The sequence below is a fragment of the Capricornis sumatraensis genome, chromosome 4 (genome assembly GCF_032405125.1).
Source record: "Capricornis sumatraensis isolate serow.1 chromosome 4, serow.2, whole genome shotgun sequence".
Classification (NCBI taxonomy): Eukaryota; Metazoa; Chordata; class Mammalia; order Artiodactyla; family Bovidae; genus Capricornis; species Capricornis sumatraensis.
In genome coordinates, this window is record NC_091072.1 from 69,767,116 (window position 1) to 69,911,294 (window position 144,179).

At 38.2% G+C, this 144,179-nt stretch overlaps 2 protein-coding genes and 1 pseudogene across 4 annotated transcripts; 2 read left to right on the forward strand and 1 right to left on the reverse strand.

Annotated features, from left to right (window-relative positions):
* Positions 1-14,899: 14,899 nt before the first annotated feature.
* Positions 14,900-15,369, forward strand: LOC138079117 (small ribosomal subunit protein uS17-like; annotated as a pseudogene).
* A 10,168-nt stretch (positions 15,370-25,537) lies between these two features.
* On the forward strand, positions 25,538-56,132 carry METAP2 (methionyl aminopeptidase 2). Of its 3 annotated transcripts, none has more exons than XM_068970317.1 (11): positions 25,538-25,724; positions 27,558-27,662; positions 36,270-36,335; positions 39,794-39,896; positions 46,374-46,535; positions 47,263-47,444; positions 48,197-48,291; positions 48,541-48,637; positions 52,695-52,798; positions 53,294-53,409; positions 54,078-56,132. In XM_068970317.1, the coding sequence occupies exons 1-11, from the start codon at positions 25,574-25,576 to the stop codon at positions 54,328-54,330; spliced, it is 1,434 nt and encodes a 477-aa protein (XP_068826418.1). In that variant the 5' UTR covers positions 25,538-25,573; the 3' UTR covers positions 54,331-56,132. The 3 variants fall into 3 exon arrangements, with proteins under 3 accessions (XP_068826418.1, XP_068826420.1, XP_068826419.1); XM_068970319.1 differs by having other exon boundaries at positions 39,863-39,896; XM_068970318.1 differs by lacking the exon at positions 36,270-36,335.
* Positions 56,133-58,046: 1,914 nt separating this feature from the next.
* On the reverse strand, positions 58,047-69,237 carry USP44 (ubiquitin specific peptidase 44). The gene is made up of 5 exons (XM_068971924.1): positions 67,819-69,237; positions 65,034-65,229; positions 62,180-62,288; positions 59,044-59,249; positions 58,047-58,246 (listed from the first exon to the last, which is right to left on the reverse strand). The coding sequence occupies exons 1-5, from the start codon at positions 69,235-69,237 to the stop codon at positions 58,047-58,049; spliced, it is 2,130 nt and encodes a 709-aa protein (XP_068828025.1).
* Positions 69,238-144,179: the final 74,942 nt, after the last annotated feature.

Consider the following 144,179-nt stretch of genomic DNA (forward strand, 5'->3'; position numbering starts at 1 on the left):
CAATATGAAAAGGAGTACGTCAAGGCTGTATAGTGTCACCCTGCTTATTTAACTTCTATGCAGAGTACATCATGAGAAAAGCTGGGCTGGAAGAAGCACAAGCTGGAATCAAGATTGCCAGGAGAAATATCAATAACCTCAGATATGCACATGGCAGAAAGTGAAGAAGAGCTAAAAAGCTTCTTGATGAAAGTGACAGAGGAGAGTGAAGAAGTTGGCTTAAAGCTCAACATAAAGAAAACGAAGATCATGGCATCTGGTCCCATCACTTCATGGGAAATAGATAGGGAAACAGTGGGAACAGTGGCTGACTTTATTTTGGGGGGCTCCAAAATCACTGCAGATGGTGACTGCAGCCATGAAATTAAAAGATGGTTATTCCTTGGAAGAAAAGTTATGACCAACCTAGATAGCATATTCAAAAGCAGAGACATTACTTTGCCAACTAAGGTCCGTCTAGTCAAGGCTATGGTTTTTCCAGTAGTCATGTATGGATGTGAGAGTTGGACTGTGAAGAAGGCTGAGTGCCGAAGAATTGATGCTTTTGAACTGTGGTGTTGGAAAAGACTCTTGAGAGTCCCCTGGACTGCAAGGAGATCCAACCAGTCCATTCTGAAGGAGATCAGCCCTGGGATTTCTTTGGAAGGAATGATGCTAAAGCTGAAACTCCAGTACTTTGGACACCTCATGCAAAGAGTTGACTCATTGGAAAAGACTCTGATGCTGGGAGGGATTGGGGGTAGGAGGAGAAGGGGACGACAGAGGATGAGATGGCTGAATGGCATCATTGACTCAATGGACGTGAGTCTGAGTGAACTTCAGGAGTTGGTGATGGACAGTGGGGCCTGGTGTGCTGCGATTCATGGGGTCGTAAAGAATCGGACACGACTGAGCGACTGAACTGAACTGATAGTATGCTAAAATTCTAAAGCGGACAACAAAAACAGACTCACAGAAGACTAGGCGTTTCAGATATTGGAATTTTATAAGCCACAGTTTATAAAACAACTAGGCATACAATGTTTAAAACTTTCAAGTGGTCTTCCCCTTTTGGTAATAGCATCGGGGTAATCCAAAGTACTCCACCCTGACTTTGGAAGACAACTAGAGAAGCTGAACAGAATATTAAAAAAATTTCTCATTAAAGGCAACAGAGAACTAACAAGATAGTGAAGGGCTACTCTCAATACTCTAGAGAGACGGAAATCCAAAGAGGAATTTGAGAGGCTTAGAGACTGATCAGGGCTTTTATAGTTTTGTGGAGGCTAAGGGTTTTGGAGTCCAGGCTTTCCAATGGGAGGCTGCATCCTAGGAGTAAGAGTTATCCCAAAAGTAGACCTAGACCAGCACATTCAAAGACAGCTTCAAATCACTGCATTCTCTGAAACTGAATTAAGGTGACCCCTGGCTGTTTCCTCAAGCCTCTGACACAAACAAATGTTAAATTGCCTTCAGAACAAGATAACTTCATCTTGGCCCTCAAATTATTTTTACAAACAATTTTTCTTTTTTTTAAAGAGAGCTGAGGTATTTATTTATTTATTAAAAAACCTTTTTATTTTATAATGGGGTATAACCAATTAACTATGTTGTGATAGTTTCAGGTGAACAGAAAGAGACTCAGTCATACACATATATTTATCTATTCTTTCCCAAATTCCCTTCTCATCCAGGTTGCCACATAACATTGAGCAAAGTTCCATGCGCTATATTGTAGGTCCTCATTGGTTTCCATTTCAAATATAGTAGTGTGATATTTTGGTGACTCTTGCAATATTTAAAACTTTTTCATTATTATTATGTTTGTTATAGTGATCTATGATCGTTAATGTTACTTTTGCAAAAAGATTAAAACTTGCTGAAGGCTCAGATGATGTTTAACATTTTTCAGCAATAAAGTATTTTTTAATTAAAGTGTGATGTGAACATTGGTTTTTAGACATGATGCCACTGTACACTTAAATAGACTACAATTTAGTTTGATACAACTTTTATATGTACAGAGAAACCAAAAAAATTGTGTGACTTATTTTATTGTGATATTTGCTTTATTACTGTGGTTTGGAACCATGTAGTTTGGAATACCTGATGGAGTTTCACTTGAACACTGTCTTTATAAAATGGTCCGCAGTGCAAAGGAGCCAGTTGCATTTTCCTTCTTAATCGTGGTTCCATTAGCATAGTTTGAAAAAAATGACATAGGTTTTCTAGCTAAATGTTTAACATGAGATAAAAGGAAACACTGTTTTAAGATCAAAGGTATTTGAGGTGGAAAAGAATTCTAAATGTGGGGAATTCCCTGGTGGTCCAGCGGTTAGGTCTTGGCACGTTCATTGCGGGAGCCTGGTTTAATCCCTGACTGGGGAACTAAGATCCCTCAAGCTGCATGGTATGGCCAAAAAAAACAAACAATAAAAGAATTCTAAATGTGGATCTTAAATTTTTTATCTCTGAGCACTGGTTATATTATTACATTGATATTTAAAAGCTGGAAAGCCCAGTTTTGAAAACAGTAAATATATTTTCATAGTAATGATTCATTAAATTTCTATATTTTTTAGAGCTTAAAAATCACTCTCATAAATATTATCTTATCAATTTCTAATACTCACCCTATGAGTCAGCTAGTGTGTTATCTCTATTTTATGTTATTTTCTTTGTAAATCCTATATATAATGCATTAGTGGTAAATTTATCTATCGCTCAAATAAAATCATAGAGATTGGATAAAGACAAATGTCATATGATACTAGTTATATGTGGAATCTAAAAAATGATACAAACTAACTTATTTACAAAACAGAAATAGACTCACAGACTTAGAAAGCAAATTTATGGTTACCAAAGGGGAAGTGGGGTAGGAATAAACTAGGAGTTTGGGATTAAAATATATACACTACTATATATAAAATAAACAACAAAGACTCTACTGTATAGCACAGGGAACTATATTCAATATCTTGTAACACTTTGTAATGGGAAAGAATCTGACAAAGGAAATACATATAACTGAATCACTTTGCTGTTTACCCTGAAACACTGTAAATCAACTATACTTCAATTTAAAATAAATAAATAAAATGATAGACTGTACTTATTACAGTAATTATAGTAACATCTATCATTTATTAATTCCCTGGTGGTCCAGTAGCTAAGACTGTGCTCCCAATGCAGGGGGCCCAGGTTAATAATTTTATCACATGTAAAATGATGCCAATAATTATAGCTCCTTCATAGGGTTGTTAAGAAATTTAATGGACATTTGAAAAAAATAATCTTTATATGTTTGGTTTCCTTTTCAGACAACAGCTCAAATAATGGACTGTTGAGTTCAAAACCAGGTTAAACAATCCTTTGTTTTTCCTTTGATGTGGACCTCTTCAAAGTCTCCACTGAATTCACCACAATATCACCTCTGCTCCACGCCCTGGCCCCTAGGCCGTGAGGCACGTGGGATCCCAGCTCCCTGACCAGGGATTTTTTTTTTTCCTGACCAGGGATTGAACCCACACCCTCTGCACTGGAAAGCAAAGTCTCAACCACTGGACCACCAGGGAGGCCCCCGGATTTAATAATCTTGACAAGAGATAATCAACAATAAAGGGGTTGGGAGCTGGCCCAATCTTAAAGTAGCCCCACTTCTCCAGGTACAGCACATGTGAAGAAACCATTCAGCAAAATTCAACAGGCACAGTTCTAGGTGCTGAAAAGACATGGTGAAGAGGACTGACCTCTGCCCTAATGGACCTTACATTCTAGTTGGAGAAGGAGAAGAAGAAAAGAATGAAGGAGGAAGAGAGGAAAGAGAAAGGAAATTACAAGTTGTGGTAACTAATGATAAAATTAAAACAGAGCAGTATAAAAGAGTGACGATGGGGTATGTGTGTTTGGCTCCTTTGAATTGGGAGGTCAGGGATATCTTTTCAGAGGAGGTGACATTCAGGTTGAGGTTCAGACGATGATGAGGAAGAGTCAACCATAAAATTATATGGAAGAAAAACATCTGAAGCAGAGTGCATAGCAAATGTAGAGAACTGAAAGTAAGGGTGGCTTGATTGTTAAATGAATTCACAGCACATAACAGCTGGGGCATAGTAGGTGTCATGGAGTGGTCAGAGGACAAGTGTGAAAGGAAATCACAGAAAGGCCTGCAGTTCATGATAAGGAGTGTGGATTTCATTCTTGGTGCAATGGCTGCAGTAGGAAAGCCACTGGAAGAAAGAGGGTGTTACCAATCAGAGTTGACAGAAACAAAACTTAAGTCATGCCCTGAGGAAGACATCAAATGAGAAAGCTGGGCAGCCAATAAACCTCTGAAGCTTTATATAAATAGACCTACTTAATGCTCACATGACAATCTGGTTTCATCCACTGAGTGCCAATTATAAGACCAATTGCGGATGCAAACTGACCAAGTTATGCTGAGTTCATTTAGGCAGAAAGAGTTGAAAATGAAGAGACAATGGACTTCTGAAAAGAGCAGCAACTTGCTAGGATCTTGAGAGACGTTATAGCAGCCTCAAAAAACCCCAGAGCAGATTAATATTTACTGGGGCTTTTCAACCCTGGCATTATTGACATCTTTGACCAGATGATTCTCTGTTGTTGGCTGTTTTGCGCATTGTAGGATATTTAGCAGCATCTAGTGGCACCCCACTCCAGTACTCTTGCCTGGAAAATCCCATGGATGGAGGAGCCTGGTAGGCTGCAGTCCATGACTCTCGCTAAGAGTTGGATACAACTGAGCGATTTCACTTTCACTTTTCACTTTCATGCATTGGAGAAGGAAATGGCAACCCACTCCAGTGTTCTTGCCTGGAGAATCTCAGGGACGGATGAGCCTGGTGGGCTTCCGTCTATGGGGTCACACAGAGTCAGACACGACTGAAGTGACTTAGCAGCAGCAGCAGCAGCAGCAGCAGCAGCTACACACCAGATTGACAATAGTGCCACAACTGCCTAGTTGTTAACAATCAAATATGTCTTTGAAAAGTGAAAGTGAAGGGAAAGTGAAAGTCACTCAGTCGTGTCCAACTCTCTGCAACCCCATGGACGGTAGTCCATGGAATTCTCCAGGCCAGAATACTGGAGTGGGTAGCCTTTCCCTTCTGCAGGGGATCTTCCCAAGCCAGGGATTGAACCCAGGTCTCCCACATTACAGGCAGATTCTTTACCACCTGAGCCACAAGGGAGGCCCTTAGACGTTGCCAAACATCCCCCAGTTTGGAATGGACTGGGGGAGCTGTGCCTGCTGAAGAACTCATAGGTTGACAACTTTTAAGCTTTGCGATGTATGTTCTAAGACAGGTTGAGGTATTTTAATTTCCACTTCACAAATTAAGAAATTATCGTAATTAGAGGGTAAAAAGTGTGGTGGAATGACTAGTTTCATTATTTCATTCATCTTTGTAGGCTTGACACAATTTCATGGTTGTTAATCACAAATCTCTTATTAAGTACATTCTATATGTCAAGCATTATGTTTGGGACTGGGGATAGAGAAGTGATAGAGAAGTGATTAAGTAAGTAAACTATCTTAACCTCTATAGACTTAACACTTTCATGAGGAGAGAGAGGGCAAATAAATAAATAGAAATATCATTTATAAAGTTAGAAAGTATTAAGAGTAGCAGAAATGTTAGAAAGGGGACACTAAAGAATACCAAAATGTGCATAGGGTGGAAATTTGAAATAAGGCAAATAAGAAAAGCCTTACCACAAAGGTGATACTTAAATAAAGACTTAAAGGGAATAGAGTATACAATGCAGAAAGCTGAGAAGCAAACATCTAGAACAAATCACCTAAGGCAAAAGTGGAGCTGGGTTTGTTGTGAAATAGCAAGGAAATCCGGATGACTGGTTGATTTGACCACTTTTGCTTAAATCAACCAAGAATTTGGCCAAAATAAAGTTCTCCATTGACTTCATAATCAGCTTTGAAATGGAAATTCCTTGATGTGGTTTCTTGGGGGATGAAGAATAGGGGAGGACTGGTCCTGACCACTTTATAACCTTTTTTTTTTTTTTCCACTTTATAACCTTTTGAGAATGTAAAGTGACCCTATCAAATAGAGAATAAATTCCATATCTTTTACTTATAGTTAGCTCCTTCAGTGCATTCCAAAAGGGGGAAGTGGTCTTCACATTTTCTCTTTTCCCATATTTTCCTTTTTGAAAAGAAAAGAAAATTTTCTGATTAAAAAAGACAAAAAAAAATCAGTCAAAAGTAAGCTACTTTTTAAAAAGGTAAACTATTATAATTTGCCAAAACTGAGCTATATTTTTACCTGATCAAAAAAATAGATGGGTCCAGTGTCCAAAAATTTAATTTCAGTAAAGTCTTCCATTCTACCAGGAGACCTAAGAGGGAGAAAGTGGAATTCTGAAGTTAGGTTATCATGTCTGTAGGTAATATTTCAAAGCACTTGATGGTTTTAAAATTTAAACATTTTATTTTCAATGAAGTGTAAAAATTAAGGGGGGGCCCAACCCTCCCTTTACCTCTACATTCATTTCATAGGCTATTGACTTGACATTGATGTAATCAGGATTTCATGCTCATGTCAATACTGAGTTTCTCAACCTTGATACTACTGACATTTTAGGCCAGATAATTCTTTGCTGTAAAGTGTTGCCTTGTGCTTTGTAGAATGTTTAGCAGCATCTCTGGCCTCTACCTACCAGACACCAGTAGCATAACTTCTTACTCGGACAACAAAAAGTGTCTCCTGACACTGCCAAATGTCTCCTGGGAATTAAAATTGCCTCTTATTGGGAATGACTATGCTAGTGTAATGGCCAGGAGACAACAATTTTGATAGGGAATGATCTGGTGCTTACGAAGATGAGTGATACTACTGATGGTGGGGTCATCAGAACAGTGCAACTCAAAATGTGGTCCCTGCACCCCTATGGGCACCTTATCTTTGACAAAGGAGGCAAGTATATACAATGGAGAAAAGATAGCCTGTTCGCTAAGTGGTGCTGGGAAAACTGGACAGCTATGTGTAAAAGAATGACAGAATACTTCCTAAAACCATACACAAAAATAAGCTCAAAATGGATTAAAGACTTAAATATAAGGCCAGAAACTATAAAGCTCTTAGAGGAAAACATAGGCAGTACAATCTTTGACAAATTGCAGTAAGATTCTCTCTGACCCACCTTCCAGCTTGACGGAAATAAAAACAAAAATAAGCAAATGGGACCTAATAAAACTTAAAAGCTTTTGCACAGCAAAGTAAACTAAACAAGATGAAAAGACAATCCTCAGAATGGGAGAAAATAACTGCAAATGAAGCAACTGACAAAGGGTTAATCTCCAAAATATATAAGCAACTCATACAGCTCAATATCAGAAAAGCAAAAAACCCAATCAAAAAATGGGCAGAAGACCTAAAAGACATTTCTCCAAAGAAGATGTACAGATGACCAATAGACATATGAAAAAATGCTCAGCATTTCTCATTATTAGAGAAATACAAATCAAAACTACAATGAGGTATCACCTCACACCAGTGAGAATGGCCATCATCAAAAAATCTACAAATAATAAATGCTGGAGAGGATATGGAGAAAAGGGAACCCTCCTGCACTGTTAGTGGGAATGTAAACTGATATAGCCATTATGGAAAACAGTATGAGATTCCTTAAAAAACTAGAATGAATCTACCATATGACCCAGCAATCCCATTACTGGGCATAAACCTTGAGAAAAACCACAATTCGAAAAGACACATGTGCCCTAATGTTCACTGCAGCAATATTTACAACATCCAGGACATGGAAGCAACTAGTTGTCTATCAACAGATGAATGGACAAAGAAGTTGTGGTACATATATACAATGGAATATACAGTCATAAAAGGGATGAATTTGAGTCAGTTGTAGTGATGTTGATGAACCTAGAGCCTCCTATATAGCATGAAGTAGGTCAGAAAGAGAAAAACAAGTATCCCATGTTAATGCATATATACGGACACTACAAAAATGGTCCTGATGAATCTAGCAGAGAACGGACGTGTGGACACAGCAGGGGACAAATTGAGATAGCAGCACTGACCTATATACACTATTACATGGGAAGTTGCTAAATAACACAGAGTCCAGCCTGGCACTCTGTGATGACGTAGAAGGGTGGGTTGGGAAAGGGGAGGCAGGCTCAGGAGGGAAGGGATATATAATTATACAGATATATGTATAATTATGACTGATTCATATTCTTGTAAAGCAGAAACCAACACAAAATTGAAACACAATTTTCCACCAAATAAAAAATAAATAAAATTTTTAAAAAATGTGGTCCCTGGGCCAGCAACGTCAGCATCACCTGGGACCTTGTTAAATTGCCCTCATGGGTTTGCAATGAAGAAGATGAGTACACGATGGAAGACTGGGCAGCAGCAACAGCATCAGAGAACTGGGACACGCAGTAGACTGAGGATTATTAGCTATTATTATTCATAAGAAAATTTTTCCGAGGCTCAGGCTTGACTCTTTCCAAGGCTGAGAATCTGTTTAAAACAAGACTTGAAGTACACTAAAAGCTCCTGTTTAATTAAACATCTCTAGCTCATTGTCTTGCCACTATGGCTAAACTTTCCATTTCGAATAAATTGTATCTCCAAAATCCCTGGTTAAAGTGTAAATACAGATATTTATGCTCTGATATATACATTTGTGAAAAACATCATGTTCTGTAAAATTATGCACTAAAAATAATTTGGTTTATGAGAAAAATAAGATTAGGATGCACTAGTTAAAATGTATGCCACTTTGGAAACAGAGCACAAAAGAAAAACAGTAATTGGCACCACACAAAGAGCTTAAATAGTCCAAGCAGGCAGCCGAGGCCAGAAGATGCCTCAGGGGATATTTAAAATAAACAGAGTAGAAATGCCAATTTATGAGTACTGAAATAATGTGGATGAAGTAGACCTTGCCAATGGGATTGACTTTAGTTGGGTACAGAAGGAAATTAGACTTGCCAGAATCTAAAAGCCCTAACTCTGGGGGTGTGCCCTTTTGGAAAATGATTCCTGAGTACTAGTCCTCATTTTTAGCTTTTTTTATTTTTAAGGAGTTGAAAGAGCTCTTGCCTATGCAGCAGCTGAACCGAAGGCTTTTCCCTGTCCAGTTGTTACTTCTGTGACCCCCACTTTACTAGAAAAATCAGGTATGGAACATTAAGAATGACAATTTCTACTTACACTGAAATCATTCACTTATTTAACAATAATTAGCTAATTTGCATTATAGAAACAGAAATTGTGGTAAAGAGACAAAATGTTTCTTTGGGAAGAGAGAAGAAATAGCTTAAGCTAAAAATAAATATAGAGTGTTTCATATTAGGTCATTATCAGCTTGAAACAGAGAGCAGGCCTTGAAGAAATCAAGGAGGTAAGTATAGCAAAAGAAGGCAGTAAAAGGATGATTCTGAGAACATCAAACATTAAAGAACTTCAAACAATTCTAGCATAGACACACAGCAAAATAGTTGGAGCTATCAAAACCTCAAGCACTAAGAATATCCTACATTCATCAAAAAAATAGAAAAAGAAAACCTTCCCTACTCAATCTACAAAGCAAACATTACCCTGATACAAAAACCAGGCATCACAAAAATAAAGCTACAGTTCAAAATGGTTACACTATGGTTACATTTGGGGCTTTCTGCAACTATAAAGTGGTGGTTATGGAAACCATGGTCCTCAGTATCAATATCTAAAATGCAGCCATCATCTATTCCATGTGTATTCTCTTTAAGGATTTTTTCTTAATTTTTTTAAATCGATCTTGCTGGTATTGCTGTTTCTTAGAAAAAACAAAACTGCAAACATTGAACATAGCATTTTAGAAATTAAGATATTTAAAACCTTCAATCTATAGGAAAGGGAAAATCACAATAGGAAAGGCAAATATATAGTAAGGATTTAAGGCCACTTAAATAAAACAGTATGTGGATTAAAAACAATTAAACTATAAAACAATTATAACTACAATTAACAGTAAAAAGGATAAGCAGGAAGATGTAAAACAAGCCATCAAATTGAAAAATGTGGGGAAGGGGAGTATAAAAATGTAGAATGTTCACATTTTAGCATGCATGTGAACTTGTATATCTATTAGTTTAAAGCAAATTGATATAGTTATGGGTCAACATACTTGAACTACATATGAACCACATGTCAAAAACATAACAATAGATTCAAAAAAGTAAAAAGAAAGGAACTCAAGCATACTACAAAAGAAAATCATCAAACCGTAAAAGGAGAAACAAAAAGTAGAAATAAACAAAAAAAGAACTATAGAAACAACTGGAAAGTAAGGATTAACATGGCAATAAGTACATATCTATCAATAATTACTTTAAGTGTCAATGGACTAAATGCTTCAATCAAAAGACACAGAGTGGCAGACTAGATTAAAAAACAAACAAACATGAGCTGTACTGTGCTGTCTATAAAAGACTCACTTCAGGGTGAAAGACACACACAGACTGAAGGTAAGAGGAATGGAAAAAGATATTTCATGTAAATGGAGACAAGAAGAAGGCAGAGGTAGTAACACTCATATCATAAAAAATAAAAGGCCACAAAGAGAGACAAAGACGGGCATTACACAATGATAAAGGGGTCAACACAAGAAGAGGATATTACACTTGTTAACATATACGTACCCAATGTAGGAGCACCTAAATATAGAAAGCAAATACTAAAAGATGTAAAGGGAGAAATCGACAATAATACAATAACAGCAGGAGACTTTAACACTTCACTGTAATCAATGCACAGTTCATCCAGACAGAAGATCGAAAAGGCAACAGAGGTCCTAAATGACACAACTGAGATACAATACACCTTTTGGATTTAATTGATATCTATAGGACACTATATCCAAAAAAAAAATCCAGAATATACATTCTTTTCCAGAATGCATGGGACATTCTCTAGGAGAGACCACACATTAAGTCACAAAACAGGCCTCAACAAATTCAAGAGGATTGAAGTTACTTCAAGGATCTTTTCTGACCACAGTGGTATAGAACTAGAAATTACCACAGAAAGAAAAATTGGAAAATAACAAACAGATGGAGACTAAACAACATGCTACTAAAAAACCAATGGGTCAACAATGAAATCAAAGAAGAAATTAGAAAATGCCTTGAGGAAAAGAAAAATGAAAACACAACCTTACAAAATCTATAGTAAAAGTAGTTCTAAGAGGGAAGTTCATAACAATACAGGCCTTCCTCAGAAAAAAAAAAAGAAAAACAAAAAGAAAAATCTCAAATAAATGACCTAACTTAGTAAAAAGAACTAGCAAATGAACAAACAAAACCCAAAGTCAGTAGAAAGAATGAAACAATAAAAATCAAAAATCAAATAAATAAATAAGAATTTTTTAAAATAGACAAAAAAATCAATAAAACTAACAGTTGAATTTTTGATAAGATAAATCAACAAACCTCTAGCCTGGCTCACTAAGAAAAGAGAGAGAACACAAATAAACAAAATAAAAAATGAAAGAGGAGAAATAACAACTGATACTACAGAAATACAAAAAAAATCATAAGAGAATGTATGAACAATGATATGACAACCAATAGGACAATTGAGAAGAAATGGACAAATTCTAAAACATTCAGCATACCAAAATTGAGTCAAGATGAAACATAATTTGGACAGATCACTGTAAGTGACATACATAGAATCTGTAATTTTAAAAACTCCCTGCAACCAAAGGTCCAGGACAGGATTGCTTCACTGGAAAGTTCTACAAAACTTCAAAGAAGAATTTACACCTATCCTTCTCAAACTATTTCAAAAATTCAAGAGGAAGGAAAACTCTCAAACTCATTCTGTGAGGCTACATCACCTTAATACCCAAACCAAAAAAAAAAAAATACAAAAAAGGAAAACTATAGGTCAATATCTTTCATGAATATAGATGCAAAAACCCTCAACAAAATATTAACAATCCAAATCCAATAATGCTTAAAAAGGATCATAAACTATGATCAAGTTGGACTCATTCCACGGTCACAAGAATGATCTGACATATGCAAATCAATCAATGTGATACATCACATTAACAAAAGGAAAGACAAAAACCACATGGTCATCTCAAAAGATGTGGAGAAAAACATTTGACAAAATTCAACATTCATTTATGATTAAAAGCTCTCACCGACATGAGTATAGAGAACTTAATATAATCAACAGTGAACAGCCGACTCATTGGAAAAGACCCTGATGCTGGGAAAGATTGAGGGAAGAAGAAGAGGGCATCAGAGGATGAGATAGCTGGATGTCATCACCAATGCAATGGACATGAACTTGGGCAAACTCTGGGAGATACTGAGGGACAGGGAGGCCTATTGTGCTACAGTACATGGGGTCTCAAACAGTCGGACATGACTGGGTGACTGAACAACTTAGGCCATTTAGAACAAACCCACACCCAATATAATACTCAATAGTGAAAAGCTGAAAGCCTTCCTACTAAATTCAGGAACAGAAGATGTCCACCCTACCTCTTCTATACAGCTTAGTGCTGGAAGTCTTAGCCACAACAATCAGACAAGAAAAGAAATAAAGGTATACAAATGGGAAGGGAAGAGGTAAAACTGTCACTGTTTGCAGATGACACAATACTCTGTATAGAGAATCCTAAAGTTTCCACCAAAAACTGTTAAGAACAAATAAATGAAGTCAGCAAGGAGAGAGGATACAGGATTAATATACAGAAATATGTAGCATTTCTTTATATTAATGATGAAACATCATAAAGAGAAAAAAAATCCTGCTTAAAATCATGTCAAAAAAAATAAAATACCTAGGAATAAACTTAACCAAGGGGGTGAAAGACCTCTGCACTGAAAACTGTAAAGCACTAATAAAGGAAACTAAAAATTATTCAAAAAATGGGAAGCTATCCCGTGCTCTTGGATTAGAAGAATTAATATTGTTAAAATGGTTATACTATTCAAAGCAATCTATAGATTTAGTGCAATCTCTATCAGAACACCCATGAAATCTTTCACAGAACTAAATAATCCTAAAATTTATATGAAACCACAAAAGACCCAGAATTGCCAAAGCAATGATTCACAATAGCCATAGAGTAGAAACAATCCAAATGTCTTTCAACTGATGAATGGAAAATGTTGTGTAATTAGATAGTGGTGGTAGTTGTACACTTACACTAACGACCATAGAACTGCACAGTTTAAAATGGTGAATGTTGTGGCATGTAAATTATTGAGATTTTTAAAGGGATACCCAAGAGCTTCAGCCAGTTCTTACTTTAACTCATTCCAACCTAGACATGTCAGCTTCTACAGATCAGGTCCTTGAAAATATGTGAATGCCTTAAAAAGTACCTACTTTCAGTCTTACCAGCTGCTGCCAGGTTTCAGACCCAAAGAATACTAGAGAGCTGTTGATTCTAACCCCCAAATAACTTAATACCAGTGTTCCATTCGGAACTTTAAGACCTGTTGATTCCGTTCAAGTCTTTCATCTCAGTAATCCTCAGTTACCAGAAATATAAGCTTGGAATATCTAGATCTAGAATGCCTAACTGAGTGTTAACTCCTTTACATTCTGAATTTGTACCCGTTACAATGACTTTATAAGTACCAGGAATCTGTTTTAACAATATAGAGTTGTAACATCTTACATGTTTGGAGGAAGAGTGACTAGCATAGGGTTTTTCAAGTCAGAGGCTGAATAATACAGTCAAGGGCCAGCATCTTTCCATTCTTCTCCAGATTTCATCCCCAGGGATCATTTTCTCAGACTTGAGAACATCTAAAAGAAGAAAGACTATGTTTTCTTTTCGTTTCTTTAAAGATTTAAGGAACCTTTTCCAGAAGTTCTCAGTGGCTTTTCTTCATGTCTCATTGATCAAAATTGCAACACATTTCTGTGCCTTAAGAATTCATAGGAAGAGGGACTGGAATTGTTGCATTTTAGCTTAGCTCAATCAAGATGCATCTTTGAACTCAGGACAGACTCACCCAATTAGAACATGATTAGGCAGAAAAGAGTAAATACCTGGACCTAAACAGGCCTATGATAGCAAGAGAAAAACTAAAAATGAATTCAGGATAGGTATCCAAAAGTGCCTATTATGGGGATACAATGTCTATGGTCCACTTATCATGCATTCTCATTAAAGTAAAGCTTTCCAGTTTGACAAAGCCCTGCCCATTGACACAAAAGTCACAGTCAGTCTTTACACTGCTGCATATAAAGCCATGACTTGGCAAGCGATGGTCATCAGACATTTAAGGAAAATCTGAAACATGGAAATGAAAGATCATGATAAAGATTCTAGTTTCAATCATGATATAATAACTGATATTGAACAGAAGACCTTCCACAGTATAAATAACTGTTTTTAGACACTGGCCAATAGGAAACATAGAATTCTGATCCCTAATAAAAGGGAAACAAATGAACAAACTTCCTGATCACCACAGCTTTCTGTGTGTACGCACTTTTCAGACTATAGCACAGGGAAAGGCCAAACAAAGGATGGTGGTGTCACTGAGCTGAGGTGACACAGAACAGATACCACGGAGAAGAAAGCTGCACAAAGAATTGTGCACAGGAAAGGACTCCAGGAGACTAGGTGAAGAACAGCTGTTAGAGAACTTACAGAGAACCATGATCTGAACAATGACCAGAGATTGCACAGGGATGGGAGATGTTAGTGCTTCAAGCAACCACAGCGTAGAGATCTCATAAACCGTCCCAATAATTTAGCAGACACCCTAGAAAGGCTGAGTCTTAGTAGCAGGGAAAGTCTAGCACTACAGCAGCATTATTCAAGAGAAATACAGGATATCACAGACATAAAATTTCTACCTTTTTTTCAAGTAACCAGGAACATGGTGGACTTTTAGACAAAGTGTGCCTACCAAAAGCAACCTACCAACTTTCAAAATAAGAAAAGAGTCCTGCTTGGAGAAAGCGGCAAGAAGAAGCTCCCATGATATTACCAGAATGTTGGTTTGGGCTCTGAGATACTGAAGGAGGCCATCGAAGGCACCTACATTGATAAGAAACGCCCTTTCACTGGTAATGTCTCCATCCAAGGGCAGATCCTGTCTGGGATGGTGATACAGGGGACCATTGTCATCTGGAGACTACCTTCACTGCATCCAAAAGTACAACTGCTTCCAGAAATGCCACTAGAACATGTCTCTGTTCCTTTCTCTCTGCTTCAGGGACATCTGGATTGGGGACATTGTCACAGTGGGCAAGTGTGGGTCCCTTGCACTTGCAAGGGACGGTGAGCTTCAATGTGCTCAAGGTCACCAAGGCTGCTGGCACCAAGAAACAGTTCCAGAAGTTCTGAGACTGGATCCCTACTCACTGCTCCAAACAAAATTATTTTCCCAGATAGGTAGATAAATAAATAAAATTTCCTAGTAACCTCTTGAAAAAAGTAAAAATGAACAGATAAAATTGTTAATAAAATATTTTACTTAACCCAGCATATCCCAAATATTGTCATTTTAACACGTACCCAACATAGAATATGAGATATTTTATGTTTTTGTCATACTAGACCTTGAAATTCAGTGTTCATGTTTCATTTACAGCACACTTCCGTTTGGACTAGTCACATTTCAAGGGCTTAACAGCTAAACATGGCTAGTGAATTTAATATAGGACAGTGGTGCCTTAGAGTAAAGGTTACTCTAGTTCTGTATAAAAAAGAGCTTAAAAACAAACCTTGAAAGTACCACACTGAAATGCAAGTAAATTGACTACCTGAACAACTATTAAAAAGTTAATTAAAGAATACCCTAGTAAGAAAGACAACAAAAATTGCCCAAAGAAGAGTCTATGGCATCCAGCATAAGAAAAAAATTACTAGGCATGAGGAGAATTGGAAAATGTTACTCTTGACCAGGAGAAAAAACTTATGAACTCAGAAATGAGAGAGATGATGGAAATAGGGGATACAATTTTTAAAGCAGCTATTATAAATGTGTTACTTAAAGGAAAATATAAATATAATGAGAGAATAAACAGAAAATCTTAATAGAGAAACGGAAACTATAAAAGGAACCAAATGGAAATTCTAGGACTGAAAAATATAGTGTCTTAAATCAATTAAGCAGATGGGCTTGGCAAGAATTAGATACTATAGAATAAAAGTGAACTTAAAGGCAAAGCAACAGAAGCCATCCAAACTGAAGCAAAAGAGAAAAAAAGCAAAAACAAAAAATAAAACCAGGGGCTTCCCTGGTCACTCAGTGATAAAGAGTCAGCCTGCCAATGCAGGAGACGCACGTTGGATCCCTGGTCTGGGAGGACCCACATGCCTAGCAGCAACTAGGCCTGCGCGCCACGAGTGCTGGACCTGTGCTCTACAGCCTGGGAATTGGAACTACTGAGCCCACTGGCCACACCTGCATAGTAGTCCCCGCTCACAGCAAACAGAGAAAAGCCCATGCAGGAACAAAGACTGAACACTGACAAAAATAAACAAAATTCGTTTAAAAATATGTCGTCTATGCTAAATTATGTGTGTGTGTGTGTGTGTGTGTGTGTCTCAAATCTGTGGGTCCTCTATAAGTTTTCAAGTATAAAAAAGGTCCTGTGACCAAAAGTTTGAGAACCTCTGTCTAATCCTTTTCCATATTAAAATCTTACCCACAGAATAATCCTAGTTCAACTCTACCTACCTCTGCCTTCAACACTAAAATAACCTTCATTCTTTAATAAGGAGTGGGAATCATTAATTAGAGAGATGGATAGAGAGAGCCGTGTAGGAAATTGTCATTTGTCCTCCAGTATTTCATGGGGCTGTTATCTTTCTTTTGTGAACCCTGGATACTGACTCCCATGTAGCCCTGGTCAATGAACACTTGAAACTTCCATGTGGGCAATAATGCTCCTGATGTCTTGCCTATGGGAACATTGCTTAGAGCCATATACATCTTTCCCAAAGTTCAGCCTAAATACTTGGATGCTACATAGAAATTATGGGGAATGTAAAGTTCTATCATTAAGGATCTAACTATTCTCCAGGTATAAAAAGAGATAATAATATATTGTAATATAAAAGGTAACAAGATGTTGTTGGACAGAGCTAAAATAGGTAAAAGGTTACAGAAGAGAATGTGGCAAGAGAGTCACATTTAATTTCAAGAAAGGCACTCTTTAAGAGAACAAAAGAGGAGAGCGTTGCAAGATCGCTGATGAACTAGGTTTAAGATAAAAAGATCCTTTGCTCCATCAGCTAGTGTCTAGGATAATGCATCAAAATTTCTTGTGAGAATTATTTTTTTGATGTGCTTTAATTACACTGATCTCATTAAAATCACCAATGGCTAAAATCAATGGTCTAATTTAAGACTTTGTATTCCTTGATCTTTATTCAGCAGTTTCATATACCTGACCAAACTTTTGTAAAACTTTCTTCTCTTCTTATTTCCATGTGATTATTTCTAACGCATTTTCTCCTTGTTCTATCTTTCTTTTGTAGTTTCCTTTACAGAATTTCCGACCTTGTTTTTTATAACACCCTTGTTTGTTATAAACAAAACCACCAAATATTAGTGTCCCTCTGGGTTGTGTTTTTTTTTTTTAAATACTTTTCTCTCAACTACTTCATTCTTAGCCTTTACCACACCCAAGCCTAATAACTCTCATGTCTCTATCTCCAGATCCATATTTCTAACTTACTACTAGATATCTCTGCCTGGATGCCATGTAGGCATCTCAAACTTAAAATGCTCAAAGCTTATCTTCCCCTGCACCTCCTCCAAGACCTCTTCCTCCTCCTTTATTTGCTATCTCAGGGAGTGGTACTACTATCAACCCAGAAACCCAAGCCAGAAAGCTGGCTTGGAGTGTCATCTTCAACTCCTCCCTCTTCACAGATACTGGACTATTGCATGTGTGCATCCTAAGTCGCTTCAGTCGTGTCCGACTCTTTGCAACCATGTGGACCATAGCCAGCCAGACTCCTCTGTCCATGGGATTCTCCAGGCAAGAATACTGAAGTGGGTTGCCATGCCCTCCTCCAGGGGAATCTTCTGGACCCGAGGATTGAATCTATGTCTCCCTGTGGCTCCTGTATTGCACTGAGATTCTTTACCACTGAGCCACCAGGGTATCATAATGGACCATTAAGTTCTCTTAATTTTAAATTAGAAGTGTTTCTGCAATACAATCTCTTTTCTCTAGTCCCCTAAAAGCCATCACATAAGTTCTCATCAATATTGTTATCAACAATAACTTCTTAGCAAGTCTCCCCAACCAGCAGGCTCTGCCATTTCCAATACTTTCTTTAGAATATAAGCCATCAGACTTAGAGATATCACTACTGATAAAAGTTTAAAAATGGTTTTAAGAACTGACATAGTCCAGGCCCCCTTAAAAAAATTTTTTTTTGTCTGGGCACAAGAAATCACTCTCCACTCTATTAGCTCATAATAATAATTTTAGAAGACTGTCAAACTTCAAAACCTAGAAAACACCATACTCTCAGTAAACAGTTCTTTAAATGTATTTGAATTTTTAAATAAAATGAAGGGACTTACTTGAAGGGAACCACTGCCCTAGAATCTAAACTGCCATCAGAGTGATCTTTTACAAATGACCATGTTTTCCTAGGTTGAAGACATCTGTAAGTATTACATAAATATATACATTTATCCACATCATCTATATGAATATCATTTTACTGGCTTTTAATGGCTATACAGTTTTAAAAAAATATTTATTTGGGGGATGTATTGGGTCTTAGTTGTGGAGAAGGCAATGACAGCCTACTCCAGTATTCTTGCCTAGAGAATCCCGGGGACAGAGGAGTCTGCTGGGCTGCTGTCCATAGGGTCACACAGGGTTGGACACGACTGAAGCGACTTAGCATGCATGCATGCTACACTGGACTTGTGGCGGGCACGTGGACTTCTTTCTAGTTGTGGCACGGGCTTAATTGCCCTGCCGAATGTGGGATCTTATTTCCCTGACCAGGGACTGAACCCGAGTCCCCTGCATTGCAAGGAAGATTCTTAACCACCAGACCACCAGGCAGGTCCCGGCTACACAGTATTGTTCATTGTGTTTGCATGCTATGGACATGTCTGTGGTAGTTTATTTTAGGCATTTAAAAAATATTAATTTTAAATAGTCCCTGTCACATATCACCTTGAGGCCTTACAATAAAAGTGATACTCTTTAGGGTAGGGTAGAAAGCCATTTATAATATGCTCTCAGTTTACCTACTCCTCAGCAAGAAGTTCCCCTAGACATGCCACTGTCATTTGAAAAATAATGCACAACCTAAAAGCACAGTTATATTTTATTCAGCAGATATATTTAGGACTTCAAGCTTGGCAGACAGCCTTTCATATAAACACTGAGAAAACTGTTCCAAAGAGTAAGAGAGGGAAGCCAGGACATAGAGGGGTTTCTGCAGCACCACCACATAGTCAGAGAAAAAGGCTACTATTAATAAAAGAAAACTAGATAATCCAAGTTAAGGAATTGAGCACCTTTCTATGTATTGGATGATGTACAGTCTGGGATCACTGAAATCATTCCTTTGATATACACCTCAGCTTCCCTGGTGGCTCAGAGGGTAAAGCGTCTGCCTGCAATGCAGGAAACCCGGGTTCGATTCCTATGTCGGGAAGATCTCCTGGAGAAGGAAATAGCAACCCACTCCAGTATTCTAGCCTGGAAAATCCCATGGATGGAGAAGCCTGGTACACTATAGTCCATGGGGTCGCAAAGAGTCGGACACGACTGAGTGACTTCACTTCACTTCACTTCACTTCAGCTATCTGGGCTCAGTATCTTGTGTTTCCTCATCAGGAGTGTCCTTAGGCTGCATTGTTAGGGGTGACTGCAGTCTGATGGCTTCTAGATGGCAGGAAGTCCTCAGAGCTCACCATCAGGGGTGGCTACAATCACTGATAACTTTGACATCCTTTGTTTACTGCCTGTTTATGGCAGGAAATATTTGATTTCTCACCACATTCTTTCATGCCTTTATGCCAGTGGCTCTCAGTCAGGAGCAATTCCCTACCACCCGTCCTCCTTCTTCAATATGGTCTGAATTATATTCCCTCCAATTCACATGTTGAAGCCCCACTCTCAAATGTGATTGAATTTATACCTGTATCTATACCATATTACCCATATATTTAAAAATTTATAAAGCACTTTTCATGAAGATATGAAAAAAACTCTCAGTATTTCCCTTAATATCAAGCAAACAAACTTTACCATTTTTTCTTAATATATTTCTTATTAACCCATTGCCAAAGGTCACCTAATATGTGTGTGCCTGAAAATATTTAGGCCATCATGAATTCCATACAAATAGAAGATTTTCAAGACCATGGCTTATTAATAGCAACCTTGGCTAATACATATCATTGTTGTGTCAGACATTTTTATCATAAGTGCTTTCTCTCTCTTTTGAGATTTAATTTCCATATCCTATGATGTGGCACTATTACTGCCCTCATTTTACAAATAAGGAAACTGAACTTTGGAGAGATCAAGTTATTTGTCTTAAGCCATATCATCAACAATGACTTCAAAGAAAAGAAGGTGGGGGCTAATTATGTTGTCCATTTTGGAATAACGTTTTCTCACAAAAAATACATTTTCTGGACAAAATAATAAATATTATATTTCAATAAATTGATTTTACAGTAGGAAAAGTATCTCAGTAAGGGAAAAAATCTTATTTTTGCTTGCTTATCTAGTTAACTATCTGAGACAAAATGACTTCAAATAATGCTAAAAAAAATATCCTAGTCTGTGCTGGTCTTGAGATCTACAGGAGTTTTGGTTTCTTCTCTTTTTTAAAGACATTTTTTTTGATATGTACTATTTTTAAAGTCTTTACTAAATTTGTTACAATATCACTTCTGTTTTATGTGTTGGTTTCTTGACTGCAAGGCATGTGGGACCTTAGCTTGCAGACCATGTATTAAACCCACACCCCCTGCATTGGAAAGTGAAGTCAACCACTGGACTGCCAGGGAAGACCTACAAATGCTCTTAAGTTCTTTTTCATTTTTTAAGTTTTTGAAAGTGAAAGTTGCTCAGTTCTGTCTGATTCTTTGCGACCCCATGGGCAATATGGTCCATGGAATTCTCTAGGCCAGAATACTAGAGTGGATAGCCTTTCCCTTCTCCAGGGGAATCTTCTCAAACCAGGGATCGAACCCAGGTCTCCCACATTGCAGGCAGATTCTTTACCAGCTGAGCCACAAGGGAAGCCCAAGAATACTGGAGTGGGTAGCCTATCCCTTCTCCAGGGCAGCTTCCCAACCCAGGAATTGAACTGGGGTCTCTTGCATTGCAGGCGGATTTTTTTATCAACTGAGCTATCAGGAAATTGGAGGATAACTGCTTACAATATTGTGTTGGTTTGTGTTATACATCATGAATCAGTCATATATATATATATATATATCTCCCCTCCCTTTTGAGCCTTCCTACCCAATCCCCCCAATCCTATCCTTCTAGGTAATCACAGAGCAGCAGGCTTGGCTCCCTGTGTTCAATCCCCTATAATCTTACTTAGGTTTTCCATATTTCTCATTCCTTTACCCCATTCAATTTCCTCTTATAGAAAAAAAAAAATGAAGAAAAATGGTGAAAATAAGGCATGCCACAGGTGGAAGACCTGGGTTTGATCCCTGGATCAGGAAGATACCCTGACGAAGGAAATGGTAATCCACTCCAGTACTCTTGCCTGACAGTATGGTAGTGAATATTTGCTGGATGCTTATTTTCCATGAAGTAATTTTACTATTACCTTAGAAGTTTTGTTTTCTTGTCTCTTTTCAGAAAAGAAAAGGTAAAAAGTAGAGTAAATTCCTCTGCAGCAAAAAAACAGTATTTCATCAGTGTATTTTAACATCTTATTTTTTTTTTCACTGAAAAGATTTTATTTTGACATTGATAACTCTGTAGATCAACTTATACCTCAAGAAACCTTTTGTCAGAATTTACCTACTGACCCTATAGGTTCTGTCCCCCAGGATCCTGAGTCTCCTGCACTAGAACTGAGGTAGTAGTCATGGCCCAAGTGTTCCCTTGAACTTGCGGAACTGGGAAGAGTCACAGCAAAGCTAGAAGGCATTTTTGATATAGCATATCTTACTCATAAGTATGTTAAAAAGCTTCTGGCAGTAGCTTTGCACCTCAACAAGGGTGAGCTTTGATTTCTCCAGAGGCTGACAGTCACATCTTTGCCTCCAAACTGCATATCTTTTAGGTCCTTTTAAAATTCCTCCAATTTATGACAGACTAACTTGGAATAGAAAATAATAAATGATGTAAGCAAAGTATTAGTATTCTTTTATCCTTATTTATATGTCTGACTCTACACATGGACATCACCAGATGGTCAATACCGAAATCAGATTGATTATATTCTTTGCAGTCAAAGATGGAGAAGCTCTATACAGTCAGCAAAAACAAGACTGCGAGCTGACTATGGCTCAGATCATGAATGCCTTATTACCAAATTCAGACTTAAATTGAAGAAAGCAGGGAAAAACAATAGACCATTCAGGTATGACCTAAGTCAAACCCCTTACGATTATATGGTGGAAGTGACAAATGGATTCAAGGAATTAGATTTGATAGAGTGCCTGAAGAACTATGGACAGATGTTCGTGACATTATACAGGAGACAGGGATCAAGACCATCCCCAAGAAAAAGAAATGCAAAAAAGCAAAATGGCTGTCTGAGGAGAACTTACAAATAGCTGTGAAAAGAAGAGAAGCGAAAAGCAAAGGAGAAAAGGAAAGATATATCCATTTGAGTGCAGAGTTCCAAAGAATAGCAAGGAGAGATATAAGAAAGCCTTCCTCAGTGATCAGTGCCAAGAAATAAAGGAAAACAACAGAATGGGAAAGACTAGAGATCTTTTCAAGAAAATTAGAGATATCAAGGGAACATTTTATGCAAAGATGGGCTCAATAAAGGACAGAAATGGTATGGACATAACAGAAGCAGAAGATATTAAGAAGAGGTGACAAGACACAGACCTGTACAAAACAGATCTTCATGACCCAGATAATCACGATAGTATGATCACTCACCTAGAGCCAGACATCCTGAAATGCGAAATCAAGTGGGCCTTAGGAAGCATCACTACTAACAAAGCTAGTGGAGGTGATGGAATTCCAGTTGAGCTATTTCAAATCCTGAAAGATGATATTGTGAAAGTGCTGCACACAATGTGCCAGAAAATTTGGAAAGCTCAGCAGTGGCCACAGGACTGGAAAAGGTCAGTTTTCATTCCAATCCCAAAGAAAGGCAATGCCAAAAAAAAGCTCAAACTACCACACAACTGCACTCATCTCACATACTAGTAAAGTAATGCTCAAAATTCTCCAAGCCAGACTTCAACAGTACGTGAACCATGAACTTCCAGATATTCAAGTTTGTTTTAGAAAAGGCAGAGGAACCAGGGATCAAATTGGCAACATTCGTTGGATTATTGAAAAAACAAGAGGGTTCCAGAAAAACATCTATTTCTGCTTTATTGACTATGCCAAAACCTTTGACTGTGTGGATCACAACAAACTGTGGAAAATTCTAGAAGAGATGGGAATACCAGACCACCTGACCTGTCTCTTGAGAAATCTATATGCAGGTCAGGAAGCAACAGTTAGACTTGGACATGGAACAATAGACTGGTTCCAGATAAAGAAAGGAGTATGTCAAGGCTGTATATTGTCACCATGCTTATTTAACTTATATGCAGAGTACATCACGAGAAACCCTGGGCTGGATGAAGCACATGCTGGAATCAAGATTGCCGGGAGAAATATCAATAACCTCAGATATGCAGATGACACCACCCTTATGGTAGAAAACGAAGATGAACCAAAGAGCCCCTTGATGAAAGTGACAAAGGAGAGTGAAAAAGTTGGCTTAAAGCTCACCATTAAGAAAACTAAGGTCATGGCATCTGGTCCCATCATTTCATGGCAAATAGATAGGGGAAACAATGGAAACAGTGAGACTTTATTTTGAGGGGTTCCAAAATCATTGCAGATGGTGACTGTTGACATGAAATTAAAAAACACTTGCTCCTTGGAAGAAGTTATGACCAATCTAGACAGCTTACTAGAAAGCAGAGACATTACTTTGCCAACAAAGGATGTCTAGTAAAGGCTATGGTTTTTCCTGTGGTCATGTATGGATGTGAGCGTTGGATTATAAAGAAAGCTGAGCGCCAAAGAATTGATGCTTTTGAACTGTGGTGTTGGAGAAGACTGTTGAGAGTCCCCTGGACTGCAAGGAGATCCAACCAGTCCATTCTGAAGATCAGCCCTGGGATTTCTTTGGAAGGAATGACGCTAAAGCTGAAACTCCAGTACTTTGGCCACCTCATGCGAAGAGTTGACTCATTGGAAAAGACTCTGATGCTGGGAGGGATTGGGGGCAGGAGGAGAAGGGGATGACAGAGGATGAGATGGCTGGATGGCATCACGGACTCGATGGACGTGAGTCTGAGTGAACTCCAGGAGTTGGTGATGGACAGGGAGGCCTGGCGTGCTGCGATTCATGGGGTTGCAAAGAGTCGGACACAACTGAGTGATTGAACTGAACTGAAGGTTACCAGTGGCTACCACGGCTACTATATACAGCTGACATTTTTCACGCTCTTTCTTCTTAGCAGTACTCAACGCAGTTGGTCACTCCCTCCTTGAGACGCTATCTTCCTTTAGCTTCTCTATGAATAAACGTCTTATCTTTGACTTCCCTGGTGGCTCAGACGGTAAAGCGTCTTGCTTACAATGTGGGACACCTGGGTCCGGTAAAGCGTCTTGCTTACAATGTGGGACACCTGGGTCCGATCCCTGGGTCGGGAAGATTCGCTGGAGAAGGAAATGACAACCCACTCCAGTACTCTTGCCTGGAAAATCCCATGGCCGAAGGAGCCGGGTAGGCTACAGTCTATGGGGTCGCAAAGAGTTGGACACGACTGAGCGCCTTAACTTTCTAACTTTCTTTATCTCTAACTGCTTCAGTCAGGGCCTTTTTGTAGGTACATCTTCTTAACAGCTTGGACAGCCTCGCCGTGAGCTGTAATAGTGAATAAAAACGCAATCCTTTCGAGTTATAAGAAAGAGGTATATACAAGGTAAGGCATTTTTTTCGACCTTCTCGCTTCTGGTGCGCAGTATAAAACCACAAATCTAAAAGTTTTCTGTTTCAGTCGAGGGGCCTCTCTCCGGCGGGGGGGAACACCTGTCCACAAGTCAGGCGCCGGCTTTCAACCTGACCCTAAGCAGGCAAGTTTGCCCGAAGCGAGGGAAGAGGGAAAAGTCTGGTTTCGTCAGGTGTTTCACGTTCTCCTCGGCCGCGCTCCCGCAGGCTTGCGGTAAGGCCGGCCCCTCCCCGCGCGCCGCCCTTACAGTCGAGTCCTCCGTAGTCCCAACATACCCCGCGCCTCTACCATCGAGAGCAACTTCCGGCGTCGCTGGTGTAGGTGGCTGAAGAAGGAGCGGGCCCTCGCTCTTCTGTTTCAGTGCCTCGCGCTCTCTTGGGCAACATGGCGGGTGTGGAGGAGGCACCGTCTTGCGGGAGCCACCTGAATGGCGACCTGGATCCAGACGACAGGGAGGAGGGAGCTGCCTCTACGGCTGAGGAGGCGGCCAAGAAAAAAAGACGGAAGAAGAAAAAGAGTAAAGGGGCTGCCACAGGTAAGGGGAGTTTTATGTTTTCCTAGTCCCCGCTGGGATGGCCGAACCGCTGGACTCGGGCTCGGCGTTGGTGACAGGGCCCGGGGACTGAGCACCCTGGACTGATTCCCCGGACTGAACGTGTGTCCCGGGAGAGCTACAGATTCCCAATCCCGGGAAGAGGTGACTTCTTCCAGGCGTCTTTTGGGTGTGGGATGGCGGAGAAGAGGTTTCTGTGCGGTTGCTGGGGCAGAGCCTCTAAATTGCCGGAACTTCGCTCCCACGCAGACTATGCGACGGACTTGAAGCTGTGCACGGGGCCCAGCCCTTCCACCTTGCGGGTTGGCCTCCTCCTTGAAAATCTGGTTCTGACCACACTGCCGCCTCTGTGCTGGAGAGACGTGGGACATCTTTTCGTCGAGAGTGGGGGTGAAGTGGGCAAGTCTTAGTGCCTGGACTGCACCAGCTCCTATCATCCAAGTTTACGGAGGGATTTTTTTTGTGGCGCGCTGCACTTTGGGGTTGAGTGTGTGTGTGAATTTGGGATGTGTGTGTGAATTTGGGATGTGTGTGTGTGTGAGAGAGAGAATGCCCACGCGCTCTTGTCACTGTTTGCGTAGGTAGGTGTATGGGTGTGTGTGATTTTGTGGCGCGCTGCACTTTTGGGGTGTGTGTGTCTGAGAATGTGCCCTTGTCACTGAGTAGTAATAGCAGGATGTGTGGCTGCGGTGCGAATCCTCACCGCCTAGCTTTGGGGCTTTTAGGCCTGAATTATGATGCCACTTGGAGGCAGTCTGGGTAAGAATATTCTTGAGTCCGAATGAAGCTACTCTAAATCCACTGGTAAGGCAAAGAAAACAGCTGAAAGTTTACAGTTAGAGTATAAGTCATAAACTTAAATATTTGAAAATGAGAAGTCATTGTTTTTGATGCATCGAGGCCTTCGTTTTAGGAAAAATTATTTGTACTGTTAAAATCATCTGCAGAAAGAATGAGAGAAAAATGGAGAGGCCAGAAGTGATGAGGTGGAGTTGAGAGAGATTGAAGAGGGTTAACCTGTATCTTTCTGAAATTTTGATTAATTGGGAGTTGAAGAGGGAGAGTTGTAGGTGCTGGGACACTTTCAAAGCAAAATTTAATTTCAGGACATGGTCTGGTGGCTGTTCTGGCTTTCAGATGAAATCCAAACTCTTCAGTTTGTCTTTTAAGGTGTTTAGCAGGCCGACCCTAATATGTTTTTAACAGTTGTGTATCTCAGTATGAATTCTCTACGGTAGCTAGCATGTCACCTCATTATGTACTACCTGGTAATACTGCCTCTTTTTACCTATTACTCCTATAGCTAGATTGTAATCCCTTCTAGAGCAGGGCCTGGTCTTGTGTTTAGCTGTTGGGGAATTTTGTTTTTTAGTAATGGAATAACTTTTCCTATATATTTTGATTTTACCCTGCCAGCTTGACAGGTTCTTTTTATCTGAACCCCTGAAGCTTCCAGGATTTCCCACAGACATCTTCTTACTAAGGCCTTAAGCTTTTATTGCCCATCTTAAATTCCTGTTTGGTTAATAAAGTATTTGCTGTAGATTAATTGTTAAATACTTTAGAAAGTTAAGCTACTTAAGGGTAGGGACCAACTCACCATTTAGCTCCTAGCAGAGAATGCCTAAATGAGTATCTTGTTAATATGTAAGACTTTTCTGTTATTAAATAAATTCTATTCTCGTTACAATGTTTCTGTTTTCATTTCCTGAACCTTGTCAGGAAGAGTTATGTGTTTTTTAGGATCCTTAGAACATATTCTGGTGGGAAGATACCTTTGTCAGATTTGATTTAGTTGTTATATTTGATCAACAGGGCAACAGGAACCTGATAAAGAAGCAGGAGCCTCAGTTGATGAGGTGGCAAGACAATTGGAAAGACAAGCATTGGAAGAGAAAGAAAGAGATGATGACGATGAAGGTAAATGGTTAATTTTAATTTTATGCTTAGGAGGGCAAGAAAATATGACATTCTTTGACCAAAGCTGCTTATTTGTTGATATAATCCGATATTCTTGGATTATAGTGGATATTTTACTTAATTGATATTAAGTAAATATTGGATATTTTATTAATTAATGTTAAAGCCTCAATGTCACAGGTAAAAACAAAAAGGTATTTATTAGCAGCTCTTTGAAAAGTTGGATATGTTGAATGGTTAAGTAACACAGATCTCAGCTTTTTAAAACATACTTGGTAGAAAGCCGAGTAGTAGATGAGTATTAATAAGATAAAATTGAATGAATGTTGATCTTGAACTTTTATTGAACAACTAATATATACTAGGCATTATCTTAGGTTACTTCCATCCATTTTTATTTTACCCTCACAAAAACCTAGCAAACAGGAAATGATAGTTATGTGATTTGCCCAATCTGACACAGCTAGTATGTGTAAAGTCAGTTTCAAATCTAGCACCTGTGCATGTTAAGTCACTTCAATCATGTCTGACTCTTTGTGACCATATGGACCGTAATTTGCCAGTCTCCTCTGTCCATAGGATTCTCCAGGCAAGAATACTGGAGTGAGTTGCCATGCCCTCCTCCAGGGGATCTTCCTGATTCCAAGTCTGTTCCTTGTACTCTATCAAAGGTACTTTTATTTATTTTCAAAGGGGCACACTGGAGTGCTTCTAGAACCTATTATGAATCCACTGGCCCCAAATCCTTGTATTTTGGAGCTTTTGCCAAAGGTTTCTATAAAGACAACATTTCTTGGAATTGTAGGAATTGATGCTATCAATAAGAGAGTGGAGGGAGTGATTAGTTGGGAGAACTATTATTCTATAGGCTCTTTAGGCAGAAGAGGAGATGGGGCTTCCTGTTCTTAATTATATACTGCTGTGAGCTATTGTTCCTCAAGCACTGCCAGCTAGAGCTTATGCCTTCCAATCTTTAGCAACAAATACCTGCTGTACTCTTTTTCATGTTAGGATAATGCAAAGCACTTATGCTTCCTTTAGGAAGATAAGTTCTGTAAGCCTTCAAGGAGATTATGGTCAAATTTAGTTAAAAAAAAAAAAAAGGCGAAGAATTGATACTGAACATGGACACTGGGTTGTAGCAAAGGAAAGTACAGTGCTTAATTGAAAGATGCCAAGCAGGGAGAATGGGCATCTCATGCTCAAAAGCCCTGAAGGCTTTTTGTTGTTCAGTCACTCAGTCATGTCTGACTCCTTGCGACCACATGGCTTGCGGCACTCCAGGCTTCCCTTTCCTTCACTGTGTCCTGCCATTTGCTCAAACTCATGTTCATTGAGTCAATGATGCCATCCAACCATCTCATCCTCTGTCGCCCCCTTCCCCTCCTGCCTCAGTCTTTCCTAGCATCAGTCTTTTCCAATGAGTCAGCTCTTCCCATCAGGTGGCCAAAGTATTGATGCTTCAGTGTCAGCATCAGTCCTTTCAGTATAATAATCAGGAATGATTTCCTTTAGGATTGACTGGTTTGATTTCCTTTCTGTTCATGGGACCCTCAAGAGTCTTCTCCAGAACCACAATTCAAAAGCATCAGTTCTTTGGCATACAGCCTTCTTTAGGGCTGTGCATGACTACTGGAAAAACCATAACATTGACTGTACGGACTTTTGTTGTCAAAATGGTGTTTTTGCTTTTCTAAAGAGCAAGCATCTTTTAATTTCATGGCTGCAGTCACCATTTGCAGTGATTTTGGAGCCCAAGTAAATAAAGTCTGTCACTGTTGCCATTTTTTTCCCCATCTATTTGCCATGAAGTGATGGGACTGGATGCCATGATGTTGGTTTTTTGAATGCTGAGTTTTAAGCCAGCTTTCACTCTGTTCTTTCACCTTCATCAAGAAGCTTTTTAGTTCCTCTTCATTTTCTGCCATTAGGGTGGTGTCATCTGTGTAGCTGAGGTTATTGATATTTTTCCCGGCAGTCTTGATTCCAGTCTGTGCTTCATCCAGCCTGGCATTTCACATGATGTACTCTGCATATAAGTTAAATAAGCAGGGTGACAGTATACAGCCTTGACATTCTCCTTCCCCAATTTGAAACCAGTTTGTTGTTCTATGTCCAGTTCTAACTGTTGCTTCTTGACCTGCATACAGGTTTCTCAGGCAGGTAAGGTGATCAGGTATTCCCATCTCTTAAAGAATTTTCCACAGTTTGTTGTGATCTACAGAGTCAAAGGCTTTAGTGTAGTCAGTGAAGCAGAAGTAAGTGTTTTTCTGGAATTCCCTTGCTTTTTCTGTGATCCAGCAGATGTTGGCAATTTGATCTCTGGTTCCTCTGCATTTTCTAATCCAGCTTGTACATCTAGAAGTTCTCAGTTCACATACTCCTGAAGCCTAGCTTGAAGGATTTTGAATATTACTTCACTAGCATGTGAAATGAGTGTAATTGTATTGTAGTTTGAACATTTTTTGGCATTGCCCTTCTTTGGGATTGAAATGAAAACTCCTTTTCCAGTCCTGTGGCCACTGCTGAGTTTTCCAAATTTGCTCGCATACTGAATGCAGCACTTTCACAGCATCATTTAGGATTTGAAATAGCTCGGCTGGAATTCCATCACCTCCACTAGCTTTGTTCGTAGTGATGCTTCCTAACGCCCACTTGACTTTATATTCCAGGATGTATGGCTCTAGGTAAGTGGTGACACCATGGTGGTTATCTGGGTCATTAAGATCTTTTTTGTACAGTTCTTCTGTGTATTCTTGCCACCTCTTCTTAATATCTTCTGCTTCTGTTAGGTCAATACCATTTCTGTCCTTCATTGTGTCTGTCTCTGCATGAAATGTTCCTTTGGTATCTAATTTTCCTGAAGAGATCGCTAGTCTTTCCCATTCTATTGTTTTCCTTTTCATTGTTCTCTTAAGAAGGTTTTCTTTTTTCCTTGCTATTCTTTGGAACTTCTAAAACAAGGCTTTTAGGGAAGGATTTTAAAAGGCAGCATTAGGGGTGAGGGTTGCCATGTGTCTGATCAGCTTGTGGACATCTTCTGATTGGTTGGTTGTGCACTATCAGGGTGACTTTTTGGGAGTCTCAGTTATCAGTTTTCTGGCTTCAGCTTATCTGGAGTCAGCCTATAGTCTGGTGGTCAGCATACAGCTAACTTATCTGCAAACCGGCTCAAGAATGTGGCTCAGTATTATCTATAGCTCTTGAGGAGAAACTACAGGTCCTTTACTCTGTATGGCTAAACTATTATGATTTTGTGTTGTTGGACTGTTTTCCTTTGTTTCTGGGTTTTTCTCATGTCTCTAATTAAATTTGTTCTTTGGAACTCAGGGAAAACCCAAGAGTTTAAAGCTCTTTTACCACCAAGAGGCAGGATCTGTCCCACAGGGTCCTGCTTGGTTTCAGACTTAGTGAAAAGGAAAATAGTTAGATTTTTGTTTTCTTTAAGCAGACCTCTTGTCCATTCTGCCTTGGTTTATACTTCAGATTATGAGCATATTTTGAACTCTTAACAAGAATAGTAATTGTAAATTCCAGGTTGCTGTTGACTCACTATGTGTAGAGTATCAGCTGATTTGAAGATAATGCCTTGTTTCATTGCACTTCTGCAGAGTTATGTGAATCTCTAGACATTGAAGAAGGAAACTTTGCTTTTCAGAATGGAAATCTTCAGTGTGTTGAAGATTTTAGGAATATTAGTAGTTTTCTCCAGTTTGGTTCACCGTATTCCTAATTCATTTTGATAATGAGGATCAGCCAATACTGTTTAATTGTTGTGAGAAGTCTTTGAGTGGATGGAAAGCTAGTAGTTCAGTATCTTTGTTCTTAAGGAAAATTGATCATTGTGGAGGACAACATAGAGGTGGTAAGGTGTGCTGGTACCTGCCGTAAAAGTTACTGAAATTTGGAGGTGAAATTGTGAGCTGAATGCTGAAGGAAAGCTCATTTGAAGGAATGGAACTTAAATAAAAGCCAAGCAAATGGGACCATTTCGGGGCAGGACAATGCTGAGAAAGTATTCAAAGTGTAGTAAACAGTGCATACTAGCCTCATTATGAGGTGATTCATTGAGGGAGTCCTTGAGCAGTTCCTTTTTCCCATTTTTCATTTGTCCATTCTTTTTTCCTCTCAGTTTATAATTGGCATATAGTTCTGTGTATGATTAAGGTATACAGCACAATGATTTGACTTATGTACATCATAAAATGATTACCACGTAAGCTTAGTGAATATCCGTCATCTCATATAGATACAAAATAAAAGAAAAAAATTTTTTTCTTGTGAGAACTCTTAAGATATACTATGTTAAGAATTTTCATATATAACATAAAGCAATATTAATTATGTTAATCACGTACCTTACATCTCTCAAAGACAGAGATTCGCTCAGTTGTGTCTGACTCTTTGCAACCCCACAGACTGTAGGCTGCCAGGCTCTCCATGGAATTCTCCAGGCAGGAATACTGGAGTTGGTTGCCATTCCCTTCTCCAGGGATCAAACCTGGGTCTCCCGCATTGCTGGCAAGTTCTTTACCATCTGAGCCACCAGGGAAGCCCTTGTAGTAATTTATCTTCTAACTGGAAGTTGTACCTTTTGACCACCTTCATCTGCCCACCCCATCTCTGGTAACCTCAAATCTGATCTCTCTTTCTGTGAGTTTGAGCATTCTTAAAAGAAAAATGTTATGAAAAGATGATATAGACTTCATGTACATGCAGGGTTGTTAGAAATGAGGAAATAGAGGCATGGAGATCATTTTGGAGGCCAGTTGACAATAGCCTCAAGCATGTGGTAATGAGAATGGAAAGGAAGGGTTCAATGGAACAGTGATCCTGGAAGCAAAATTCAAAGGATTTAGAGGCTTTCAGTCTGGATAGAGGGCTTTCCATGGGGTCATGAAAGAGTCGACACAACTTAATGACTAAACAGCAACAAAATCTGGAGAGGAGAGAGGAGAAACTAGCAGACTCTAGGGGTCTAGGTTTCGAATTTGGGTGACAGGATGTTGGTACCATTGATTGAAATGGTGAGGTAAAGAGGGAAAGTTGGTTAAGAGATTAGAAGGGGGTGCTGCAGGCCAAAAAGGTTATGCTGAGTTTAATTTTAGATTTGTTTATTTGTAAACGGGGGTATTGATGTGGAAAGTTAATCCTGTGGGTGTTTGGTGATGTGACCCTGGTAGCTCAGGCCATAAAGAATCTGCCTGCAATGCAGGAGACTAGGGTTTGATCCCTGGGTCAGGAAGATCCACTCCAGTATTCTTGCCTGGGAAACTCCATGGAGAGAGGAGCCTGGCAGCCTACAGTCTGTCGGGTCTCAAAGAGTCTGACACAACTGAGCACCATACCCAACATATAGCCATATCCAGTTAACATTTTCATCCCCACAAAAAATGTTCCGTTTGCCCTTTTGTACTCAGTTCTCTTGCTCTATTTGCTGACTCCTGGTAACTTTTGATATATTTTCTGTTCCTATAGTTTTTTCTACAATACTGTACAAATGGAATTTTTATAGTATGTAGTTATTTTGGTGTTTGGCTTGTTTCACTTAGCATAATATTTTTGAGAGTTGTCCAGTTGCCTATGTATCAGTAATTCATCATTTTTTTATTGCTCAGGAATATTCCAAATTTGTTTGTCCATTTACTAGTTAATGACTGTTTGGATTGTTTCCAGATTTTGTCTCTTACGGATAAAGTTACTTTGATCATTTACATACGTGTAGGCTTATGTTTTCATTTCTTCTGAGTAAATACCTAAGAGTACAGTTGCTGGTAATGTGGTAAGTGTATGTTTAACCTCCTAAGAAACTTATCAAGCTGTTTTGCATTCCTGTCAGGAGTGTTTGAAAGTTCCGGTCCCTTTGTATCCTCGTAAGCACTGGTACTGTTTATTTTAATTTTAGCCCAGTAGGTGTATAGTGGCATGTCATCTTTTCATATTTTTATTTGTCTTTCATTTATCTTTGAAGTGTAGGTTCAATACCATTTGTCTGTTTTTCAGTTGGGTTATTTGTTGTCTTACTGAGGTGTAAGTAGTTCTTTATCCAAGTTCTTCATCAGTTACATATTTTACAGCTCTTTTCCCCCATGCTTGTATTGTTTGTAGCCAAAAAGATTTTAATTTTGATGAAGTCCAGCTTATCAACTTTTTTCCTTTCTGGGTCATATTTTTTGTGTCCTGTCCAAAAGTTAAATAATTGATGTCTTTAAAGTCATGAAGATTTTTCTCTTGTATTCTTCTAAGTTTTGTATGTGTCATAAATGTTAAAAGGAAGAACTACTTTATATATATAATAAATGTTTTATATGCTTTGGTCTATGTCCATTTAGAATTAATTTTTATATATAGTGCAAGGTAAGGATTGAGATTTTTTTTTTTTAAGCATACAGATGTCCAGTTGTAATATCAAGTATTAATTGATTTGGGCATAGTGCTAATGCAGAAAAGAACGGTCTCTGTCTACTTAGAGTATCCTGAGATGCTCTGAAAGACAGACATGTAAAAATATAAATTGTAGCATGATATGATAGGTGAAAGTATGAGCATATGGTATTAAAATTTAGATCCTGGCTCTACCATCATTTTAGCACAAGTGGCCATTTTTCTGTGCTGAATAGCAACCTTGGACGTTGGATAAAATAATTAACCTTAGAAGGATGATCAGGTATCTGAGGAGGAGCATCATCTTACCCATTTTAAAGATGAAGATACCATGGTGGTGGAGGCTAATTAACTTGCCCAAGGTCACAGCACTGGCAGGATTTTGAATGTGTTTGAAACTGGTCATACATCATGGAGCATTAGTTTCAGGCTCAGTCTAAGGTAAATTGCTTTGTGCTACGTTGAATATTTGTCCAGAACAGAGACTGTCTTGTTTACTGTTCTGTCCCTGTTGCCTGTCACTGAAGAACTCAGCAAACATTTACTGGATTAATGAAGAAGGCTGCTGTTAAAACTGTAAAGCACGATATGCGAATTAGATTATATGATACACGAGGATGTTGAAAGTTGTGTTTTCCAAAATTTTTAGTGTTGTTTTTGTTAAAGCTTTGACTTGAGAAACCACTAATGAGTAAATCAGTAGTATTTGTTTTCTCTATTGTGTTTCTGTTGCTACTGTAAGATTGAATATAAGAAACGTAATTTTGTTGGTCAAAAATTGTCAAATAATTGTAGTTTCCTATCACTCAGCCCATTAAAGCCTTAGATTATTTTACCTCCCTCTTTGCTAAGCTGCTGTTTCCTATATCTCAATTGGGTGAAAATAAATATAAACAGGATAAACTAAAAGAACACTCGTTTATTGAATAGATTGAATATTTATCACGCGCTTGGCACTGTGCTTAATGGTGTCTAATCTTTAAGGAGCTCACAGACAAGTAGAGGTCAGTATAAATCAGTGATTGAGTGATAATTAGAATATATAGTGAGTGTGGTGAGATTTCTTTTATGGCTTGTATCAGTCCAGCAGTAAAAAGGGAGCACTTCAAACAGAAAATGTAAGCACTCATTTGACATTTTTTGATGAAGGTGGATTTTACTAAAATTATTAATGCTAAAGAACTATGAGTTGCTACCACTAGGTGAAACATTAAAAAAAAATACTATATGCTAGTCATACTATTAAACTATCAACTTCTAATTATCAGGAACAGCGTCCGATTCATCCCTTTTTCATAGTTATGTTATTTGTGAATAGAATAGCATACTTCAGAAATAATTGTTAAAATGTATTGAGCAGCATTTTTAGAAATTCAGACACTTAGGTCTATTTTTCATTCCTTTATTTAAAATAGTTTAACCCCCTATTTAATCTTGGTCATAATTATTTATTTTTTTCTCTAAGTTTATGGGCATTGGGTTGCATAGAAAGTTGTCATAAAAACTGACAAGCAGATTGTGGCTGTTTTGGATAGTCTTTTGCCAACTGTTTTTGGAAATAGTTCTCAGTTTTGGTCATCAGGTTCTTTTGAGAATCTGAGAACCTAGGAAAAGTAAGATTTTTTTTTTAATACAATTTGACACATAAAGAGAACTCTTTCTTTGATAACAACTAGGTGGGAAAGGTATTTTAAAATATGAGACCCCAATTACCTCTCACTGGATTAGGAATCAAGTGATATTCTTGGTCCAGTTCTACTATTTACCTATTAGGATTATCTTGGGCATGTCCCTTAAACATTTCTTGTTCAAGATTGTTTTGAGAATCACATGAGGTCATGAAATACAAGTGTTTAACTGCAAAGCATATATCAACTGTAACTAGTATCCTTTAAGATGAAGTTATATAGTCATTATTATACTGGTATTTAAGTAACACTAGTTATTTTTCTTAGCTTTAAAAAAATGTTATTTAATACATTGTTTATTCTTAAAATGTCTTATTCAGCAATTCTTGTATTTAGAATAAATCAAAGTAAAGTTTATTAGTGCCTTTGATTGCACAAGTCAAATTCTGATACTTGAAGCTAAACAACATACAAAATTCTAAGAGTATTGGGTCAACTTTGTCGTATGCTATTTAAGATGCACTCTACGTACTTGTGTGCTTGTTTTGTCCCTCTGCTTATGAGGTTTAAATGAATTTGACATGTCTTCTCTTAGATGGAGATGGTGATGGAGATGGAGCAACTGGAAAGAAGAAGAAAAAGAAGAAGAAGAAGAGAGGACGTTAGTGTCTTTAGTTGATCCTACTTGCCAAATTACAAGTGGTTATTAATCAGCAGGCTTGAAGAGTAGGTTTGAAGTTGCCTAAGAACCTGGTATATGTTAGGGAAATAAATGATGGCCTAATAGAGTTAGAATTTAGTGAAACTTACTAGTATTGTTTTCTTCAGTTATTATTTAGTCAAAGGATAATAAGTTTGTTGCATTTTATTGCAAGTTAGGGATGAATTCTTAAAGAACTTTATAATTTAAAATTTGAATAATTGAGATAATTTTGTCAGTGATGACTTAAATAATGCCACCATGTGGTAATAGAATAAACAGTTTGGAGTTCACCTACCAGTTTTGATATTAAAGAGATTCTTGACATAGTTAATGAGGAATCCCATTATTTAAAATTTGTGAATATGGTGAATTTTTATTAGTAATATTTGTATTGTGCTATTTCACATTCACTTAAAATACGATCCTACTTGTATTTCGTTTCTGTAAATAATACAGCCAAACATCTTAAGGGACCTGAAACTCTTAGGGAGAATAAGGGGTGACTGTGTGGTATTGGGGAACAAACATTGGGTTGGGAATCAGAATGAGTTCTAATCTTGGATGCCCTTTGGCATCAGGGACCATTGATTGTCTGACTAAATCTTTAGGATAAAATTTTATGAATGAGAATACTGAGGGTTTGACTTTAATTTTTATCTCTGTGTTGAAAATACTCAAATTATTTTTTTTGAAAAGCTGTTAGCTCTGCTAGATATTTCCCTGATAAATCTCAGGTGTAGATGGCATTGCTTTCTTTCTAGTCAGGCATCTATTCTGGTTAGATCCTTCTACTCAGGACATCATTTCTGCCTCTAGCATAATCTGTATTTAATGAGCATAGGTTATTTGCTTTCTAGGAATCTCTAGGAATTATAATGTCATATTCCTTCCATTCAAAAATTGTGCATAGAGTGCTTTTAAGACATAATGTTACCTGAAAATGGCTTGAGAAAGATCTATTTCTCCAGATACTCTAAAATTGCTTCCTAATGAAGATAAATAAGCAGGAAGGAGTGTTAAGAGGCTGCTTTGTATTTGCCTTTGGTAGACTCTTCCACTGAGGGCATTTTAGTGTGATACCATCCGCGTTTATTGTACCTCCTCTAAGGAGGTTGTTGAACTTGCTGTTCATTATATTTCTTTATGAACACTGTTGAAAGACCTCTCTTTGTCTGATCTTAGTATCAAGAATAATTGTGCTTTTCGTGAGTAGTTAATGTGTTATGTTGCAGAAATATGAACTATGCAAATAATCTAAACCCCCCCACCCCTTTTTGTTTTTTATTGACTGCTAGAGGATTTAGAGCCAAATCTAGTTTTGTATTGGCCTTATTTCAGGTTCTATTTTAGGTTCTTTCTGTGTTTTGATTTTTTTGCTTTGAATGTGTCTTATTTGTGTCATAAATCACTTCTGAAATAATCCAAATAATGTAATCAGGAGCAGTTTACATTTTCCTCATCTATAAAGTGAGAGAATCATAAGTCATAGTTAATAATTAAGTACAATACAGATACTTAAAATTGTCATAGTTTTAGATAATAACTTGGACATAGTAGATTATAATTATCAAAGGTTATCCAAGATTTCATCTAGTTCTTCGTTTTGTAGATGAGGAAACTGAGGCTTAGCACATTTAGCCATTTGTCCAAGTCACAGCTAATAAGTGGTAAAGGCTAGGCTTCAACTTATTTTGATTACAAATTCTTTGAGTTTTCTCTGATGATCTTTTTGAGTCCTTTATCTTGTCTTAGTAATTTGTGGACAATATAAAAGTCATCTTTATTAGATTTGTAGATGAAATAAATTTCAGGATTATGAGATAATCCTTTGATTGACAGAAAAACAAGATTTCAAAAGAAAACTGAATTAACAATCTGAAATTTAAATAGACATATATAAAATTAGTATAAGGTGATAGGTAGGATCCTAACGATTTTGGATGCTTGTACAATGTGAAGGAAAATGCTAGGAATCCAGAACTTTAAGTAGCAGCAGGATTTTTAGAATCAACAGGGTAGTCTTATACTGATTATACCTTATTTGAACTATTAGTAGAAGTCAAATCTAGTACCAAATTAAACACTTAGAAGGCTGGTGAGTATGAGTGAAAGTGTTAACCATATATATCCCTTAAAGTGGCTTCTCGTCACAGAGAGGAGGAAAGCAGTAGAAAAGAAGAGTAAAATTTTTTTAACTGCAAAGACTAAAGTAGAGCTAACAGATGAAAGTAATGGGGATATTACTTTATAGCAGCTATAGTTCTCCCAGAATGAATGGATTTTAGCTGGGGAGATAATGACTGCCTTCATTGTCAGGCATGTAGTGCCATCTGTCAGGGATGTTAGAGGATTCCTGGACTTGAATGTGAAGCTTAAGTAGGTGACATCTAAGGTCATTTTTATTTCAGAATTCTAAATGTTCCCTCTCAGGAGGAACCTAAAATGGTGTTTCCCAAGTTTACTTGCCCATAGAACAATTCTAAACATTACACAAAAAGAGGAAAATAGTGTTTGTGAAATACTGAGTATTCCATTAAAAGAAGGAACCAAAAAGTGGTTTGTAGTTAAATTATTTGGCTCAGTTGTCATAAAATATGTGTTAAAATTTCAGATAAAAAACCTGTAACATCAGACAGGTTATAATCAAAAGATAACCACACACTTCAACTTGGTAGTTGGTAAATGCTGCAGGTATACATTGAAAGCAATGTATTGTATAAATTATGTAACTTTCTGACATTCCTTGGATACAGCATTGTTCTTTATAGAGTAAGAAGTATATAACTAGGTCTTATGCAGACTTTTAGAAGACACATCTTTAAACATTTTTAAAAAGCATTTTGGAACAGTGGTGTCTTAGAATATAGTTTGGGAAATAATGTGTCCTTAAAAAATATGCCAAGTACTGAAACTTTCCAAGTATTTGGAAATTTGTATGTGGTTCCTAAAGTCTTTTAGCACTGAGAATGTATATTTAACTTTTATACGTAATATACCATTCTAATAATTTTTTTACCTGTTTTATTAATACATAATGGCTTTTTATTTTATTGCTGTAGGATTTCTTTCTTATTTTCTTGTCGCTGCTTTGATTTTTATTTGTGAAAGCTGCTTCTATATGCTATTCCATTTCCAGTATAGTAAGTGAAGACAGAAACATTAGAAGTGTTCTTTGTGCCAAAGCATATACTATTTAAATACATAATGGAATTATGAGGAATTGAATATTTTTATTCCCAAATAAGAGAAGGTGGCCACTGTGGTGAAATATCTTCTGTTTTTGACTGTAAGAGTGATAACAAGGAGGTTCCTTAGTCAGGACATGTAATAACAATTAGGAATTGAGAAAAACTGTAATGATAACTGCTAATTTTGTTTTTAACTACAGAAGTTAATGCTTTATTTGTATCTCACAGCAAAAGTTCAAACAGACCCTCCCTCAGTTCCAATATGTGACCTGTATCCTAATGGTGTATTTCCCAAAGGACAAGAATGCGAATACCCACCCACACAAGATGGGTAAGGATCACAAAATAACTTCCAGTTTGACGTTCAAAAATTGTAGCTTAGCAATAAAGTGGATTTGATTTTTCTTGAAACTTTGCTCTACTACCTGAATAAAAAAACTTATGAATTTGTTTCAGAGAAAATACAGTAGAAGCCCTCTTATCCAAAGTGATTGGGACCAGTAGTTGGTTAATCATTACTGATAAGAGTTAACTTAACATTTGTTTTTCATCATTGTTGATCCTTAAGTGTAGATTGCATTGGACTCCACTTTTTTTTCCTGTGAGCTATATCCATAATGCACTGAGTCCATTTCATTTTGAGTTTCAGTGAACAGCAAGAACTAAGTAATCTGAGGGCTGATGGCTGTATCTTTACATCTTTTTTCTGAAATCATTTCCATTTGACAGAAGTGTTTTTTGAAAACTTCTCTGAGTAGTCAATTTATTTTTCATAGAAACAATTCTTTTTAGTAATGTATAATTAAATTACATCATTGCAGTAGCAAGTACAGATGATTTATACTGGTTTGGGCACAGATCACTTGATTTTTGGAAGTGTTCTGAAAGAGTACATTTTTTTCTGGTTAGCAGAGTAGTTAAGAGTCTGGATGCTGGGACCAAACTATCTACATTTGAATCCCAGTTCTAACACTTACTAGCTTTGTGACTTGGGCAAGTAATTTATCATGTTTGTGCTTTCATATCCTAATCCATAACATGGGCACTTTATAGCATTGTTGAGAGGAATAATATTTAGTATTTAGTAGGGTGATAGACACATAGTAAGCATTAAGTAAGTGTTAGCTACTGTTAGAACAGGATCCCAATCACTAATATTCAGAATACAGTGGGCATTGGTCCATATAATTTAGAGGGATAATCAGGAGCATTGGTTAATCCAGTGGTTGCAATAGTTGGTTAAGAAAGCTTCTACTGTCCCATTGTTTCCTTGACCTATATAAAGACATCATTGTTTTTCTTTAAACTTAGAAAGGAACATGATGTTATGTTTTATAGCATGGGCATTTTTTCTTTGAATTTGAATACATCAGTCACTATCCCTATCTTAAGCATTTTAGAATATCGTAAACATGGAGTTTTGTATTAATTAGCTAAATTTTCATGGTACATACAATGTGATCACACTTAATTTTTAATGTGATCTTTTTTATTTATTTATTTTGCTTGCTTGTTTCCTCTTCCTTCCCTTTCTTCCAGACCCATGTAACCACCTAGCAGGTAGCCTTCCATAGTTTCCTATGTTCATGTATGTGTACATCTGTCTCTACTTGGGTAAGGAGAGTGTTTTGGTCATTATTTGGTGTACAAAAGTAGGATTGTAGGTACACTTTTTTCTCCTCCGTGCTTTTCTCATCAGGGCTGCATCTTGGAAGTCCCTCCAAGTCAATCAAAATATTGATCGATTTAATTAAGCTCTGTTATTCTTTTGAATGGCTGCATAATATTCTGTGGTGTGATCATACAGTGCTTTATTCCACCATTTTAATTGATGAGCATTCACTTTGCCTCCAGTTTTTCTTTTTTTTGCCATTATAAACCATTTGCAATAAGGCATGTACATATATTTATGCATATATATGTATATATACATATATGTGTTTGGATAGACACATATATCTCCATATATGCCAGCAGTTTTATTACATGATAGTTCTTCAGGAGTGGAATTGCCAAATTAATATGTTAATATTTTATGATTCCCACATTGCTAGTGATTTTGAGCCTCTTTTGATTATTGGTTTTATTCTTTTGCTCTTATGGAAATTTAAAGATTTTAAATAACAATATATATTGATATTTTGTACTTCTGTGTTCTTGGAAGTCTCTTATTTTCTCAAAACTATTTTTTTTGTTTTATTACATCTTGAATTGGTCTGGAATTTTTGGTCTAAGGTCGGGAGTGCTAATTTTATTTTGTTTTAAATGGGTAGTCAATTGTGTTACAGTTGTTTGTTTAGTAGTTTTGTTCTATTTAATTGAATGACCACTTTTGCCATATACTACTCTCATGCAATGGAACGCTCTTCTCTTGCATAATGGAACCAATTTCTGTATTATTCTGTTCCACTCATCTCTTTGTCTATTTCTGTACTATTTATTTTGATAATCTGATGAGTCAGTGTGCTTCTCTGCCATACAGCCCAACCAAACATAATTCTTACAGTTTTTTTAGATACTTTTGGTCATATTTTTAGTTTTAACACACATATGCACAGAAAAATGCCCTTCTTACTGGGATCCCATCATAATTATGTATTTGTTTCAGAAAATTGACAATTGTATCATAGTATCCAATGTCATTATATATTTTCCAACCCATTCTGATTTTTTTTTAATGTACATCCTCTTTTTTTTGTTATATTTGTTTGTAAACATTTTATTCTATTACTGATGTGAATGAGATATTTTTATTTCCATTTCTGTTTTCTAATTGCTGAAGGGCCAGAAAGCGATTGATTTCCTATACTTGTTAATAGACTGTTAATAGGAAACTGGAAGTAATGTTTAATACAAGGAGAAAACTGAAATTTTGTGTGTCTTAGAAACTACCCTTTCCTTTTTGGTGTCATTTTCTGATGCAGATTAAACATTGTGTAAGTAAAGTAGCTTCTGTTTTTGAAACAAGAGAAATAATACGTGTACTGGTTTTCTGAAATATTTGAGAGGTGTTCATTTTTGGGTGGGCTACCAGATAAGTAGATGTTGTGTCCTTTCCATGGTTGCCACATATGCAGGCTCCTGATGTCAGTTTCTTTCACTTAGGTAAGATATTATTCAGATTCTTTTGGTGTATCATTATATTCCCTCTTGTAATTGGTAATTTTGGGGAAGTTACTTTGAGAATGTAAACATCTCATTCCTTAGGAACATCTTCCTTACATGTAGAAATTCATGATTTTGGGAATCAGTTTTTACTAGGATGGTTGTTGCTCTTAAATTTTTTTTAACATTTTATGTGCATTTTCTGTGTTATTAAAATTTTTTGAAACCAATTTTTAATGGCTGTAATGCTGTTCTGTTCTGTATCTAGCCTAATTTTATTAATTATTTCCCTATTTTCAAATATTAATACTATTTTCAGTTTTTTACCACTAGAAAAATTTCTGTGATGAACATCTTGGTATGTTAATTGAATCTGATTTTTCTCATTTCGGATCACTAGAAATGGAACAAAGAATTATTTGAAATTCTTGATTTATATTTCTAAATTGAGTAGGCAGTTTTTTGGGACATTTGTTAATTTTCCAAGCAGTACATATTCATTGTCATACAATTAGGAAATATAGATAAGCAAAAGAGAAAATAAAAATTTCCATAAATCTGCCTGTGAATTAAAATCAGTTTACTGTCTACTATGAATTTTACCTTATTTGATCACTTGGTTAATGTGGTTATAGCCAGCTGTTTCTTATTTAAAATTCTTTTTGCAGTTTCCAAGTAATCTGTAGGGTACTGTTAGAATATTCTTTTTTTTTTTTTTAAACAATCTTAATTATTTTAATATCTGTTGATGATCCTTGCTTTGTCAGTTATTTTATGAGGACTTCAGAATGCTGAATATCTAATTCTGACATTTTTTCTACAGTTGTTTTTTTTTAATTTATTTAAATTGGAGGTTAATTACTTTACAATACACTTATTTGTTAACATTATTCTAGAAGAAGAATTTTCCTTTACCAGCTATAGTTGGGAACCAACTGTACTGTCTTCTCATAGACAGTGTAAACACACTTTTTTTTCCTGCCAAGCTGTATGGCTTGTGGAATCTTAGTTCCCTGACCAGGGAATGAACCCAGCTCCTTGGCAGTGGAGAATGAAGAGTTCTGAAGGCTGGACTACCAGGGAATTCCCTCTTTTTCTCTTTAAATACCACTTTTCACAGGAAGGAGTTGATGTCAGCATGTGTGCTTAATTTTTTCTGGGCTAATGACATGTGTTTTTTTAAGATACACATTTTTAAATGGTTTTGGTAAATGTGGCATGTAGTACCTTAAAATGCAAATAGTGGCTCAGATGGTTAAGAATCTGTCTGCAATGTGGGAGACCTGAGTTCAGTCCCTGGGTCAGGAAGATCCCTGGAGAAGGGAATGGCAACCCACTCCAGTATTCTTGCCTGGAGGATCCCATGGATAGAGGAGCCTTTCAGATACCTTTGTGTCTTTTGGTCTTTTATTTTTTCTGCTTTTAACACATCCAGTAATAAAAATGATGAAATATTTAAGATTCAGAAGTCAAAGAGGTGTGAAGAATTTACATATTCTATAAACATTTCCTGTAAAGATTCTCTTGTAAGCAACTGTTTTGATAGTTCTGTTTTGACATAATTTTGTAAAAAAGCATATGTCACCTGTCAGTTTAATTAATTCCTTTCAAAAATATTTATGACTTAAAATGATTTTTAAATTTTTGTCCGTCTTAATTATTTTAATATCTGTTGATGATCCTTGCTTTGTCAATTATTTTATGAGGACTTCAGAATGCTGAATATCTAATTCTGACATTTTTTCTGCAGTTGTTTTTTTTTTTTAATTTATTTAAATTAAAAATCAAACTTAGGAAAAGGGAGACTCCTTCATATTTTCTTTCACTTGGACCTTGAATTAAAATTATAGACCCTGACAGTAGGTTCTCCAATATCTCTAATGACTTTCATCTTGAATTCAAGAGTTAGCAAAATAATTTATTTAAATTCAGTTTTTGATCAATAGTTCTTTACTGGCAGTGCAGAACATTACATAACCTTGTGAAGAATCCACTGCTTCAAGAGGCAGCTATGCAACCTTCAGAAGTGTAAGATAGTCATGAGATCTGTTGACTTCAATATTGGGGATCTTATTGTATCATGTTCTGATTGTAAAATGTCAAATAGCATTTGACATTTAATTAAACTTATGTTTTAACCTATAAGAAATCACTTTGAAGAATCTTAACAGTTGGATTGAGAAGAAATTGGAAATTCATAATGACCAATTCTCTTTTCATTGCCTGAATACATGATATCCATCAGTTCCCTGTGGACATAGCCTTTTGTCTTACCACTCTAGAGTAAACATTAGTTGATACTTTTGCTTTCCACAAAATCTTTGGCTTTTGAAGCAAAAGATGCTTCAGCCTTTGCTGCCAGGTATGGCTGTAGCTATATGTGCCAGAATTATCTGAAAATAAAGCCAGTACTCTTGTGCCTAAGAATGATTTATTCTTAGAACATTTGGGTTCCTGGTTTTCTGGGAAGAGATTTGGACTTGTGGGAGAGAAAAGGCTAGACTGATAAGTATATAATGGGTTTAAAACTGACCTTAAACTGGTGGTACTGTAATATTTCAGTTTTCTGAAAATATCAGTAGATCAATCCAAAATATATTTCCAAACAGTAAACAGCTAAAGAAGCCTCTGTGATTCTTACATACTCCAAGTTTCACATAGGACAGCTCCTTCGGGCCTGTGTAGCAAATCAGAGGTGGTAGATATTGGCACAGGTAGCTGCTGCTGCAGTAGGAAGTAATCATAGTGAACTTGATGTTGACACACAGAAAAACTCAAAGCATTTTGAGTCACTATTTTAGCAGGCTGCAGCTTAAAGCAGTTGGGTAAACTCTTATAGAGACTCAGATTGTAAATTTTTTAGGTCTTGAGTATTAATTCATTGCTGTTGAGCGTGAAAGTAGCTATGGATGATATGTAAATAAATGGGCATAGCTATGTCACAGAACGGTTTTATTTACAAAATAGGTGCCAGGCTGGATTTGCCTGCAGGCTGTAGTTTGCTGACCACTAACTTTGAGGCAAATAAAAATTATTTCTTGAAGGCATCACTCTTACACTAAGTATAATTTTTACTTCAGTGATCACTGACTTGCGAATTCTGTATTCAGTATTGCTTAAGAATCTGTGAAAACTATAAAAACAAAAGACTTTCATTTGAAAAGTTACTGTTTTTGAAATGTACTGCTTAAAAAGGGAGTCAGTAGATCTCTTCATTCCCAAATACTGAATATAAAAATCAGTTACCCTAGCAGTTTTAGAATATGAGCCATCTCCTTCAAGGAAGATGGGGTGTGTGTGTGTGTGTGTGTGTGTGTGTGTGTGTGTGTGTGTGTGTGTGTGTGTGTGTGTGTGTGTGTGTGTGTGTGTGTGTGTTCCTACAAAAGCACATAATTTATGTTTTGGGGTTTAGTACTTGCCCTGTTGGGGAAGTTAAATGCCAATATTTGGTTTACCTTTAAAATTTATATTACCTGGAGTGAAAGAATGACTCTTTTTCTAAGAGTCTTATGAAAGGTTTAACTTGATTTGGCTTGGTTGTAACTGTGTGGGTACTTGTATTTCAGAAACTTTGCTGACTTTTAATAAAAATCTGAGTATGTAATTTTTTGCCTGGAATATCTTAGTGTATTTTATCTCTCAGCTATTATGCTTATTTTGCTGTTTCTGAAATAACTAATGCTATACTGTGCATACTATAAAGGCGAACAGCTGCTTGGAGAACTACAAGTGAAGAAAAGAAAGCATTAGATCAAGCTAGTGAAGAGATTTGGAATGATTTTCGAGAAGCTGCAGAAGCACATCGACAAGTTAGAAAATATGTTATGAGCTGGATCAAGCCTGGGATGACAATGATAGAAATCTGGTAAAAGGAATATGTTTCTGTAAGAATGTGATAAAAAAGTGTTTTTAGCTCTGACTCTTCAGGTTTATAATGTTTGTCTTTGATTACTGCCTTGCCAAAGATCTTTAAATGAAGTCTCTAGAAATACCTTCTGTAATCCTCATAGTGTTGATGTAACGAGGAAACCATAAGAGGGTGTTTGCGTCTCATCCACCCTGTTCTGTGCTCATGTTCTCATACGTACAGATGCACGCATCCCTGGCTCTTATTTTCTGTTTGGAAACCTGTTATTTTGCTAGCCAACAAGTAATATTAAAATTCTGGGACACAAAACATTTATAATGCAATGAAGAAAGTGATTATTTCTCCAGTTTTCCACTTGAGAAATAATTAGCTGTAGGGCAACTTAATTCTCTGATTCTAAGAATTTTTAAAACTTGCAACATTGAGAAAAATGTAATCAGCCTTTAGTCTAAGTCAAGAATCTTATTTCCTGATAAGTTGAAAGTGGATCATGTTTTTCTAGTGGATTTCTAGTGGATTAAATTCTCTTTATATTTTTAGAGATGAACTGTTTTCATAGTAGTTATTTAGTCAGAGAACTGTTACTTGGTCACATCCAGAAGGTGCTCAGATCACTCCCAGAAAGTAATTTAAGAGTTTCAGTCAACTTTCTGAACTTGATGAGCTGTAAGGTACATCAAGGGTAAGAATGTAAAAGTAAAGAAGTTCCTTTCTCTTTTTTTAGTGAGAAGCTGGAAGACTGTTCACGAAAGTTAATAAAAGAGAATGGATTAAACGCAGGCCTGGCATTTCCTACCGGGTGTTCTCTGAATAACTGTGCTGCCCATTATACTCCCAATGCTGGTGACACAACAGTATTACAGTATGATGACATCTGTAAGATAGACTTTGGAACACATATAAGTGGTGAGTTCTTAGAAATAATTCCTTGGGTAGGGCTGTAGATGTTGAACTCTGAACATTTTCCCTTTTTGATGTCTCACTTTTCAGTAGAGCTATTAATACGTTGAGGCAGATTTTGAGATTTATGTTAAAGCATCCTACTTAATGGAATTCAGTGAAAACTGTTGGGTAATTGAGGTTTGTTACCTCTTACAGCAAGGATTGAAAAAGAGAATCTTAAATTTTCATTCAGGTCATTGTTTCAGGCTTTTTTATTCATATAATAACAGTAAACATTTACTCAGAACCTTTGAGTTTACCAACCTTTGTATATAATTGTTAGCTTTTCTCAGTTCTTTCCTACACCCTGTTAGGTAAGTACCTTTTACTTTCACTTAACAGGTGAGAAAGCAAAGCTCAGATTTAAACACTTGAGGTCTTACTAACTGGAGAAGCTAGTTGGTGGTTAGTGTCCTGTGGACCTGTACATTTCTCTGCCCACTTGTGCTACTTAGTTCTCCAGGCTTTCTCAGTTTGATTTGCTTTTATTTTTGTATAACTGCCTGGTGAGTACTGAATTGGCGGTTTCTTGAAGTAACCCTGGAATTAATTTTGTCATTTTGAAACAGTGATTATGAATGCTGTCTAGGGACTTGAAGTTCTGCCTTCATTAGAGCGCATCATTTTGTTTTTCTGTTAATTAGCAAGGTTAATTTAGATGCTATAAAGTAGGTAATTTGACTAACTGATAATTAAACACAAATTTTATCTTTCAGGTAGGATTATCGATTGTGCTTTTACTGTCACTTTTAATCCCAAATATGATACATTATTAAAAGCTGTAAAAGATGCCACTAACACTGGAATAAAGGTATGTGAACTGTAAGCACCGTCTCATTTAATATATTTTGAGCACTTTATAGCCTGTTTAAGGACTTTGGGTTATATAAGACTGGTCTACCACCCTTAGAGTTTTAAGTGAGTTATTGTAGTACAGTGTATGGAAGGCTTTTTTAGGTGAAGTTATTTCTGATTGTCCCTTATTTTAAGATATTAAAAACTTAAGTTCCTGTAAAATTCTGTACCTTGAGTAACAGAGTATACGTGATTCTATTCTTAGTGTGCCGGAATTGATGTTCGTCTCTGTGATGTTGGTGAGGCTATCCAAGAAGTTATGGAATCCTATGAAGTTGAAATAGATGGGAAGACATATCAAGGTATGTTATCTAAAAATGCATCTTATTTTGAAATGTCTTAACTTGGCAGAAATAATTTTGCAAGATGGTGTTGAGTGCTTTCTTTGGGTCAGCTGCTGTATCTTTCTCTCTCAGAAATTGAGAATATAAAGAGGGGAAACAAGGGAAATGACCTGTTCATGGTAGGAATTCTGTGGTAGCTAGTTGCTGGGAACTGTTAGTCTTCTCTGGTTGCTGTTGAGACATGGGGGGATTTATCCCAGGGTGACCAGATGTAGGCTAGATTTTCTGTGACTAGTTACAAGGCTCAGGCAGAAGTAAGAGGCCCTTTCCATTGATGACTCCTCCCCTCTATTTTTATGTTGAATTCAAAATTTAGAGACCAGTTAATTCCTTGTGTTAATCCCTTCCTGTAATGTTTATTCCCTTTACTGCCTAGTCTTTCACAGCCATTGCCGATCTACACAATCCCAGAGTCACCTGTATGTTCTGGTGTTGTCAGTCCAGCCTTTCTCCACTTCCCAGGGTCTGTCCGACCACTTTCCAGCCACCATTCTCCTTCCTAATCTATGCTCATTGCTCTCTGTGTCTCTTGTCTTAAAAACTTCCCTATGGAATATTTCCTACATTTTCTTTAACCAAATCGCGACTCTTCCTTGTAATCTGAGGAAGCATGGAGACGCTCATGCTCCTTGCCCCTCAGGAAACTCACATCATTCAGTGGTCCTTGCATTCCCCTGCTGATACTTTTGGACTTGGTGTCTCTCCCAACTGCACAGTGTTTCTTTCCTGTAAGACTTGATGGTGCCTATCCTTGTTGCTCTCTTGCAGATCCTTAAACCTGTGAACATCTGTACAAATAACAAATTCTTTAAAAAAAATTTTTTTTACTTTTTATTAATTTTTACTTGGTTTCTTTTTTTTTTTGGTTGCAGTGAGTTTTCGTTGCTGCCTGCAGGCTTTGTTGCCATATACGGGCTTCTCATTGTGGTGGCTTCTCTTGTTATACAGCACAGGCTCTAGGCGCGCAGGCTTCAATATTGCGACTCTCCGGGCTTAACTGCTCCATGACATGTGGAATCTTCCTGGCCCAGGGATAGAACCCGTGTCCCTTGCATTGGCAGGAGGATTCTTATCCACTGTACTACCAGGGAGGTCCCACATAAAAAATTATTAAGGCTTCTCACATATGGATGGGAGATGTTAACAGCTAATGAAGAAAACTTGCTTTGGAGTTAGGCAAGTCTATCTTTGAGCTTAGATAACTTCTTTTTATTTTTTGGTTTTAATTTTTTTTAATGTGTTTGTTTTTAATTGAGGGATTAATTGCTTTACAGTATTGTGTTGGTTTCTACCAAACATCAACATGAATCAGCCGTAGGTTTACCCATTTCCCCTCCTACTTAAACATCCCTCCTACCCTCCTCACCCTACCCTTCTAGGTTGTTATCTAGCCCTGATTTGAGTTCCCTGACTCATACAGCAAGTTCCCATTCGCTGGCTGTTTTACATACAGTAATATATGTTTCCATGTTACTCTCTTCATCCATCTCGCCCTCTCCTTCCTCCCTCTTGCAGTTGTGTCCATAAGTGTTCTCTATGTCTGTGTCTCCATTGCTGCTCTGCAGTTAGGCTCATCAGTACCATCTGTAGATAACATCTATAACTTTGACTGTAATGGGATTCATGATAGCATGTTTTTTGTTTTGTTTTTGAGAAATGTAAATTTTATGACATGCCTGGAATTTATTAGTATTCAAAAAATATTTGTTGTTTCCCACCCCCAGTTTTGGGATTGGTCCCGCAACAAATAATACTTAAGTTTCTCTCAGATTATCTTTCCCTTCCATTTTCTCCTTATTCTGCAACCTTGGTTGGAATGTGGTCTGCCTTTCAAGGCACAGTAGGTGATAGTTTGACTTAAGGTTTAGTCACCACGTAACAGTTTCTTGCGTGAAATGTTGAAATCGTTAATATCTATATTCTTAACTCTTCCATTAAGCCGATGCAGCATTTTAGGTTCTATTCTTTCAGCATCTGCTTTTTTCTTTTTTGTCAGTTGTTGTGTTGATCAGGGTTCTTAGTTGCTGCTGCTGCTGCTAAGTCGCTTCAGTCGTATCCGACTCTGTGCGACCCCATAGACGGCACCTCACCAGGCTCCCCATCCGTGGGATTCTCCAGGCAAGAACACTGGAGTGGGTTGCCATTTCCTTCCCCAGTGCGTGAAAGTGAAGTCGCTCAGTCTTTTCCGATTGTTAGCGACCCCATGGACTGCAGCCCACCAGGCTCCTCTGCCCATGGGATTTTCCAGGCAAGGGTACTGGAGTGGGGTACCATTGCCTTCTCTGGTTCTTAGTTGAGGGTAGCAGAATTCATTTTTACTAATTTAAGCAGAAAGAGTATAGACAGATCATGACATTTAGAAGATGAAGAAATGGACTACAGGCTGAACTTTAAGAAGCAATTTCCCTAAACCACGTAACAGAACCAGGATAGGCTATCAAGGGAGTGGAAGCTATAGAATTAGAAAATAACCATGATAGCTGTTGGTTCCAGAATCAGCCTGCCACTGTCCACAGCCTGTGTACCTTGAGCCCTGCTTCTTCTGTGTAACTTGGTTATATGTGTTAGGTTGGGATAGCTAAGAAATGTTTTTAAGTGTAGTTTTGGTTGATCTAGGGGGTCAGTTTGTTGGGTCTTGGAGGAGTAGTAATGCTTGCTGAATTTTAAAGCAAATTTAGGTTGTCATTTATATAAGAAGGAAGACTTTTTTAAAAAGCTAACTGAGAGTCTTATTTTTCTGCACCACCCCTAAATTTGTAATATGCTTGTCATTGCTAAATATTTGGGGGAAAAATAACAAACCCTTGCTACCTAATTCTGCCTTAGAAGAAAGGTAACTCACATTGGATTCTGTAGAGAATTCTAATACTGTAGAACTAGATTTTTTTTTTAAGCTTCTATTGTGGAATATAACAAAAACTGAAAATACACACAACTTAAAAACTTGAACTAAACAATTGTAGAAGTTATGTAACCTCACCCCTTGAAAAATAAAATATTGCCAGCATTACAGAAGCCCCCCAGCTTTATATACCCCTTCTCAGTTACAGAAGGCTTCTTCAAATAAGCCGTTATCTAAAGATTTGCATTTTCTTTTATCTTTACCTAATTATGCATCCCTAAACATTTAGTATATTATGCTTAATTTTGAATTGTATGTGTGCATGTATATGTATAGGATTTCATCATATCTATATAATTGTGCCTTTTGCTCATTTGGTTGTATCTCAGGTCAGTATATCCCTAGCTTTTCATTTTTATTGTTGAGTAAGTGTTCCACTGTGTAAACATACTCACAGTTTGTTTATTCCGTCATTGATTCTAGGACTTTGGGGTTGTTTCGATTTTCTTTTTTACCACTTTAAATGTTGATGTAATAATAAAATTTAGGGTTTCTTAATACTGTTGTTTTGACACAATCCTTATTTTCAAATTACCTTTTGGTTCATAACCATAATACATATTTTTCTTGTTTGTAATGCTTATATACATGGTATTTTATGCCTAGATGGACCGTAGATGGTCCATAGATAGACCCCCATTATGTCCTCATCACATAATTTATTCTTTTTCCATTATTTTCCCTACTCCTGGTTTTTAATCTGTAACATTACAATAAATAACTTTATATCCCTCTAGTTTTCCAGTTTGTATTTAACTATCTTAACGTGGAGTTGGGCTTTTCTGGTAGCTCAGCTGGTAAAGAATCTACCTGCAACGCAGGAGACCCAGGTTTGATCCCTGGGTTGGGAAGATCGCCTGGAGAAGGATATGGCAACCCACTCCCAGTATTCTTGCTTGGGAAATCCCATGGACAGAGGAGCCTGGTAGGCTATAGTCCATGGAGTCACAAGAGTTGGACACAACTCAGCGACTAAACCACCAGACGACTAATGTGGGGTTATTTAATAGCACCAAACCTGATTTTTAAGTAAATGCTTGAACTCTGTACCAAAGGCCAAGATATCTGTTTGTGCCTTGAAACCCTGAATAAGTTTTTTTTCTATCATGCCAGTGAAACCAATCCGTAATCTAAATGGACATTCAATTGGGCCATATAGAATACATGCAGGGAAAACAGTGCCCATTGTGAAAGGAGGAGAGGCAACAAGAATGGAGGTATGTATGCCATTAGCACTATTCTTCTGTGAAGCATTTTGACTTCTTTTTTCTTCCTAACTATGAAGCTAGTAGTAGTTGAGTATATAGTGTGTTGAGCAAAATTAACTTGCCACTCATACTAACCCCAACAGGAATTGGGCTCTGTGAGTGTGCAGATTGTGTCTGGTCACACTGGGGCCCAATTGGCTGTGCAAGTGAGGCATGTCAGAGGTTTAGTCGATATTTATTGAGCATCGTGTTGGTGCCAGTCTCTAGTAGGCACTGAGATGTATAATAGTAGTGAGCAAAATTTCCTGCTCATGTAAAGTCTGCGTTCTAATAGATGACACAGAGATCAAAAGTGCTAAGGAGGTTAATTGGGAAAAGGCAGATAAGGACTGCCAGGTGTGTGATTTCTTACACTAAATGGGAAATACCTCAGCCTGAAGTTAAGATGGGAATTGTAATTCATTCTCAGTTTTTCTTCATTTCCCTTTACTCATGTATTTCTAGGAAGGAGAAGTCTATGCCATTGAAACCTTTGGTAGCACAGGAAAAGGTGTGGTTCATGATGACATGGAATGTTCACATTACATGAAAAATTTTGATGTTGGACATGTGCCAATAAGGTGAGAGGCTATTCTTTTTCTAAGATTGATGAGTTTCTCTTCCCAGTTAACAGCATTTTAAAATGTGTGATGGACATCCACAGTGGTACATTCATAAATGCACAGTTCTATAGCCTAACAATAAGGTGTGTAAATTTCTATAATTCAGCAAAAAAAAAGCCCTATTAGAAATGTTAACTGAGATGAAATGATCTAAGTATTCTCTTCATATCTTGTTTCCAATAATTGTAATAATTACAGATTATTACTTTGCTGGCATTCTTACGTTTTTGTTACTATTTTCCCATTGGTAAACTTTGTATTTTTATTTACTTTTTAAAACCTTTTTGGATATGATTGAAGCATCCTCTTTATGATCAGATCTTTTTCAGTTTGATGCTGAAATTTCCCCCCAAAGGGGAATTCCCACCTTACTATTATTGATGTTTGTACTTGAAATTTAACACTGCATGCATAGACATATAATATATAACCTTCATCTGGTCTCCTCTCCATCTGCCATCTGTAATTGAGTATTATACAGTCTGGTTTTTGGAAGTTGAAAGAGGCAGCAAAGAGAGTTTTTTGAACTTTAATTACTAAGTAAAGTCATAATTTTGAGTTTTCCTTAATGGGGCAATGAGTTGGTAACTTTTTAGCCAACTATTAATCTTTCACTTTTCTCTTAGGCTTCCAAGAACAAAACACTTGTTAAATGTCATCAATGAAAACTTTGGCACTCTTGCCTTCTGCCGCAGATGGCTGGATCGTTTGGGAGAAAGTAAATACTTGATGGCTCTGAAGAATCTGTGTGACTTGGGCATTGTAGACCCATATCCACCATTATGTGACATTAAAGGATCATATACAGCACAGTTTGAACATACCATACTTTTGCGTCCAACATGTAAAGAAGTTGTCAGCCGAGGAGACGACTATTAAACTTAGTCCAAAGCCACCGCAACACCTTTTATTTTCTAAGCTTTGTTGGAATACATTATACCAGATTTAATTTGCAACATGTTGTCTTAACAGTGGACTTATGTAATACTTTTATCCATGTTTAAAAAGGAAGGAATTTGATCAAAGGCAAACCATTTAATGTCATTAACCAAGGAAAAAGCTTCCAGGACTTTGAAATGTTAACCATTTTCTGTCTGTAAAGCTCCAAATAGTTAGGAATGACTTATACATTTTGTTTCAAACACCTAAGAGATGCTTTTCAGATATTTATATTGCCATATTCTTAATTGAATGCTTTGAATGACTACATCCAGTTCTGCGCCTATATACCCTCTGGTATTGCTTTTTAACCTTCCTGGAATCCATTTTCTAAAAAATAAAGACATTTTCAGATCTGAGAGCTATATTTCAATGTCTGTGGTTGTAATTCTGTATAGGAAATAGTTTAGCATAGCATAACATAGGAAAATGTAGAGCTTTTTGTCTGGATTGTAGACCCCCACACTGAAACTTTCCTTCTGACTGAGTGGCTAAAAAGAACTATACATACATAACGTGGGAGGAGAATTTTCTAAGTTAATATACAGCTCTAGGAATATTTTGCCTTTACTTTTTTTAGGACAGTATTAATGCTTGTCTTTCATTTAACCCCTTGATATTAGAAAGATATAATTAAAACATAACTTAGTAGGAACATTGTGCCAACTTAAAACCCTGATTTACTAACATCTCAACATTTAGATCCTTTGTCCAGTGGTAGTAGTTACTGAAAAATGTATTTAGCTTACTCAGTAAGCCAAAGGGGCACTTAAAACCACAGAAAGAAAAACAGTACTTTCCATGTTTAGATCTCATTCTAGTTATTTCAGTTACTACGCTTTTTCATTATGAACCAAATTCTCTAGCACCCTGCCCCTGGACTGGCTTGAATTCATAACATCCTGGGTGGTATTTGACTTTCAGGAAGCGAAGTTACAGTGGCACTCAGAGCAGCTAAGTATGTAAGTTGAATGTAAGATGCCAAATATTTGAACTGAACCCCACAGTTCTTAAACAGATTGCTTGAATTCTGTGTAAATGATTTGTTGGGAATGTTCCCACATAATTTCAAAATTGTGTACCAGGGTAAAGCCTTAATTTGTATATGCTTTAGCACAGATTGCCTCGGGGATGCTGTTTAGTTTGTGTTGTGTTTAACGTTTTTCTCATAGGAGAAACCTGATTTCTGTACTAAATCATTTACTATACATTAAAAAGCTGCTCTTTCATATTTGAGCTACAAATGAATGTTACCTTGTGGGATACACAGCCTAGGTTTTAGCTGTATGAGCCATGTTTATTATGGTGCTAATGTTCAATAGCTACCTTTGAATAATTTCTCCATTTCCTGTGATGGTGTGCAAGTGGCAGGGCTCACCAGTTCACTCCTGGACGTGTTACAGGGCTTGGACTCTCCAGCTAGCTCTTTTGGGGCTTTGGTGGGAGGTATAAAGTATTTTTATTTCTAAACCCAAGAACTTTAGAACTGAGTCAAGCATTTGGAGCTTTGTAAGATCTCTAGCAGTAGTGACCCTCTAACTAATTGTAAGCTCCAAGCTCCCTTCCCAAGTTGGGAGCAATGGCTTTACTGCATGCCCCTGAAATGGCTGGAAGGGATATGATCTTGTAAATAGGAAAGCTGTTACTTAAAAAAAAAAATTGTATTGTTTACCTGGTAGCAATGTATCTCTTGAAAATCATTTTGTCATGTTTACAATGATGTACCTTATTGGTAACAAATTATTAGTTTGATGTTTAACAATAGTGCCTTTAGTAAATTATTTTACAACCAAAATACGTTGTTTTTTTGTTAGATAAATTTAACAGAATGTAGAAATCCACATTGAGATATACTGTAAGAAACCTTGACTTGGTTTTAGTTTTGTTAAATAGCCTTAATTTTTTTTTTTAGAGCAGTTTTAGGTTCATAGCACAACTGAGCATGAAGTACAGAGTTCCCATAGTCCCCTTTCCTTGACTTCACACACAAGCCTCCCCCATCGGTTTTAGTTTAAAGGGTTTAAAAAGTAAAGGGCTAGCAACTGTACCACTATAAACAACATAGCTTCCAGAGTTGTTTTTAAACTGTTGCACTAAAATTAGGTACACTAAAAGGTATAGTTTAATCCTTGATGTTAAAAAAGGCTAGACTCAAGTATCGACCACAATAAATCTTTAATGAGGTATAATTACATTAACACTTGAGGTAACAACTTGCATAGGTATTTAATAGATGAATACTTTTAAACCTTAGCCATTTAAACTCAAGCTGTAGTTTCAGCATGAATGATTTATCTGTGAAGTGATAAATTCTCATTGCACTTCATCATCAGCTGCCCCTGAGGATTTCAACCTGCAAGCAAACCTACCTGAGTAAAAAGATAAATGATTTTCCAGTGGTTAACAGCGAGCTAAGATCTGAACATGTCTATAGAGGTTAGTGGATGATCTTTCTGAATACAGTTAGCAGCAGCAGGACTTTAAAAATACCTAATAAGGTTGTTAGGGAAGAGCAATGAGTATTTCATACTATACTTTTAATAAAATGCAAGTGTAATTTTAATTTCAAAAAGGGCCCAATGTTTGAATATCTAAAAGGGTTTTAGTAGTCACATAATACTAGCAAGGGCAATTTAATCCAGCTTTAGTTACTTATTCTAAGTGAGATGCTTAACATTTTGCTCAGATGCTGATTTTGAACAGTTCTATGTCCTATGCAGTTTTTTTCTCTTCAAGACTGATTTCTATCCCTTTAAACCAAAAATCTCAAAATACAATAGTACAAAACTAGATCTAATGTTAAATATATAAAATGAACTCGTATCCAAGTTGAACTGAACTTGTATTACACCATAATATACTGTTTGCTACATTCATTTTTTTTTAACGACTGCTTTATTAGAATCTGGACAAACGTTTGCTGCCAGACAAATCACTGTTATTATAAGTCTCAGCCATCATTATTTTCATGTCCATAGTACTGAAGCCATTTAAACATGCTATTTATAAAGCTGTCATCTTCATTTGTGTAATAGTTTGACTATGCCAAGTAAAGAATAATTTTTACAACAAACTTGAAAAAAGGAAGTTCTGTTTACCAAAGTAAAGTCTATTCTGAGTCCCGTCAAACACAAAGCCTCAGGGGTATTGAATGATAATGAGTAAGTAATATTTCACTTTGTAGTAGCTGAACTTCCTTTGCAGGCATTTGATACAAATCTGGAAAAAATGCCCCTTTTCTGGTAAGACTTGGTGAAGCAAGTTTAATCTGTTTGATAAGAATTTGTATAGAAAATAACTATAAAAAATAAATGTATAAAATGATGCCACCTGAACTTCAGTAGAAGATTGCACAAATTCATGATCTGAGCCAATTAAGACATCAAAACACAAGAAAGGTAACACCAGTCTGAGGTAAACACTAAAAATTTAAAACTCCCAAGTATTTAACAAAAATTACCTGCTGACATTGATACACATATACTTAAGCTAACTTCATCTCTGTAAAAAGATCTGTTGCAGTCAGATACAAAATGTGTAAACACTGTGCACTGATTAGTAAGTAAAAATAAAAACAGGGAAGCCCAAAATTGTTAAGTCAGCCCTTTTAAAAAGTATATATACAAATCACAAGAAGAAAACCCCCCGTCTTTGGATCAGCTAAGGATTTCATTAGAAGAGGTATCAGCTTCTTCACTGGGATGCTGGCTACCAGACAGGAGTTCTGGAGGCAGGAGTTTAGAATGTCCATTCTCAGTAACTCGCTGGGTATAAAACAAGATATAAGCTTGGGCCTTGCATACTTCATCCATAGTGCACATGCTTAGCTTGGAATCATTGCAGTGTACCCAGAACCCTAGAGTGAAGCACAAAAATATATCTTAATGTTTACAAAGGAACTTTAGAAATTTCTAGTATAAATGAAAACATGGATTTAAAGAGTTTCAGTGAGAGTTGAGGGGGTGTTTTTTGAAGGAAAAATAATTGTCTAGCCAATTTAGTTCTTTAAATTAGAAATACAGCTTGGGCAGTATGTTACTCAAATCATTTACCTTTGTCCTAGAAGTAATTTGAAGTTATAGGATCTGATTTGTTCACTTGACACTACCTTTAATTCCTGGTATAATCTTACCAGTTAATGCTTTCGCTGGTAATTATAAAGCAAATTGTGTACAACTCATGGTGATGTTAATTGCCTTCCTGGGTTATATGGACTTTTTGTCCATACCTCTTTTTTTAAGGTTCATGGAAGCAGTAAGTGAAAGTTTCAAGTTAGAACTTGAAATCAAAGTTGTTCCAAATATCTGTGATTCCCCAGTTCTTTAGGTGTTCTGTTCTTTAATAAAATTAACTGAATTCAACCAGAAAACAGAGGACCTACTCTTAGAAGTGTGCCTTTCGCACTTTCTGACTTGTAACTAATGAGACCATCCTTACTATTTTATCCCTTCAGCCCTTACAAGACAAAACTACCCCAGTCCTGCATCATAGAATACCCTATTTTATGCACAAACCCCCTATTTTTTTTTCTTCTTGAAAGAAAACAAGTGGCTTTTCTTAAGATTACTTAGTATATAGTTTAGAATTCTGTGAAAACTCAACCCCGGCTTCCAAAAGCCTACCCCAAGGTAAAATACTTTTTTTCATCTATACCTCCTTCAGAATTGTAACAGTAGGCAGTGTAGTGTCCTGAGCCGAATCCTTTCCCGTGGTGCATTACCACAGCAGATAAGTCATACAGAAAACATTCTGGTCTGAGGGACTTCAGGGATTCCCTGCAGCAATAGGGCTCCATGTTTAAGATTTCTTCAAAGCCAACATGAACACCAATCTTCTCTCGGTTATTATGTCCTGACCACCTGCAAACAAATCAGGGTAAAATTATCAACAAAGTCAAGGGACCATAACCACGTACCTGGTCCAAAATCATAGGAAACCTCAGACAGCATAGAGTACAATCCTATATAACAAGTGTAAATAGTAAATCCTTTCAATACTGAAGTTGGCTACAATAGAGGAATTTAGGCTTATTTAACAAACAAGTACAGTGAGGTTCTAAAATAAATTATTTGGCTTCTGTAGTTAGAAGATAGTATAGGAAGAAAATTAACTTTCAGAAAAAATACAGCCTTATGGCGTTTTCCCCCTTTGAAGTGAGAAATTCAAGGCACCAAAGGGTTTTTAATTCTTTACTGTCTTGTCAATACTTTGAGGAGGATATCCCAGGACCTAGAATTTGTTCCTGGGAGACATAATCTGGATCTTTCGTGGCCAGGTGTGGGGAAAAAAACAAACCCAAACAAAACAGGCATCTCTAATTCCTCAGAACACTTCAAAAGCTCTTCATACTTAAAAAAAAAAAAAAAAAACTGTGACCCTTCCTGTGTGTAAATCAGTATAATACCCATTAGTGACAAAACTCAGATATCGTCCCTATACTGTCAATTTCTCAATCTGTTGGTCATGCTTCCCAGTACTGGATCTATGCATGTAAAGCAATGCTTTTATCATCAAATAGTATGAATTGGTGCTACAGGGGAAAAATAATGTAATAAATGGTAGTTCTTTTAAGAGATTATAATCCAACTTGGAGTGCTATGGTACAATAACAAAAAACAGCTGAAAATATAGTATCAATGTATTAAAACATGCAGTTAAGACAGTGGCAGGTAAAGGAGGGAGAAAGGCAAATAGGTTTTATGAAGAAAAAAATGTGAAATGCTTAATTAGTATGATGTAAAATTGTATGGAACTAAAGGTGAGACTTGCAAATTACATCACCTGCCACACTAAAAGTCATGTCCCAGTCTTTCCCTATGAAGTGTATAAAGAGTCCTGTATCCAGTGCACCTTTAATCTTAGTACCAAGCATGTAAAATAATGGAACTTGCTTACCCTAAGCTCCTGTCCTTCTCACTTTCTCTCTTTTATTATACCATAAAATTCAAATCTTAACTTATTGAATTATGCTAAATACTTGTCAGTTAACTAATTAGAAAATAAGTTATTTCCATTGATGACCAGGATATCCCTTTTTGTCTGCTGATAAAGATACAGTAAAATGATAAAAGAACAAGATAACACTGTACCAAAAAGTCACGATTTATTTCTGAGAGAGGGACTAGGACTAGGAGGCACACATGGGGAGCTTGTAAAGTACTAGAAATGTTCTGTTTCCTATGTTTCTTCTAAAGCTCTTGTGTGCCCCTCCCCAATCCCACTCTCCCTTTTATATGCCCTATATATTTTATATACTGGCAAATATAATAGTACATCTTTAATAGATGAAGAGAAAGGAAAAAGATAAATGTGGTGGAAAAGGCAGCATAAAAATGGTCCCTGAATCAGAAATATGGCATGGAAGCATCACAAGTATTTTCTGCAGAAGATGGGAGGCAAATAGATTTAAATTAAGGTGAGTGTCAAATGGCAGATTAAAAAGGCGATTATGAAAAACAGAAAGTTCTTCAATGATTTATAGTAGCAACTGAGTACCAAAAATTTTAACCCTTTTAATTCTATCTATAGAATCTCATATATGGTCTGACCTACTCCATGCTCCCTGGCCTTGCTACCTGGCCCTGGACAATACTGTGCGTGCTAAGTCACTTCAGTTGTGTCCAACTCCTTGTGACCCTAAGAACTGTATGTAGCCCACCAGGCTCCTCTGTCCATGGGATTCTCCAGGCTAGAATACTGGAGTGGGTTGCCAAGCCCTCCTCCAAGGGGATCTTCCCGACCCAGGGATCGAACCTGTGTCTCATGTCTCCTGCACTGGCAGGCAGGTTCTTTACCACCAGCACAACCTGGGAAGCCCCCTGGACAATATTAACACATAACAATTTTCTTGTTTTCATTCCACTTGATTTCACACACCCTGGCAGGTCTCACCCGGACTCTTCACTAAACCTTTTGTTGTGTACCCTTTCCTGTTCCTTCATACCTTTGTCCACGTTGCTCTCAGGCTAAAGTGTTCCTCCTCCTGCACAGACCCAATTCATTCATTAGTATTTGGGGGCATCTATGTACTGAGCTCAGTTCTGGATTTTGGAATACAGGAATGAAATGACCACTGTCATTACTGAATTTCTGTTTAGGGGGACAGAAACAGGTATTAATAAGTCAACTATTGCAGATATTGGTTTTTGCCAAGAAGCAAAAATAGGGTAGGTAATGTGACACTTAAGAGTTGGTGGTGCTACTTTTAAATAGGATGGTCAGGAAAGTCCTGGGATGACATATGAACTGAGATTTAAATTACATGACATCCCCTGTGCCATTAGGGAGGCTTTGGGAATGTTTAGATATCAGCTAATGCCTTCTTCCAGGGCTCTGATAAATTCATTTGTATGTAGTTTGTGGTACTTAGTATTTCTACTTCATCATTATTTCTGGGAATGCTTGACTATAATCTTGAGGAAAAAAATTCTACCTTATATTCCCCAAAGAATATGGAACAACATCAGGCATTTTCCAAGCATGAAGCAACTGGGTCAAATATTCTCAAGCAATAGATTTTAATTTAAAAATTGAACCTAAAACATGCTGAATATTAAACACTATAAGCAGAGACGAGAATATTATACTGTGCAAAACCAAAATGCAAGGAGTCTGCTATCAGCAACGTATTCTACAAGGGAAGATAATAGTATCAAAACGATAGTTACTGAACATGTTGTCTATGATTAGGGCTAGAGATAATGACAGAATTTTTTCTCCTTAAAAAAAAAAAAAAAGCAAAAGTAGATAAGTCCCCCAGTCAAGTATTAAACTTTTTTCTACTACTAACCTGAATCGTTTGAGATGGAGTCTGAGAACCTGAGGTAGGTGGCAAATCATAAGCTGTTTTTGTGCTTCTGTGAGTAGAACTGGTTTTGAGGAAAACCTCCTACGTTTTGCTATGATATCAAAGACAGAATAAGATGCAAATTTAAGGATACAATGAAATGTTTGAGTAAACTCAAAATAATCCAAGCTTGTATTCTCAATTAGACATCTACTGAGTTATAGGCATTATACAGGGCTAAAGATAAAGGGCATGGCCTTGCTCTCAAGACACTCACAATTATGTAAAAGAAAGTGAAAGTGAAGTCACTTGGTCATATCCAACTCTTTGTAACCCCATGGACTGTAGCCCCCATGGACAGCACCTCTGTCCATGGGATTCTCCAGGCAAGAATACTGGAGTGGGTTGCCATTTCCTTCTCCAGGGGATCTTCCCCACCCAGGGATCAAACTCAGGTCTCCCACACTGCAGGCAGACTCTTTACCGTCTGAAACACCGGGGAATCCCACAATCATGTAAACCACACCCACAAAACTTAAGAGCTAGTCAAGGCAGACAGGTAACAAGTAAGTACAGTTGACCCTTGAACAGCAAAAGCTTGGACTACATGGGTCCACTAACATGCAGATTTTTATTTTTTTCAATCACAGTTGACTGTATGTTTCACACACACAGATTCAACGAACCATGGATTGAAATTTACATCCACGGTTGGTTGAATCTGTAGATGTGAAATCTTCAGGGATGGTTTAGCAGACTGGCAGATTTTAGTATAACCGGGTGTGTCTAGAACCAATCCCCCACATACACTGTACATGATTTAATGTAGTCCTGAAATAAGGCAACAGAAAGATATAGTGCTATAATATTTTTAAATGGATTTGGTTATGCCAACTAAAAGGAAGAATTACTCCCTAAACACATACTTTAATATACTCTTACCAAAGTCTAACCAATCATGGTCAGTTTACTTCTTGGGGCTAGTCAGGATCCCATGGGCATGGAACCTTCCTGCCCAGAGCACCCCTCCCTGCTTCCTGGAGATCCAGCCCAGCACCGCCTGAGAAAGCAAGCCTTCATTAGCTCTGTATCGGAGATCTCCCTCGGTGTCTTGCTATTTTAGTACCAGATCTCAAACAAGGGGAACTGAGGGTTCTTTTTACCCTCTACTATCTCTAGAGGTCCACCTATGGACCTTGTGCTGCAGCTTCTCTCTAGGCCGTTGGCTACCAAAGTTTGCTCCTGATGTCCAGGAGTTATCCTTCAGCTTGTACATCAACCGCAACTCCAGCCACAGGAGAAGCTGCTTCTTACAGGAAGTGGAATCAGTCCACCATGAGGCTGTCCTCTAACCCAACTCCTCTTTCCACCAGAAGTCTTTTCTCCAGGTCTATGCTCTGGAGATCCAGGTATCAGACTGCTGCAGGATCTTAGGGACTTAACTTTGGATTGTCTCCCAGAAAATATGGCACAAATGTAGCTAGACAAAGCATGTTAACTCCTTGAATTATAGTTTTAAACATTTGCCATTATAGATTAAATTCAAGCAGCTCTTTTAGGCCTTTATTTGGTGGACCCAGCAGATATAAACATGTTATAATTTTCTGCATTTATTTTCATATCTTTCTACTCCCAGATTTGAAGAAAACATCTAGGACCATTCACATTTATGTTCAAGGAAATACACTATACACTATCAATAAAGGTTTATTTTCTTCTAATCTTATAAATATTAGGCTCCTCTTTACAACAGATTTCATAATAGGCAGCACTCAGAAAACAACGTTGGTATAAGTTGTTTTGGAACACCATCAACTTATATGCCATTCTTTCAATGCTGGAACAGCATTTTATATTACCTTAGGAGTTTATTATCTAATGCCCTAGAGTCATCTTTTTTCAGACATGGAGATTAAGGAGAATATCTGCAAATATATAGTATAAACATTTAAACTGCCATGTACTACACATTGACAGAGAGAAAGAAACCGGATGAAGACGTAGCAGATCTGATGTGGTTTTATCTACCATTTCTCTGGAGAAGGATGCTTCTGTTTAATTGAAATTGCTGTTTCATCCCCCAGTGCTGGGTTCCTATGCTCACTTACATTAGAGAGCTAATCACAGTAGGTAGACCTTGTCTGTCTGTTTTCTCCATTAGGTACGTGAGCATCTTTGAAGTGTCTTTCCTCTTTCCACAATGACTAGAACAATGACTAATTATAGAAGAGACAGTCAATGGATGGTTTTTCAATAAATCTTTGTTTTTATGAAGCCAATGTCCATCGCAGCAGTCCAGCAATGTATATTATTTCCTATTTGATAAGTATGTATACACACACATGTACATATGTTATCTATATATCAATGTTTTGATGTGCACCAGAAGACTCATAAAGCAATCATTTCATTCAGGACTAAATACCTTTTACTATTCCCCTTCACTGCTTTATTCTGCTGCTGCTGCTAAGTTGCTTCAGTCATGTCCAACTCTTTGCGACCCCATGGACTGCAGCCTACCAGGCTCCTCCATCCATGGGATTTTCCAGGCAAGAGTACTGTAGTGGGATGCCATCGCCTTCTCCGACTTTATTCTACTCCCATATTAAATTTTATTTTATGAATCCTTTCTACAACTTACTATAGGATCAAAAATATTTTAATGTCATCAATAAGGCAAAACAAACATGTAGTTCACAAACACCAATTAAAAAGCAGAAATATGTAGCCCAAGTTTCTTTTGATAAACAATTTATTTCTATACCTGCTACTTAAGGAATTTCTTCCAGTTTCCCCTCATTTGTGTTTCTCTTTGCTAACCTTAGAAAAACAAAGAGAATATACAGCCTCTACTTACAATTACACTGGTCACACACGTAGATCTTTCCTTCTAAAGCTTCGGTTTCTGTGAACTTAGCCAACATTTCAGTAACCAGACATGGCTGGGAAGCACTATCTTTTCCAAAGCATTGGTATCTTTCTGGGAATTCCAGTGACAAGTCCCAGAAAGGTTCTATGGTATTTGATTTGTTGTCACATGCAAGACATGTAACCTGCAAATAAAAATATTAGTTTCTCAGATTACAATCCTTCTGTCAAAATATTTACTCCTTTCACTAGAAGTCACTACCTGTAAATAAGCTTTTCTTCTGAAAATGTACTATCAGAATTCTGAATGATCTGCTTTATATTATTTTCAGGGAATAATATTTTTCTTCCATAAACCCACTATGCATTGATGGGCTTTAACTATGAGGCATTTAAAAAGCTCTAAGGGCTTTTTTTTTTACTAAGTTCGGTCAAGTCTGAATTTAGTAAAAAAAAAAAAAAAACAACAACAACTATGGGCTCACTTAATTAGATATACACTGTGTGTATATATATGTGTGTGTATGTGTGTCTATATATATTTATATACATTTAATGTGCTTAGATTATTAGACTTGAGTTTCTTTGCCCTTTTTCCTTTCTCATCTTTCACTGATGGGTTTTCCCTTCCCAAATCCCCATAACTTCTTAACCATAATGCAAGGAAAATGCTAGTAGTATATTTTTATATGCAAATTTTAAATATAGCATACTTTTATATTAGTACATTAGTATATACAGATTTTGAAGCCCTACCAACTAATAATTTCAAAAGATAGTATATATAAAATACATACAAATACTTCCACTTAAAGCAAACAGTACTACATTAAAATCCTGATCAAAATATAGGAACCTCAAAAGAACAGGAGGCCTTTCTAACAACTTACATAGGAAATATAGTAACTGAAAAAGGAAAGAATAACTTCGGTAAAGCATTCAGCAGGATTTAATGCCAACACTGCCCATAACTGAAGACAGACTTTAAAGATCTAATAATCCACATGATATGAAATATTACTAAACTCTTTCACAAAAGCTATATTCCTGGAACACACAACAAAATAAAGAAGCCAATTGTAATTTACAGTTTAAATACACTGACACAAAGAAAAGAAGAATACCCCTAGTGTTAATAGTTTGGGGACTCACTAGGACCAAGGTTTGCCCTTTTGAGAACAGTTTCTTGAATACAGCAGGGTAAAAAGCCATTCCAGCAACCAACTTCTGAATCTCCGGAAGTGACCGATTCTCCAAGTATTTATCACACATTAGAAAGGGAGAGAGCAAAGTGCTGGCACAACAACTTTCATTAAATTCAAAATTCATCCATAAAGGAAAAAAAACAAGGACATACACTCTCACATTATGCAAAACATGAAATGGTAACTTTCTGGAAAGGAATCTGCAACCACATATGAAAAGTACTACCCTTTACCAAGTAATTCCTCTGTCTTAAGGAAATCACTAGAAAAACTGTAGTAACTGATCGTGACATTATAATAACGGAAAAATTGGAAATAGTTCACAAGTCAACAATAGGGGAATGGTTAAAAAAATATGGTATATACATATGCTTGACACTGAAATGTGAAAAAAATGACCAAATATTTTAATGACTATGAAAAATCCTTAATTATTAAATAAAGTGGAAAAAGCAGCAGGTAAATTCAACATGACCATATAATTAGGGCAAAAATATATATAAATATTCAGAAAAAACTAGAAGGACATATACCAAAATATTCATAGTTTTATGTGTGGGTTATGTGGAGTTCTGGGACTAATATATGATTTTCTTCTTTTCTTCTACACAGATTTACTGTGCTATATAGGTTTTCCATATGGTATATATCACTTTTATTTATAATTGTGTATTTTAAACTTTTGCATAAAAGTTAAAAATGACAGAGAAAGATGATAGAAAAATAATATTGCATGCAACCCCCAAAACTACAACTCTTATTTGCTAAGTCACACAATGTAGAATCTAGACAATTCTGAAACATGAAGTGAAATAAACTTCATAGAAATATTTAAACTATTCAACTGAATATGTGTCTAGTGACTCAACTGCCTCAGTTAAAAAATAACAACACATACATTTTTTTTAAAGTTCTATGCTCTAGAAAAGTAGAGAGCTGACGTCTAGTAATAGTCTACCCGAGTCTACTCATTCTAGAGGATCATTAATTAGATGGAAGATTCTGGTTCTGTGACTGTCACAAAGGGAAATTTTTACAGCTGTAATTAAAATAGAGGAAAACCAGTTAGGATCTTTCTAAATAAAAATCACATCTATTCACCTTAAAACTTCCCTACCTGTTCAAGTTTTCAGTCCTTGCTCCCTTTGGTTTTATAGGAAATCCTCCAGGGCTACTTTCTTGGTTCCTGAAACTACTCAAGTGTGCACCAAAACCATTCCTGGTACAAAGGTTATCTTCAAATCTGTTCCTTGTGTAATTAAACTCATCTCAATCCCTCAGAGAATGAATGCAGTATTATTAACCTAAGAAGCTCTGTTTCCTAATTCCCGCCCCACCCCCATCATAAAGCTTTAATACCATGGACATGAAACTACTTCCAATGATTCACGGAGGTGAAAGAACTGTTGGAGCGAACGGACATCCTCATACACACCTGTAAAAGTGATCTAATGTGACCTGAGAACAGTGCTAGCACTAACACACTAGCTATTCAGAGCATATGCACTTTTTAGGCTTCCCTTTATGAACTCCCCAAGATGACAATACGATTTTTTTAACAATCCATACCTGACTAAGAAGCTGTCCGTGAAAAATGTTATTCACAACATTCAGAACCTGCTTGATGAGTTTCCTTTGAGAAGTAGGGATAAGAGCTGGTAAACTGGTACCAGTTGTCTCTAGTTCATGTTGTATTTTATCCAAAAGCTCACAAAGAAATTCCTGAGCATCTTGTTGGCCATAACCACGAAAAGCAGGAATCAATCTCCATACTGAGTGTAGCATAGCAAACGGTGAGACCAAGGCCCATTTTCCAGACCACATGACTTGGAACAAAGTATGCAATTCATGACAAAGAGAAATGTACTGTGAACTTGGCTCCCTTGGCTGAATAAGTTCCATCTTTCTACTCTGTGGTGCTCCGCCACTTAGTCCTGATGATAAACTTGGATGTCTGAAGCGCACAGAGTATGGCTCTTTTTCTTGACATTCATTCATTTGATATACTGTATCTGTAACTGGAGGATGCTTATAAGATGATCTGGTTTTATCACTAGCTGTCAGAGCCAGCCATCGGTTCAGATCAAGTTTTAAAAAACATTGTCGAAAAATAAGTAAATGACTCAATACTTGGAGAACAGAATTCATATAGCAAGTATTTCCCAAATTTCTCAATCCTGTTACACCAGGAGTTACTGTTGGCCTTCGTTTAACAGAGGAGTCACTAGCTTTTTTCAGTCTTACATCTTCTGAGGTAGATCCTACTTTATCTTTAGCTGGCAATGCTGAGGTATGCAGCGGTACAGGAACTGTTTCTACTATGGTGGACTGAGCTAGACCTTGTAAACGCAAACTCTTTCTGGGAGGCATACTTTCTAATTCTGCGTTAGCTTGATGCTCTAATAGTTCTTGTCGTCTTTTCTTCACCTCTCTTTTTGCTAATTTCTCCTGAAATTGTTCTTGCCTTTTTCTTCCAACGGGTGACTGCTCAAACCAAGTTCGAAAGATTTTACCCATGAGTATCCTTCTCCTGTGCCAAAGAGCAGTATACATTTGATCTTCATTTTGAAGCAGAGATTGGGTGCCATCATGTAAGAAATAGGAATCATCACTTGTACCCATAGACCGTAAAACCTTTCCACTACGAGTGGTACAGTGATAATTTTGATTTTTGATTGCACTTAATGTACTTCGTAGTAACTTTAGGTCTCCAGTTGCATTATCATTAAGAACATAATCATCACAAAGGTAACAAAAAACATACATCTCATTCACCTCCAATGCAACAGGATGACTGCTTTCTTGAAAGTGCCCGAGTGCATGTTCTTCAATATATCTTCCACAGGCAACATGAGAACAGCTAAGGCAAGCCCAAATCGACTCAGTTGTATTGCAGTCGACACAATGCCACTTCTGCGGGTTGAGGATGGAATGGTCTTGAGCAAGCCGCAACTGCCCAATGTGTTGGCACTTATCCATTGTTAGCATTTATTGAGTCTAGCTGAGGAACACATAATCCAAACAACTCTCTGTGGGCAACACTTGAAGCATCTGAAAACTAAGAACAATGTCAATTTTTAATAAAAGAAAAACAAAAAGCCAATATTTTTCTTTTTACAAGATATTTTTCTAGGAATTATTTTCTTTTTCCAGGAATAATTTTGTTAATTTGCTCTCACTGGTCCTAATATCTGGGCTGCCTGTCATAATACCAAAGGCAATTCTCACTTTTAATTTACACTAGACTTCACTAATCTCTCATCCGCCTTGCTCTGAAAGAACACACACATTACTTGCTCTGACGGGTCCCTTTCAAACACATTGTTTTCAATTTGATGCTACCATCTACTGGTAAAGAATGGGTAGTGACCACTTTTCACATTCCATTTACCAATTGCCATTCCTTTTTCTTAAAAATTGGGACTGGCAAGACCTAAATACATCTTACTAATATCTCCATTTCAAGAGCCCTAAGTGGAGTTACTAAAATATAATCATAGTTATAAGCATGGTGTCTAAAGTAGAAAAACTTACGTTTGAATGTTACCTCTGCCACATACTGCTTTATATCTGACTTGAGCAAACATTTTAACTTCTCTAAACTTCATCTGTGAAACAGGGAAAACCATACCACCTTCGCTGAATTGTTAAAGGCCTGAGATAACCAAATATCTGGCACAGAGCAAATGTTCAGTAAACAATAAATATTTATTTGACACACATCTATAGTGAATAAATCAATATTACACTCTATTTATTTAAATAATATTAAATATTCTAATTTTAAGTACTATTTAAAATTCGGCTTTCCAGTAGTATACCCATAATGACCTTTATTTAATTCATGGCTCTGCAACATACTCTGATTTGATAGACTTGACTTAAGTAAAGAGAAAAAAGACTTAAGAAAAGAGAAAGTATTCTCCCCTTCTGTCTTTTGTGTTTGACTACACTCTGAGGAATGTGCAAGGATGTATAAGCAAATAGCAGGAAAAAAAGGAAAAATAAGAAATCAGTGGCAATATAATGATTTTACATTCTTGCATGCCTAAACATTACATGAAATTAGAGGCTTACTCCAAAAAACAAACCCATAATCCCAAAACCCCAATATAATAAAATAAATCTGATCTTGATCAAACTTTTCCTTTATCAATTAAAAGAACACATCTGCTACCTGTACCTAAAAACAATAAAACAAAATCTAGTTAAAAAGTAGGACATCATGAAATGTTTTCTTCACTGATTTAAACATACATTGAACACAATCTTTGGGCTGCAGTTGGGGATCTAGATGGACTGGTTGGGTCTCCTTGCAGTCCTCTCTAACACCACAGTTCAAAAGCATCAATTCTTCGGCACTCAGCCTTCTTCACAGTCCAACTCTCACATCCATACATGACCACAGGAAAAACCATAGCCTTGACTAGATGGACCTTTGTTGGCAAAGTAATGTCTCTGCTTTTGAATATGCTATCTAGGTTGGTCATAACTTTTCTTCCAAAGAGTAAGCGTCTTTTAATTTCATGGCCGCAGTCACCATCTGCAGTGATTTTGGAGCCCCCAAAAATAAAGTCTGACACTGTGTCTACTGTTTCCCCATCTATTTCCCATGAAGTGATGGGACCAGATGCCATGATCTTCGTTTTCTGAATGTTGAGCTTTAAGCCAACTTTTTCGCTCTCCTCTTTCACTTCCAAGAGTCCCTTGGACTGCAAGGAGATCCAACCAGTCCATTCTGAAGGAGATCAACCCTGGGATTTCTTTGGAAGGAATGATGCTAAAGCTCCAGTACTTTGGCCACCTCATGCGAAGAGTTGACTCATTGGAAAAGACTCTGATGCTGGGAGGGATTGGGGGGGCAGGAGGAGAAGGGGATGACCGAGGATGAGATGGCTGGATGGCATCATGGACTCGATGGACTCACGTGAGTCTGAGTGAACTCCGGGAGATGGTGAGGCCTGCCGTGCTGCGATTCACGGGGTCACAAAGAGTCGGACATGACTGAGCGACTGAACTGAACTGAACTGGGGATCTAGATATAGAAGACTCAGAACATTATGTGCAGCATGATCAATGCTTTGAATTTTTTAGGACAGCAACATGAATTTCAATGGTACTTGCAGATGCCACCTCCAGGTCCTAAGAAAACTGCAAAGGTAAAGCTGACTTTTGGTTTCTTTCTACCTCTTTGCTTGTAAAATGTCTTAGCAATCAGATATTCCTGCCTACCACAATTTCTTCACTTTTAGATACAGGGTATGTCAAGTATAGATTTAAAATTACGAACCCCAGACCTCACATGTGCACTCCTCTTCCCTCAAGATTTCCTGAGGTCCAAAATCCGTTCAAATATAGTATTTTATTTGAGTAAGCAAACAACAATAGTTGCTAATGGCAGAAGTAAGACATCAGTGATGAATACGCTCCATCATCCTAAATCCTTCTAGGTCCTGAGGTTAATAATCCTGAGATCATACTTGTCTCCAATCTCTCTCTCTCCCCACACACCAATCCTTAAATAAAAATCTTTGGTTCTACTGTCAAAATATATCTAGAATCTGAGTACTTATTATCTCTACTGTTTCACCCTGAATCCTTATACAGTCAGCAAAAAAAGATCTGGAGCTGACCACAGCTTAGATCATCAGCTCCTTACTGCAAAATCCAGGCTTAAATTGAAGAAAGGGATAACCATTAGGCCATTCAGGTATGACCTAAATCAAACCACTTACGATTATACAGTGGAGGTGACAAATAGATTCAAGGGATTAGATCTGGTAGACAGATCTGAAGAATTATGGATGGAGGTTTATAACATTGTACAGGAGGTGGTGATCAAAACCATCCCCAAGAAAAATATGCAAGAAGGCAAAGTAGTTGCTTGAGGAGGCTATACAAATGGCTGAGGGAGGAAGGAAGAAAAGTGAAAGGCAAGGGATAAAGGGAGAGATATACCCAAATGAATGCAGAGATCCAGAGAATAGCAAGGAGAGATAAGAAAGCCTTCTTAAATAAAAAATGTGAAGAAATAGAGGAAAACAACAGAATGGGAAAGACTAGAGATTTCTTTATAAAAAGTGGAGATACCAAGGGAACACTTCATGCAAGGATGGGCATGATAAACGACATAAATCGTCAAGGACCTAACAGAAGCAGAAGAGATTAAGAAGAGGTGGTAAGAATACACGGAAGAACTATACAGAACAGGTCTTAATGACCTGGAAAACCACAATGGTGTGGTCACTCACCTAGAGCCAGACACCCTGGAATGCGCGGTCAAGTGGGCCTTAGAGAGTATTACTATGAACAAAGCTAGTGGAAGTGATGGAATTCTATCTGAGTTGTTTAAAATCCTAAAAGATGATGCTATTAAAGTGCTGCACTCAATATGTCAGGAAATTTGGAAAACTCAGCAGTGGCCACAGGACTGAAAAAGGTCAGTTTTCATTTCAATCTCAAAGAAGGGCAAGGTCAAACAATGTTCAAATTATCATATGATTGCTTTCATTTCACATGCTGGCAAGGTAATGCTCAAAATCCTTCAAGCTAAGCTTCAGCAGTACGTGAACTGAGAAATTCCAGATGTATAAGCTGGGTTTTGAAGAGATAGAGGAACCAGAGATCAAACTGCCAACATTCATGGGATCATGGAGAAAGCAAGAGAGTTCCAAAAAAACATCTGCTTCATTAACTATGCTAAAGCTTCTGACTGTGGATCATAACAAATTGTGGAAAATTCTTAAAGAGATGGGAATACCAGACCACCTTACCTGTCTTCAGAGAAACTTGTATGTGGGTCAAGAAGCATCAGTTAGAACCAGACATGGAACAAGTGATTGGTTCAAAATTGAGAAAAGAGTATGACAAGGCTGTATATTGTCACCCTGTTAAACATACATGCAGAGTACAACATGTACAACTCCAGTCTGCATGAATCACAAGCCGGAATCAAGATGGCTGGGAGAAATATCAACAACTTCCGATATGCAGATGACATGAAGATTCTAGCAGCAGAAAGTGAAAATTTCGGAACTAAAGAGCTTCTTGATGAAGAGGAGAATGAAAAAGCTGGCTTAAAACTCAACATTCAAAAAACTAGGATCATGGCATCCAGTCCCAATATTTCAAGGCAAATCAAAGGGGAAATCAAAGTGGGAGCAGTGACAGATTTTAGTTTTGGGGGCTCTGAAATCACTATGGACAGTGACTGCAGCCATGAAATTAAAAGATGCTTGCTCCTTGGAAGGAAAGCTATGACAAACCTAGACAGCATATTAAAAAGCAGAGACATCACTTTGCCAACAAAAGTCCATATAGTCAAAGCTACAGTTTTTCCAGTAGTCATGTATGCATATGAGAGTTGGACCATAAAGAAGGCTGAGTGCTGAAGAAGTGATACTTTTGAACTGCTCTGCTGGAGAAGACTCTTGAGAGTCCTCTGGACTGCAAGATCAACCAGTCAATCAGAAAGCAAATAAATCCTGAATATTCATTGGAAGAACTGATGTTCAAACTCCAATACTTTGGCCATCTGGTACAAAGAGCCAACTCACCTTTTCCACCTGGAGAAAACCCTGATGCTGGGAAAGATGGGAGGCAAAGGAGAATGGGGCAGCAGAGGACGAGATGGTTAGATAGCATCACTGACTCAACAGACAGGAATCTGAGCAAACTCCAGGAGACAGTGGAGGACAGAAGAGTCTGGCATTCTGTAGTCCATGGGGTCTCAAAGAATTAGACACAACTTAGAGAAGGAAATGGCAACCCACTCCAGTGTTCTTGCCTGCAGAATCCCAGGGACAGGGGAGCCTGGTGGGCTGCCGTCTATGGGGTTGCATAGAGTCGGACACGACTGAAGCAACTTAGCAGCAGCAGCCCCAGAGACTGAACACCACCACCACCGCTACCACCCTGGACAAAGCCAAAGTCAAGTGGACTGCTTACTGCAGTTAGGCTCCTAGTGGTCTCCCATTTTTGAAACTTGCTGCCACTGAAAGTTTACTCTCCACAGAGCAGCAGCACACTTTATTTTTAGACCCAAACAATGGGGGCCCATGACCCTTTAGGGGGCTCTCCTGACTGTTCCTCATTATGTGCAGTCAGCAGAGTAAAGAGGATGTGGCCACCTGGAACAAGAATACCTTCCAAACTTCCCTTTTAACTGCTACTTGGGAACTGGAGAATTCTCTGCCTGAATCATTCCCAAAGCCTGCTTCCACTGTCTACAAGGGGCGATAAGAAGCCACTCTAGAATTCTATAAAGAACAATGACACCATCAGATATGTAGGGATAGAGGGATCTGAATGGCAGATCTAGAAAAAGGATGAGTACAATGAAAGGAGACTTCTATTCCAGATATTACAAGGGAATTAAAGATGCAGCACCCCTGAAGCCAAGATGGGAGCAGTGGCAGGTCAGCGCACATCAGACATTGGTTGAAAGAGCTGACTCAATATGGAGGTCAAGAGAAGAACCTAGGGTTATTTTTTATTTGAAAGGGATCACAAAAAGAACACAGAGAAAATTTTGTTAAACACATTTCTGGCAAGTCACAGACAATAATTATCAGTTCAACTTCTTGCAGAGATGAAGTGGGAAATGCTGTTTACACTCAAAGAAAATTATTTCATTCTTAAACTATTACTTTACATATTTATTTTTTATTTTGCCACACATGCGGCATATAGGATCTTAACTCCCTGACCAGGGATTGAACCCACGTCCCCTGAATTGGAAGTGTGGAGTCTAAACCACTGGACCACCAGGGAAGTCCCTCATTCTGAAATTTTAAAGAGGTGGTATGAGTTGACATCTTGCAGAACATTCAGAAAATAAGGTTCAGAAACAAAAAGCCTAGAGAAGAAAATATATGTATATATACACACATATGTTCATTCATTCACTTTTGGGTTATCTCAGACCCTGAGATAAATTACTGTAAATTATTTTATTAATCCATATTTTAAATTCCTCAAAATAATGAATGTTACTTGTGTAAGTTTTAAGTAGGAAAGATAGTCTCTTTACTAACTAGTCTCTTTACTTCCTTCTCCTCTATATCTTGCAAATACATTCTCTTAGTTACAAGAAATTTGTCAATTTCATTACAGTTGTTACTAAAAAATCTATTTAGATGATGGCAAGGCCCCTGACCTTCAACAGGAAGTTGCCAATAATCAAACAGCATGATTGCATTTGATGCAAAATTGTCAAAATGGTGAAATGTTTATCAGATGCCACCTCTCTGAGAGGCTGTATAGCAGGGAAGGTCTCACAGCAAAACAGAGAGCCCTAAGAAATCCAAATGCCTGAGTTTAACACAAGCATTTACGTTCCACGTACCTGTTTTCTTATCTGTAAAATAACAGTGGTAATAACAGCAACAGGTTGATGAGGGAAATAGGGAAATTTATATTTGTAAAGCACTTACAACAATTCTTGGGTGCTAATAATTTGGCTCTTAGTACATCTTACCTCCCAATAATAATAATATTACTACTACTACTACTACTACTACTACTACTATTATTATAAATGCTAGCTTCCCACTAGTTTTATCACTTTTAGCCAGGGTTCTTCTCAGGCAAATGTGTACTAAGGTGAATTTAGGTGCTAACTGACAATTGAGACGTTAGCTGAGGACTAAGGTCTGACCTCTCCCAGGGGTATTTGCATTTTAAAAGGGGATCTTTCAGAAAAAAAATCTTTTTAAAAATCCAAAGAAGTGAAATCAGAATAGTGGAATGACAGACCACGAGATTAATATTTTAGAGTAGGGGGCCCATTCACCCAGTCTGTTTATGAAAGAAACCAGTAGGGGGTGGACAACCAAGGCAAGGGTAGGGAAGAAAGCAGGAACTGGAGAGCCAGGCTGCAGCTTCCAGGGATCTCCAGTTTGCTCTGCTGCCGGGAGCCACAGCTCAGAGACAGTTACTAGGGTATCCCCAGAGGAGCCTCATCACACAAAGATCTAAAAGCTCGGAAGAGAAGAAAGGGGGGTGGGAGTATTTCTTGACACTTATCTTCTTCTCCTGGGTTCAGAGCACTTCTTTTCATTTGCTAATCCACTGCTGAGAGGCTGTGTATTAACTGGCTCCAGCAGATAGCATAAGTAATTTTTGGCAGTATATTCATCTCACAAAGAATTAACAAAACATTTTTGCATTCCCCATATAGATTCTGGTAAAATATTACCTGTATCTATATATAATAGCAACATACAAATAGTCAAGATATTCTGAATGAAATCTGTATGTAAAGATTAAAACCATCTATATCATTTTCTCATACATTTTTAAAAAAGTTTCACACTTGAAATTCCAAATAACAGCTGTGAAAAAGCTTTTTTTAAACCAAAAATGCTATCTTTATTTTAACCACAGATGGATTTATAAATATTCTGAAAGCTTCTCTGTCATTCTTCACTGCTTAAAGACAACAAAAATTTTAATTTGTTAAAAGAAAATCAAGCTATTCAAACTTTTAATACCATATCAATGAACAAGCACCTTTATTTTTAAAATCTCCTTCAGCAAATCTCTAAAGTTTACAAAATAATTTGACTTGTTGAAAGCTAATTATTTTAGAGTTAGCCTGGAGAATCCCAGGGACGGGGGAGCCTGGTGGGCTGCCATCTATGGGGTCGCAGAGAGTCAGACACAACTGAAGCGACTTAGCAGCAGCAGCAGCATACCATTAAAGCAATTATAAAATAGAAAGCTAAAATGACTAGAAGAGAAATAAAACAAAATTTTATTAATGGTATTTTTAGTCAAGGGTTTAACTCATGCACACATCAGACTATAGGTAAAATATTCAACTTGTTATGGTTCACCAGCACAAAGTTGCTTATACCTACCACCCAGAACTACGGAGTGAGGTTTGTGACATTTTATAGGAGGCAGTGATCAAGACCATCCCCAAGAAAAAGAAATGCAAAAAAGGCAAAAAACGGTTGCCTCAAGAGGCCTTACAAATAGCTGAGAAAGGAAGAGAAACAAAAGGCAAAAGAGAAAAGCAAAGATATACCCATATGATAAATCTAAACTCCTTTAACACGACCTGTAAGAGTTTTCAAATTGTGGCACAATATCTACCTTTCTACTCAGATCTATGATTAACTATTTCACACACACCTTTTGTTAAAATATTTTTATATACAAATGACCACATGTGAATAAGCTTAATTTTTTAAACTTTCATAACTGGGATATGAACTATTGTTTTGTAGGAAATGGGTATGTGCATTTTATATAAATTCTATTCTTACTAAAGAAAAAAAATGTATCACTGGGAGTAAAGTAGAATATTTAAATAAAATTGTCACAGTAATCATCTTTATCTCATTAAAAAAAATTCTCCTGAGACTTCCCAAGAGAGATGGATATTAAAGAATAGCATCTGCTGAGTATTTAGCCAATAATTTTTGTAACAAGACTGATTTTTCTTTTAAAAGTACCAAATACCCTAAACAGATCCTCTAAAAGCTCTTAAGAGTAGGAAGATTTGTTATTTTCCATAATAAAAGATGTGAGGAAATGGGAATTTCAGTAAGAAGTCAGTCTTAGGAGTTACTAACCACCACAATCTTTGCATGTATTTGGATAAGAATGAAAATAATGATCCACAGTATTGCTTCCCTGGTGGTTTAAATTCCCGCCTGCAATGTGGGAAACCTGGGTTTGATCCCTGGGTTGGGAAGATCCCTTGGAGGAGGGCATGGCAACCCACTCCAGTATTCTTGCTTGGAGAATCCCCATGCACAGAGGAGCCTGGCAGGCTACAGTCATGGGGTTACCAAGAGTCAGACACGACTGAGCGACTAATCACAGCAAGGCACATCCACCGTGTTAGAGTAAAGTCTGTCCACTCCTTATAGGCAGTTTTCAACTTTCCATTTATTTCACTGCCATAGTACCCTCTCAAGAGATGTTTATAAAATGCACAGGGTCAAACACAGTGCCTGGTACATAGAAAGGGATTCAATATTTCTAAATGAACAAATTATTGAACGAATAAATACAATGGGCTCTCAAACTCTCCCTGCTCCGTCTTAGGTAAGCTATTATGCCTATTTTGTATTTTGGCATGTCTCCTTGTCAATCATGACATATTTCCTTTCCTTTTTCCTTAGGAAGGCTCTGGTTATTCTTTCTTCCCTTAGAGATCTAGAGTCTGTAATTACCCCGATCTCGCTTGAAACTCCTTATTAAACAATAAAGGAGACTCTTTCCCTGGACCTTCCAGTCTCTAGCACGCCTCTCCTGAGGCACAGAGACTGGAGCTAGTGGATGACACACGAAAAAACTCCTGAAAAGCAAGTTCTGCAGCCAGATTATCTGATTTCCTCACCCACCACAACTTACAAGTATTTCCTTCACAGGCAATTTTGTTCCAAAATATTTATCATTATACCAACCTACTGCAGCTAACTTCGCAACAATAGGGGAAACATTCATCAAAAAGACTGAGCATTCTACTATGAGTCATAAATTGAGTTCAAATACTTTGTGTAAAATGCCAGACTATTATTTTAGCATATCTATGATCTAGTCTAACACATATATTCTTGGACTATAAATTAGTTTTCTATGGCACATAAAACTCCATGTAAAATGAATTCTTTATAATAAAGATTTTATGATGTCTGAAAGTGCTATGAAAAATCAGTTATACTTCTTACAGTAATCTTTGCCAGAAGTCAATATTGGTAGAATCCTTTTATATTTTAACCTAGTCATAGCTCAGTTGGTAAAGAATCTGCCTGCAGTGCAGGAGACCCGGGTTCAGTTCCTGGGTTGGGAAGATCCCCTGGAGAAGGAAATGGCAACCCACTCCAGTATTCTTGCCTGGAGAATCCCATGGATAGAGGAGCCTGAGTTGGGCCTAATTGCAAAACTGTCCCCATTACTGAATCCAGAAAATGACTGAACATAATTTACAGAGGTTTTTTTATCTTCATGTTAGAGCAGTTAAGTCAGGTGCTATGGATACAAATAAAATATAATCAGAGACTGCCCTCAAGCAATCCAACAAGCAGGAAATCCTCTTGTGAACCACAAATGCTATCAACAATACTCGGTAAGATTCAAGGGTGTAAAGTTTGGTAGAGGGTATATATAATACCTTATTCCTTTTTATAACTAAAAAAAAAAAAAAATCTGTGAGAAAGAGGGGTAAAGACAATTTGGTAAGAACAATATACTTCAAACATTTAACCCAAATCATCAATGGATTTCCCATTTTAAATATTCCAAATGTTTTATTATTGTGTTATGATACTGTTGTAGCCACGCCTTTTGGGAAACAAACTCAGGACAATGCAGATAGTGGAGTCCAGTTTATTACACCGGCGGGCCCAGGGCAGACTCTCCTCTTAGCCAAGGACCCCGACCAACTTTTGTGAAAATCTTAAATACCTTAAGTGTACTGCTCAAGCCCACATCCCCAAATTCCTTAAACCTAGCCTGGGAAGTGTTAAAGGGAGATACAATCAGGTTACAGCCATGATTCATAATCAGAAGGGTCAGCTGGTTATACATCGTAGCCTACACCAGTGGGTGCCATAAAGATTACAGAGGTGATTGACTACACAGGGGATTATTACATTCTTTTTGGCCAGGGGAAATCTTGGTATGGAATCTGGTGTTTATCAGTCCAGGAGGCCAGTTCGGGGTAGGTATGTTAACCCCATGGCTACCAGGCACGTGGTCCAAAGATCACTGAAAGTGCAAGACGGAGTTTCCTTCTTTTTCAAGATGGAGTCAGCTTGGCCTGTTCCTTTCCTCCCTCGATGCTAAATGCAGATTCACCAATCATTAAAAAGGTTTTAAGCTAAAAAACTTGGGACAATCAATATTTTGAATGAAAATAAGGCATGCACAACCAAATCAGCCCCAAAACATTTTAACTTTCTGCAATATATGTGTTGAACTACTTGTTCAATATTAGACTGTCTTTACATTTCAACATGAATAGTCTACAGTGATAAATGCTGGACTGAAAAATCTGCTATCCATTGCAAAAATAATAGCTAGTACACAAAAAGCTAGAAAGACTGCAGTGTGGGGGAGAGAGGCTAAATGAACCAAAATGTATTAAGCCTTTTTTCAAACGTCCTAAGACACTAAATTCAGGATAAAAAGATTAGGGTTCCAAGAATACAAAGTGTTCAGCTCTTTCAAGACAATTGAGTATTGAATCTAATGGTGATAATGAAATAGTCTATAAACAGGTGCTTAACTTATGCGGGGAACAGCCAATTCTTTTTCCTTGTTTACACCTAAAGCTGGTTTTAAAGACAACTCAAAGTGAAATTCTAGGCCCAACGTTACCACCCCCCTACTTTTACCCCACAGGCAGCTACTTAAGAGATAATAAGGAATTCAAGTGCACGGCCTGAAAGTCGTATTTCTATGCTAATTTTACAAGCCCCTAACTCGTAGGACTTGACAATTAAGGCTTAAAAATGGGGAACGGGGCTAGAGGATGAAGAGGCTCTTTCAAGACTTGCTTATTTTTTTTAACTTCCAAAATTAAAACTGCAAAAAATTATCCAGTTACCAGCATTTACAACAGTTCAAATTTGCAGTTTAAACAATTACAATGTTTCACTTTTTTTATTGCGGAGGTGGAGGGAGAGGGCGAGTCCCATCTGTTAAACTTAAGTAGCTTTTTCTGCTTATCTATGACATGTTTCTTTACGCGCCCCAAGGAAGTTTAGCCTGTTAGCAGCTAGCGGGAATGGTTTAGGAAGCTGGTATTCAAAAGTCTAAGTGTCTCTAAGTGGCAGCAGGTGCTGGCAGTGCCGGGACCCGATCAATGGGGTAAGGCAAGACATTTCTTATAGAGGGAAGATTAGAATCAACCGCCCTTCCAAAGCATCCCAGAGGCGCTTCGAGCATCACTTGGCGGCAATCAGAGCCAGGAGCAGGAGGTGGCTTTATGTCGACAGCGCCAGCTCCGCAGAGCGCCCCGGCCCGCATCATAGACGCGATCATTTGCGATTACATCTCCACGCTCCGCAACGCGGATCAGGGCACTACTCCCCGTCTGCATCCCCAAGTCTCCCAGTTTCGCCCTTTCTCCCAACTCGCCCTCCGCCCCCAGCAAAGCAGAGTGGCTACGCGGCATCCCTGGCCACAGTGGACGCGGCTCCTAGCAGCGTCTCCGAGCACTCCTGAAGTGGTCGGCACCGGCCTGGGCATCGCTCGACCCACCTTAACTTTCCAGAGGCGCCAATTCTAAATTCGCCGGACCTGCCGCCGCTGCGGCCGCCACCTCCTCCTCCACGCGCCCCTCGGCTCGCTCCCCTGAGTCTGTCCGCAACCCTGGCTCCCTCCCTCCCTTAGGAACTCCACTGCGACCGGCGTGGCGGGAAAACGCTGCCAGGTGCCTCCCGGCCTGGGGGGCTCCCGTCGGATCTCCGCTCCCGCAGGGAGCCTCAGTCCGCCAACCGCCGCAGCCGCGCGCGCCCCTCACGCACACTCACCAGCCCCAGCCGGAGCGGCCATCTTAGCGCTCGTCTCCCGCGGCCCCGCTCCCAGCTCCCCGGCTCCCCGGTGCAGCGGCGGCAGCGGCGGCGGCCCGGTGGGGCGGCTACGTCAGTGGTGACGCCGCGGCCGACCCCGCCCCCAACCCCCTCCCGGCCTCGGCTCGGCGACTGCGGACCCGCGGGTTGGCAGCCTGAGGTGTGCGGGAACCCGGCGCCTAGGCGCCAACGGGGCATCCCGGAATAGACGTTCCCCTGCGCGACCTGTGGCTCCGCTCGGAAGGCAGAAGCTCCTCCCGGGCGGGCTTCGCACCTGTCGTAGCCGTCGGGGCCTGGGAGAAGGCATCAACTCCAAGCTGCAACCCCAAGCTAGTGAGATGCAAAATATTCCCGGGACGTTTACCCCTTCATAGAATTTCTGCCACTCAGCGTCCAATTTGGTTGACAGAAACGCGCGGCCATCTCGTTTTCTTCGGAATCTGGCCACGTTGACTGGCTTAGAAAGTTTGCAAGAAAACGTTTCCTTCCCGAGGAGGCAGCCGGGTGTGTGAGCTCAGCCGGCAGTGACTGCTTTGAATTTGGCTTCCTCAGACGGCAATTGGGCAAATAAGTTTCCAGAATTGGAAGTAAGATGTAAGGGACGCAGAAGTTGCCTCTGTCCAAAATTACTTTATCTGAAATTGCCGATTGAAGGTAATGAAGTAGTTTCCGAGAAAAACGAAGCGAAGAGCCTGAGGGAGAAAAATCTGGAGAAAAATCAAGCCGACAGGTACGGGAAGATTAATCCAGTAGTATTTATTGAGATTTTATTATACTTTGCGCTGGGCTCTCAGCCATTTGTGCTTCGCTACCTCGTGGAGAGGATGGAAAATGGAAAGACGCGAGAACCAGAGATACAAACGTGCAAAGTTAATAATATGTTAGTGGAGCACAGTACCTTGCAGTATTATAAGCAAGCAATCCTGTTGTTCATATCTTTTAATCAACAGTTCCACTTTGGGAAATATCTTTCAATGGTATGAGTTTTTAAAAATGAGCACACAAAGGTATTCATACGGTATTATCCAAAACTATCCCAACAACAAAGATTTGAAGGGAAAAAAATTCTAACCCAAGGGAAAAGTCTAACATCTAGGATACTGGCCTCGGGAATTCTGCAGATCACAAAATGGTAATAGCTTTATCAATTAATAGTTGAAAGATACCAAATATGTACATAAAGGTTCAACTGCATAAAATGTAATATTCACTAAAGGCTAAAGATAAGGAATGAATTTGTATAGCTTAATATGCCTTTCATTCCTTTTTCTATACACTTAAGTGCATAATCTTTCCAATTCAAGTCTGTCCCCCCAGTGTATTCCTCCCACTCAAAACACACAATATTGTCTTGTAATCTTCCCTATCATCTTCATTTGTAAAATGCACTGAATTCATTATGTGAGAGCATCTCTTAAAAGCAAATATTTCCTATAAGTATTTCTAGCATATGGTATAGATTTCCCTGTGGTTCCTAGTAAGCAAACTATAACAAGTTAAAATCCTTGCTCCTATTTTAAAGTCACAAAACTCTTTCTGAAAGTTCATTTGGCAGACTCTATCAAGATCGCCACCTCTGTAGTAATTCAGCTTTCAGAAATCCAAAAAGTTTTTACCTGAGATTCAGGCAACTTAGAAGGCTACTCACCTCACTGTTATTTAGAATAGTCAAGATCAAAGACATGTTAACTGTTCATCATTGTTGGAACAGTTAGGTACATCTGGAATATTCACAGGACAGAATATTATATAGTCATCAAAAATCTTATTTTCAGAAAGTAAGAAATGAAGGAATATAGATCAAGACCACTGTGTCTGCCATTCCCATTCCTCTAAGAGGTTCCTTCATAAATTCTCTTCTGGTGCGACATGATCTCTTCTCCCTCTTTGCAGCAGTCTGTGGATTGGGATGGACACTAGACCCAAGGCCAGTAGTTCTGTAGGAAGCTTGTTGAAGCTTTCCACAAACACTGTGCAAGGAGAAAGAGGGACTGAGGTGGATTGAATGATGGTTTAAGGTGCATTGAGTAGGCAAGCGGTGGATGCCAGGCAGCAAGAAACAAGAGAGCAAAAGTTATGAATAATCAGAGGATACAGGGAGTAGAGACTGAATTATAGGGAGAGAGCAGTAGCAGGGGTCTTAGCAAAATTCTGAGCAGAACTGCTTGAATTCTAGGAGCCTCCGAAATAACCGTATGAAAGTAAAAACTAAAAGCGAGATGCAAAGAGGTACTGAGAGGGAGGGGACATGTGTATACCTATGGCTGATTCATGTTATGTATGATAGAAACCAACACAACAGTGTAAAGCAATTATCCTCCCATTAAAAAGAAATTAAAAGATATATACTGCATTTTAAAATATGTGAAAATTATTCACATTTAACATTTGGAAGGAATAAATCATTTCAGTAATGGTGGCGAGATTACAAGTAATTTTGTTTTTACAACGATCATTTTTAAAGAGAATGAGTACCATCAGTAATCAAAAATTCTAATTTTGAAAATAAGTCCTATGTTGTTGTTATGTGGTCCAAGTCCCTAGCAGCCAGAATTTCAGAGACTTTTCTGAGATCATAAATGCCTTTAAGGTCTTGTAAGCACTAAAATAATTTGATGATTTGACTAAATGAACAACAGGAGGTGAAATGGGAAGATGATGAAGCAAAGGCAAGCTGAGTAAGGCATAGGTGGAGAGTACTGAAAAGGATGTCCTGAATAAAATCTCTTTGATACAAAGGTGTAAACTAGGGAGAGGGGGACTGGAGATAAATTATCTGGAAATCATTGTTACTTGGGTTAATAATTAAAGAATAGTAATGGGACAGTTTATAACATAGCCTTTTCCTTATTACTACTATCTATTCAACTTTGAAATTTCTTCAGCTACCATTTTCTTTCAGGTCTTACCAACCTAGGCCTAAAATACAAGCCCTGTTTATCACCATTACAGCTTGTTTCTTGCGGAGAAGGCAATGGCACCCCACTCCAGTACTCTTGCCTGTAAAATCCCATGGAAGGAGGAGCCTGGTAGGCTGCAGTCCATGGAGTGGCTAGGAGTCAGACACGACTGAGCAACTTCACTTTCACTTTTCACTTTCATGCATTGGAGAGGGAAATGGCAACCCACTCTAGTGTTCTTGCCTGCAGAATCCCAGGGACGGGGGAGCCTGGTGGGCTGCCATCTCTGGGGTCGCATAGAGTCGGACACGACTGAAACGACTTAGCAGCAGCAGCTTGTTTCCTGAGCATCAGGACCTCTCTATTGCAATCTCATTGTTACATAGCTATCATAAAAATCATTCTTCTCATGTAATTTCTTTATTGTTTACCTAGCACAGCAAGTCTAAGCTTTTAATAACAACCACAACAAAAATCTCTATCCCTTCCCATCTTTATCAACTGATTTCCCCAAAATTATCAGTTGTATTCTCAAATCCTTTCCCAAATCCGCCTTTTGACTGCTAGGAAGTCAATCTCCTTAAGTCTCCCACACTTCAGGCTCTTCCCACATTTAAATCAGGGCAGATGTTTATCTCCCAAGTAGAAAGCCTTTTAACTTTCACTCCTGCAGATCATTAAAATCAACCTCTTTCAGACTGGGCCTAAAAGCTCTCACCTCCTGGAAACCACTTTCCTAGTAACAACTGGACTTCCAGATTCCCCATCCCCCATCCCACACTAGTATATTATTATGCAGTCACAGCTTTTGTTCCGAGTTCCGCGCCTGGTTCTCTCTCTTTGCATTGTAACTTCTTTAGGGGCAAGGACTGTGCACTTGACCCCCTTCATATACCTCACTCAGTACAGTGCTAACCAAAAATACTCTTAAAATGTTTAATGAATTAACAAAATCAGAAATTCTCTAGCATAATAGAAATTGTGGAAAAAATGTGGAGGGGTTTCCCTTGTCTCCACAGTCTCCATATGGGGAAAAAATGGCAACTTGCCCTTTTCCCAAGATAAGCAGACAGTTTCTTAAACTCTAATACTCAATTCTGAGGCCATATACATCTTCTTCTGAAGTGGGTGCAACACAAACGTTTCTATATCCTGAGAAGAGGATATGAATGAATTAAAGGAAGACAAAATAGACTGCAAAATTTGTAAACATTAGAGTTGCTTTTTATGCTTTGATTTGTAGAAGTTTCTAGTCCAGTCTTCCATGAATGAATTTATGAGCTTGTTAACTTTGAGGAAACTACTTCCAAGGATTTCCAGAGTTTTATATACTGAATGTTCCTATCTAAAGTTATATAAAGTTATTAATTAAAGTTATGACAAATATTTTTTAGTACCTATGAGCCTGGTACCATGCTAGGCACTAAAATGTCCATAGCCCTCATTTAAATGTTACAAGGAGATGAAGGATTAAATGGAGGAAGTGGGCAAGAATACTGAAGAACTCAAACCTAAAGTTTGATTAACTTGCAGCAACAAGTTCTTTTAACATCCTCACTGCCTCTACCCTGTTCAGTTTCTTACAAATCCTCAGGCTGCTTGTGCCCAGGGCTTTACCTCAATCTATCAAGACCTTTCTGTCTTTCCTTCCATCAAACTTTTCCCATTTTGTTCTAGGACAAAAAGTAATCCCAACCTTCCATTTTTCTAAGGAACCCAATTACCATGTACTAAACTGACCCACTTGTAATAGCATCCAGTAATCTTTTTTGCATTTCTCTCTATTTAGGCCTATGCTCTAATGGAACGTCTTGTAGATACTTGTAGAGTATGGACTTGCTGGGGCTTCCCAGGTGGCGCAGAGGTAAAGAATCTGCCTGCCACTGTAAGAGATGCAAGAGACACAGGTTCAATCCCTGGGTTGGGAAGACTTCCTGGAGAAGGAAATGGCGGGGGGTGGGAAGATTTCCTGGAGGAAGAAATGGCAACCTACTCCAGTATTCTTGCCTGGGAAATTCCATAGACAGAGAAGCCTGGTGGGCTTCTGTCCATGGGGTTGCAAAGAGCTGGACGCGACTGAGCACACACGCACACACATGGACTTTCTAAAACGAAATTTTAAGCATTATAGCAGATTAAATATATGTGATTAAATATGTGATAAATATTTTCTTAAGCCAAAACACATTTCCAGGGTGATAAGCTCTGTGTGTGTGTGTATGTGTGGGTGTGTGTATGTGTATACAGTTGACCCTTGAAAAAACATGGGGTTTAGGAGTGGCAACCTCTCCTCCAAGTCAGAAATCCAAGTATATCTTTACAGTCAGTGTTCCATATCCTGCAGTTCCTCTGCATCCTCAGATTTAACCAACCGTAGTTCCTATAGTACAATATTATTTATTGATTGATAAAAATCTGTGTGTAAGTGGACCTGTGTGGCTCAAAGTTGTGTTGTTCAAAGGTCAACACATAGATAACTATAACATGTTTATTTAGTTATAATCACAACATAAGTTTATCTAGTTATTTTTATGGCTTTAAATATGTTGCATGTTTTTTCTCTATCTCCTCGGTAATGTTGGGAAAATAGTATTTGTCCTATCTTCCTTACAAGGATATTTTAAAGTATCAGATGAAGTTTTGCATGTGTAACCCTTCCTTAAGTGCAAAGAGAAAAGTAAATGTATTTATCATTATTATTAAAATTTCTTTTAGGATTATTACTACCCTATAAAGTTCCTTGAGGTCAAGAACTGAGTTTTGTTCATATTTATAATCCTCTAAATTGAGTTTTGCTTCTGTACTAAAGTGACAGTTGGAGGATAAATACTATGAGGTTGCAAAATCATGACAGTATTCTGAGAAACATGCAGGCAATGTTTTAGTCCCCCTTTCTCACAGAAAGCGGTGAAGAGGGTCTAGAAAAGGAGAGTGAGAGAGAAACGAAAGGAAAAATGTTAGGGGGTGGAAATTTTACCTTTTAAAGTTCTAGTAAACCGTGCCAAGAGATACTAGTAATTGTTCTTGAGGGAAGATTATTGAGGAACCTCAGTTTTATTTTATATCCCATACATGCCTTTAGGTTCACATCTGTTTAAAAAAAGTAGAATAAGAAAAGCATCGTTGGTTAACCTTCGTTGTTTGTATTATTATTTACATCTTCCCAAACCATTTGGAAATTGAAATCCTTCAGTGTTGCTCCTGGGTTGTTAAAAACAGAAAAGCTGAATAGAAAACAGCTGTCAAGGCAGTGAGTAACTTCATCGTATAAAGGAAACCATGTACTGTAGATTCAGGATATATGTATGCAGTTAAAAAAACAAACAGTTCTTCACCTGCAAGAGCTAGGATGATCACCCTGCTTTTCTCTGCCATCTTAAGATTGCTTCCTTTCAGGTCAGAGTTCGTCTTGGTAATAACCACTGGTTCAGCCATCTGTAAGCAGCCTCCCTTCCTTCAGCTAACCAGAGATTAATGAAGTCTTAGAAAACCACATTTCTGCAGTACATTTAAGGCGCAAGGAGATTGTATGTGAAGTGGATAGCCCCGTCTGCTTCATTTCATCTTTGATCCTGGAACTAGTACTTACAGAACTAAGCAGAATGACACTTGAAACAGATTGTTAAATTTTCAAAACTAAATATGTGGCTCCTGATCTTTAGGAAAAATAATGATGGATGAGTCAATCAGAAAAAAAAAAAAAGTGACATGAATGGTTTGGGTTTTTTTTTTAATATACATAAAGTTTTCTTTTTTTGTCTATTTGCATGAAAACTTTAAAATACCTCAGAAATGATCATAGGAAATTTGTATAAATTCACCATTCAACTCTTATGAAATTATCTCTTCTCTTCTTAAAAATCAGAAGTGAAGTGAAGTGAAGTGAAGTGAAGTGGAAGTTGCTCAGTTGTGCCCAACCCTTTGCAACCCCATGGACTATACAGTCCATGGAATTCTCCAGGCCATGATACGGGATCGGGTAGCCGTTCCCTTCTCCAGGGAATCTTCCCAACCCAGGGATTGAACCCAGGTTTCCTGTGTTGTGGGCAGATTCTTTACCAGCTAAGCCACCATGGAAGCCCAAGAATACTGGAGTGGATAGCTTATCCCTTTTCCAGGGGATCTTCCCGTCCCAGGAATGGAACTGGGGCCTCCTGCATTGCAGGCGGATTCTTTACCAGCTGAGCTACCAGGGAAGCCCTTTAAAAATCAGTGATAGTCATAGTATTAAAGGATGACCTACACATATAACTTACTTGCTTATGCCCATAACATTTTTATTGAATTAAGATGAAATCTGGTTTTAACATTATCACTGTGGGGCTTCCCTGGTGGCTCAGATGGTAAAGAATCTGCCTGCAATGCAGGAGACCTAGGTTCAATCCCTGGGTCAGTCATTAGCCAATCACAAAGTTAAATTGTACAAAAGAATTATAATTTTAACTAGTCTTACTGTGAATATTTTCCCCATATTATTTTGTTTAATATAACCTACATGAAATAAGAGGCTTCCCAGATGGCTCTGTGGTAAAGAATCTGCCTGCCAGTGCAGGAAACACAGGAGATGCCCGTTTGATCCCTGGGTTGCAGGAAACACAGGAGATGCCCGTTTGATCCCTGGGTCGGGAAGATCATGGAGTAGGAAATTGCAAGCCACTCCAGTATTTTTGCCTAGAAAATTCCATGGACAGAGGAGCCTGGTGGGCTGCAGTCCATGGGGTTGCAAGGGTCAGACATGACTGAGCGACTAAGTACGCATGCACGCACATGAAATAAAGGTTAGGATTATTCCTACAAAAACGACTATAAAGGATGCTTTTGCTGTGTTGGTGTGGTGGGATGCCAGAAAAGACCAAGCTTCTTTGACTTGGTTCTCAGAGTCAGAAATGCCCACATTATTAAACAGTTTAAGAAGCCTCAGGTTAAAATGCAAATCTGGGAGGAAGTAATTTGTTAAACTGTTATTAGTTCTGATATATTAGTGTAAATTAATGAATTAGAGAAGTTAAGATTGCTCTGAAAATAATGAGAAATAAGTTGTTAAATTTGGGGAATAAGGAGGGAAAATGAGAACTGTGCATGGATATTATGTTGCCTCTGGGAGGCCTGATCAAAAGCGGAGCAGCGTCAGGGCCCAGGTCTTTGGGGAAACAGAAAGAGGGAATCTGAACCCATGTCAAACTTTTTGTGGAAGACTAAGTGCTAGTCATGAAGTCCAACCCCTGAAAAACCTACCCAAGCCCCAAAAATTCTCTAGGAAAAATAACTTCATAAACAACTTTATACTTAAGAAAAATAAAATTTAAAAAACCTCCTTTGCAAGTCATTTAACCTTCATGCCTTCAGTCTCTCTACCTGAAAATAAGAATTACAAAACTGATTGCAGATTCACTTTGTTTTGGGAGGATTATGTGAAAGCTTTTGTAAGCTATGAATCTACATGAATTCAAGGTAAATTCTACATCTGAAGGAGGATAAATAATGTTTCTACTTAATTTATAATTTATATTGACACCGATAAAAATCAGATGTAAATTGTATTATAACAGTTTTTAAATGATAATAGTTCATTTTTAAATGATAATAGATATCATTTTAAAATGATAAATATAACAGTTTTTAAATGATAATAGTTCCCAACAGATGTTAGGTGCTAATATTTTTTTTTCTTTTTTTTTAATTTAATTTTACTATTTTTTTTAAGTTGACTTTTTTTTATTTTTTTAAAATTTTAAAATCTTTAATTCTTACATGTGTTTCCAAACATGAAGGTGCTAATATTATTAAATCTTATCCTAATATATGAGGTGTGTGTGTGTTCAGCCATGTCTAGCTCTTTGCAGTTACATGGACTGTAGCCTGCCAGGCTCCTCTGTCAATGGAAACTTCAGGCAAGAAGAATACTGGAGTGGGTTGTGGGTTGCCATTTGCTACTCCAGGGGATCTTCCTGACCCATGGATCGAACCCTGACTCTCCTGCATTGGCAGGTGGATTTTTTTTGTTCACCACTGAGCCACTGGGGAAGCCCCAATGTGTGAGGTACTTTGTTACTAAGCTTTTCTTGCTCTGTATCTTCCGTTCTCTTCCCTTTCCCTTGGTCTTTACCATCTGCCTTAAAACATGCAGTTTTTTACAGCTCGAAAGAAATTGCCTGTCCTATTGCTTCTTGTCTCAGCCACTTTGTTTCTCTTCTCCTTTACATCATCCATGAGAAGTTTTTATCAGTAGATCTCAATGGCATAGAAATAATCTAGTTGGCATGAGACTACATTTAATTACAATCACTAAAAATTCATTCTCCGTATTTACTTAGAGATATGGCTCCCCTTCCCATGCCCACTTTACTTACTAATTTTTAATTCGTCACAAAAGTGCTCTGTAGAAATCATAATAGCTTTATGTATTGTCAAGCCCTAATGGAACATTTTTCATGTCTGTGAGTTAGAACCCATGGAACAAGATAGTCTCAGTCATATTATTTTTTTCAATCCTGCCATCTCCATTTATATTTGTTTTTGTTAGCCACTTATAATCAGGCTTCCCACTTTCTGCTTTGAAAATGTTCCCTTAAAACAGGAACATTTCTTGTCAAATTCAAAAGCCAATGATATTCCTTCACCACTGGATAAAGCTCATCACCCTTTGCTTGGTAAAGCACTCTTAGTTTTTATTCTGAAGACCTATGCAGGCATCAGGACAGAGTGAGAACAGTGGCTGCTGCTATTCCTGCTACTGCTCCTTTTACTTAGTAGTTAGCTTGTATTCACTATTTTTCTCTCGTTTAAAATTTTAGATTTACTTTTTACTGAGGTAATTTTGCTTATAACATTATGTAAGTTTGATGTGTACCACATATTTCTGCTTCTAGTCTCTAAACCCTACACAGTGTGCTCAGCCCCGAAACTAGTTTACATCTATCAGTACACAGATATAGTCCCTGTTTACTGTGATTCTCAAAACTTTCCTATGGAGATCAGTTATTATCTCCAGTTTACAGTTGAGGAAACAAGCTCAGAATTTAATCAACTTACTCAGATTCACACATCAGAACAAGATCTGCTCTGGGAAGTATTAGGTTTAGTAATAGAGAACAAAGCCTTCTCCTGACTGGATCACTGCATGCCCTGTTTCTATATTTAGATTAAGTAAAACTTATTCTGGAGAAGGCAATGGCACCCCACTCCAGTACTCTTGCCTGGAAAATCCCATGGATGGAGGAGCCTGGTAGGCTGCAGTCCATGGAGTGGCTAGGAGTCAGACACGACTGAGCGACTTCACTTTCACTTTCCACTTTCATGCATTGGAGAGGGAAATGGCACCCCACTCCAGTGTTCTTGCCTGGAGAATCCCAGGGACGGGGGAGCCTGGTGGGCTGCTGTCTACGGGGTCTCACAGAGTCAGACACGACTGAAGTGACTTAGCAGCAGCAGCAGCAGCAGAACTTTCATTTCTTTTCCTATTTATCTATAGTTTGGAGCATTACTGTACTTCATTTGCAAAGATGGCTTTTCAAGTAGTTTTTTTGCCCAAGTTGTCCATACACAATTTATCTTAGTCCATTTTTTTCTTCTTTTTCAAGTTAACTGACTCCTGTAGGAATAGAAACGGAACCTCGGATTCATTTAGGCTAGACAGTGCTCTAACTACATACACTAAATTGAAAAGTATAGCTAGCAGAAGTCAGTGAATGACAACATAGATTTTAAATTAAGCTTTATGGTATAATTTACTCAACTTTTGACTGTCTGGGTGTGTTTTATCGAAACCACTGTAGAGGTACGGTAGGATTTAGTTACATACACATTTTGTTTTCTCAAGTGAGTGCATAACAACAGTGTGATCTAGCTACAAAAGATTTCCTTAAGGTTTTTGTTGGCATATCAGTGTTAACAATTGGAGCTTGAGTGTTTTAGATTTCATCTGAAATTAGTGGTTCAAATACAACAATAAATAGTTTTCATGGTTGTCGGCTCTGATTAATGTAACATTAAACCTCTTAAGTATATTACACCACTACTTTTGTTTTTAACTGACAAATTTGAAAAATAAAAACACAGTATCTGTCTTATGAACACATTAAATATAGATCTTTGCTTTTTTCATTTAATGTACCCTTACATTTTTCAGAGGCATTTGGCTTTATTTCTTTAGCAGGTTTTTTCACTAAATCTTTTACCTATCTTACCAAAATGCCTTCCATCATTTAACAAATCTGGTGGAGGGAAGAATTATGAGTTATCCGAAAGATATATTAAAGACATTTCAACATTAATAGAATGAGGAACAGAATTATGCATTAGTAATCTTTCATTGCAGAACAATTTATACCTCTCAAAGGATTTTCATTTACATTCTCCTTCTTCATACTAAGTAGAATAGCTGAAGAAATTAAGGTAATAAAGGACTTATCTGAAGCCACACAGCAGCTTGCCCTAGGATTAGAAAACAAGTCTCCTTATGACCAGCCATTTCTCTTTATTGTGTACCTTATATATACCATAGAGATTATTTGAGTAATAGTTACTAAAACTTTTTCCCCTCTCAACTTGTGAAAAAAAATGAATTTAAATCTCATTGCCTATATCAAACAGAATAGTGTTTTGGAACCTCCGAACAGATTTTTTTAATTGAAAAATGTTAAATTATGATTTATTTTCCTCTGATTTAGCACAGTGATTCTTTCAAAGTTATACCTCCATCCCTTAGCTCAGGTCTTCAAAGTTACGTCAAAGGGACAATAATTTCTCTTCAGAACACATTCTCAAATGTTATACAGACCATAAGACATCTTATTTTCTTGTACTTTATTAATTTATCAAACTCACTTTTAATCTATTCACATTTTCTGAATAGAATTTTAGCAATGTGCCCTATTCTCTTAAGAAAAATGTTATCTAAATTGTGGAAAACTTATGTTTAAGACTTAGTGTCTTTTCTTAGATTTGTTATTTCATAGTGAATTGATACGTACAGTTTCCATGTCCAAACAGAATTTGTATAGATACAATCAGAAAACACAGCTTAGAGAATTTAACCTGCAGCTTATCTTCTGTTAGATGGCTGCCTTGCCAAGCTAATTTCACATACATTTCTAGGTGTCCAAATCGATTTAAAAGTCATTCTATTATAATTTATAAAAGCTCTTCTATCATAATGTATTCACCCAGAGGTAAACTTATGACCTTTGAAAGAGTAAACAGAAAAACGGATAAGAGAGGCCTCAAAGCAGAAACAGAAATGCATGTGTTCTCTGTGTTACTCATTAAAAGGGTGAGTATGAGGATCAGCTGATTCATACACAAAGTTTACCTCCTCTTCCTGATCTGAATTATATCCTCATTTACTCATCTACGTTTGGTTGGGAAATGTATTGATGGTCACAAATCAGTTTCTTCTGATACACTCAGGGATATAGGAAGTGTCTTAATAAGCACCAGCATCCAAACAGAAAAGATAAAACCTTTGGTCTGAATTTTGCAGATGAGACAGCTGAAGTTGGGGGTGAAATGACTGGTCCAAAGTCATACAATGGGATACTTAAGCTTCTGGGATTCCAAAGCAAAGTTATTGCCTCTCAAACTTAGTGACTCCATAACCAGGTCCTCTTGCTATTATAAAATTCTTTCTTGGGGCAAATCAAAATTTGCTTGTAACATTTATTCTGTGATCCTATTTCTGCCCTTTAGGGCCTCACTGAACGAACTGTTTTCTCCATACCCTCTACTCCCACCCCAGTCTCTTCTATGTCTTGCAGAGTTTAGGGTCAGAAGTGGCTTTGTTTCCTAAAGAAATATTTCCAACCAAGAATTTTTAATATCTTAGATCTTTCCCCCTCTCTTTTTAATGCCCACTTGTCACTTGCAAAGGCTTAAACGTCTTAAATATCTTTGTCCTTCCCTTCCTCCCAGTCCCCAATCTCCTCTTTTTTTCTTTTACTTCCTATTATTTATTTATTTTTACATCCTATTTTTTAGAATCATAATCTAATCAACCATTTATTTTCAATAACTTAGAATTATCTTTGAATCCCCCCCATACAAACCCACCTGTTTCTGATCTGGGTTGCAGATGAAGCACCTGAGTTCAGAAATTTTAAATAATATCCCTAATGCATGTGTGCATGCTAAGTTGCATCTGATTCTTTGCAACCCCGTGGACAGTAGCCCACCAGACTCCTTTGTCCATGGAATTTTCCAGGCAAGAATACTGGAGTGTGTTGCCATTTGCTCCTCCAGGGGATCTTCCTGACCTAGGGATCAAACCCACGACTCCTGCATCTCCTGCACTGGCAGGCAGGTTCTTTACCACTGCATCACCTGGGCTAGGATTTAAACTTAGGTGTGTTTGATTCTGAAGCTCAGGGTTGTTACACTATTTCACTAAAGCAGAGGAACCAGAGATCAAATTGCCAACATCTGTTGGATCATCGAAAAGCAAGGGAGTTCCAGAAAAACATCTATTTCTGTTTTATTGACTATGCCAAAGCCTTTGACTATGTGGATCACAACAAACTGTGGAAAATTCTGAAAGAGATGGCAATACCAGACCACTTGACCTGCCTCTTGAGAAATCTGTATGCAGGTCAGGAAGCAACAGTTAGAACTGGACATGGAACAACAAACTGGTTCCAAATAGGAAAAAGAGTACGTCAAGGCTGTATATTGTCACCCCGCTTATTTAACTTATATGCAGAGTATATCATGAGAAATGCTGGCCTGGAGGAAGCACAAGCTGGAATCAGGATTACTGGGAGACATATCAATAACCTCAGACTTGCAGATGACACCGCCCAAAAGCGAAGAAGAACTAAAGAGCCTCTTGATGAAAGTGAAAGAAGAGAGTGAAAAAGTTGGTTTAAAGCCCAACATTCAGAAAACGAAGATTATGGCATTCAGTCCCATCACTTCATGGCAAATAGATGGGGAAACAGTGGAAACAGTGTCAGACTTTATTTTGGGGGCTCCAAAATCACAGCAGATGGTGACTGCAGCCATGAAATTTAAAGACACTTACTCCTTGGAAAAAAGCTATGACCAACCTAGACAGCATATTAAAAAGCAGAGACATTACTTTGCCAACAAAGCTCTGTCTAGTCAAGGCTATGGTTTTTCCAGTGGTCATGTATGGATGTGAGAGTTGGACTATAAAGAAAGCTGAGTGCCGAAGAATTGATGCTTTTAAACTGTGGTGTTGGAGAAGACTCTTGAGAGTCCCTTGGACTGTAAGGAGATCCAACCAGTCCTTCATAAAGGAGATCAGTCCTGGGTGTTCATTGGAAGGACTGATGTTGAAGCTGAAACTCCAATACTTTGGCCACCTGATGTGAAGAACTAACTCATTTGGAAAGACCCTGATTCTGGGAAAGATTGAAAGCAGGAGGAGAAGGGAATGACAGAGGATAAGATGGTTGGATGGCATCACCAACTCAATGAAGACGGGTTTGAGTAAACTCTGAAGCTCAGAATCAATAGCTATTTCACTAAAGTATACTCAGATGTCTTTGAATGTCTGGAAATTAGAGAAGTCATGTTAAAGGGGATTGCAAGTCCACATGTCTAATTTTGAGGTTATTTCTATGGCACCATGAGCAATATTAGCTTCATCATTATAATCAAGGGATAGATTAGAGATAGATAAAACATCATTACTGTCTTCAAGGAACTAGATGTGATGAGGAAGACTGACAATACAATGTGGTCAGTGTTATAATAATGAAAAAAGGTCAGGGGCTTAGTTGAGGCTCAAACTCCTGTTGCTCTATAGCCTTGCTACAGACAGTAACTAGTGTAGACAAGTCATTTAACTAATACAAGTTTTAGTTTCCCGGTCTGTAAAATGAAGGGGGTATGACTAAATTAGTGAACCTCTTAGTTATTAAAACTCATTGTTCACTTTCCCCCAACCTTTAGTTCTATTTTTGCTTTTCCATTCATTTCATTCATTCACTGACTCATTCATCATTGCTTCACTCCATCAACATTTATTGAATACCTTCCATGTTCCAGACACTATGTAGTACACTGGGAACACAAAGAAAATATACAGTAACTCTCTTCCCTCAAGAAGCTCACAGACTTGGAATACAGATAAATTAAAGGAAGTAAATTGGAGACAATAAATTCAATGTAGTTTCACAATAGAGTTGTTTACAAAATGCTAGGAGGAGTGCATATGGGAATTCCAGGCTAAGGGAATAGATTGTGGTTTCTTATATCTGCCTGCTCCTAATGTTTTTCTTCATCAAAATATTAACTCATCTCTGGTTATCATCACAGTTGCTGCATATGCAGTACATTGATGATTTGGTTTCTTATAAAAGAACACCCTAGGTAAGGAATTCCTTGGAGGTCCAGTGGTTAGGACTCCATTGTTTGACTGCTGAAGGCACAGGTTCAATCCCTGGTCAGGCAACTATGATCCCATAAGCCTTTTGTGGCTAAAAAAAAGAATACCCTAGATAGAAGAGGATGCCTTTTTTCATGCAAATGTTCTTAGTTATTAGATAGAAAGAAAAAGAAACTTAAGACCACAAAATTTTGTTCTCTGTAAGCCCATAGGACTTCTAAATGAGGAGTTTATACCTGTTATAATACAAAGACTCGACAAGGTTATTATAATAACCTGAAGAAATCACACACATACACATATAAGGTATTTTGCTCAGGGATTGAACTCATGTTTTTATAGTCAGAAAGCATTATTTTTCTGAAATATTTAACGTATATGTTGAGAGAATTGAAGAAGTTTGAGTATTTTCTGTAATATAAGCTATCTCCATATTGTGAAACCCTGTAATAGTTTCACTATTGAGCTTAATAAGTGTGAATTGTCTTTCATTCTACAAAAGGTGGGGTTGAAATAAAGATATAAAATAGGTTCACATTGGTGGTTTCATTACTTTTACCTTATCGTATATGCTTTTAGGCTTGTGATTTACTGTTTATTCCCAGATCCAGTTGGAATAATTTTCTACCAGTGAGAAAGAACTTGTGATTCATCTACATACCCTAAAGAATAGCTATTGTCATTGTTGGAGAGGGCAGACTTAGAAGCAAATTGGGAGATATTGCCTAGAGGTAGAATGTGCCTCAGTGTAAGGGAATACTTTCATCATTAGAACTGTCCATCAGTACACAAATTTATTTTGTCTTGTCTTGGTTATTTGTTTAAGGTTCACCAGATTGTAAATTTCCTCAGAGAAAGTGTGTCATTCACCTTTATATTCTTTCCTTGTCCCCCATCAACCTAGTGCCTGACACACGTTAAACATTCAATATGTTGAAATGAACTATTTATTAAATCATATGCTCTGAAATAATGTTATTAGGCAGAGGTCGATGACCATTTGCCGAGCATATTATAGTAGGTGACATAGGCCTCCTCCATCATGGTGTATTAGAGAATGTTGAGTATGGGGCTTGGGTTCATATCCAGGCTCTTATCATTTATTGGTTGTATAATCATGAATACATCACTTTTCTGTGTCTTGGTTTGTGAATGAGATTGCATATCCACTCTGTTCAAGTACATTGTAATCCTTCCCCTTTCTTCTACGTGATCAATTTTCTTCCTTGATGGATTATTGCTAATACCATAGAAACATGCCATTATTTCTCCCATTTTAAAAATACCATCTCTTCACTAACCATTCCTCTGTTGTCTTAATAGCAAAGGTCCTTTCTTCCCATTATCTTTTAAACTCATCCCAATCAGGCTCTCATCTCCATCATTCCATAGAAGCAACTCTGTTGAGCTTCGGATAATGGCAGCTTCCACATTGTTAAATACAGTGGTCAGTTATTTTCATCATTAGGGCCATCAGTACAATTGATCACTTATTCTTCCTAGAAATACTGTCTTCATTTTGCCTCCCAAGAATTCCACACCCTCCTGGTTTTTCTCCTCCCTCACTGGTTGTTCCTGTTTAGGCTCCTTTGCTGAATCCTTCTCTTTTCCCCACCTTTTACATTGGAGAGCACCATTCCTTGGTCTTTACCTCTTTCTCACTTGGTGATTCCATCTATGCTTGTGATGTTAAATGTCATCTATGAAAGTGAAAGTTGCTCAGTCGCATCTGACACTTTGCACCCATGGAATTCTGTATAGTCCATGGAATTGTCCAGGCCGTAATACTGGAGTTGGTAGCCTTTCCCTTCTCCAGGGATATGTCAACTAAATGAAGACAATTCCCATATTTTCCAACCCAGACTTCTCCTGTTAACTTCTAACCCTATACATCTATCTGAATTCAACATCCTAGTGGAGAGGTTGAATAGATAGCAAAACTTGACATTTGCAAAACTGAATTCAAAGTCTTCAAATCTGCTCTGCTGTTGTTCAGTCACCAAGTCATGTCTGAGTCTTTGCATCCCAATGGACTGCAGCACACCAGACCTCTCTGTCTTCCACTATCTCCCAGAATTTGCTCAAATTCATGTCCATTGAGTCAGTGATGCCATCCAACCATCTTATCCTCTGTTCCCTCTTCTCCTCCTGCCCTCAGTCTTTCCTAGCATCAGGGTCTTTCCCACATCAGGTGGCCAAAGTATTAGAGCTTCGGCTGCAGTGAATATTCAGGGTTGACTTGTTGATCTCCTTGCAGTCCAAGGGACTCTCAAGAGTCTTCTCCAGCAGCACGATTTGAATGCATCAATTAATTCTTCAGTGTTCAGCCTTGTTTATGGTCCAACTCTCACATCAAGACAGGACTACTGGAGAAACCATAGCTTTGACTAGACAGACCTTTGTCAGCAAAGTGATGGTTTGCTTCTTAATACACTGTCTAGGTTTGTCATAGCTTTTTTTCCAAGGAGCAAGCATCTTTTAATTTCATGGCTACAGTCACCATCCACAGTGATTTTGGAGCCCAAGAAAATAATCTGCCTCTGTTTCCACTTTTTCTCCATCTATTTGGCATGAAGTGGTGGAACCAGATGCCATGATCTTAGTTTTTTGAATGTTGAGTTTCAAGCCAGCCTTTTCACTCTCCTCTTTCACCCTCATCAAGAGGCTCTTTAGTTCTTCTTCACTTTTTGCCATTAGAGTGGTATTATCTGCATATCTGAGGTTGTTAATATTTCTCCTGGCAGTCTTGATTCCAGTTTGTGATTCATCCAGCCTGGTATTTCATATGATGTACTCTGTATAGAAGTTAAATAACCTAGGTAACAATATACAGCCTTGTTATACTCTTTTCCCAATTTTGAACCCTCAGTTGTTCCATGTCTGCTTCTAACTGTTGCTTCTTGGACCTGCATACAGGTTTCTCAGAAGACAGGTAAGGTGGTCTGGTATTCCCATCTCTTGAAGAATTTTCCACAGTTTATTGTGATCCACACAGTCAAAGGCTTTAGCCTAGTCAATGAAGCAGAAATAGATGTTTTTCTGGAATTTCTCTGTGATCCAACAAATGTTGGTAATTTGGTCTCTGGTTCCTCTGTCTTTTCTAAACCCAACTTGTACATCTGGAAGTTCTTGGTTCATGTACTGCTGAAGCCTAGCTTGAAGGATTTTGAGCATAGCCTTGCCAGCATGTGAAATGAGCTCAATTGTACGGTAGTTTAAACATTCTTTGTCATTGCCCTTCTTTGGGATTGAAATGAAAACTTATTCAGTCCTGTGGCCACTGGCAGGTTTTCCAAATTTGCTGATTTATTGAGTGCTGCACTTTAACAGCATCATCAAATCTGCTCCACTTTTCCTCATTTCAATAAGTAGCATTTCTGTCCTTTCAGTTGCACAGACCAAAAATGTTAGCAGCTTCCTTGGCACCATGTATCTTTGCTACCCACATTCTTCATCAAGAGATCCCTACTACTTTCAAATTGCATACAGAATCCATTTCTCACTAGCTCCACTGCTATAACCATGGACCAAGCTACAGTCATCTCTTGCTTGGGTTATTGTAAAAGCATTCTAGATAGTCTCCCTGCTTCTGCTTTTGTTACCCTGTAGTCTTTTCTCATCAAAGCAGCCAAAACGGCTTCACGTTGCTCTTAGAGTGAAAGCTAAAGATCTTTAAGGTCCTAAAGGATCTGGCTCCGCCCGTTCTCCCTTGTGTTTTCATCTCTTTGTCATTTTCCTTATCACAGTGGTCTTTTTGTTGCACTTTAGAACAGATCCTCTGGAGAAGGAAATAGCAGCCCACTCCAGTATTCTTGCCTGGAAAATTCCCTGGACTGAGGAGCCTGGTAGGCTACAATCCATGGGGTCACAAAGAGTCTTACACAACTGAGTGACCTCACTTTCAGGCAAGCTCCTGCCCCTGGACTTTTACAGACTGTTCCCTCTGATTAGACTGTTCTCCTCCCAGATATACTCTTTCATATAACACCTGTCTTGACACTGCTGTTTAAAATTGCAGTCCTCCCCCTAGCACTTCCCAATATCTTTATTTATTTTTCCATAGTATTTTATACTTTTTTATATATACTTTTATATATACTTTTTAAATTACTTCATCATTCCAATATTATATTCTAAATGATTTATTATATATGTATATAAGCAAATTGTACATTGTCTCTCTCCTACTAGAACATAAATTATAATGAGAACAGCAACTCTTTTATCTGTCTTGTTCACTGCTGAATTTTCAGTACCTCAGAAACAATTTGGCACATGTTAGGCATTATATGTTTTATGGAAGAAAGGAAGGAAGGAATTGAATATAAACAAAAACAATGTCTTGGTTTTACCTTCCTAAACTATGGTCAGGATCTAATGAAAGAATGGCTGATAGCCCTTGGTAAATCATGGAGCAACAATCAAATTAAGATATTAACATCAATAGTATGCCTTGAAGCCTTTTTGAACTTTTTCTATATGTGGTCATTGAATAAGGACTGGTCTTATGAAATCATACCTCCATTCAGTCAAACTCTCAAGATTAAATTTTCCTACATAAGTCCATTTGATTGTTGATGTTCATTTATGTTTCCTTTCAACTCTTAATACAGCTCTTTGCTTATGCTCTAGCATAGTCCTACTTAAATTGTGTGGTTTCTGCACATCCTTTGTGTATGTGTGATGCTAGCTATCTTTTGTGTGCATGTGTGTACACATGCATGAAGTACATATGTATGCTACATGTGCTCTTCAACTTGACTCTCTCTGCGCCATCATTAGTCAGATCAGTAACGATGAAGTTTCTTTTATGAGGAATCAGCCAGAGGGTTTCCCAAGTTGCTCAGTGGTAAATAATCTGCCTGCAATGCAGCAGATACAGGTTTGATCCCTGGGTTGAGAAGATCCCCTGGAAAAGGAGATAGTAACCCACTCCAGTATTGTTGCCTGGAGAATTCCATGGACAGGGGAGCCTGGTAGGCTACAGTTCATGGGATCGCAGAAGAGTCAGACATGACTTAACTAAACAACAGCTATAGCAAAGACCAGCCGGAAGCTCCAGACAAGCCAGTTAATGAGGGTGAATGTAGGGCAGGGCCAGCCATGGATATTGTAGACGGGATGACAGGTATTACATTTTGGGGCTTGTTTTCTGTTCATTTTGAGAGGCTTGAAAATTGAAGCACAGTGGCAGCTTGTTCTACCTGGGTCCCTTGCTACTCTCACTGCCATTGGCCAGGTAAAGGACCTGGTAAATGTCACAGAGAGGCAGGGAAATGGATTAAAAGGCATCTTTTTCCAGAGCATTTTGGAAAATCGAGCTTTTATTTTTAGTCCTCAGAAGAAAATACAGATTATGCTGTTTCTACAGGTTATGGGGTTTCGACTGAAAAATAATTCGCCAAGTGACAGAATAATTGTCATATAAGAAAGATATAACCTTAGAACCTCTCTTCTGTCAGCCAAAGAGCAGAAGTACTTGGTGACCTGACACTGCACTGTCTTGCTGTCTCTCCAGGGGATTTGGTTACCTGCATATGTTAGTACTAGCCTGCTTTTGTGAGGCTGTGCTTGTGCTGGAGGTGATCGCTGCCTCCAAGATTGATTTAGTCAGTTTGGCTGGTTGGACAGGCATCTTCTCTGGGTCTGCCCACTTCATGTGTTTTCCTCCAGAAACCATGCTCTTTCAAAGAGAACTGCCTTCCCAGACACAGCGGGGTGTGCGTGCGTGTGTGTGTGTGGGTTTTAATGTCTTTCTCTCTCAGCTCTCGTGTGTGTGTGTGTGTGTGTGTGTGTGTGGGTGGGTGGGTTTTAATGTCTTTCTCTCTCAGCTCTCATATTCCTGCATAAATCCAAAAGATTTTTTTAAAGTATCATGAAACACCATTGGGCTCAAGCTCCAGAATTAGGAGTGGTTCAGAGAAGGTTTTCAGGGTATTAATTAGAATAAAATTTCAGTGGATTTGGATTTAAAACAGACCTTGATTCGAATTTTTCTTCATCTACAAAATGTGATCTCATAGATTGTTTTGAGTATTGAGTGAGGTAATTTATTGTTTTGAGTACTGAGTGAGGTAATATATATAAAACGTAATAGATATACTATTCAGGCCTATGATACATGGAAGGTTGTTGCTGATGATAGAGATGCTAATGCAGGAGGCACGGGTTTGATCTCTGATCCAGGACGATTCCATGCGCCACAGAGCAACTAAGCCTGTGTGCCACAACTATTGAGCCTGTGCTCAAGAGCCCAGAAGCTGCAACCACTGAAGCCCATGAACTCTAGAGCCTGTGCTTGGCAACAAGACAAAGCCACTGACATGAGAAGCCTGTGCACTGCAACTGGAGAGTAGTCCCTGGTCTCTGCAAGTAGAGAAAATTCTGTGTAGCGACAACCAAAAAGAAATAAAGGAATAAAACGTTTTTGGGTTTTTTTTAATGCTGGATTAGATGGTAGCAGCTGATGATCCCTGACTGCCGACCACTGTGCCTTATTACAGAGTGGGGAACAATGAATTATCTTGACTATCTAGAGTAAAGCTATGTTTGTCATACATCTAATACAAGGATAAAGGGGTAATTACATCTATGAAGTTTTATGTAATTTGTATATTTAAGCATGTTGAAGGAAATTGTTGTGAGAAGATGCTCTATCTATATCATCCTCCACAGCAATGGGGATGGGGAACAGGGAGAAATCCTGCAGGGCCAGGCTTTGAGCTTTGCTGAGTCTGGAGTTTGGGTATTGAGGAGAAAGGGGAAGGAGAAGTTGTAAATTATATAAGGAGAGAGTCTCCAGAGAGTCTTCAGGAAAGAGATATACATTTGAAAGTGAGAAATTTTACATTAAGCCAAGGATCACAGGACTATGTCCTTACTAGTGAAGTCAAAGTCGCTCAGTCATGTCTGACTCTTTGTGACCCCATGGATTATACAGTCCATGGAATTCTCCAGGCCAGAATACTGGAGTGGGTAGCCTTTCCCTTCTCCAGGGGATCTTTCCAACCCAGGGATCAAACCCAGGTCTCCCGCATTGCAGGCAGATTCTTTACCAGCTGAGCCTCAAGGGAAGCCCATGTTCTTACTAGGTAAGGTAGATAGCAAATTCCTGGAGAAAAAGAATAGGAAAAGAAAAATAGCGTTTTCAAGGTGATGTCTCTGGGAGTAGCTTACCTCTGACACTGAAGAAGGAAGTGCAACATAATTTCTTTTTTCTTTTTTTAGTGTTAAAAAACTAAATATTTATTGGGCTTCCTGATAGCTCAGTTGGTAAAGAATCCACCTGCAATGCAAGAGACCCTGGTTTGATTCCTGGGCTAGGAAGATCCGCTAGAGAAGGGATAGGCTACCCACTCCAGTATTCTTGGGCTTCCCTTGTGGCTCAGCTGGTAAAGAATCTGCTGGCAATGCAGGAGGCCTGGGTTCGATCCCTGGGTTGGGAAGATCCCTTGGAGAAGGTCAAGACTACCCACTCCAGTAGTCTGGCCTGGAGAATTCCATTCACTGTATAGTCCATGGGGTTGCAAAGAGTCAGACACGGCTAAGCGACTTTCAGTTCACTTCACTTCAAACATGTATTGGCTTTACACAATGGCAGTTTTATAGGCAGTGAGTTGGGTTTTTAAAATTTATTTTAATTGGAGGATAATTACAATTCTGTGATGGTTTTTGCCATACATCGACCTGAATCAGCCATGTGTATACATGTGTCCCCCCATTTTGAACCCCTCTCCCACCTCCCTCCTCACCCTATCCCTCTGGGTTGTTCCAGGGCAGGGGCCTTAGGTGCCCTGCTGCGTGCATCAAATTTGGAAGTGCAACATAATTTCACAGTCCAGTTCCAAACCCTAGTCTTCATTCTGTCAAACTGTGTACATATGATCACCAACTAGGAAAAAGTTGCAAGGAAAAACAGAAGACGTACACCAAATGTTAAATAACCTTTTCTCTAATTGGTAGAATCAGGGGGATTTTAATGTTCTTTTAAAATTCTTTGTAGTCATTTCTACATTTTACATTAAATGTGTTATTTCTATAATAAAATTTTCATTTTTTAAATATTTCGGAAGGTCTGTTTTCACTCATCCATCCAGATGGAGCCACTGTGTTAATAGTTGCTATTATTTTATAAGCACTCACTTACATGCCTATGGTTTGCACAAGCAGTTTTATCAGTATTTTGTCATTTAATTCCCTCAATAAGTCCATGAAGTGGAGTGTTAGTCCAATTTAAAAGACGATATCACTGGGATACAGAGAGATCAAATAACTTATTTTAGGGCATGTAGCTAGCAGATGGTGGTACCAGAAAGTGAATCTAGGAAGTTTGACAGCAGAGATTCCTACGCGTATTTCTACTGTGTTACAGTGTCCTGGTCTTTACACACACTCAGACAAAGGAGGTGCTCTGTCTTGGGTCTACTTTAAGGTATATCACACACAAGTTCTGTTTGATGGCTTCTAGACTATTTTAAAAAACAATGTAAATAGGCATTCAGATACTGTTATAAGAAATTTTTGTTGTTGTTGTTTTTCTTAAAATTCTTATGAAAAGGTAACTATTTTATTAAGAAGATAAACTGGAGAATTGAATTCAAATATACACATAAAGATTTGTCTTTGACAAATGTGAGTAATACTGCAAAATCCTGTGTTATGTCACTAATGTAGCTCTTTTGCTTTTTAAACCGCTGTCTCATGAAGCTAGGTTTTTAGTCCCTATGCTTGGGTGTTTTTAGGAATACTTGCAAAGCAGTAGGAAATGACATTTTTTTCTTTAGTGCAAAAGCGTGTAGGAAAGATACTGATTGGGAATCAAGCAAGTGGTTGGTTTAGTTGCTAAGTTGCGTCCGACTCTTACGACCCCATGGACTGTATAGCCCACCAGGCTCCTCTGTAGGATTTTCCAGGTGAGAATACTGGAATGGGTTGCCATTTCCTTTTCCAGGGGATCTTCCTGACCTGGGGATAGAACCCTGGTCTGCACTGTAGGCAGATTCTTTACGGACTGAGCTACCAGGGAAGCCTATGTCAAGAGCATCACTTTCATGTAGAATTTCCTTCTGTAATTTCTCTGGCGAAGAGAAATTTTTAGGTTTGAAAAATGCCTCATACAGTACAGGCCAGTAGATGATGTGGATGTCCTTGAGTCCCTTGCTCATTCCCCTCTGATCTTATTCCCCTTCCTAAGGTCCTGCTACTAGTAACAGAGAACTCACAGCCTCCAGAAGCAGCCAGTTTTAGGACCACTGTTGTTAACTTTTCCTGATGTTGAATGGGAATTAGTCTTCTGGTGGCTTCTTGTTTATCCTACAAGTGATTGGAAGAGCCACTTCAATAGACAGAAACAAGTCTTAATCTACTTCCGTTGTATGTGATGGCAGAAGTATGCCCTCGGTAATCCTTACATTATTGAGGGTACTACTTTATGTAGTACTTTCATTTTTAAAAAGTGCTTTCTGTGTACTACATTGTATTTTGTCTTTCCCTCTTATCTGAGAGGGAGATAGTTTACACACTCACACACACACGCAAAACCTTTATTATTCCCATTTTACAGACAAAAAAACTTAGGTTAAATAACTTCAAAATCATCCAACTAGAAAGTGACTGCATTGGCATTTAGAACTCAGTTTCCAAAGGATAGATGTCTGGGCTTTAGATCTTTGCTCTTTTTCACTGTATTACGCTCACTGTCGGGTCAAATGGATTATCTATGGTAAAGAGTAGATAAAGTTACAGAACTTGTTTTGGAGCTAGAATCAGTCTTGCAGGCTTTGGTTTTGTTTCTGGTTGCTTTTTGTAGTCTACCAGATGTCACTAGCGTGAAAGGATAAATTTGACTCATTTTCCCCAAAAGGCTTGCAGAAGTGACGCCCATTTGATCCTTTAATTTAAAAAGAACTGGTTGGTATCTTTATGAGTATATGGATGAAATACTGCTCCACACTACTATGCCTCTAGTTGGAGATGATTCCACTCTAGGGATTCTAGTTTACCTGCTTTTAAGACGTAGTATAAAACCCAGTTCTTTCCTTTGCCTGGCCAGTTCTGATGGAGCTTGGTGCTAAAACAAGAGAATATGGTCTTTTCCTCAAAGGATTAGGGACAGTAGCTAGGTTTAAGGATACATAATCCTGTCTTCAAATAGACAGGATTTTTGCTCAGTTCAGTTCAGTCACTCAGTCATGGCAACTCTTTTTGAACCCATGGACTGCTGCACGCCAGGCTTCCCTGTCCATCACCAACTCCCAGAGCTTATACAAACTCATGTCCGTAGAGTCGGTAATGCCATCCAGCCACCTCATCCTCTGTTGTCCCCTTCGCCTCCTGCCCTCAATCTTTCCCAGCATCAGGGTCTTTTCCAATGAGTCAGTTCTTTGCATCAGGTAGCCAAAGTATTGGAGTTTAAGCTTCAGCATCAGTCCTTCCAATGAATATTCAGGACTGATTTCCTTTAGGATTGACTGGTTTGATCTCCTTGCAGTCCAAGAGACTCTCAAAGTCTTCTCCAACACCATAGTTCAAAAGCATCAATTCTTCGGTGCTCAGCTTTCTTTATAGTCCAGCTCTCACATCCATACATGACTACTGGAAAAACCATACTTTGACTAGATGGACCTTTGTTGGCAAAGTAATGTCTCTGCTTTTTAATATATTGTCTAGGTTGGTCATTGCTTTTCTTCCAAGGAGCTAGCGTCTTTTAATTTCATGGCTCCAGTCACCATCTGCAGTGGTCTTCGAGGCCAAGAAAATAAAGTCTGCCACTGTCTCCATTGTTTCCCCATCTATTTCCCATGAAGTGGTGGGACTGGATGCCATGATCTTAGTTTTCTGAATGTTGAGCTTTATGCCAACTTTTCCACTCTCTTCTTTCACTTTCATCAAGAGGCTTTTCAGTTCCTCTTCACTTTCTGCCATAAGGGTGATGCCATCTGTGTATCTGAGGTTATTGATATTTCTCCTGGCAATCTTGATTCCAGCTTATGCTTCATCCAGCCTAGCATTTCACAAGGAGTACGTCAAGGCTGTATATTGTCACCCTGCTTATTTAACTTTTATGCAGAGTACATCATGAAAAACGCTGGGCTGGAAGAAGCACAAGCTGGAATCAAGATTGCCAGAAGAAATATCAATCACCTCAGATATGCAGATGACACCACCCTTATGGCAGAAAGTGAAGAAGAACTAAACAGCCTCTTGATGAAAGTGAAAGAGGAGAATGAAAAAGTTGGCGTAAAGCTCAACATTCAGAAAACTAAGGTAGTGGCATCCAATCCCATCACTTCATGGCAAATAGATAGGGAAACAGTGGCTGACTTTGTTTTTGGGCTCCAAAATCACTCCAGATGGTGACTGCAGCCATGAAATTAAAAGATACTCCTTGGAAGGAAAGTTATGACCAATCTAGACAGCATATTAAAAAGCAGAGACATTACTTTGCCAACAAAGGTCCATCTAGTCAAGGCTATGGTTTTTCCAGTGGTCATGTATGGATGTGAGAGTTGGACTATAAAGAAAGCTGAGCACTAAAGAATTGATGCTTTTGAACTGTGGTGTTGGAGAAGACTCTTGAGAGTCCCTTGGACTGCAAGGAGATCCAACCAGTCCGTCCTAAAAGAGATCAGTCCTGAGTGTTCATTGGAAGGACTGATGTTGAACCTGAAACTCCAATACTTTGGCCACCTGATGTGAAGAGCTGACTCACTGGAAAAGACCCTGATGCTAGGAAAGATTGAGGGTGGGAGGAGAAGGGGACGACAGAGGATGAGATGGTTGGATGGCATCACTGACTCAATGGACATGAATTTAGTAAAGTCCAGGAGTTGGTGATGGACAGGGAGGCCTGGGGTGCTACGGTTCATGGGGTCGCAAAGAGTCAGATACAACTGAGCGACTGAACTGAACTGAACTGAACTCTGCATTTAAGTTAAATAAGGAGGGTGACAATATACAGCCTTGATGTACTCCTTTCCCAATTTGGAGCCAGTCTGTTGTTCCATGTCCAGTTCTAACTGTTGCTTCTTGACCTTCATACAGATTTTTCAGGAGGCAGGTGAGGTGGTCTGTTATTCCCATCTCTTTAAAAATTTTCCACAGTTTGTTGTGATATACACATTCAAAGGCTTTGGTGTAGTCAATAAAGCAACAGTAGATGTTTTTCTGGAATTCTCTTGCTTTTTTGATGATCCACTGGATGTTGGCAGTTTGAACTCTGGTTCCTCTGCCTTTTCTGAATTCAGCTTGAAGATCTGGAAATTCACAGTTCACGTACTGTTGAAGCCTGGCTAGGAGAATTTTGACTGAATTCTTATTTTGCTAGCATGTGAGATGAGTGCAGTTGTGCGGTACTTTGAACATTGTTTGGCATTGTCCTTCTTTTGGGATTGGAATGAAAACTGACCTTTTCCAGTCCTCTGGCCATTGCTGAGTTTTCCAAATTTGCCAGCATATTGAGTGCAGCACTTTCACAGCATCATCTTTTAGGATTTGAAATAGCTCAACTGGCATTCCATCACCTCCACTAACTTTGTTTGCAGTGATGCTTCCCAAGGCCCACTTGACTTCGCATTCCAGGGTGTCTGGTGCTAGACGAGTGATCACACCATCATGGTTATCTGGGTCATGAAGATATTTTTTTGTATAGTTCTTCTGTGTATGCTGGCCACTTTTTGCTAGATATTGTTAATAAGTCAAATTTAGCTGATAGATGGAAAAGGTCAAGAAAAACCAAAAGCCTTTATTTTTTAATACATCTTAAACTCCAAATACCACAAATAGAGTTTAAGTAAACATCAAGGCCCAAAACTTCAATCCCTAAAGGAACAGAAATAAATCAGAGTTCCCTGAATTCTCTTTCCCATCAGCCTTACCTGTCCACACTTCAGAGCCTTCTGAATTCTCAGACTTCACGCTAATAGCTGACTCTGGTTACACTCATTCAAAGCTTTCCATTTTCATCAGTTTAAATCCCTATAAGGCAACTGCCATCAGAAGGCTAGGTATTGTGAGCTCACAAGGTCTGTGGGGGAGGGATGAGCTGGCCTGTGGGGACTCTCTAGGAGCTGGGCACTCAGCTTCAAACAAATCTGCATCACACTGGGGATTTCCACCCTTTTTTCTATGTCAGTGATCACCATTTGTCCCCAGGGCCTGGGGTTACAGGTCCTGGTGAGCCATTCTCATTTATCTTCTTTTTGTTTTTGATCTGCATTCTGCCTTAACCATCGACAATTATCATTTATTCTGTACCTTTTAGTTTGGTGGTGAATGCTGAGGCTTTGCTAGCCTTTCAGTTCTGTCATTCAGGCTTTTTCTAAAGAGGATCTCAAACATCAATTCCATGATCTATCTCTGGCTAAAGTAGTTAGAGCTGGAGGGGGTTTCTGAGTCCAGATGTCTCCTTGAATTTTTTTTGGTGTCAGGAAAGAGTGGGAAAAGCATAATTTTTCAGTGGTTTTGAATCTTTCTCTCTCATTCTTAAACCTCTTTGAGGATCTGTCCTCAGAAAAATGCAGTTTTAGAGATTTACAGACTTCCTGATACCCATGAATGTACCACCTTCAAGTTAGGAACCCTGTCTGCACCGGTGTCCTTCTAGAGTCTTACATGTTCTGATCTAACATGAAGGAATAAGTAGTGAATGTGGCTTTTGAGAAGCAGTAAGCTGATTTCCTCTCACTTTCCCATTATTTCCATGAGCATTTTTAACTTCATTTTTGAAATTCTGGGAGCTCTGTGTACTCTGGCATTTTTTAGTGTAGTGTTTAGTCACTCAGTCCTGTTTGACTCTTTGTGACCCCATGTACTACAGCCTCCCAGGCTCCTCTGTCCATGGAATTTTCCAGGCAAGCATACTGGAGAGGGTAGCCATTCTCTTCTCCAGGTAATCTTCCTGACCCAGGGATCGAACCCAGGTCTCCTGAATTGCAGGCAGATTTGAACCACTATGAGAGAGAGAATTTATTTCCAATTTGTTATTGTATATTTTTAACAACTTCAATACCAACACTGTTTCATAACCTTTTTAGGGGAAATGAAGCTCTGAAATTTCTCCATCCTTTGCACGTGGTAGTAAGGTGACCTCTAGTAGACTTCTGTGGTAGTTTCTGGGACATCCTGGAATAAGGGGCCATCATTGTTCCCAGAGGGACAGACCACTGAAATTAGAGCAACTATTGAGCTACCTAGTGCTTGAAGTTCAGTTGGATGTACAGTCATCTTCAAGGCCAAGGCTGGGGCAGGTAAGGGAGGTACATTTGAATGAACCAAGTTTCATCACTGGTTAAAAGGGACTTCAAGAGACCTTGAGTCCCTTGGAAGAAACATTTCTCTAAAGGACCAAAGATTAGGTTATGGCCAACCCACTGGATTGATTTTAGAAGGCAAAAAAAAGCTTTCTCTTTGAAATAATAAACAGGGAGAGGGATTTAAAGTCATAATGGGCTTTGTAGACAAACAGAGGGAATAAGTATTCCACATGTTATGTTCTATTTTGAGTGGTGGGACATGTTGGTAGGAGGAAGAGAAGGAAACAAACATTTTTAAAGTTCCAACTCAAGGCTAAATAGTTTCTCAGTTTCCCAGTCTCTGTCTCTCTCACCCTCAGTCTGTACCTTTTATCCGTCGTTACTCAACCTCCGCAACAAGGCACACTTTGTTCACAGTCAGTGCCCAGGGTCCAGTCTGGCCCCTTTAGGGTCATGCTTTAGATCATGTTGCCTGCCCACTGGACCTGCTTGACCCTGGTTATCTGCTTTGCTTTTTGAAACTCCTTAAGAGTATCTACTGGACAGACTTCTCAGGATATGCTCACTTCAGCTTGCTCTGGGGAGGTTATGCTGCCTCAGCTCTGTTCACAAGGACCCAAACCCTGGCAGCAGCTGACCCACTCTTGGTGGAGAACAGCTGGTTTGGACATTTGGTTTGGGCCTTCTGTCTATTAATAATCTCCCCTGCCTTTGCCGCTTCTAACCTGGTATTTAGTCTTGAACCTGTGAGCCTGTTTCTCAAGTCACAATCTCCTGGGTTTGGTCCCGTGTTGAACACCTAGATCTCATCTAACTCTGCAGGGCTCAGGCTTCTTTAGCTAGGGCTGAGCTTTTTGGAACCCTGTATAGTGGGGTATATATTGTGTCTCCAGTCTGAAATGATCATAGGTGTGCATGTGTGGTCAGTTGCTCAGTCATGTCTGACTCTTTGTGACTCCATGGATTGGAGCCTGTCAGGCTCCTCTGTCCATGGGATTTTTCAGGCAAGAATACTGGAGTAGGTTGCCAGTTCCTCCTCCTGGAATCTTCCTGACCCAGGGATTGAACCTGCCTCTCCTGCATTGCAGGTGGATTTTTTTTTTTTTTTTTACCACTGAGCCCCCTGGAATACAAAAACTTAATATATACTAAGTTTAGATTCTCTTGATTAGCATTTAAAAATACTATTAAACCAAACTCTTATCATATGTTTAAATCTGAATGCCTTTTTCTAATGTTTAACATAAAAACCATAGAGATTTATTCCTAACATATGGAACATTTGAAAAGTCTAAATAATGGGTTAAAAATAACAAGAGATAGAAGTTATATGTGAATTTCCTGTTGTGCTAAATTATTACAAACATTTGCCTGTTTGGTTCAGAATTATTAATTCATCTCTTATGTTTCCAGCTGCAGCAAGAACCTTCCAGAGAACCACGTTTATAGCTGTAGTCACTCATGATCTTAACAATAAGGATCAATGATCCTGTTCAGTAAATGACAGGTCAGAGGGTATTAATAAATGGGCTCTGAAGCTGGCATCAAGAGGAGTTCAGAGATTAGTGGGTATGAATGGTTTAATGAAAGTCGACGTATCACAGAATACTTTAAGTCCGGCTGGTGGTATAAGAATCCATCTAGGAGTTAAGCTCATCAGGAGTAGGAAAACGGTTCATTTAGGTTTGCCATGATTGAATGAATCTATAAAGTATAGGGTTCTGTGTTCTTCTAGCATGAAAAAAATTAATTTTCGAAACAGTATGTGAATCTACTTATAAAGTAAACTGAGACTATTTTTTTGAGTGCCAAGGCGATTTCTAATTTCCCATCGGAAAAGGGGAAAAAGTCTTAAGAGTGGAAAAGCAGTATCTACCTCTTTATATTGAAGATTTGAAGCCCTTGACTTTTCCCATGGAAGTCCTTTCCTTAGTGCAGTTAGCCATAAGGGGGTGCTCTGGGATAATACTGTTCAGCAAAGCCTCGTCTTTTCTACTTGGTGACCTGAAAAAAAGTGAATGTGTAGGTTTGTGAGAAAGCATTAGTGAGATCTAGATTCACTAGCCTTTGAAAGGTGTCAGTTTAAATTAGAACAGTGAAAAGATAGTAAAAACTGTTTAAGATAACCAGTGTCCCTTTGTGTGTACCCTTGTTTCTTTTTTAAAGAAATAACAATCGCAGTAAGCCAAAATTGCACTCAAATTCTGCTGGCTTGGGAACTAAAGCCTTATCTTGAGAACTAGTCTTTCCTCTTTTCTTTTGGTTCTTTTTTGTGGCGTTATTTGCACTACGTCTCTGGCCAGTGCTGTGGGGACGCAGTATAGTGGAAACCACTTTCTTCTGAAGTTCTGTCAGTGTCTCTGTAACCTCTTCTGTTAACTTCTGCGACATTTACTGACCAGTTCTGAGGTTCTGTTCTTGCCTTCCTGAGTGTGGGAGGTGGCACAGTGAGGAGGACACTTGACTCTGTTCTTACAGCCTGGAAGGGAAAATGAGAGGCAATCATAGTAGCTCTTCCAAGCACAGAATGCTGTGAAGGACAACTTACTAGTCAGGGTCACTAGCAGGACCCTCAGGATGATGGCTACAACATCTGATGGCCAGAACAGGGGATCTTCATTGTTTTGGTCAAAAGAACTCATTAGGTTCTACCACAGGATGTCTGAAGGTGCTGGCTCCTTATGGCCTGGGTGGCAAATAGCTCTGGGATATAACAGAGGGATAGAGAGAAATGTTATACCTTTGCTTATAAAAGAGTAATTCTCTCTCTATATTCCCTGAACCCATCTCCTCAGGCGTAACTTGGTAAGGCTTCTTTAGTCATCTCTGTATAGAAGAGGGAAATGTATATAGAGGCTGAGGGTTTATCTAGTATACTTTGGGAGGCTTTTTTAAATTGGAGAGTAGTTACTTTACAATGTATAGTTTCTGCTGTACAGCCAAATGAATCAGCCACATGTATGCGTATATTCCCTCTTCCTTGGATTTCTTTCCCATTTAGGTCACCACAGAACATTGAGTAGAGTTCCTTAGCTGTACAGTCAGTTCTCATTAGTTACCTATTTTATACATAGTGATGTATATATGCCAACCCAACTTGGGGAATTTTTAGAATAATGTCTATTCATCACTCTTTAGTGTCCTCTTTGAGCATGGCATTCATTAAAAAAAAAAAAAGATATGTCCGTATCAACATCTATATTTTAAAAATACATTTTTCTTAAATATATGTTGGGGTCCACTTCCAAGATTTGGTTACCTTTATGCTTTTTTATTTTTTTTTTCCTAGAGGTGATATAGAGAATGAGAGAAAGAAAGAGTTCTAGGTAAAGGGAAAAGGATATAAACTTTTTTTCTTCCTTAATTTTAAAATTTAAAATAGTATTTTCCTTGTTCTTTCCACTTGTGGGAAAAAAATCCTAACTTTTTTTAGATTCTTGATTGTAATAGAAAATCCTAAGGAAAAGGCTTTCTTTAAGAGTCTAGTATTAGAAATCCTAAGAGGCTATCAATTGTCAAAGAACTAAAACAAAGAGAGAAAATGTTCCCTAAGTGTTTTTTCTTGCTGCTTTGCCATCTATTTAAGATGGAAATTTTTACATTTTAAGATTTTAAAATAAGCCGTAGACTCCACGTGGCTGATGGTTTCCTCATACATTTTGTGGGCTGATCAAGCATCAAAAGGAGATGTGCAGTCACTAAACTGACTCCTGACCTGCACACACACTTTTTTTTCCCATCAATCATTTTGCACAGGACAGATGCTCTGGGGACAGCTTTAGACCAAAAGAATGTCCAAGATGTGTGGGTGTGGATTTGGCCAAAGGTTTAGTTACTTGAATGTGGAGCTCAGATACCAGCTTGGTAACAGGCCACATTTTAATGAAAAATGCACATTCAGCATGGCATTGTGTTTTTCAAAGAGGTAATTCCCAGCTATGGAGAACACAAGGGAGAAACCGGGGAATCACGTGGAGCTGCTTTAAAACAGAGTTCTTGTGTATTCTGGATTGTGGGGCAGGGCTTACTAGTAGCCCTTGGAAAATTAGATGATGGAATTTTGCTAAGCATAACTGAGTTTTTTTGATCATCAGTCATAATTCTCCAAAAAGAAAAAACCCTGTATGATTGAATAAAGGAAAGACTTCAAAATTATAGTTGGCTGTGCTAGAAAAGGCGATCGGAGAAGGTGATGGCACCCCACTCCAGTACTCTTGCCTGGAAAATCCCATGGACCAAGGAGCCTGGTGGGCTGCAGTCCATGGGGTCGCGAAGAGTCGGACATAACTGAGCAACTTCACTTTCACTTTTCACACTTCTATGCATTGGAGAAGGAAATGGCAATCCACTCCAGTGTTCTTGCCTGGAGAATCCCAGGGACGGAGGAGCCTGGTGGGCTGCCATCTATAGCGTTGCACAGAGTTGGACACAACTGAAGTGACTTAGGAACAGCAGCAGCAGCAGCAGTGCTAGAAAAAAACTTTCTCAGAGGGGTATTCACATGCTAGGGACTGTGAATAAGCAGAGAAACAAAATTGTCCTTGTTCTATTTTTTTAAAAAAGAAAAAAATAGTGAAGAAAATAGTGACCAAAAAATCTTTACTTTTATATAAAGAGTGAAATATAGAAGTCTGTTAGAAAGAGTTCTGTTGCCTCTCAAGAAGTGTGTATGTGTTTTAAACCATTTGTGATCATCTAAGTACATAAGTAGCTTCCCAGATGGCTCTGGTGATAAAGAACACACCTGCCAATGCAGGAGACATAAGAGATGCAGGTTCGATCCCGGGGTTGGGAAGATACCTTGGAGGAGGAAATGGCAATTCACTCCAGTATTCTCAGGAGAATCCCATGGACAGAGGAACCTGGAGGACTACAGTCCATGGGGTCTCAAAGAGTCGGATGCTACTGAAGCGACTTAGCACACACACACACATAAGTGTATCAGCTCAGTTCAGTTCAGTTAAGTCGCTCAGTCGTGTCCAACTCTTTGCGACCCCATGAGTCGCAGCACGCCAGGCCTCCCTGTCCATCACCATCTCCCGGAGATCACTCAGACTCACGTCCATCGAGTCCGTGATGCCATCCAGCCATCTCATCCTCTGTCGTCCCCTTCTCCTCCTGCCTCCAATCCCTCCCAGCATCAGAGTTTTTTTCCAATGAGTCGACTCTTCGCATGAGGTGGCCAAAGTACTGGAGTTTCAGCTTTAGCATCATTCCTTCCAAAGAAATCCCAGGGCTGATCTCCTTCAGAATGGACTGGTTGGATCTCCTTGCAGTCCAAGGGACTCTCAAGAGTCTTCTCCAACACCGCAGTTCAAGAGCATCAATTATTCAGCACTCAGCCTTCTTCACAGTCCAACTCTCACATCCATACATGACCACAGGAAAAATCATAGCCTTGACTAGACGGACCTTAGTCGGCAAAGTAATGTCTCTGCTTTTGAATATGCTGTCTAGGTTGGTCATAACTTTTCTTCCAAGGAGTAAGCATCTTTTAATTTCATGGCTGCAGTCACCATCTGCAGTGATTCTGGATCCCAAAAAAATAAAGTCTAACACTGTTTCCACTGTTTCCCCATCTATTTCCCATGAAGTGATGGGACCGGATGCCATGATCTTCGTTTTCTGAATGTTGAGCTTTAGGCCAACTTTTTTGCTCTCCTCTTTCACTTTCATCAAGAGGCTTTTTAGCTCCTCTTCACTTTCTGCCATAACGGTGGTGTCATCTGCATATCTGAGGTTATTGATATTTCTCCCGGCAATCTTGATTCCAGCTGTGTTTCTTCCAGTCCAGCATTTCTCATGATGTACTCTGCATATAAGTTAAATAAGCAGGGTGACAATATACAGCCTTGACGTCCTCCTTTTCCTATTTGGAACCAGTCTGTTGTTCCATGTCCAGTTCTAACTGTTGCTTCCTGACCTGCATACAGATTTCTCAAGAGGCAGGTCAGGTGATCTGGTATTCCCATCTCTTTCAGAATTTTCCAGTTTATTGTGATCCACACAGTCAAAGGCTTTGGCATAGTCAATAAAGCAGAAATAGATGTTTTTCTGGAACTCTCTTGCTTTTTCCATGATCCAGCGGATGTTGGCAATTTGATCTCTGGTTCCTCTGCCTTTTCTAAAACCAGCTTGAACATCAGGGAGTTCACTGTTCATGTATTGCTGAAGCCTGGCTTGGAGAATTTTGAGCATTACTTTACTAGCATGTGAGATGAGTGCAATTGTGTGGTAGTTTGAACATTCTTTGGCATTGCCTTTCTTTGGAATAGGAATGAAAACTGACCTTTTCCAGTCCTGTGGCCACTGCTGAGTTTCCCAAATTTTCTGGCATATTGAGTGCAGCACTTTCACAGCATCGTCTTTCAGGATTTGAAACAGCTCAGTTGGAATTCCATCACCTCCACTAGCTTTGTTTGTAGCGATGCTTTCTAAGGCCCACTTGACTTCACATTCCAAGATGTCTGGTTCTAGATTAGTGATCACATCATCATGACTATCTGGGTCGTGAAGATCTTTTTTGTACAGTTCTTCCATGTATTCTTGCCACCTCTTCTTAATATCTTCTGCTTCTGTTATGTCCATACCATTTCTGTCCTTTATTGAGCTCATCTTTGCATGAAATGTTCCCTTGATATCTGTAATTTTCTTGAAGAGATCTCTAGTCTTTCCCAATCTGTTGTTTTCCTCTATTTCTTTGCATTGATCACTGAAGGCTTTCTTATCTCTTCTTGCTATTCTTTGGAACTCTGCATTTAGATGCCTATATCTTTCCTTTTCACCTCTCTTCTCTTCACAGCTGTTTGTAAGGCCTGTGCAGACAGCCATTTTGCTTTTTTGCATTTGTTTTCCATGGGGATGGTCTTGATTCCTGTCTCCTGTACAATGTCACGAACCTCATTCCATAGTTCATCAGGCACTCTATCTATCAGATCTAGGCCCTTAAATCTCTTTCTCACTTCCACTGCATAATCATAAGGAATTTGATTTAGGTCATACCTGAATGGTCTAGCAGTTTTCCCTACTCTCTTCAATTTAATAAGCAACATAATTGAGGTTATTTTTTAAGAATGAGAGAAATGTAGGAATAGTAGACTCAAGTCACTTTAAATTTTTTTATCTATTTATTTTGGCCCCAACATGTGGCATATGGGATCTTACTTCTCTGTCCAGGGATTGAATCTGTGTCCTCTGCTGTGGAAGCATGCAGTCTTAACCAGTGGACCTCCAGGGATGTCCCAGTCACTTTTTAAATAGGAACAAATTGCTAGTGTTAAGAAATAAGCATTTAATTTTATTATTATGGCTAGTTATACATGGCATTACAAACAGTGGTGTAAAATGGCTTGAAAAAAGGAAACAAATTAAGGAAGGTGTTATATGTGAAGTAAAGAAGGTGAGAGTTTTAGGCTGCTAGTCAGTTTTATATGATCAGCCCCTTCCTTCAGAAGAGCTAGGGTGCTCAGGGGATATGACATTAAGACATCAAGGAAGAATGAAGGAATCTTAGTGTTGTTTCATCTGAAGAAGGCAAGACTAGAAGAGTCAAGAGGGTGAAGAAGGATCAGGCTTCTTCTGGAAGGACCCTCCAAGTTGAATTTTGTTTAGTGAATGAAAAAAATACGTCACATTTTGGTTTAGTAGCGAGCTCTTCAAATAGTTGGCTATTGGGCAGTACGTTGTAGAGAAGATTTTGATATAAAGATGCCATACCAATAGGATCAAGCTTATGAGATAGAGATATAGCCTCAATTTTGCCAGAATCTTGACAGAAAAAAACCCCTCGAAACTCAATTATTTGCAAAGATTGTGAAAATAAGCAAGACTTAAACATGCATAATCTTTAGGTATTTCAAAAAATATTCATTTTATGTATTTATTTGGCTGCTGCGAGTCCCACTTGTGGCATGCAGGATCTTCTACTCTTCATTGTGGCATGTGGGATCTTTTTAGTTGCAGCATTTGGGATCTAGCTCCCTGATCAGGGATCAAACCCGGGCACCCTGCATTGGGAGCACAGAGTTTTAGTCACTGGACTACCAGGGAAGTCCCAAAACCATTTGTTGTGAAATATTTTATTTACTTCTCAAGTGTTTGTTGAGTTGAATTAGGTTAAATGGTATAAGCCCATAAATATTTTATCCATTTTTTCATTCTTAATATAGTTGAGCCTATTTTCTATACTATAAAAAGGCATGCTAGATCTCAGTTTTAGGTAGGAAATCCTATTTCCACATTTCAGTTCAGTTCAGTTCAGTCACTCTCTCGTGTCCAGCTCTTTGCAACCCCATGAATCGCAGTATGCCAGGCCTCCCTGTCCATCACCAACTCCCGGAGTTCACTCAGATTCATGTCCATCGAGTCAGTGATGCCATCCAGCCATCTCATCCTCTGTCGTCCCCTTCTCCTCCTGCCCCCAATCCCTCCCAGCATCAAAGTCATTTCCGCATTTAGCCTCTCTTAAATGATTACAAGTAACAATATAAAGAAAACTCTTTTGAGTTTTAACAACTATTGTAATAAATTGAACCCCTTCTTGTTACCTTCTCTGTAAGATGGAAACAGATGTCAAGGGCTAGAGGTTTCTTACACTTGGATTAAAAGAAAATAAAAACAACTCAGAAGATACTCTTCTTGTTCTAGAAGATCAGTGCTGGAACAATTGGGTATCTCTATGGGAAAAAAAGAAATTGACTTCTACCTCACACCTAGACAAAAATCAATACCAAGTAGATTTATGACTGAAATGTGAAAGTCAAAACTATAAAGCTATTAGGAGAAATATAGGAGAATACCTATAAAAGCTTTAAATGACATTAGTAAAGTGAAAGTCGCTCAGTCATGTCCAACTGTTTGTGATCCCATGGACTACAGGATGCCAGGCATCCCTGTCCATCACCAGTGGAGCTCCTGGAGCTTGCTCAAACTCAGGTGCATTGAGTTGGTGATGCCATCCAACCATCTTATCCTCAGTCGTTCCCTTCTCCTCTTGCCTTCAATGTTTCCCAGCATCAGGGTCTTTTCCAGTGAGTCAGTTCTTTGCATCAGGTGGCCAAAGTATTAGAGCTTCAGCTTCAGCATCAGTCCTGAATTCTCCAGGCCAGAATACTGGAGTGGCCAGAATACCATTTCCTTTTCCAGGGATCTTCCCAACCAGGGATCGAACCCAGGCCTCCCGCTTTGCAGATGGATTCTTTACCAGCTGAACTACCAGGGAAGCCCCTAAATAACATTAAACAAGCAACAAAAGTCACTAAACATAATGGAAAAATGGACTACGTTAAAATTTGTCAAGAGAAAACTTGAAAAAGACAGAAAAGACATGACACAGAATGGAAGATTTTTGCAACCTGTAGGACCAATCAAGTATTTATTAGTACCCAGAACAAAGAACTCCTTAAACAAAAAAAGCAAGCCTATAGAAAAAGACCAAAACATGTAACGGACATTTCGCCATTTCACAATAAAGGATATCCAGATGGCTGGTGAAATTTATGAAAAGAGGTTAGCAACCTTCTTTCTAACCAGGGCGGTGCAGATTAGTGGGATACCTTTACACACCCAGCAGAGTTGCAGAAATTAGTACATCTGACAATATCAAGGGTTGGCCAGGATAAGAAGCAGCTGGAGCGCTCATAGATTTCTAGTGGCAGTGTAAACGGGCACAACTGCTGTGGAAATTAATAGAGTGCGCCATCAGGTAAGGATACTCATGTCCTGTAATATAAGAATTCCAGTCTGAGAGATATACTGTGTGCTTACGTTCATCACAGTTCATGTTTAACAGTTTTCATAGCAGCTTTGTCCCTAGTAGTCCCCAAATTGAAACATCATAAATGTCTATTAGCTGTACAATGGAGAAATAAAAGGATATTTTAAAATGGAAAATTAGGCAGAAATGAAATGAACAAATATAGCCATAAACAACAATGTGGAGCAAAAGAGAATACATGTAGTATGATTCAATTTCTATAAAATTCAAAAATAGCAAACTAAATTGTATTATTTAAGGATACATATATGGGTGGTAAAACTAAAGGAAGCAAGGACATGACTGTGATAAAAAGTAAAGATAATGGTTAACTCTAGGGGGATGGGAGAGTAACAGAAGATCCATTCTCTAGCATTAGCAAGTATAGATAATTTCTAGAAGGAACAAGGTATAGAAAGTTCATGAATTGAAAAGAAATTGTGTCTAAGAGAAGAGCTATCTATAATGTATCATCTAGAGTTATCAGATCAAAATTCTGAAGTATCTTAGAAGATAAATTCACATCCAAACCTATCTTAAGTTAGTATGGGCTTATTTTACCTGAAATCTTATGAGAGTAGATTACTGGTAAAATTGTAGAATAGGCCAAAAATTTTCTTTGGCTCTTTGGCCATCTCATTTCTAAGTTATTTAATGAAGATGATAACTGCTCTCTTGACTTAAGGGATTAACTCTCCCAGGAATTTGTATTTTAAGAGATTTTTTTCCTAGAAGACTGACAGGTTTTAAAGACTTCTAATAAAATCTCAGATAGTGGAATTTAAGCAACTTAAAAAAAAATATGGAGCAATTTTTCACAAGTGGACTCACTTTTAAGGTTTTATGAGTAACAATCAGCCTCTGCTTGCAGAAGGCCCACCAAAGAAGAGAGCCCTGTGCAGTTGGTTTCTTTTGAAATTGGCAAAGATTTAAAGCACTTTACTTGAAGTTTTTGCTCTGTAAGAGGTGAAATCTCTACTAACCCAATGATTTGTAAATAGAGATAATGCATTTTGGTTGTTCATGAATGAGGTGGCTTTAGTTTTAGCTCAGTGAAATGAAATATAACCAGCCACCAAAGCATGAAACTTATATATCCTTCATAAAAGAAACTGAAAAATTATACTCCTGGCTACAGTGGAATGAATTTTTTTGATTTATAAAGTATAAATTATGAAGATCACTAATTTGGCAAAGTTAGAAAAGATACATTATTATGCATTAGTATAAGACTTCTATTGAATTTAAAATCCATTCTTTAAATAATTATCCCCAAGACTTGATCATCTCTTGAGATAGAAGCAATCATCAGAGAGTACTAAATACCTAACTGATCAAGTAGGTAATTTGTGGAGCTGTACTTGCAATGAACAGAAGAATTTAAATAAGTTGGACTATATTCTAACTGTTGAATACCCCAAATTTGTTGAGTGGCAGTAATTGCTAATTCACCTCAAAATTTTTGGTGAAAATACTCCTGTATTGGTTTAAATGTTAACTCAATAATATAAACAGTAAAGTATAGTTGACCCACGAACAGCAATGGGTTTGAACTGCACGGGTCCACTTATCTGTGGATTTTTTTCAATAGTGTTAATAATACAATATTACATGACTAAAGATTAGTTGACACCAGTGTTGCTGAACCGTGGATACAGAGGAACTCAGAATATTGAGCGCTTATTATAATTTATATGTGGCTTTTCTACTGCTTGGAGAGTGTGATGTTGAAGCGTCTACACACACTAACGCACAAACAGTCTCGAGAATTTCATTAGTTTCCATTCTGAGTGGTCAGGGATACCTGTAATAGATTTCAAAATGGTTAAGGATCCTAATGCATCCTTGTGTGTTTCAGAGTAGCCAATCTAGTTGTCTTGGTTGATATTTTATTTTCTATGAAAATCTCACAGGTGCACAGGGATATATATATATATTCTCCCCCAGAATATTTCTTTAAATTTAATTTTTATTTTATATTAGAGTGCAGTTGATTTACAATGTTGTGTTAGTTTCAGGTGTGCAATGAAGTGATTAAGTTATACATAAATTTATTCTTTTTCAGATTCTTTTCCCATATAGCTTATTGCAGAATATTGAGTAGAGTTCCCTGTGCTATACAGTAAGTCCTTATTGATTATTTTACATATAGTAGTGTATATCTGTTAATCCCAAGCTCCAGTTTATCCCTCCCCCACCCTTTCCCCTTTGGTAACCATAAATTGTTTTCTATGTCAGTGAATCTCTTTCTGTTTTATAAATAAGTTCATTATTTGTATCATTTTTTTAGATTCCACAAAAAAGTGATATCATATGGTATTTGCATGTCTTTACACTAACCATGAAAGATCAGAAAGAAATTCCATCTACCATTGCATAAAAAAGAGTAAAATACCTGACTTCCTTGGTAGTCCAGGGGTTAAGAATCCACCTGCCACTGCAGGGACATGGGTTTGATCCCTGGTCTGGGAAGATTCCACCTGGCAACGGATGTAGCCCATGTGCTACAACGACTGAAGCTCACACACTGTAGAGCCCATGCGCTGCAACAGGAGAAGCCACCGCAACGAGAAACCTGTGCACCATAACTAGCGAGCAGCCCCTGCTCACCAAAACTAGAGAAAGCCTGCACACAGCAACAAAGACCTAGTGCAGCCAAAAGAAAAAGCAAAAAGGAATAAGAATACCTACCTAAGGAGATCAGCCCTGGGATTTCTTTGGAAGGAATGATGCTAAAGCTGAAACTCCAGTACTTTGGCCACCTCATGCAAAGAGTTGACTCATTGGAAAAGACTCTGATGCTGGGAGGGATTGTGGGCAGGAGGAGAAGGGGACAACAGAGGATGAGATGGCTGGATGGCATCACGGACTCAATGGATGTGAGTCTGAGTGAACTCCGGGAGTTGGTAATGGACAGGGAGGAGGCCTGGCGTGCTGCGATTTATGGGGTTGCAAAGAGTTGGACACGACTGAACGACTGAACTGAACTGAACTGAACGAGGCCAAAAACCTGTACTTTAAAAACTATAAGATGCTGATAAAAGAAGTTGAAGATGACACAAACAGATGGAAAGATACACCATGTTCTTAGATTGAAGAATCAATATTGTAAAAATGACAGTACTACTTAAGGCAATCTATAGATGCAATGCAGTTCCTATTAAATTCCCTGGAACATTTTAAAGAGAGAAAAATTGAAGACAAGCTAAAAGCTCATTATAGTGGGATGGCTGTATTATGGTACAGTGATAAAATGGGATACAATGATAAAATGAAAGAGCTAGATTTATAGTATAAATGTAAAAGGATTCCTGCTCCTGCAACATTACCTTCTTCCAGCCTGTGTCTGTGGCCTCATCAGGAGTTGCCTACAATCAGTTGAAGAGGAAGAGAAATCTTAGGTTTGGTTTATAGATGATTCTGTGCAACATGCAGGCACTGCTTGAAAATGGACAGCTATAGCACTACAACCCCTTTCTGTGACATCCCTGAAGGATGGTGGTAAAAGGAAATCCTCCCAGTGGGCAGAATGTCAAGCAGCACACCTGCTTGCTCATTTTTTTTTTTAAATGAAGGATAATTGCTTTACAGAATTTTGTTGTTTTCTGTCAAACCTCAGCATGAATCAGCCATAGGTTTACATATATCCTCTACCTTTTGACCCTCCCTCCCATCTCCCTCCCCATCCCACCCCTCTAGGTTGATACAGAGCCCGTTTGAGTTTCCTGAGCCATACAGAAAATTCCATTGGCTATCTATTTTACATATGGTAATGTAAGTTTCCATGTTACTCTTTCCATACATCTCACCCTCACCTCCCCTCTCCCCATGTCCATAAGTCTATTCTCTATGTCTGTTTCTCCACTGTTGCCCTGTAAATAAATTCTTCAGTACCATTTTTCTGGATTCTGTATATGTTAGAATATGGTATTTATCTTTCTCTTTCTGACTCACTTCACTCTGTATAATAGATTCTAGGTTCATCCACCCCATTAGAACTGACTCAAATGCATTCCTTTTTATGGCTGAGTAATATTCCATTGTGTATATGTACCACAACTTCTTTATCCATTCATCTGTCAATGGACATCTAGGTTGCCTTCATGTTCTAGCTATTGTAAACAGTGCTGCAATGAATAATGGGATACATGTGTCTCTTTCAATTTTTGTTCCCTAGGAGTGGGATTGCTGGGTCATATGGTGGCTTTATTCCTAGTTTTTTAAGGAATCTCCATACTGTCTTCTGTAGTGGCTGTATCAATTTACATTCCCACCAACAGTGCAAGAGGATTCATTCATTTTTCTTGGAAGGAAAAATGACCAGATGTTTGATTATAAACTAATTCATGGCTGTGGCCAATTGTTTGGCTGGATGATCAGAGATTTGGAAGGAGTATGCCTGGAAAACTGGTAACAAAGACATTTGGGGAGGAAATATATGGATAGATCTCTCTGAATAAGTGAAAAATGTGAACTTATTTGTATCTTAGTTTTAAATGGAAGAATGCTTTTACCAGGAGACCCAAAATGGACTGTAAGTTAAGACTGTTACCTGGCTACGTTGGGCTCCTCATGCCTCTAAATGGACAAAGAAGAGAGTTACTATGTTGGCTGGGGTGATTGACCTTAATAACCAAGGGGAAATTGGTCTACTGATTCACAGTGCAGTTAGAAAGGGTATGTCTGGAATAAGGGAGATCTCTTAAGGTGTCTCTTATTATTACCATGCCCTGTGTTCAGAGTCGATGGAAAGTTGCAACAACCCAGTTCAGACAGGACTAGTAATGACGCAGACCTTTTATGAATGAGTTTGAGTTATCTGTGTGGTAAAGAACCACAACCAGTTGAGGTGTTTACAGAGGAAAAGGGGAAATACAGAATAGGGAGTGGAAGAATGTATTCTAAATACCAGCTGTGACCACATGACCAGTAGTAATAACAACTGTAATTGTCATGAGTATTTCTTCCTTATTTTGTTATGAATATCTCTTTGTGTGTATTCTTAGCAAGTATCTTTGTTTTCTTCTCTCTTTTTATCCTCTTATATAACATAAGATGTATTGTTTTTTTACATTATAATGTTTAAGTTGCACGGTATCAAGAAGAGTGAACATCACCCAAGAACTTTGCATCTTCCTTTGGAGAAAGGTTTAGTACTTTTTCAGTTGAACAAAGGATACTTATACCATATTGTGTGGAAGTATAATGTTACTGTTATGGACAGAATGTTTGTGTCCCTCCAAAATTAATAAATTGAAACCTCACCCATCAGTGTGATGATATTAAGAGGTAGGATTCTTGGGATTAGGATTAGATGGGGTCAAGATGATAAAAGGCTTCCCTGGTGGCTCAGAGGGTAAAGTGTCTGCCTACAATGTGGGAGACCTGGGTTCGATCCCTGGGTCGGGAAGATCCCCTGGAGAAGGAAGTGGAACCCCACTCCATTACTCTTGCCTGGAAAATCCCATAGAGTGAGAAGCCTGGTAGGCTACAGTCCATGGGGTCACAAAGAGTCGGACACAACTGAGCAACTTCACTACTTCACTTCAGGATGATAAAGCTCTCAGGAATGGAATTACTGTCCTTTTGATTTGCAAGAGAATTTCTATCCCTTTCTGATTTCTGCTATGTGAGGATACAAGTAATCAGTGGTCAGTAACTGGAAGAGTAGCTAAAAGAGCAGTCTCACCAGAACTTGACCATGCTGGCACCCTGACCTCAGACTTCCAAACTTTAGAACTATGGGAAATACATTTCTGTTGTTTATGAGCCTCTCAGTCTATGGTACTTTGGTATATCAGCCTGAACTAAGACACTTGTTATTATCTTTATTTAGGTATTAAGTATAGTTTAAAGAGTGCCAAATTGACAAGGGGTATACTTGTAATGATACAGTTTATGTATCAACTTAGCTAGTCTGTGGTTCCCAGATGTTTCACTGAAGTGTCAGTTTAGATGTTGTTGTGAAGGTATTTTTTAGATATGATTAGCATTTAAATCAGTATTTTGAATAGAGCAGATTATCTTCTATAATGTGAATTGCTGAGCAGCACGTAGAGTAAATTCCATTTTTATTAAAAATTCATATTCAAACACCTATAAATTAGTAGTCATGGAAAAAAGTTCTGGAAATAACTCACATCAAACCAACAGCAATTACCTCGGAGGAATGGGGCAGGCGTTGAGGTAAGGAAAGAGGTGGATCATTCGTTTTTGGTCTTATAAAATTTCTGTAACTGAAATTTACCCAATCGGAATATATTTCTTACATTTTAATTTTATTCCAGAAGAAGATTCTACTTTTCTTTGTTTAGATTTTATTTCGGTTAAGAGGATCAGGTATTGGACTGACAGATTTTGTTCCCCAGCATTCACCTACAGCAACATGCTGGGACGTGTGCTAAGTGCATCACAGCACAGCTGCACCATGACCATCTCCCTCCAACCTGCTGGCTATACAAGTGTGTGGAATAAGACTAAGAATAGTGTAACTTGTTTGAGATTCCTTTTCCCCCCCAATAACTACACTTAGTAAGATAGATGATTAAAGATGTGAGATGTTTTGTGTGTGTAAAAATGGTGTTTTTTGGTAGTGTACTTGCAGTGTTGCAAGTTGGGCTTCCCAGGCAGCAGACTCTGAGACACAGCTCAGCATGCAGGATGTTTATTAAGCAGTGCCCTTGGGATTAAAACTTGTCAAAACATGGGGAAGGAAGCAGAGGGATAAATCCAGCTGTGTACACCAACCACAGTCTCAGCTGACCCCACAAAGAGCTCAGTAGCTAGTCATGGCCATTTAGGGTTGTCCTAAGTTGGCCCTTGATGGCTAAGTCTTTATACGCCTATATCAGCCAGCCATTGTATAGGGGCCATGCTGGAAGGGGCATGGTTTTAGACAAAGCTCTTTGCTTCTGAGGCAATCCTGGAATGGGTTGGCTGACAGCAGAAGCTTGACTGAGGTAATTCCTGAAAGGTGTTAACATGGGCAAGACTGTCTGCCAACAGTACTCCTAGCTGAGGCAACAAGTTCATCAAGAAGAAGAATCTGGGTGGCACAGCACAATGTCTACCTCATGCCCTCTTTTTATTCTTGGGATCAACTTCTCAAAACCATTTATGTGTCTTTTTTGTATGTAATTGTATTACATAATCATATCAGTATGGTAATTCCATGGGATAAGTCATGTGAAATACTTACGATGCTTCTTAAGTGCTTTTATTATCATAATTATTAATACCATTCTTATTATTCTTATTTGGTGGCAGATGTCTTGGGAAAAAAGTGTAATTTCCCAGGCTGTACTTTTAAGCATGGAGAAGAGCTGGTACATGTGGAAAGGAAAATTATAACATTTCTGTTGAACATACCTTAAATTAAGTTAATCCTGAAAAAGTTTCAAAATTTAAGTTGTTTTGGGATTGGGGAGCCTGGTGGGCTTCCGTCTATGGGGTCGCACAGAGTCGGACATGACTGAAGCAACTTAGCAGCAGCAGCAGCAGCAGCAGCAGCAGCCACCTGTGGTATGAATGCTAATCCCTTTCACATGATAAAGGGAATGCTATTCTTCCCTTTTGATTTTATAAGGTATAATTCAGTGTCATTCAATGATTCCTAAGAAATTTTCTTTCCTGGCTTATTAAGAAAAAAGTTAGGCCTAGATTGTAAAGTCATTTCCTACACAAATGTAATACCATCATAAATCACAACAATAAATGAAAAGGTGGCTTCTGCTCTAGGAAAAAATAGCCATGTGAGATTATGGTGTTAATGCCATTGACATTTGGTTTTGTACATTTGACTGCTATGCTGATGAAACGTATCTGTTAACCAGGGGAAAAAAAGAAGCTAACACTTACTGAGTACACTTCTAGATATTTTAGCTGCATTATTTCATATATCAGTCTTCTGTGGTAGATACGGTTATTATCTCTTTTATAGATGATGAAACTGAGGTTTGATTAAGGTCAAACATCTAGTCAGGGGGCAGCAAAGGAATTAGGACCCAGGATATTTAGACATCTTTTTTTGGTGTTAGTTCTAGAAGGTTTTGTAGGTCTTCATAGAACCGTTCAACTTCAGCTTCTTTGGCATTAGTGGTTGGGTCATGCTGGTGCTGCTAATTCACTTCAGTCGTGTCTGACTCTGTGCGACCCCATAGACATAGACTTAGATTACTGTGATATTGAATGGCTTGCCTTGGAAAAACGAACTGAGATCATTCTGTCGTTTTTGAGACTGCACCCAAGTACTATATTTTGGACTCTTTTGTTGACTATGATGGCTACTCTATTTCTTCTAAGGGATTCTTGCCCACAGTAATAACTATAATGGTTATCTGAATTAAATTCATCCATTCCCCTCCTTTTAATTCAGTGATTCCTAAAATGTCAATGTTTACTCTTGCCATATCCGGTTTGACCACTTCCAATTTACCTTGATTCATTGGCCTAACATTCTAGTTTCCTATGTAATACAGTTCTTTACAGTGTCGGACTTTATTTTCACCACCAGACACATCCACAACTGGGCATTGTTTCTCTTTGACTCAGCCTTTTCATTCCTTCTGGGGCTATTTTTCTGCTCTTCTCTGGTAGCATATTGGGGACCTACTGACCTGGGAAGTTCATCTTTCAGTGTTCTACCTTTTTGCCTTTTCATACTGTTTATGAGATTCTCAAGGCAAGATTCCTGAAGTGATTTGCCATTCCCTTCTCCAGTGGACCACATTTTGTCAGAACTCTCCACCATGGCCTATCCATCTTTGGTGCCCCTACACAGCATAGCTCATGCTTTCATTGAGTTAGACAAGGCTGTGATCCATATGATCAGTTTGGTTACTTTTCTGTGATTGTGATTTTCATTCTGTCTGCCCTCAGATGAATAAGGATAAGTAAGAGGGTTGTGGAAAATTCCTGATGGGAAGGGCTGTTTGTGGGGAAAGCTGAAGTTGAACAGTTCTATGAAGACCCACCCAGAAGACCTTCTAGAGCTAACATCAAAAGATGTCCTTTTCATCATAGGGGACTGGAATGCAAAAGTAGGAAGTCAAGAGATACCTGGAGTAACAGGCAAATTTGGCCTTGGAGTACAAAATGAAGCGGGACAAAAGCTAACAGAGCTTTGCCAAGAAAACGTACTGATCATAAAAAACACCCTCTTCCAACAAATCAAGAGATGACTCTACAAATGGACATCACCAGACAGTCAATACTGAAATCAAATTGATTATATTCTTTGCAGCCAAAGATGGAGAAGCTCTGTCAGCAAAAACAAGACTGGGAGCTGACTGTATCTCAGATCATGAACTCCTTATTGCCAAATTCAGACTTAAATTGAAGAAAGTGACGAAAACCACAAGACCATTCAGTACGACCTAAATCAAATCCCCTATGATTATACAGTAGAAGTGAGAAATAGATTCAAGGGATTAGATCTGATAGACAGAGTGCCTGAACAACTATGGACGGAGGTTTGTAATATTGTACAAGAGGCAGTGATCAAAACCATCCCCAAGAAAAAGAAATGCAAAAGGCAAAATGGTTGTCTAAGGAGGCCTTACAAGTAGCCAAGAAAAGAAAAGAAGTGAAAGGAAAAGGAGAAAAAGATATACCCATCGGAATGCAGAGTTCCAAAGAATTGCAAGGATAGATAAGAAAGCATTCCTAAGTGAAAAATGCAAAGAAAGAGAGGAAAATAGTAGAATGGAAAAGACTACAGATCTATTCAAGAAAATTAGGGAAAATTTCATGCAAAGATGGGCACTATAAAGGAGGGAAATGGTATGAACCTAACAGAAGCAGAAGATATTAAGAAGAGGTGGAAAGAATACATACAAGAACTATACAAAAAAGATCTTAATGACCCAGATACCCACGATGATGTGATTACTCATCTAGAGCCAGACATCCTGGAGTGGGAAGTCAAGTGGATCTTAGGAAGCATCACTATGAACAAAGCTAGTGGAAGTGATACAATTCCACCTGAGCTACTTCAAATCCTAAAATATGATGCTGTTAAAGTGTTGCACTCAATATGCCAGCAAATTTGGAAAACTCAACAGTGGGTACAGAATTGGAAAATGTCAGTTTTCATTCCAGTCCCAGAGAAGGGCAATGCCAAAGAAATGTTCAAACTACCACACAATTGCACCCATTTCACATACTGGCAAGATCATGCTCAAAATCCTCCAAGCTAGGCTTTAATAATATGCGAACTGAGAGCTTCCAGATATTCAAGCTTGATTTAGAAAAGGCAGTGGAACCAGAGATCAAATTGCCAGCATCCATTAGATCATAGGAAAAGCAAGAGAGCTCCAGAAAAACATCTACTTCTGTTTCATTGACTACGCTAAAGCCTTTGACTGTGTGGATCACAAAAAATTGTGGAAAATTCTTAAAGAGATGGGAATACCAGATCACCTTACATGCCTTCCGAGAAACCTGTATGCAAGTCAAGAAACAACAGTTGGAACTGGACATGGAACAGTGGACTGGTTCAAAATTGGGAAAGGAGTGTGACTGTATATTGTCACCATGCTTATTTAACTTAAATGCGGAGGACATCATGCGAAAGCTGGAGTCAAGATTGCAGGGAGAGATATCAGTAACCTCAGATATGCAGATAACACTATGCCATGCAGATATGGCAGAAAGCAAAGAGGAACTAAAGAGCCTCTTGATGAAGGTGAAAGATCAGAGTGAAAAATTTGGCCTAAAACTCAACATTAAAATAAAGGAAGATCATGGCATCTGGTCCCATCTTGTCTCATCACTTCATGGCAAATAGATGGGAAAACAGCAGAAACAGTGACAGACTTTATTTTCTTGGGCTCCAAAATCACTGCAGAAGGTGACTGCAACCGTAAAGTTAAAAGATGCTTGCTCCTTGGAAGAAACGCTATGACAAATCTAGATAGCATGTTAAAAGCAGAGACATTACTCTGCCTACAATGGTCCTTCTAGTCAAAGCTATGGTTTTTCCAGTAGTCATGTGTGGATGTGTGAGTTGGACCATAAAGAAGGCTTAGCACTGAAGAATTGATGCTTTTGAACTGTGGTGTTGGAGAAGACTCTCAAGAGTCCCTTGGACTGCAAAGAAATCAAGCCAGTCAATCCTAAAGGAAATGAATCCTGAATATTCATTGGAAAGACTGATACTAAAGTTGAAACTCCAATACCTGGGCCATCTGATGAGAAGAGCCAACTCATTGGAAAAGACCCTAATGCTGGGAAAGATTGAAGGCAGGTGGAGAAGGAGATGGCAGAGGATGAGATGGCTGGATGGCATCACCAACTCAATGGACATGAGTTTGAGTAAGCTCCAGGAGTTGGTGATGGACAGAGAGGCTTGGCATGCTGCAGTCCATGGGTTGAAAAAGAGTTGGACATGACTGAGATACTGAACTGAACTGAATTGTTTAATTCTTCATTAATTCTTTCTTAATTATTTCTATGGGGTCTAGATTTCTAATATTTCAGGTTAAGGAGATGCTGTAACTATTTTCCTTGGACTAAAACCTCCCAGTAGATAGCAATACACTTTTTTGAAGGAAGATTAGGAAAACTGAGCACTGAAGAATTGATGCTTTTGAACTGTGGTGTTGGAGAAGATTCTTGAGAGTCCCTTGGACTACAAGGAGATCCAGCCAGTCCATCCTAAAGGAAATCAGTCCTGAATATTCATTGGAAGGACTGATGCTGAAGCTGAAACTCCAGTACTTTGACTACCTGATGCAAAGAACTGACTAATTGGAAAAGACCCTGATGCTGGGAAAGATTGAGGGCAGGAGGAGAAGGGGACGACAGAGGATGAGATGGTTGGATGGTATCACCAACTCTATGGACATGAGTTTGGATAAACTCCCGGAGTTGTTGATGGACAGGGAGGCCTGGCATGCTGCCATTCATGGGGTCGCAAAGAGTCCGACACAACTGAACTGAACTGAACTGAAGTAGTGCTCATACTATTGATTCCTTCATCACTTCCTCTTTTCCAGTGAGTTGGCTGTTTGCATCAGATGATCAAAGTATTGGAGCTTCAGCTTCAGCATCAGACCTTCCAATTAATATTCAGGATTTATTTCCTATTGGACTGACTGTTTGATCACCTCGTAGTCCAAGGGACTCTCAAGAGTCTTCTCCAGCACCACAGTTCGAAAGCATCAATTCTTTGGTGCTCAGCCTTCTTTATGGTCCAACTCTCATATCCACACATGACTACTGGAAAAACCATAGATTTGCTTATATGGACCCTTTTTGGCAGAGTGATATCTCTGCTTTTTAATATGCTGTCTAGGTTTGTCATAGCTTTTCTTCCAAGGAGCAAGCATCTTTTTTAATTATGTGGCTGATTTGTGGTGGTGTATGATGTTAACCAGCACAACATTGTAAAAATTTTTAAATTAATAGAAAAATCCTGATCAAGTTACTTCAACATTCTGGTAATTCTTCTCTGGAATTACTGTTGAATTATTTAGCACTGCCATCAAAAAAGGAGGGTTGATTATAGAAAGTGATGAGAGAAATGGATTCTGGGCTGAGAGTAATTCATAATGAAATTTCAAGGACACTTTCTTCTGTTTAAAATTGTTTTTTGAGGTATATTTGATTTACAATATTACATTACTTTCAGATATACAATATAGAGATACAAAATTTTATAAATTAAGCTCCATTTACAGTTATAAAATATTGGCTATATTCCCCATGCGGTACAATATACCCTTGTAACTTATTTATTTTATACTGTGTAATGTTTACTGCTTACTCCTCTAATCCCAAATTGTTACTACTTTCCTTCCATCACTTAACTGATAGCCAGTAGTTTGTTCTCTATATCCGTGAATCTGTTTTTTTTTCTTGTATAATCACTGCTTATTTTTAAATTCCACATATAAGTAATAACATATACTATTTGCTTTTGTCTGACTTATTTCACTAAGCATAATGCCTTCCAGAACCACCCATGTTGCTGTAAATAGCAAAATTTCATTCTTTTATGTGTCTGAGTCACATTCCATTGTATATATAGACCACATCCTCTTTATGCATCATCTCTTAAGTTCCTTCTATATCTTAGCTTTTCTAAATAATGCTTCTGTGAATTTTGGGGTGCCTGTATCTGTTTAAATTAGTGTTTTTGTATTCTTTGGATATATGCCCAGAAGTGCAATTGCTGGATCATTGGGTATTTGAATTTTTTGAGAAAATCCCATAATGTTTTCCACACTGGCTGCACCAATATACAGTTCCACTAACAGTGCAGGGTTCCTACTTCTTCATATCTTAGTGAACATTCATTATTTGCTGTCATTTGACAATTGCCAGTTTTATAGAATTGAGGTGATATCTCATTGTGTTTTTGATTTGTGTTTTTCTGATTATTGAGGATCTGATTATTTTCTGATTCTTGAGAACTCAGGATCTTTGCCTGTGCCTGTTGGCCATCTGTATGTCATCACTGGAAAAATGTCTATTTAAATGTCCATTTTTAATGGAGTTATTTGTTTGATACCGATTCGTATAAACTGTTTATATGTTTTGAAAATTACACCTTATCAATCATTTCATTTGTAAATATTTTCTCCCATTCATTGTTGTCTTTTTGATCTGTCAGTGATTTAGATTTGCTGTGTAGAAGTTTTAAGTCCAATTTTTAATTTTGTTTTTGTTTCCTTTGCTTTAAAAGATCCAAAAAAAGCATTATAATTTGACATCTTAGCAATATTAATTCTTCCAATCCATGAACATGGTGTATCTTTCAGGCTGTTTTTGTTGTCTTCAGTTTGCCCGTCAGTGTCTTACAGTTTACACGTTCAGGTCATTTACCTCCTTAGGTAGGTTTATTGCTAGGTATGTTATTCTTTTTGATGTGATATAAATGGAATTCTTTTCTTAACTTCTCTTTATGATAGTTCATGGTTAGTATATAGAAAAATGACAGATTTCTGTAATTAATTTATATCCTACAACTTTATAGAATTCATTGAAGAGCTATAGTAATATTTTTCTGGCATCTTTAGGATTTCTTGTGTATAATACCATGTCATCTGCAAATAGTGATAATTTTACTTCTTCTTTTCCAGTTTGGATTTCATTTCTTTTTCTTGTCTGTTTGATGTGGTCAAGACTTACAATACTATATTGAATAACAGTTTGGAGTGTGAGCATCCTTGTCCTGCTTCTTTTTTAGAGGAAATGTTTTCAGCTTTCCCCCTTTGAGTATGATGTTAGATGTAGGATTGTCATAGATGGCCCTTATTATTTTGAGGCCCTTATTATGTTCTCTCTGTACGCAGTTTCTGGAGAGTTTTTATCATAAATGTATATTATTAAATATTATCCAAAGTTTTTCCTGCATGTAATAGCATGATCATTTGTTTTTTATTCTTCAGTTTGGCAATATGTCACATTAATTGATTTATGAATATTGAACCATCCTTACACCCCTGGGATAAATCCCACTTGATCATGGTATATGATCCTTTTAATGTATTGTTGTGTTCGGTTTGTTAGTATTTAGTTGAGAATTTTTTTCATCTATGTTCATCAGTGATATTGCCCTGTAATTTTCTTTCTTTGTAGTGTCTTTGTCTGATTTGGGTATATGGGTGATGCTAGCCTCATAGAATGGGTTGACAAGCATTCCCTCCTCTGCAATGTTTCTTAATAGTTTGAGAAGACTTGGTGTTAACTTTTCTCTGCAAGATTGGTAGAATTTACCTGTGAACCCATCTGGTCCTGGATTTTATTTATTAGGAATTTACTACTCATTAAATTTCACTCCAGGTAATTGGTCTGTTCATATGTTCTATTTCTTCTTGTTTCAGTCATGGGAGATTGTACATTTCTAGGATTTGATCCATTTCTTCTAGGTTGCCCAATTTATTGGTGTATAGTTGTTCATAGTAGTCTTCTAAGATCTTTTATATTTCTGTGGTGTTAAATCTAACTTCTTTTTCATTTCTACTTTTATTGATTAGGGCCCTTTGTTTTTCTTAATGTGTCTGGCCAAAGGCTTGTTAAACTTTTTCATCTTTTTAAAGGATGAACTTTCTGTTTTATTGATCTTTTCTGTTTTGTTAGCCTCAATTTCATTTATATCTGCTCTAATTTTTATGATTTCTTTCTTCTACTAAATTTTGGGTTTGTTTGTTCTTCTTTCTCTAATTCCTTTTGGTGTAAGGCTGCATTAGTTATTAGAGATCTTTCTTGTTTTCTGAGGTAAGTTTGTATCACTATAAACTTCTCTTAGAACTGCTTTCGATGTATCTCATAGATTTTAGGTTGTTGTGTTTTCATTTTCATCCATATGCGTGTATTTATTAAAATTGCTTCTTTGATTTCATTAATGGTCCTTTCATTGCTAGTGGAATATTGCTTGCACTCTTAAGTGTTTGTGTTTTCAGTAGGTTTTTTTTTCCCTTGTGTTTGATTTCTAGTCTCACAGCATGGGGTGGGAAAAGATGCTTGGTATGATTTCAGCTTTCTAAAATTTACTGAGGTGTTTTGTGATCTTGCATATGATCTGTCTTGGAGACTCTTCCATATGCACTTTAAAAGAATGTGTATTCTGCTGCTTTTTGATGGCATGTTCACATTTAACTATTATGTCCAGCTTATAAACTGTGTCATTTTGTGTTTCCTTATTGATCTTCTGTCTGGATGATCTGAGGAATGTGAAGCTCCTCTGTTATTGTGTTACTGTCAGTTTCTCCCTTTATCTGTTACTTCATCTGTTAAATGGCCTTATTTTGTTTGCATATTCTTGATTTGATCTTTTGATCATTATGTAATATCTTCTTTGTCTCTTGTAACAGTATTTGTTTTACATTCTGTCAGATGAAAGTATTGCCATTCCAGCTTTGATTTCCACTTTTGTGGAATACCTTGACTCAGTGGTAAAGAATCCACCTGCCAATGCCAGAGTCACGGAAGCTGCAGGTTTGATCCCTGAGTCAGGAAGATCCCCTGGAGGAGGAAATGGCAGCTCGCTTCAGTATTCTTGCCAAGATAATCTCATGGACAGAGGAGCCTGGTGGGCTACAGTCCATGGGGTTGCAAAGAGTCAGACACAACTGAGCACACACTACTTACAACCTTTTTCCACATGCTTTCAATTTGCATGTGCCTTTAGACCTGAAGTGAGTCTCTCCTAGGCCATATATAAATATATATGTATATATATATATACACACACACATATATATATGGGTCTTGCATTTATATCAATTCAGTCATGCTATATTTTTTAATAGGAGCACTTAGTCTATTTACATTTAAAGTCGTAATTCACATCTGTACTTACTGATATTTTTTTCATTGTTTGGGAACTATTTTGTAGTTATTTTTCTTTCCTTCCTTTTTTTTTTTTTTTCTCTTTTGTGATTTAATGACAGTGTTATGTCTTTAGTGTTATGTTAGTGTTAGGTTTGGATTCATTTCTCTTTTCTGTATGTGTATCTCTTAGAGATTTTTGATTTGTGATTACCATGAGTTTGATACATAGTCGTCTATATATGTGTGATTAATTTATGTTGCTGATCTCTTGATTTCAAATGCGTCTTAACAATCCTGCATTTTTATGGTCTTCCCATAGTAATTCATTTTTGACATCCCATTTTACATCTATTAGTTTTATGTGTGTCATATCTGCTTCTTATGGATGTGGATTATTTTACTTTTTTGTCTTTTAACCTGTACTAGCTTTATATGTCAGAGAAGGCAATGGCACCCCACTCCAGTACTCTTGCCTGGAAAATCCCATGGATAGGAGAGCCTGGTGGGCTGCCGTCTATGGGGTCGCACAGAGTCGGACACGACTGAGTGCCTTCACTTTCACTTTTCACTTTCATGCATTGGAGAAGGAAATGGCAACCCACTCCAGTGTTCTTGCCTGGAGAATTCCATAGACAAAGGAGTCTGATGGGCTACATACAGTCCATGGGGTTGCAAAGAGTAAGACATGATTGAGTGACTAATACTTTTTCCTTTTGCAATGTTCATGTTTCTAGTTTAAGCCTTTTAATTTTGCTTAAAGTACCTTTAATACTTTTTAAACAGATTGCTTGGGCTTATGAAATCTTTTAGTTTTTTGCTTATCTGTAAACTTTTGATCTCTCCATCACATGTGAATGAGAGCCTTGCTGGGTAGAGTATTCTTGATTGTAGTTTTTACTTTTTCATCATTTTAAACTAGGGTTAAATTAAGATTTCTTCATTCTGACAAAAAGTATCAACCAAACACTTTAATCATATAAATCTATATAGTGGAGAAGAACTGAAATCTTTCTGCTAAAATTGGAAGTTAATATTTATTAAGTATTTCTGTTCTTATCACTTCTATTTAATATCTTTCTGGAGGTCCTAAGCATTTTTATAGGCAGGGAAAAAAGAAATATAACAAGCTCAGATATAATGAACTAAACTAATTTTACATGAAGATGACAAGGTTGTGCACATGTATAACTACACATACACATTTGTTAGAAACAATAAGTAAATTAAAGTCATGGTATAGACAGCCAATATATTAAATTCAAATATATTTCCACATATTCAATTCAGTACAGTTCAGTCACTCAGTTGTGTCCAACTCGTTGCGACCCCATGAATCTCAGCACGCCAGGCCTCCCTGTCCATCACCAACTCCCGGAGTTCACTCAGTCTCACATCCATAGAGTCAGTGATGCCACCCAGCCATCTCATCCTCTGTCGTCCCCTTTTCCTCCTGCCCTCAATCCCTCCCAGCATCAGAGTCTTTTACCAGTGATCAATTGAATTTTGAAAATTCCAAAAACATTATTGTCATTGAATAAATAATGTTAAGGATCCATTTGTCTGTATCTTCAATTAGATCCAAGTCAATATGTCAGAAGACTTGCTGTTAAAATTGACCAACAGATCCAAAATACATATGACAAAAAGAACCAGTGAACAAAAATAATCTTTTTTAAAATATAAATTTATTTATTTTAATTGGAGGCTAATTACTTTACAATATTGTATTGGTTTTGCCATACATCAACGTGAATCCGCCACGGGTGTACACGTGTTCCCCATCTTGAACACCCCCCTTCCACCTCCCTCAAAAATAATCTTGAAAAAGAAAAAAGTTGTAGGAATCACACGCCTGATATACAAGCTTATACATCTACATTAATAAAGTCATTGAGATACTGACATAGATAGAAAAATAAGTCAGAAGGGTGGAAAAATAATTATAAAATAGCTCCACACATTTATGGTTAATTGGTTTTTGACAATAATGCTAAGTGGAGGGAGAGGGGTTCAGGATGGGGAACATGTGTATACCTGTGGCAGATACATGTTGATGTATGGCAAAACCAATACAATATTGTAAAGTAATTAACCTCCAATTACAATAAATAAATTTATATTAAAAAAAATAAAATAAAAGTGATTTATATTCTTTTCTGTGTTCTACCTATTAAAGTCTTTAAAATTCTAAAAAAAGAAAAAGGAAAAGTCTTTCAACGAACTATACTGAAAAAACACAGAACTACCTATATGATAACAAAAACATGATTCACACCTCATGCAATACACAAAAATCAGACTTAATCATAAACACTAAAATTATGAAACATCTAGAATTAAACTGAAAAGTGCACCTACCTAAACTTAGGGAACTAACATTTCTTAGACAAAGAAAAAGGTAAACTGAATTTCAATAAAAATAAATCATGTTTCCCTAATCACTTCTGTATATTAATTAGTAGTTTATAATAATAGTACAGTTCATAACCTGAGAGGAAATGGACCAAGCGAATGGTGAATTGATTGTTCCACTTTAATTGTATCTCTAAGGTTACTCCTTTATGGGATAAACAAATCCTAGTGGAGTCTGAGTGCCCAGTTAATACCCAGTACATAAACACTTATAGAACCATGGGGCTAACAATAGCAGTCCAATGTGATCCACTTGTCAGTGTCAGGTCATTCCACTTACAGCCATTATTGATCCAATATTTTCCTGTTAATAGTGGATGCATTTTCTTCATTGCACCATTTCTTTTTATTGTCTGTCATATTTAAATGCCTTGTAGAGGCCAGGAGCCTAAAACTTTGTCCACTCCTATCTACAGAACTTAGAGCAACACACAATGGAAAGATTTATTCTTGCTTTCTTTAATCAGTGTTCAGTATCTGCAGAGACTCTTGAGACTTACTTCCAAGCAGCAACATTGTCCTCAGCTCAACAACTTCCGCTGGTAATCCAGTCATTTTATGTGCCATACCACTTGGCACATAAAGTGGTATGATATCAGTGAAGTTCTTTGAGAGCCCCATTTTCCACCCAACAAGTAGCAATAGAACATGTTTCTGTATGTATGGGTCACCCCCTGAAATTTCATTCTTACAACACCCTTAAAAATAAACTTCCACACTAAGAGGGAGCATTTCTTAGTGGCCCTCATGTATTTGACTGTCTGTCTCTCGTCATCCAGGGCATGACCAGAATCCATAGATATTTAATGGCCTCAGAATACTCTGATGCTCTTCAATAGTGAGGCTACAGTTATCAAATACCATTGAAAAGATAACATCTATTTTTCAAATGGCCTAAAAGAATAATCTGCATCAGGTAGTTTTCAAATCCAAAACCCAAGAGAATTTTGCAAAGAAATCCTATTTGATTTCTGCCAAAGGGTTAGTCCACACATATATATGACAGAAATGTCTACTATTGATATAAGAACAGTCAGATCTTGTGGGCTAATAGAGAAGGCCTGGGGCTGATTCTCAGTAAATTTATTAAGGATTTCTGCTTAGGGTCCTGCTAAAATTCCAATTTCAACCTGGTGACTTTGTGACAAGAGGTGGATTCCTAGGTTTAAGAGCATGCTTTTGGCAAAACCAGAAAAGTCCTATGGTCTCTCCCTTCTTGCTTATTAGCACGATCTGGAAAACATGACAACGTGTTGCATATTTCAAGCAATGTCTCTGGTTGCTCTAACACATAATTCCTAGATTTTCCACAGATGGAACTAGGCCTTGAATATTACTTGAAATACCCTCTAGTTATCATATGAATATTAGAGGTCTCAATTCTTTTGAGTTTATTCCTCTGAGGAAGCAATTAACATGATAACTACCAATTTGCCCTTAATGGTTATTAATTCCAAGTCTTATCTGAGTTAGATTATGGCAATATGCTAAAAGACTCAAAAGACCCTGGGGCAATATAGTGAACGTATACAAACTCCAACCTATGAAAATTCACGTTGTCCCGGGGTGGACTGAGGGACTATTATGAAAGGTGTTATAAAAGTGGATAAACATTCACCAGTCCCACTTGTCCTGTTGCTCTTCCGAAATTGTCTTTATAATATTGTTGCCAGCACAGGCCCTTGTATCTTTAATCAACAGAAATATATAAGTGGCCAGAACAGAGTCCCATGCTGCACTTTATTGGGTCTCATTCTGTAGCACAAGGGAGCAAAAGCAAGTAACAGATACCCTTGGCCACTCCCCCAGAGGAACTGTTTGGGTCACTAAAGGAGTAATGAGGCAGGTCCATGTGTTGGTCAGGAGACAGAGCTGAGATGATCCAGCCACCCCTTGGTGTGCTGTGTGCAGGGATCATGCACAGTACCCTGCTTTTGCTCCAGGTACCTCAGAAGCGGCATTTGGTTTACGGTTTTATTATAGCTACTGTTCACAATTTCCCCAACTACACATGCATCCCTTATAGTTTCTTTGGATCCTATTGTCCCAGCAGACATTTGTCCAGGTGCAAGTACTCCAGCAAGAGTCCCAGGTCCCAGCCTATTTCAATGTCAGGTAGCTGAAATAATTAGCGGACTTACCTTGTCTGACATTTAACAGTCTGCACTACCTGTTATTATAGGGCTTCCCAGGTGACTCAAATGGTGAAGAATCTGCCTGCAATGCAGGAGACCCAGTTCAGTCCCTGAGTTGGGAGGATTCCCTGGAGAAGGAAATGACCACTCACTCCGGTATTCTTGCCTGAAGAATTCCATGGACAGAGGAGCCTCGTGGGCTACAGTCTATGGGTCACAAAGAGTCAGACACGATTCAGTGTCTAACACTTTCATCTGTTATTGAGTGGAATCAGATAATTATTTTTTAGAAAATTTAGCATCAAATTTCATCTTCAATCATTTAATTAATCAGACCGTTAATGTTGTTCTCCTTGAATTTGCACTGTTTAGTTTACTTATGGTGGCGGTTCAGGCAGTTGTAAAGGCTCCAATTAACCAAACCTCCCAGAATTGGGCAAATTTTAACCCAGCAAATATCCAAAGGGAGAAAGACAAAGATACCACACCTTGTTCTCATACCACGTCCATCCCAATTATACATTCAGGTATCAAAATCTTCCAGCCCCAGACCACCAGGAACACAGCTATAGTTGAGTTGATTTGGGTTTAGTAGTCATGGCAGTGGGGAGAACATAAACCATGGGGAATTACACACAGGTGCCTTAGTCCAAGAGTCTAAGAAAGGACTTGTTACAAGATTTGAGTGTATGTGAGGTGACTTGAGGGAAGGTTTAAGGAAGCAGGCCTCTGCTCTGATTAGTGACTCTAAGGGAGCACAAATAATGCTATAACTGAGTGTCTTAACAAACCCGATAGAGAGAAGAGGCTAGAGTGGGGCTAAAGTTGTAATATGTAATGAACTCATTACCTGGGAGAGGGTGATATTTACTGATAGTATTTTATGGGTTGTACACTGATCTTGTTTTTGTTTGTACTGAAACAAAATTATGAGTTGGTCAAAATTATGGGAGTCACCGTGTGCCTTTCTCTGATGTTGGTGTTTTGTGATTTTGTTTGTGTGCTATAAGAGAGCACCATTTCTAAGCTCTGAAATCAGGTCAGACCCTAACAATTCCAAAGCACAAGTGTGTCAGGCTAGTTCCCAGACCTCGGGAGTGCTTCCCTCTTTCTCAGCTGCCAAGCCACTGAGGATATGAGAATAATTAAGGGTCAGTTAATAGCAGAGTTTGATGGAATCAGAGTGAACATTTGTATGCAGGAAATGTTGATTAGTGACTAGAAAACTCTAGTCTTTAGTGATATACCAAAGGATCGTCTCCTGTTTTTAAAAAATTGGATAAACATGTAGAAAGTCTATTTATTAACGTTAACCCAAGAAAGAACTAGGTAGGATTCAAACTCTGTCACTTGGACAATCACCATGCCAGCACCTACAGAAAATCACTTTTTTCATGTTGCTCCTGATTTTTTTATTTTAAAGAAGATACACTAATTAGAGATAGGATAGACATAGTAGGGATGGAAAGTCGTTGCATTAAAACAAATCAAGGGACATATTGGCCCAGCCCAGCAGGATCAAATGCAGAAGGCCGAGGCTGATTCCATCTCACTGATAACTCAGCAAAATATGTTAAAACGTGGAAACAAACATGAAACAGAAAAAAGATAAGAGGTTTTCAAAAAAGGTTGAAAATGTGGCTTTATACCTTGGAATCTGCAAGAAGACTAACAAATGTCAAATGGCACTGAATTCATGGTCAAAAAGAGATTTACATTCCTGAAAGATAGACACCTAACTCCTATCCAGAGGCAATTGGACGTGGAACCTGGGATGGAAACCTAGATCAGTGGGAAATTTAGAAAAAAACAAAGATGACCAATATGATTAGTTTTCCATATGCTATAGCACACAGTAGTCCAGGCTTCTCTTGTTAAAAGACAAATATTCATTTTCTCACCCATTGACTACCCAGTACAGAACTTTGAGCCAGGAGCCATGCACTGAAAGAATATAAATATTTTTAAGATTCCTCAGGACTTTCATTGGTTATATTCCAATCCATCTCATCTCTTACTGCACAATATTCAAGGGGAAGTTTCTGTTGCAATTTTTTATTTCATCATCTTTAAAATACTTATTTCATAGAATTACTATGAGATTTAAACTATTTGGTTGACCATATCTTATGGAAAAACCTGAATGGACTTTTAGGCCATCCCTACATTATATATCTGAATTTGATACCACATTGCCTGTCATATATTCAGAATCAATCATAGTAGTCACTGATTTTACCAGGCTGTTTAAGGTCAGGGGGAAATGAACCAGGAATAGGAAGACTGTACCATGAACCACAGTGGAATTCCAAATTCCCAG

Bases quoted from the DNA above. Each gene is read 5' to 3' on its own strand.
- METAP2 (XM_068970317.1), top strand. From the start codon at position 25,574: ATGGCGGGTGTGGAGGAGGCACCGTCTTGCGGGAGCCACCTGAATGGC. The intron at 27,663-36,269 runs GTAAATGGTTAA...GTCTTCTCTTAG, and splicing joins AAGAGATGATGACGATGAAG to ATGGAGATGGTGATGGAGAT. The intron at 47,445-48,196 runs GTGAGTTCTTAG...TTTATCTTTCAG, and splicing joins CTTTGGAACACATATAAGTG to GTAGGATTATCGATTGTGCT.
- USP44 (XM_068971924.1), bottom strand. From the start codon at position 69,237: ATGCTAACAATGGATAAGTGCCAACACATTGGGCAGTTGCGGCTTGCT. The intron at 59,250-62,179 runs GTTAGTAGTAGA...ATTTGTTTGCAG, and splicing joins CTCCATCTCAAACGATTCAG to GTGGTCAGGACATAATAACC. The intron at 58,247-59,043 runs GTATAGATGAAA...GCTTCACTCTAG, and splicing joins CTGTTACAATTCTGAAGGAG to GGTTCTGGGTACACTGCAAT.